Source organism: Macrosteles quadrilineatus, unplaced genomic scaffold, assembly GCF_028750875.1.
Source record: "Macrosteles quadrilineatus isolate MER2022 unplaced genomic scaffold, UCM_ALF_1.0 Scaffold_9__3_contigs__length_116548681, whole genome shotgun sequence".
Lineage (NCBI taxonomy): Eukaryota > Metazoa > Arthropoda > Insecta > Hemiptera > Cicadellidae > Macrosteles > Macrosteles quadrilineatus.
In genome coordinates this window covers 15,462,668-15,575,946 of record NW_026542602.1, presented here as the reverse complement: position 1 = coordinate 15,575,946, position 113,279 = coordinate 15,462,668, and the positions used below count along the sequence as shown (strand labels likewise).

The 113,279-nt window shown below is 35.8% G+C and overlaps 4 protein-coding genes across 5 annotated transcripts; 2 read left to right on the top strand and 2 right to left on the bottom strand.

Moving 5' to 3' along the window:
* Positions 1–1,033: 1,033 nt before the first annotated feature.
* LOC129001996 (26S proteasome regulatory subunit 8) lies at positions 1,034–17,599 on the top strand. Its single transcript, XM_054429475.1, has 8 exons — positions 1,034–1,191; positions 5,004–5,148; positions 6,302–6,525; positions 7,397–7,589; positions 13,629–13,761; positions 15,491–15,644; positions 16,597–16,806; positions 17,363–17,599. Exons 1-8 carry the CDS (start codon positions 1,171–1,173, stop codon positions 17,501–17,503), a joined length of 1,221 nt encoding a protein of 406 aa, XP_054285450.1. The 5' UTR covers positions 1,034–1,170; the 3' UTR covers positions 17,504–17,599.
* A 474-nt stretch (positions 17,600–18,073) lies between these two features.
* LOC129001997 (peroxisomal biogenesis factor 19-like) lies at positions 18,074–38,803 on the bottom strand. The gene is made up of 7 exons (XM_054429476.1): positions 38,615–38,803; positions 36,402–36,511; positions 33,307–33,471; positions 31,616–31,764; positions 28,634–28,810; positions 25,677–25,853; positions 18,074–18,467 (listed from the first exon to the last, which is right to left on the bottom strand). The coding sequence occupies exons 2-7, from the start codon at positions 36,484–36,486 to the stop codon at positions 18,345–18,347; spliced, it is 876 nt and encodes a 291-aa protein (XP_054285451.1). The 5' UTR covers positions 36,487–36,511; positions 38,615–38,803; the 3' UTR covers positions 18,074–18,344.
* A 619-nt stretch (positions 38,804–39,422) lies between these two features.
* On the top strand, positions 39,423–83,024 carry LOC129001988 (trifunctional purine biosynthetic protein adenosine-3-like). Of its 2 annotated transcripts, none has more exons than XM_054429459.1 (19): positions 39,423–39,536; positions 40,686–40,775; positions 41,271–41,360; positions 41,743–41,990; positions 42,721–42,901; positions 44,152–44,365; positions 45,714–45,844; positions 47,201–47,324; positions 49,349–49,568; positions 50,224–50,446; positions 50,978–51,176; positions 53,428–53,555; positions 56,537–56,654; positions 57,604–57,801; positions 60,331–60,477; positions 70,184–70,323; positions 71,893–72,018; positions 78,950–79,207; positions 82,635–83,024. In XM_054429459.1, exons 2-19 carry the CDS (start codon positions 40,698–40,700, stop codon positions 82,818–82,820), a joined length of 3,009 nt encoding a protein of 1,002 aa, XP_054285434.1. In that variant the 5' UTR covers positions 39,423–39,536; positions 40,686–40,697; the 3' UTR covers positions 82,821–83,024. The 2 variants fall into 2 exon arrangements, with proteins under 2 accessions (XP_054285434.1, XP_054285433.1); XM_054429458.1 differs by lacking the exon at positions 39,423–39,536 and adding an exon at positions 39,690–39,721.
* A 6,721-nt stretch (positions 83,025–89,745) lies between these two features.
* On the bottom strand, positions 89,746–111,165 carry LOC129001989 (7SK snRNA methylphosphate capping enzyme-like). Its single transcript, XM_054429460.1, has 8 exons — positions 111,011–111,165; positions 108,683–108,971; positions 107,842–108,105; positions 104,723–105,088; positions 102,244–102,583; positions 99,254–99,472; positions 98,107–98,312; positions 89,746–95,039 (listed from the first exon to the last, which is right to left on the bottom strand). Exons 2-8 carry the CDS (start codon positions 108,961–108,963, stop codon positions 93,890–93,892), a joined length of 2,826 nt encoding a protein of 941 aa, XP_054285435.1. The 5' UTR covers positions 108,964–108,971; positions 111,011–111,165; the 3' UTR covers positions 89,746–93,889.
* Between the last annotated feature and the right edge of the window lie 2,114 nt (positions 111,166–113,279).

Genomic DNA, 113,279 nt, shown 5'->3' with positions numbered 1-113,279 from the left:
TTTTCAGCAAAAAACTCAACAAACTCTTGCCACGCATTCTTTTTTAGTTTATGTCCTAAACGTATCTTCTTTTTGTACTTCTTTAATGGACAGTTCAGTGTCAAAGTTTTCTGGTTCCACAGCAGCACGCATGGCCATTGTAAACTTACACGACGAGCACTACATTAACTCCAGCCAAAGCTACATACTTCACCAACAGAGAGAGAGAGAGAGAGAGGGAGAGAGAGAGAGAGCGATGTCCACAGGGCAAGCACGCAGATGTCTGTGATCCTATAGTAGCAACTGCAGTCAACCGCGGCGGCTACCGCCCTCATGTGTACGCTCTCATGCCAACTCTAGTAACTTCAACCGTACGGGAGCCGCGGTGTTCGAAGGGAAATCTACGACCGCCGCGGTTCGTTGCGGTTGATTGGAAGTGGGCGGTTGCATGTGAACGGTCCCATTTGCTCCTTTGTACTTTCAACCGCCGCGGTTCCCGCGCAATAGCAACCGCGGCGGCTGCCGCCCTCATGTGTACAGGGCCTTAGTCCTTCCTGCTGACCTGTCTGTGCTAGTGCTGTCGGGGTCGGGTCTCGGGTCGGTAGAAAAGAAAAGAAACTAGAATAAGCCTGTGTCACACTACGCTACTTTACTAGCAGCTAGCGAAATAGCAGCTACTAAGTAGCCAATGTGACATAGGCAGTAGCAGCTACTAAGAGTAGCGCGCTAGTGAAATTTTACTAGCATGGAAAGTTGAACATGTCCAACTTTCCGTGCTACTAAACTGCGCTAGTGAGTCACGTGACCAACTAGCAGCTATCAAGTAGCGACTGTCGCCCAGTGTGACAGCTTCAATAGCAGACTAGCGGCTACTTGCACCACGTGCTATCTGCCTGATTTGTTTATTCTCGTTCATTTTGAATAATTTCTGAAGTAATCATGAGTGATCCGAAGTGGGGTGGGGGAGATGTGATTAATTTTTTGAACATATCCGTGTCTTTGGGACATAACCTCTCTTGAGCTAAACTAGTAAGTAGCAGCTAGTGAATAGACGCTACCAAAATAAGTGTGACAGGAAAAGTAGCTGCTATTTCAGTAGCTGCTACTAGGTAGCTGCTAGTAAGTAGCCAAGTGTGACACAGGCTTAGATTTAGAAACGAAACAACGAAGCTAACTGGGAACTCCACAACAATGACAAACACAAATTTTGAGGTGAATAATTTGCGTTTATTATAATCTAGAAGCCCTTTTATTTTCTTAGACTTTTATTCTTTAACAAAATAATTATTTGAAATTAATTTTGAGTATCAAACATTCCGATTCTATTCTTTGTTATAACCATTGTCATTTCCATTTGGCTAACCTCAAAGTGTGGTCTCTATGAAGGCTACTTGCTTATTTATTAATAAAACGAGCTACCGATTAGTACCAAAGTATCGGGTGTACACATCAATAAGTATGTCAGAGTGGGACAAAGTTACTTCAGTTAAAACGGCCCAAAATTCTCACAATATCCAATTTGGTAGCAAATTTCCTTCCAGGCCTAGGCTTAAGTTAGTCTATTACCAAAACAAGGGTTTGTTCTTAGGCTAAGTTTGTCAAGTATTTTGCTTACCTAATGTAGGCCTATTCAGTGTTAAGTTAGCTTAAGTAAAATCATGTAATGCTGTGGGTAAAAACATTCTAAACAAGTTCAAACTTAAAGCACAAAAATTAACCCTACTTAAGCTAATACAAAAATAAATGTTGTCGATACAGTAGAGACCCGCAAACTCGGCACTCGATAACCCGGCAGTCTGGATAACTCGGCCATCACCTGGCTCAGAAAATTAGTGATTTTTTGAGTCCGAGTTAAACATGGGCTCAAGTCAAAGCATTTGCAACTCGTACCAAGGATTTGTTGTACATGACGACTTAATTCCTACTTGTAAAATAAATGTAAATAAATAAGGCAGCTAAAAGGAATAAAAATTGCATTGTTCTTATTTTTAACTGTAGTTCCCGATAACCCGGCATTTCACAAACTCGGCACCCTTCCAGTCCACATTACGCCGAGTTTGCGGGACTCTACTGTACTAGCGTCCAATGTCACCAATATGATCTAAACTTAAGTTAGACAAGATAAACGAGCTTCAAATTTTACAATGCGATGAGAAGTCTACTTGTGTTGGTTAGTCCAAGGCCCCACTAGAAAAACATGCCATGCTGCAGGATCCATGACGTCACACTAGTGGATAGATTCATTGATAAATAAGCCGGCTGTTTGTCAGATTGGTAAGATTTTACTTAGTACAACTATCCACCACTGTGACGTAGTGTTGAGCTGCCCGCACTGCAGCATGGCCTGTTTTTCTAGTGGGGCCTCGGTTCGTCTAAGGTAGGCTGGGATAAAATAAAGTGAAGTTTTTTTTATGTTTCACTTTAGGATCTAACAGAATTATAAGTTAGGCCGATTGATTTAGGCCTATACATTATCTTAAAGGGGATTTAGGGAAATAAAAATAGCTTGAATGAAATTATAATCTTTAATTTACAGTATTAACTTAGGCCCTATCCGTGTGGCATGACATGCAAAAGGCATTGTCAAGGTTAATAAACAACAAAGACCTACCTACACAAATTTTACGTCATATCTCTAAATTATAGCCTAGAGATGTAAAATAGGCCTACCTCCTGCATTTTTAATTAATTATTTATGATTATTCAGCTACATAAATAATTAATATGGGCTTAATAAGCCATGCATGTTGTATATTTATATTTGTATCAAATATCAAGAAACTCAACGTAAAATGATTATTGTCGTGTAGCCGATTGGAAGGTGTGTATTGTGTAGCCTATATATTTTACTTATGTACTTATTTGATCTTATGTCTTATGTCTTACTTTAGTTTAGAAAATTAGAACATACTATGCAAATTACATGCACAACAATTACTGGTACCGGTACTAAATAAATATTGATATACTATTGGTCCAAATTCATACTTAAAGACTTTGAAAATGGTGTCTGTAGGTATATGTTTATGTAGTATATTTAATTTAAGTTATAGGGGGAAGGGTTTGTTGAATAAGCTTTTTTTAACAAAACATATTTTTAGTTGTAGGCCTACTATTGATAGGTATACCCATATTTGAAACTTAAGGTCTATGTATCAATTTGAGTCTTGATTATGAGAAACATTCTATCAAATCTTTGGTCAGTAATTTTGTCAACACATTATTATAGTCAAAGAGGTAACAATTTATTATTAAAGAATAATTATTTCTTATGTGATCGTTGGTATTTACCCAGCCCATAACATCATCTAAGATTATAAGAACGTTCTTATAATTTTATAATTCCCCACCTACGGTTTTAAAGTTTTGTCACAGTTTATTGGCTGAACAGATCTATGATATATTCAATGCATCACTGGAAAATAGTATTTACCCTAAAGCATTTAAATCGGCCTATGTCATTCCTATCCACAAATCAGGAGCTATTAATTATGTTACCAACTCTAGTATAGTAGTATGCCTTACTCAAATCCTGCCTGCCGTGGCCAAAGTTTTTGAAGACATCTTTCTTGACCATATCAAGCTCAAACTGGTTAGCATAATTTGTCCTCAGCAGCATGGTTTCATGGCAGGAAGGTCTACTCTTACCAACTTAACACTTCTTCAGTCAACAATTCAAGAAACCTTTGTCACGAACAGTCAGTTGGATGCTGTATATATTTGGATTTCTCTAAGGCGTTCGACGCGGTGGATCACACTCTCCTCCTGCGGAAGCTGCTTGTCCAGGGGTTTGGAAACGGAGAAATAAAGTGGTTGGCCAGCTAGGCCTACCTCCAAACCAGAAAGATGTACGTGAACTTTGTGTCCGCAAACTCGCCTGAGTTGATCTTTTGCTCTGGGGTAGCAGTAGCACAGGGATCATTGCTCAACCATTATCTCTTTTCACTCTCTATAAATGACCTGCCTGGGGCTCTTCAAAGGAATTCTCTACTTTTTACTGATGATGTGAAAATCTTCTCTATCATATTTTCAGAAGACGACTGCATACACATTCAGGAAGATTTCCACATGGCTGACCACAGTGCCAGACCAACAGGATGAAAATTAACATCAAGAAGTGTGTTCCATTGTTGTCATACTCCAATAATGTTTGAATACACAGTGTGTGGTGAACCCTTAACCCGAATTCAGCAGGTAAAGGACCTAGGTGTCATTTTGACACCTTCACTAAACCCTGAGTCCCACATAACTCACATCTGCAGCAGAGCAAATAGAATGCTTGGCTTTGTCATCCGCTATTCAAGACACTTAAGCGATATGATGGCTCTGAAGACTGTGCACTACTACTGTGCATTGGTGGGCCAGATTCAAAAGATGCCTAATTGAAGAACGGGAGGGCATTCATAGAAGGTTCATTCAAATGATCGGGGCTAGGACCGGAATTCCTTACCGGCACGTCCCAATTGAAGACATTTCCCTTCTGTGGTTCATTTCACATCTTTGGCTCCAGTCTCTTGTGAGTCGTAGGTTTTTGCTGACATTGTGCTGCTACACAATATCCTCAATGTAAGGTTGACTGTCCAATGAACAGCAAAAAGGGCCACAAAAACCTAGGATGATCCTGTGCCTGGTATTATTCAGGTCACCATCATCCTAGACTTATTTGTTGCAGACATCCACATACTGTATACCTATATTAATGTTAAGATTTGCCTCATATTTCTTAGACTATTTCTTATCTTGTTATTGTTGTTGCTGTGGTTGTTATCTATTTATATATTTATTGTTGTTGTTATATATATTTATTATTATTGATACATTTGTACTTATATTTATTGCTGGGTGATTATTGTACAAAAGTGTATTTGAATTATGTTACAGTCACTTGGGAGAAATTTATTTATGTCTAGTTTATAAAATTGGAGATGGCCAATAAATAACTTATCCCACTTATTCTATTATTCTTTTCTATTTATTTTAAAGGCCATTGGTTTTCAAATTTGAATAAATTATATCTTTAACAGATGGAGGTTGATGAAAAGTCGGCCAAAGGAGAAGGCTTCCGGCCGTACTACATCACAAAGATTGAAGAGCTTCAGTTAATTGTTGCAGAGAAAAGTCAAAACTTAAGACGTCTCCAAGCCCAACGGAACGAACTCAACGCTAAAGGTACAACTGCTACAAACCTCACATTGCATTCAGTGGTCCATTAGGCCTAAGCCTAAAGAGATGTCTAATTATTTGAATTCATTTGTTCAGCCATATATTTTTTTACCGCTGTCATTTAGTTAGGTACTAAAATTAAAAATTTGCTTAACATATTTTCAGCTCTCTAGCAATATTTAGGCCTACTATAACGGATATTTTTGTTGGTAATCGTATTGATAATTATTGAAATTGAAAAAATTGTTTTCAGTAGGCCTAGTTAGTTGTTAAATCTACCTAAAAGCTATTTGGTGAAGTAGGCCAATGTTTATTCATTTTTTAAGGCAGTTAAGGCATTTCACTCATGCTTAAAAAAGTAGCCTAGGCTAAAATAAAAAAAACATTTTTAAATTGGTCTCTACTGAGGACCATTCATCACGTTTTAAAAGACGACATATGTCCATTAAAATATAAAAAAAATGCCTCATATTAAAAATTTGGTCATTTACCAGTTTGTTTTCTTTTTTCACTTTCAACTGACTAACCTAGCCTACCTGTATCGATAAAAAATATTGAAGATATAATCTTTTTGAGGAAAACTGATCCTACTCTTGAATTAACCTAAGTTGGCGACACAGGCATATTTTTTCTCTCTTGCAAGAAGCTAACTACAGCATTTCAATAGGTATTCATTTATTTATTCCCTAATCATCACACAAGTCCTCAATTAGCTGGGTAGCTCAGTGGTTATAGTGCTCGCATAGTATTCAAAAAGTCGCCGGTTCAACCCTGAGAAAAGTGTGAAGCTTTTTGATGGTTCAAAACTGGACCCAGCTGTCCTTGATCATTGGGATTTTTATAAATAGTCCTGGCTAACAAAAAAGTTGGTCTTAATCAGTAACAAATATACATAAGGCATCTCAATCATCTTTATTCTACGCTCATCCTTCACTCATATTCGGGTTCAAATACGCACCTAGGTGGTGTCCCCATCTTAATTGATAATTATAATCCCAATATATTGTATTGTACGTTAATATTTCCTTTGCTTACAAATGTTGATGTCACAACATTATTTAATATCCTACCTATATCGTGTATGCAATGTAAATGTTTTTAATGAGAAAAATATATAATAACTTTGTAGTTGTGTTTACTGAAAGTTATTGTTTTACAGTGAGAATGTTGCGTGAGGAGCTACAGCTGCTACAAGAGCAAGGCTCGTATGTTGGGGAAGTTGTAAAGCCGATGGACAAGAAGAAGGTTCTCGTCAAAGTTCATCCTGAAGGAAAATTTGTCGTAGATTTAGACAAGAACATTGATATCAACGACGTGACACCTAACTCACGTGTCGCACTGCGCAACGAGAGCTACACTCTCCATAAAATTTTGCCCAATAAGGTACAGCAAGACACAGTCTATTAAATTGTAGGCTCGATATTTTTTTAGAACTAGTAGTATATGACTTGTTAGTTTTTGTATCAGGTGCCTATTAACACATTCATTGACTATAATTGGATACTGAAGTAGACATCCCATCTTTATTGACCAGCTGTCGCCAATTTTGTATTGAAAAAGAAGGTAGTTATGTGAGCCAGTCACAGAATGCTCTAGGGTCTAAAATTTCATTTTCTACCTTATTTTTGGCTTCTGATCAAGTTTTTGGGTCATAACAATCTCCATAGCCCATTATAAGTCTTTCCATTAGTTTGACTTGGTAAAAAAAGTTCCTATATTCAACAGAAATTATTAATTTATTTAGATCAGCACAATCAGTCAAGGTGATTTTGATTGAAGATCTGACGAAAAATTTATCATGGGGATGGAATGTCTAGTTGTATCAATAGTCAAAGGTACTAGTTTCTGTAGACGAATGGCATCATTCCTATAGTGGCTATAGTCTCGCTTCTGGTACCTTTGAAATTCTCTTAACTTGCTAAAAAGTTATGTTATGAGAATTTCAGTTAGGACTTAAGGTGGACCTTACTTACATGGTGGCCATCTTGATATTCTTGATATTGATCTATCTTGATTTTGGCTCATTCTTGCTTATATAGTTGATACTGGTCGATGTTGCACACGTCAGGGATCCCTTGCAAATGCAATATTGTTTCTAAAACGATTGACATATTTCAACATGTCAATGTAGTGTCACCGTTGTTTCTAACACACAGTAACAATCAATCACACTATGAAATTTAGTACTGTAGATAGGCCTACTCCATAGATCCAACGGAAGTGCTGTAGATTTTGATGTTTCATGATTTCTCAGGTGGATCCTTTGGTTTCCCTTATGATGGTGGAGAAGGTCCCTGACTCTACATATGAGATGGTGGGAGGTCTGGACAAGCAGATCAAGGAGATCAAGGAAGTAATAGAACTGCCTGTCAAACACCCAGAACTTTTTGATGCTCTTGGTATCGCACAACCCAAGGGTGTACTGCTATACGGCCCACCTGGCACTGGTAGGCACACTCGTATATGTCTTAGACTACTTACATATCTCAGTTTGAAACTTATTGTTGGTGATGCTTAGTTAATTGCATCACCAATTCAAATTGCTTAGTTAATTCAAAGGTTTATTGCGGGCATTTTCCATCACAATGGTAAAAAACAATACATGTTTCGGGATCTGGAATCTGATCCCGTCCACAGGTGAAAAAACTTAACTAACACATTACAACTTAAATAATTCAATGCATTAGTTAGTAAATTTTGTAAAATTGTTAAATGGGTGTTTGCCGTAGAAATAAATAAATTCAAGATAACTGTATTCATTTTTTATACATGCATACATAGAATGGCGTCAATTTTAAATTTTTAATATTTTACAATATACAAAACATTATAAGTTAATAATTCACTGCATTATACATGAAATGAGATAAAGAGATAAGTTTATAACATTACATTAATAAAAAAAAACTCGTGTAGAGAGTACAACGGTTTGGATAGCATTAAGCTTTTAAGTGTTTTCTTAAAAACATTAAAAGCTTCTGTGGTTTTTAAATCCACCAAAAGAGCATTATAGAATCTAATACCTGCATAGGAAGGTTTATTTTCATATAATTTAAGATTGTGGCTTGTATAAGCAATTTACTCAATTGTTTCTAGTATTAAAACTATGGTTTCTATTCTATAAGAATTATTTTTTGTAATCAAAATAAGTTCAAAAATGTATAAACTATATTCAATCATAAATCCTAGGTGTTTAAAAGAATCATCCCAATCAAACTTTAAAATTATAGAAATAAGAAGTTCATCTACATTTTCATTTGACGTATTACCATATAAAACAATACCAAAAGCGATATGAGACTGTAAAAGGGGGCATAAAGGGTTTTCATTGTAACCAAACTGATGATTTTAGAAACCTTCCTTAATGCAAATAAACCAGAAGCAAACTTTTTAGAAATTGATAAAACATGATTATTCCAATTTAAGTTTTTGTCTATTATTAGGCCCAAATATCTAAAACTATCCACCTCTTACAGCACGTGATCATTAACACATTCGCGGCGGCACGCCAAATGGCGGGCGTATCCCCAGTGCGGCGCAGCCCGCAGCGTGAAACAAAACCGATGACTGGCTTTCCAATTTCGGTCTGACGAATAGCAAATAACGTGCGAGGATGTCCTGCTTTAAGATGAGAGTCAACGTAGTTCGCTAAACACTCAAAGATAGCAGCACTGCTTGGAACATGGCCGGTCCCATTGGAATTATATTGCCAAATGGAGGGAAAAAAGCGGGACAAAAAGTAGATTTTTGAGATTGCCAGAGGGGGATTTTCGGGAAAAATTTACTACCAACCTACACCACAACAAAATACAGTATACTATTTTGACTCGCAGTAAACCTCGCAGTGCTGTGCGAGGTTTCAAGTTTCTAGCTCTAATCCTGGCTTAAAAATAAATCATTTCGTACTGCATTGCAGCTTGGGAGCGGACGCACCCACCAGGATGGCATTAGGGTTCCGTATGGGAGCGATCGCTCCCATGCCGCCGCGAACGTGTTAAGAAATATTGTCAATTCAGGTGCAGGTCTAATTCTAGACAAGTATGGTTCCAGGTATAATTTTCGGGGGGGGGGGGGGCATTCTATCAGGGGAGTCAGGGATATTCTAACTCTAGGCCAGCATGGCCATGACTACCAGGGGGTTTGGGGGGTATTCCATACCCCCATTGCGGGAGTAGAAAACAAGTAAAGTAAAATTTTGAAAAATTCTACTTGCAAAGTCAACATTTTAAGCAGTCTGATGAAGAAAAAGTTTAATCTCTTGTAATCTGAAAAGGAGAGTTTTAAGTGCAAAACTTCCTTTTTTCAGTGATAAAACTTTTTCTGCTCTTACCGGCTCTGTAATTTCACCTATCTATTTTTTGTTTCAGAAAATAAAAAAAGTTCCTCACTTACTACATTTTTGACGTTTTTAGTGGTGTTAAAAAACGACCATCAATCTTAATTTGCCTAAATAAACTATAAAAAAGTATGTTAAGGTTCAAACTAACTACACAGTAATAAGCACTGTCTTTAAACAAAAAAAAAACATAAATTTGAAATCTCTATGTTAACAAATAAGTGTAGCAGAGCAGGTTGGGAGAATGTATGTTTGTGTAAAAGAGAGAGGTTCATATGACCCGCCGGACTCAGTATCCGACCATTTCGAATGATGGGCATGGCCCGTTTTTTCCCCACTACACAGCGTGCCAGTATTCAGGGGAGTATTAACATAGATTAAGCATATTCCGTATTAAGTTATAACATAGATGGTATCTTTACGACATTCCCCAGCCGGGTGGGTGTGCGTGCGACACTGTGACGTTGTTGATGTATACACTTGAACGCACATGTCTACGTTAGTGAATACTCTGTAGAAATGTCAATGTGGTAGTCAGCCCCTATGGCCCCCTCTCTGGAATTACCACTGATTTGTTGAAATTTGGTTAACCCTACAGGGTGTCTAGTAGTCGGGAAAATCGGGAAAGTCGGGAATTAGTATTGAATTTCAAAATGGTCTTGAAAAGTCGGGATTTAGTCTTAAATTTGATTTCAAAGTCAGGAATTTTCATGATTTTGCCGCGATCGTCGTCTTGCGTTTACGTAACCTCTACACGGCCTCGGGAAATGTTCACGATTTTGCCGCTATAGTGGACGACGACGATAACGTTCCCGAAACCGCGGGAGACGACGATGACGTTTCCGAAACCGCGGGTGACGACGATGACCTTTCCGTGACCGCTGGCGACGACGATAACGTTACCGTGACCGCGGGAGACGACGAACACGTTTCCGTGACCACGAGAGACGACGATGACGTTTCTGTGACAGCGGGAGACGACGATGACGTTTCCGTGGCCGCGGGAGACGACGATGACGTTTCCGTGGCCGCGGGAGACGACGATGACGTTTCCGTGGCCGCGGGAGACGACGATGACGTTTCCGTGGCCGCGGGAGACGACGATGACGTTTCTGTGACAGCGGGAGACGACGATGACGTTTCCGTGGCCGCGGGAGACGACGATGACGTTTCCGTGGCCGCGGGAGACGACGATGACGTTTCCGTGGCCGCGGGAGACGACGATGACGTTTCCGTGGCCGCGGGAGACGACGATGACGTTTTTGTGACCGTGGGAGTCAATGATGATGTCTACACACGAGCGAGGACATGAATGGGAGACGTTGACGGGCGAGGGAAATGTTCTCATGATTTTGCCACGATCGCGGAGGACCGCGGGAGACGACGATGAAGTTTCGGCGACCGTGGGAGACGACGATGATGTTTACACGGCCAAAGGAAATGTTCATGATTTTGCCGTGATCGCGGACGACTACGATAACGTTCCCGTGACCGCGGGAGATGACGGTGATGTCTAAACAGCCGCGGGAAATGTTCATGATTTGGCCGCGATCGCGGACGACGACGATGACGTTTCCGTGACCGCAGGAGATGACGATGACGTTTCCGTGACCGCGGGAGATGACGATGACGTTTCCGTGACCGTGGGAGTCAATGATGATGTCTACACACGAGCGAGGACATGAATGGGAGACGTTGACGGGCGAGGGAAATGTTCTCATGATTTGACCACGATCGCGGAGGACGACGATGTCGTTTCCGTGACCGCGGGAGACGACGATGATGTTAACACGGCCGAGGGAAATGTTCTGACGATTTTGCCGCGATCGCGGAGGACGACGATGACGTTTCCGTGACCGCGGGAGACGACGATGATGTCTACACGGCCGCGGGAAATGTTCATGATTTTGCCGTGATCGCGGACGACTACGATAACGTTCCCGTGACCGCGGGAGATGACGGTGATGTCTAAACAGCCGCGGGAAATGTTCATGATTTTGCCGCGATCGCGGACGACGACGATGACGTTTCCGTGACCGCGGGAGATGACGATGACGTTTCCGTGACCGCGGGAGACGACGATGATGTCTACACGGCCGCAGGGAATGTTCATGATTTGCCGTGATCGCGGACGATGACGATAACGTTTCCGTGACCGCGGGAGATGACGATGACGTTTCCGTGACCGCGGGAGATGACGATAACGTTTCCGTGACTGTGGGAGACGACCATGATATCTGTTAAGACGCGGGAAATGTTAATGATTTTGTCGCGATCGCGGACGACGACGATGACGTTTCCGTGACCACAGGAGATGACAATGACGTTTCCGTGACCGCGGGAGACGATAATGATGTCTACATGGCCGTGGGAAATGTTCATGATTTTGCCGTGATCGCGGACGACGACGATAACGTTTCCGTGACCGCGGGAGATGACGGTGATTTATAAACAGCCGCGGGACATGTTCATGATTTCGCCGCGATCCCGAACGACGACGATGACGTTTCCGTGACCGCGGGAGATGACGATGACGTTTCCGTGACCGCAGGATGTGACGATGACGTTTCCGTGACCGCGGGAGATGACGATGAACGTTTCCGTGACCGCGAGAGATGACGGTGATGTCTAAACAGCCGCGGGAAATGTTCATGATTTTTCCGCGATCCCGAACGACGATTATGACGTTTCCGTGACCGTGGGAGACGACGATGATATCTACTCGGCCGTGGGAAATGTTCATGATTTTGTCGCGATCGCGGACGACGACGATGACGTTTTCGTGACCGCAGGAGATGACGATGACGTTTCCGTGTTGCGGGAGACGACGATGATGTCTACACGGCCGCGGGAAATGTTCATGATTTTGCCGTGATTGCGAACGTCGACGATAACGTTTCTGCGACCGCGGGAGATGACGGTGATGTCTAAACAGCCGCGGGAAATGTTCATGATTTTGCCGCAATCGCGGATGACGACGATCACGTTTCTGTAACCGATGCAGTCAATGATGATGTCTAAACGTACAGTACGCGGAAGATTTCATGATAAAAAAAAAACAGCCAAATTTGCTAGTTAGAATTTTTTATTGCTGCATTATTTCTTTACTTGAAAACTCCACATTATCATAATACTACTTTATGAGACAGGGGTTGGTGTAGTATTATTCAGAAAAATTGGTTGAGTTATAAAAATTGGTATCGGTATCAAGAATCGAGAATCGATACATTTTGGTATCCACGCCCACTAATTGTTGAAAAAACTAGTCTTGAAAAATCTGGAATTAGTCTTGAAAAGTCTGGAATTAGTCTTGAATTTTATAATGGAAATAAACTAGACACCCTGCCTGGAACTGCCAGTTTTTTCCAAATGCCGTCATGTTTTATGGCAATTAGCATATATATTTTTTTAATTCGTAAAAAATGTTCTTTATATGATTTTTATTCAGAAAAAAGGAGGAATACAATGGTAAAATTTATTTTTGTAAAATATCAACACATATGTATTCATCTACTTTATATATTTGGGTAGAAATAAAAAAATAAAAAGGTATTTATATATTATGGGTCATGTGGAAATCAAGTAAGACATGGTACAGGACTTCTGAAATATACCTTTTGTAGCAAATTTTATCTAGTTTTTGGAAATATGTAACAGTTTGCTGATATACTAATAACTTGTTCATAAAACTTGAGTTATTTCACAAAATACGCTCGATGGAATGGAAACTTACCTAGGCCTAAGCTCACATACAAATTGTCACTTCAAAACAAGATCACACACAAAACCTACTAAAAAACAATTAAGTAGGTACTAGGTATCTAAGAAAGTTTTATAATATGTCAAGATTGCGTAGGCAATCCGCTTACCTAGAACGCCGCCATCAACCACTGCAGTGGCTTCTGTGTACCACAAGTTGAGAAGCATTTCCCTACAACATGACAAGGACTACTCACTGTATGCTCAGCTTAGTTCAGTATTTCAGAAGTTTTAGTTTAATATTCATATATTCTACATTGATTCGATACTTGCCAATTATTTACTCTTCTCTGATCCATTTTACTGAAGAAACTAGTTGTATTGGCTAAGCCATTTGCATGTATAAACAAAATAAAATTGTAGATCAGTTTGTGATGTAGACCTATTGCAGGTAAGACGCTGCTGGCTCGAGCCGTAGCTCACCACACAGAATGTACCTTCATCCGAGTCTCTGGTTCAGAGTTGGTACAGAAGTTCATTGGAGAAGGTTCACGGATGGTGCGAGAGCTGTTCGTCATGGCAAGGTATGATGTTAACCGAGCCTATCACAAGCAACTCAATAACTTTGAAATAGACTAATTTCACTTTTTATTGTAGTAATGTAGGTTTTTGATTTGTCACGTGGAAACAAAATTTGGAATTATTCAAACAAATCCCAAGATTTTAAAAATCACATTTTGATGTCAATGCCTAAATAGGTAGGAAAGTAAAGAAATTAATTTTTTGTAACTATAGCTCATATATTTCGTGATTAAGAATCGTTATTCATAAGTATACGTAGTTGGAGATGAATAGCATCAAATAGGGTTTTGGTAATAAAATTGGTTTGATTTAATTTGAAAAAAAAATTAATGTCAAAGAATCTTACAAATTGTATTAAAACTGTTGTATTACTATATATATATATATATATCACTGTCATCTAGTGATAAAGATGTAGCCTAATGGATTGGTACATTGCTTTGTACATAGGATAATGTATGTTTTATAATGTTGGTAGTCCTGCTGTCGGTTGCTGAATGTTGATGTACTGTAGTAGAGAATGTCTGTCAATAGAATTTTACCAACATTTAAATTCCCTAACATAAAAATTAGGGGTCTGCGGTGCACCGAAAAAGTCGGTACGGTACAAGCTTAATTACCGTCATCGGTTCGGTACAGCATTTTACACGGTACAAATTCAGTTCGGTACAGCCTATTATAATAATAAATTACTTACAGTTTACTATCGACAGTTGGTTCTGAGCACATAAAAGTCTTATCAGATGTTTGTTTACGATCTTCATATTGATATTGTGGATGTTAACTTTGTAAATGAAAAGACAATAATCTTACTCTGTGATAATCCAAATTTTAGTTTCAGAAAAAACTTTGCAAGAGTTGTATCCATCTTATAACTAGTTTTGAAGCTGATAAAAAAAGATGCTCTTTGCCATTACTTCATCATAACCTCCAGTGAAAAGCTGGCAACTGTCATCCATCGTACTGAATGCTTTTATATGTTTAAAAAAAATTGTAAACAACTAGACATTGTGTTGGTTGGAAATAATTTACCAGTTGTGTGAAATTATCTTGTCAATAACTGTTTCAAACATGTTTATTCCTAAAAACTCTTATCCTATTTTTAAAACCACTTTTATCATGGCTATTCAAAGTATCTCAGAGTAAAATAGGTAAAGCCTTTATCTTAACTGTGATTTTTCTTGATACAATCCTCGTAGTAGTAAAAAGTTTTGTTTTAATAATGTGTGGTACAGTAATTGTTGTTAGAAAACAATGAATGTAGGATACTATCCATTTTCATAGTTATGTCAATGTATTTAAGTTAAAAATAATGGTTTAAATACAGTTCTGAGCAGAAAACCGCAAAAGTACGGGTAGCCGCGTACCGTACCGATTTTGTACCGAGAACTGAGGTACAAAATATTGTACCATACTGAAGCGTACCGACCTTAAATTTTCTGTACCGCAGACCCCTAATAAAAATAAAACATAACCAAACCTAACTTTAAAGTCAACCTGTTCTTTAAAAGCACTGAATTAATTAATTTCTATAAATCTTGACAAATTATATGCTGGAAAATGTGTTATATTTTTGTGAAATATTTACAATTAAGATGTCATGTTAGTAATAATGAAGGCGAAGGCCAACTTTTTGACTCCTTAAAACACTGATTAGGTACAAAATTTTGTTTACAAGCTTATATTATGTGATGGCTCATCTGTGGTTATTATTAACCTATATTCTTATAGAGAGCATGCACCGTCCATCATTTTCATGGATGAGATAGATTCTATCGGCTCATCTCGTATTGAGTCAGGCAGTGGAGGTGACTCTGAGGTGCAGCGGACCATGTTGGAACTGTTGAATCAGCTGGACGGATTCGAGGCCACCAAGAACATCAAGGTACTGCAGTCTGGGGTGTTTAGGGTTAACACATTTGCAAGCCTTGAAGTTGTTTGCTTGTGTCTTGAAGTATTTTACAGATCTATGTTTAACATGTCTTTTTACACAGCTGAATTATTATGATGTATTTATTTACTACAGAATGTCATAAAATTACAGGACATTTGTCAAAGCTATACGTTAATAACTTAACTATACTCTGTTCACAAAATGTAGACAGTTTTTGGGGAAGAAGTCCCTCCTCTTGATCCTACCTTTAAAACAATAACAATAGCTTAACAGCTGAGATTTTTATCACGTCAATCAGCTACAACATATGTAAGGCAAAAAAAGTGGTGGAGGGACTTTTCCTCAAATCAAAACCGCTTAAACTTTATGAATTTTCTTGATTTTCTGAAATTCCACACAACATTTTGATGAATTCAATGCTCCCAATTTTCACTCTGATATTCATTACAAGAGAAAGAAGTCTTACCCCATACGAGGTTTTACATTTGTGTGGATTGCTAACATTCTTTGGTTGGCACCAAGTTACATAATGTTGGGACGCTGAGGTGACACTTACTGTGTTAATCTATGGCTCATTTCATTTCTCTGTATGTCTAATGTTGTACGCAAGATCTGTGTGACTCCCAGAAAGTGGACATACATCCATTCAAATTCGTTTTAAAACTCTAGGCCAACTTATCAGAAAATGCTGAAAGAAACTAAATTTCTGGAAGATGATTTGACTTCTGGGATGTACTTTTCCAATAATTCTTGATCTTGCAAAACATGTCACTTATCTCTGATTAGCCCAGCCTAGCATCCATTTTAGGCCTGTCCACACCTGGAAGGAATCCATCAGTCCATTTTTCCTACTTTTTCACTAATAAGAAAACTGCTTCTAGATATTATATTCTTTTTTAATGTTCAGTTCCTCTTAAATCGTTCTTCTCTTTGAATTTTTCAGGTTATAATGGCAACCAACCGCATTGACATTCTGGATCCGGCACTGCTCCGGCCAGGCCGTATTGACCGCAAGATTGAGTTCCCCCCACCAAATGAGGAGGCTCGACTGGACATTCTGCGCATTCACTCTCGCAAGATGAACCTGACTCGAGGCATCAATCTGCGCAAGATTGCAGAGCTCATGCCTGGTGCTTCTGGCGCTGAAGTTAAGGTTGGTTTTTTTATATTAGTAGGTATAAACAATAACTCATTGTTTAAATTTACTTGTTGTCAATCGTAACTGATCTCGTTTTAACTGATCTCTTGTATCAGGTGAGGTTTTTTATGCAAGTTATAAGTGTTCCAGTAAAAAGGAGTTTCAATAAATTAGTAGGCCAAGTTACTACTCTACAAATAAGTTCATAGATTTTGTGGAGTATTTTCAACCTAATTTAAATTTAGTAACTATTAGGGATTTTAGTTCCTATCAAATTTTTTTTTGTTGAAAATCTTTTACACCCTTTTTATTTAATTATAAAATTTAGGTACTTGCGTTGTTTGAATCAGAGTACTTTGTAAATCATTTGAAAAGAATTTACAAATTTCGTTCAGTACCAGAAGTCGAAATAAATGCAAAAAGTAGGCCTGGCTAAATCGACCTTAAACCAACCAGTTAATATTTTTTATTTAATAGAAGTACACTTGACATGAGCCAACACTGCAATTAATTTGGATTTAAAGTTTGTATTAAATAATAGAAATACAATAATTTATTCAATGTGTCACAGGGAGTTTGTACTGAGGCGGGGATGTACGCTCTACGTGAGCGTCGTGTTCATGTCACTCAGGAGGACTTTGAGATGGCTGTCGCCAAGGTTATGCAGAAGGACTCAGAGAAGAACATGTCCATCAAGAAGCTCTGGAAATGAATGCTTTATCTATTCATATAATTCATTTTCCTTAATTCACTTAATGTTTTTGTTTGTTAATAGATTTAGATCAATTAAATTTATTTTGTACATGTATGATGTGAATTATTTAATGTCCCTGCCTTGGTTATTGTTTTAATTTTCAATATAGGATGAGTAGAGATTTTGATTTTAATTTCTTTTACTTTTTACTAAGAAGGGGCATCAAAACAACACCACTGATATAGCTCTCATTTGGGGATAGTTCAATAATTAAATGCTGCCTCAATTGGTGCTAGTAACACCTTGATTTATTATTATCCACTGATCTATTCCATTAAATTTAAATATGTGAAGGATATGTGATTTGAAGCACTCTTAAAATTAAATTAGGTAACAGTGGTTCAGATTGTTAAAAATTTTAATATACTAGTGTAAAAGTATTATTTTCTTTACTTTACTTAAATACTTTCTTATTAAATGGCGACCATACAAAGTAGGTATTTTAAGCCAAGTATGAATGGAGATGAGTGTAGGATGAGTGGCACGTTATGCATACAGTGAAAAAGGTGGTAATAATTAAATCCTTGCAACAATCAAAAACAAATATTTATTTTTTGTTATCACACTTTGGTAAGAAATGTTGTACAAAATGCTTATAAAAATCCACATTTCGTCTTGCTGTTCGTTCTTAACATATTGGCAAATCTCAAAGAATTGCACAAAAGAGCACATGCTAAATAGCCATAAACTTTGTCTAGCAAGTTTGAGCTTGAAAATACTATAAATCAATACAGTTAAATTATATTGTTTTGGTTTTTAGTGAAAATAAGTTGTAGACTAGGCTAGATGCTCATGTAAGCTACATGAGGCAGCATTGTTGAGGATCCAGTCCTGGAGGTAAACTAGGTAGGTTTGTCTCATCTAGAGGACTGTCGCTATCTCCCTGTATGAGCTCCATGGGTGGCTGCCCTAAGCCCTGCATCTGTACATAAAATTTGAGTTAAGTAAACAAACAAATTGCAATTGGGCACTAGAGCTGTTTGATATGTAATTACATAGCGGGTCGAAAATACCAATAACCATTGTCAATTTGCTCATGTCAAGCAAGCTCTGTTAGTGAAGTGATGAAGGATTTGTCTGGTAGACAACAAGTCACCAAGCTGACAAGTTTGTGAGTTATTCTAATTGATCCTGGCTAGTGAAACAGCTGATCTTCATATCAGCAAGTTGAAATGGTGGTGGAGTATATGGTTTGGTCACCAAACTTAGCCTATAATGGAAAACCAGTTTAAAAAGACTATGCCGAAGCCTTCAAACAGCTTTCAGGAAAAAAAGTTCTGACAGCTAATTTGCTCTCCTCTTGGATGTGTTACAGATTTAGTCCCAACCGAAATTTCATTAAAATAATTGTTCAATTTCGTCAAGAGACAGGAGCAGTTTCAGATATTATTACCTACAAACAATCATCGGCAAGAAGACTATTTAATGGACTAAACTACGAACATTTTGTTCTCACCTTGAAACGCCTCTTGTCCAATGAAGACCCAACAAACATTTCATTGTCCGATACCCAACAATACTCAATCGATTCACACAAAGAAATTTCTCCACCCACAAAACAGACACACCACCATCATCCCAGTGCAGCTCCACAACACATAGAGTTGCCCCCGGACATCAGCAGTACAGCGAGGTGGTTCGCGGAATACAGTCATAGTGGTGAAAGTGATCAAGAAAGTGCAATCCAAAAGCAGAGTAAAGGGTCGGATTTTTACCCCTGGAATTTCAGCCCGAATTTTTACCCCCCAGAATTTTACCCCCTGGTATGTCCGTTTATTGTGGTTAAGACAAGCTACTTAATAATAAAATGTTTACTATTAAATTAAAACTAAAAGAATAAAATTAATCATTATCACTTATTTTTATATCTAGCCATATGGTAAAATTCCGGGCCGTATATTTTGAGCTGACCTCATGAAGGGGGTACAAGTCCGGGGGTAAAATTAAAGCCCGCACACTCTAGGTTTTTATAATTTAGTGTGTTCTGAATCAACTGTGAAAATATATGTTTAATTTTAATTGCACCTTTAATCCATCAAACTGATGTTGTGCAACTAAAAATTTTGCAGCCTTGGTTTGTGACGTCAGTTTTGCCCAGGGGGATAGAAACCCGCTACCCAAATATACTATGCAAGTTTTGAATAATTAAAGAAAAATGTCTTAGACAGTTTTATTATTAACTCTTATATTAAAATTCTATGTTTATCTGAACATTGGCTTTCATATGATGGAGTTAATCAAAGCTATCCAGAAAATTTCTATTGAGCTAGTAGTGCCTTGTGTAGGTCTGAGCATATCAGAGGAGGTACCACTATATTTGTACATAATAAATTTCAATCTAGGATTTGTGATGTTAATATGTTTTGTAAAGAATTAACTTTTGAAGCTTCTGCAGTCTTTAAAGATGATTTTTAAACACCATTGTAATTTCTGTATACCACTCCCCTAATGGAAATACCCAAGCATTTTTAATCATCATTGAACAACTATTACACTATTTTTCTAAATGGTGCAGTTATAATATTGTCTTGGATGGTGATTTTAATGACGAATTCAATATCCAAAATAAAACTAAGACTGTGATGCAATTTATAAATCTTTTTAACAATATAACTTTTACTATTCAAATGACAAACCAACATGAGCAAACAAGTGTCAGGACAATGTTTTTGTCTGTAAAAAACATGCCATTATGTCCTTTGTAAATACTTTTTATTTTCATACTCTTATAATGCTCAGAGTATGGAAAATAAAAAGTATGCAAAGGACATAATGGCCAGTTTTTTTACAGACAAACAAATTTTACAGATAGGCTGATTAAAGGGGTGGTAGGAAGGGCTGATTTTAAAATTAAATAATGAGAATTTAGAAACTAAATTTCAATCAATATTTAACATCATAAATAATAATAATCTAAATTATTTTATTTAAAGTACCGGCACTTGTAAAATACCCCCGCCGCAGCAAACCTGCAAATTAAACGAATTTGCAGATTAAGCGAATTTCCATTTGCCTGATTTGATAATTTCAATAGCGTTAAGTTTAACAAGTAGCCTACCTAGGTTTGCTGCTACATGGAGGGTAATAAAGTGAGTTTTTTTAGTAAAACATTAATAGTTTAGTATAAAAGAAATAGATTTGCCAAGTTTGATCATAATCCTACTAATATTATAAATGAGAAAGTTTGGATGTATGGATGGATGTATGGATGTACGTTTGTGACAAGTGAACGCGAAAAATACTGGTCGGATTGCGCTGAAATTTGGCATGATGATAGCTCACATTCCCGATTAACATATAGGCATATTCTTATTTCAAAAATCCTTTCGGGCTCCGCCCCAGTGGCTCTGGAGTTTCCCATGTTAACCTTATGAGAAATGGAATTATTGAATCTTAACAGCTGTTTCAATTAAACAAGTTGGTTCTGTTCTATGATGTTCAATAGCATTAAAGTTACAAGGATTACAAACAGGGTGCAGCACTATTATTTCTTTTACATTTATGACAACAGCTAATTTTCAACCAAAAGGTGAGTGAGCGTAGCGAACGAACTTCAACCTGGAGGCGAGTTAGCGTAGCGAACGAGCTAACCTGAAGGCAAGTGAGCGCAGCGAACGAGCTCCAACCTAAAGGTGAGTGAGCGTAGCGAACGAGCTCCAACCTAAAGGTGAGAGAGCGTAGCGAACAAACTTCAACCAGGACGTGATTGAGCCATGCGAACGAGATAATCTTGAAAATTAAGAAGTTAAACGGGGCAAAGCCCGCAGGTTACAGCTAGTATATACATAAACAAGCAAACTACAACAGTTTACTTATTCTCCATAAGAATAACGTGGGAATTTTAAATTACATTTTTTTGCATTTCATCTGTAACCAATAACCATACAAAAACACGGCATTCTCTAAATATCGGCAGTACATTTTAGCGAATTTCCCATATAGGGAATAAGCTATTTTTATATTATGCATCCAATACTGTTGCCTGTTCCTTCTAAAGTCAAATGGTTGTATTAGTTAATGCGGCATGTTTGGCATCACACTTTCTAGTACAACTTCAACACTGAGCTCTTTATTTCCTTCCCACCACCTGTTAGGAACGTGGCAGTAAAACTTGTGATTGAATTATTGAGATGCAAGACCCACCTAACCTCACTCCCCAGAACGTGTGATGGCATGCATAAAACCGACCTCAGAGTGGGCATTGCTTTAATTAAATCAGTCATATTTTGCCATTGTGTACTGTAGGGCCAAGACTACATGACAGGCCAATTCGATCCCAACTGATGTAACACAATTGACTTAATTTTTCACTCTCATTCGCCTTGGACTTGGAGACAGCTATAAAAGTCTTGCACGGCCACTTGAGTGGCTCGTGACCACGACTGCTCAGTCGCTACTTCTAGCAGTGACAGGGGCGGCTAGAGGTATCGACAAGTGTGGCGAGGTCGCGCGTCCGACCATATGATTTCGATTTGTATACAGACTTGTATGTAGTTTCTCAGTGTGAATGATGTAGTTGTCAAGTGAAGAAGATGAACTATTACTTCTACTTTTACTCAAGCATCGTAAACGTAGGTTAAACAAAAGTATTGGAGTCCATCCGTTACTAAAAGAAAGACCTTCGAAAGGAGTTTCGCACTATTTCAGAGAGGATGACAAGAAGTTTATTTTTAATTTTTCAGATGTCAAAAAGTTCTTTTCATGAACTTTTAGAAAAAGAAAAAATAAATGGTGACTTGTCCGAATTCTACAAGAATGTGAACAATTTTATTTCAGCTAAGGAGAAGCTAGCACTGACCTTAAAGTAAATATAATAGTTTTTACATTAATATACCCATTATTATCTATATAAATAAAATAATAATATAATATGTAAGGGTTCATAAAATTCGTCAATATTTATAATAAAACTAAACCCTTACTAGCCGAATCACCTCGCCAATTCGCCGAAGTTCAAAAATGTAAACAAAACAAATTAGCAGATGACACAAGTTCAGCAACAGCTGATCTTGTGATTCACCGCCATACCACCGGGCCGCGCATCAGTCGCCCGCGCCTGCGCAGGAACCCCAGCCACAGCGCTGGATGTGCGCGGCGCTCGGAGAGACAGTGAGTCGGGGTCGGCGAGAGTCGACAGTCAGCAGGAAGCAGGAGCAGTGGCCTGAGCAATTAGGCAGAAGACGGACGCCCGATCCTACACTCTCGCTCACGCCAAGTAAGTGGACGACATTCGCCATTCGCCGTTGTTAATATCCTAGGGCGCCTAGGATAACTCGACCTCACTCGCTATCGTTTATTTCCTGTTAATTAATTACGCTATTTAAGTCAAACGTCCGCGGGAAGTTTCGTCTTAAATTTAATAGAATTATTAACAGAGATCGATTTATTTAAACCGGTGAATATCTTTATCGTTTTACTATAACATAGAGTGTTATCTGTTTTGTTAAAATAACTCTGTAAATATATAACGATCAGCTTTGATTTGTGGAATATTTGAACTTGGTTCAATAAATAATTTATAGACCGTGAGTTCAAAGAAGTAACGGTCAGAACGAGATCCGCCCGGTTGTAATTACTTTCTGTTTTAATTGTGTTGTTTTATTTGTATTGTTTAAATCTATTCAAGTTCGATCGGTTTCGGTCACGCAAGGCGGCTTTTTCATATTCGTGTGTTTTTGTTTGTTTTGTTTATCGCGTAGGTCCGTGAGAACACGGTGTTACTTAAATATAATGTGTGGTGTTTAGTGTGTAGTCAATGTTGTTCGTAATTACTGTAGCAGCACTTCAGCTGTGAGATATTTTATCTATTGGAATAAGAGTTAATTAATAGTGGATTTATTAGAGTGATTTCAATACTTTGTTGGCTTCTTTAATAACTAACACGCTTTAATTTGTTTGTACATATTGCAGAACTGTACTAACCATTGTAGCTATTCATTATCTTTTATACTAGAACCAGTGCACAGTAGTTATGTTCTATGTTGTTGCTTAGCCGCTATTAACTGTTAATGTTCTAGGTAGTTGCTTTACTATTCTTTACTATATTTAACACTTCATTATTAATTATTCATTTAGCCTTCCACTAATTATTGATGTGTTGAACCATATGCATTTAAATATTCTAACTTATGATACGACACCGCTACTAACACACTAACCTTAGAAATTGCTTCAAATCTTAGCATAACGCTTAACCTTTGCTTAACCTTTGACTATTAACGCTTAACTAAGGCTTTGGGGATTCGTATTGGCTTTGGGAATTTTAATTCGCCGTGACGTTAGACAGTAAAGCCCCAACTTCTCTTTCCATTCTTTACCATTTCCTTGATTCCTGGACTGTTGCTAATTGAGTGATCTGTGTATCGTATGTGCAGCTAACTGCTTTGGTTAGCTGTAGTTTGCTAAGTAGCTTTTCTTCTTTCTCTATTACTTCGGGCACACCGGAAATAAGTTAGTAATAAGTTAGCTTTAACCTATTCCGGAAAACCCGGAAATAAGTTATTTATAAGTTAGCTTTAATTACTTCGGGCACACCGGAAATAAGTTAGTTATAAGTTAGCTTTAACCTATTCCGGAAAACCCGGAAATAAGTTAGTTATTAGCTAGATTTAATCTATTCCGGAAAACCCGGAAATAAGTTATTTATAAGTTAGCTTTAATTACTTCGGGCACACCGGAAATAAGTTATTTATAAGTTAGACCTAAGCTATCCCGGAAAATCTGGGAATAAGTTAGTTTTTAGTTAGGCTTAATCTATTTGAAATAAGTCTTTGTGTGCTCAACCTGTCTGTGTGTGTGTGTGTGTCTCGTATCTTACTCTTCCTGTTAACGATCCTTCTCCACCCTACTCTGTATGTTCGTTTGCACCTTTTCATATTCCTACTCTCTCACGGGGCTTTGAACTAGGCCACTCGCCCGAAACGCATTGTATTTTTTTTAAACAATCAAGACGCATCTAAACTAATTCTGCTCGGTCCGTGGCGCATGGACGTAGGGTAGTAAATTAAATAAATAATTGACACTCCACCGAGGAGGTTGTGAACAGAGTCGCGCACGAAGCTATAACTTCGAAACAAAATCTCGCCGTCCCTCTTTTATTCACTCGTTTCCTGGCGATGATGAGGCACGAATAAAGCCAAGAGGCATAACATTCCCGCCTGAGCCAGGAAAACGACGTTAGGAGACAAAAGCGGGAAACTCGACCAAAATTGACCCCCGGAATAACCCAGCTCGGCTAGGCTATCAGGGACGCGTAACTCCCCGACCCGACAAATTAACGAAACACACCCGGAAGCGGGTTACAAATATAATAAATATAATCCAATTTTAACACAAAAATCGTGACTGAGATGAGGCCCACGACTGTGGCTGCGTGTAATATGAGAACATGGCCCGCTGATGGCAGACAGTTGATCGGGCTTGCCACCAGTGGCGAGGGTGCGCGACTCGAGTGGCCAATCCCGGCTGAAGTTCCCGTGCCTTGCCACTGCTCATGTCACTTAAAATGCTCCATATGATAACATGACCCGCTAAAAGTGGCCTTTCGGCAGTGGGGGTGGTGAGGCACTTGAGTGGCCACGCATATTAAGGCACTAAGTGAAGTCCTATAATTCACAGTTGCCAACAGCTTTCCAGTTGAATAAACCCAACTTTCCTTCCAAAGATACTTAGAATAATACCTAGATTTAAAAGCGGAAAATATTATATAAAAGCAGAAAAAGTTTAAATGAACGTTTTTAAGAAGCTGGCTGGCGATTGATGTGTTATTTTAATTGCTCCACTATCTAGCTAAAATCTCCTTTGATCATTTACTTTTAAATCTTAGAAACAAGAAAGTTCCATCTTAATCTACAAATAAATTCAACTAATTAATTATTTGGTTAGGTACATTTATGTGAAATTTTAAATTATATAACAATTTAGATATTGTTACAGATAAAAAATAAAACAAATACCAAATAATTTGCATTCCAATTCAACTACAAAAAAAGATATTTTTTGAAAACCAGTTTATTACAATACAAAATTTACAAATCCACGTAAGCATACATAGATTTAACAAATCCCTGTGGTACTTATAATTTTGAATTTCCATCATCCATGGTAACGTTTCCTACATGGTGAACAGTACCTGTTGCAGCAGTCCCATGATTCTCTGAAACCTCTGTTTCTTCACTTCCGCACTGTCTTCCTCAGATTCCGCCTCAAACTCCTCCACCACTTTCTTCATCAGTTCCAGCTGCTTTGTGTAATTATCAAACTGTGCCTGTGTCAATGACTCCTTGTTGGCTTCTAGCCAGGCAGGATACTGCAAAAGAGTTACGGTACAAGTTAAATGAATAACTACCGTAGTAAGCCTCGATGAGTAGCTGCAAGACATCCAAACATCGCATAGTAACACAAGACGTAAAAACATGTTTAAGAATTAGAGAGTAGGTAAGGAACCAATGAGTTTAAGAGTAGACAACACATCTATATAAACCAGCTGTAGCAAATTTTAATTCAAATCCTACATAGTTTCTAACACAGTGTGCTAGGCTACTTGAAAATAATATACATCTATATATATAATACGTGAAGCCGTTTTTTGTTAACGCAACTCCTCCCTTATTTGTGGACCAATTTCAACGTTTGAGGTGTCAAAAGATTCGTCTCAATATGTAGTTTTGCAATAAGGTTTTAGAATTCTAAAATTCCTGCTCTTAAGAGCGTGAGGCCCACTCAAAGGTCGGGTTTTCCCCATAAGAAATACATAGAACAAATTTAAAACAAAAAAACAGCTGTTTATAAGAAGCTGTAGCTTTTTGGGAGTAGGCCTAAATATTGATGTTTGTAATATTTAGTAGGTTAAGACCGAGTTAAACAGTTCAAATCAGTTTTGTTGGAAGAACAGAAAATGCCTCAAGTTCAAAGAAGAAATATTGAACACGGTAGTAGGACACAATTAAAAATAATGAGGAGAGTAGAAAAAGAGAGACCTGGTCTAACAGATACCCATCCAGATACACATTCACTTTGCGAGATGAATAATATTTGCCAGTTCTGCTATGTAAGCCTCGATGAGTAGCTGCAAGACATCCAAACATCGCATAGTAACACAAGACGTAAAAACATGTTTAAGAATTAGAGAGTAGGTAAGGAACCAATGAGTTTAAGAGTAGACAACACATCTATATAAACCAGCTGTAGCAAATTTTAATTCAAATCCTACATAGTTTCTAACACAGTGTGCTAGGCTACTTGAAAATAATATACATTATATCTATACTATAACAAAATTTGCACACAATGATTTCAAAATAGCTTTAATGATTTCCTCTAAGTTGTTAGAAATATCTTAGTTTCAGTTCAGGCTAAAAATAAATATCCATGCTAGCCTCTATTCTGAGAAAATTTGTTTGTAGTTAAAAACTTTAAATGAAATTTAATTTCATTGTGGTGTGAACAGCCTCCGGATTGTGAATAATAACTAGTGATAGTGGTTTAAATACCTTATTCTTGCAATCCAAATGTTGTCTTCACATATAGTTTCGACCTGCTAGGAGGTCATCATCAGGTGTGTACAAGGATGATATTACTTCATATGAAGGTCGTCAGTAACAGTTTTTTACACTTACACAAACACGACGAATAAACACATAGCGCGCACACATATATGGCCGATAAAATATGACATTGAACTCGACAAGCAGACCCCTGTTGAAAATGCGGAAGTTTATCGGCCATATATGTGTGCGCGCTATGTGTTTATTCGTCGTGTGCTTGTGTAAGTGTAAAAAACTGTTACTGACGACCTTCATATGAAGTAATATCATCCTTGTACACACCTGATGATGACCTCCTAGCAGGTCGAAACTAGTTGTGAATACAACATTTGGGTTTTAAGAATAAGCTATTGTTAACATATGTTTTATTTACATTTTATTTCTAACATGTGTTCAAATTATTCTTTTGTTTACTTGTTAAATTGTTTATGTTTACTTACAGATTGTGATTTAATAAAAACTTACTTTATATTTTCTTATACAAAATGTGAACTTTTATTAGTAAAATTAGTGGAATCAACAATGGCAACGAGGATGGGTACACTGCCAAATAAAATCCAAAGGCTTGTAATGCAACTCAGGCAATCCCCGAATTCAACTGGTACATCAGCATACCACTTAATGTTTGGCAGGAGTGTACGAACAAACCTCGCAATAATTGTTCCAACATTAGAACCGAACAAATTTCAGAACAAGGGACTCCAAGTCGGTATAAAAAGGAATTTCAAAGTTGGAGATAAGGTTCTAGCGCGGGTATATGTCAATGGATCATCCAAGTGGTACTCAGGCTATATAACTGAAAAGCAAGGACATGTAATGTACGTAGTTCAGCTGGAAGATGGGCGAATAACTAGAAGACATGTTGATCAGCTGATTCTTCGCAGAGTGCCTCAGCACAGTAAATAGAGGAGGAGGTGTTAACATATGTTTTATTTACATTTTATTTCTAACATGTGTTCAAATTATTCTTTTGTTTACTTGTTAAATTGTTTATGTTTACTTACAGATTGTGATTTAATAAAAACTTACTTTATATTTTCTTATACAAAATGTGAACTTTTATTAGTAAAATTAGTGGAATCAACAGCTATTTAAACCACTATCACTGGAAATTTTAATATTCTTTACATTTGTCTTATAGATAGCTAGGTAGCCAGTAGACAGTTTTACAAAGATATGAATATTAAAGTGCGACATATGCTAATAGTAAATCATCCACGGTACGGTATCAAATTACGTAATGCAGTACAAAAGAAAGGGACCAATGAATACCATAATCAACATTGGTTATTTAATACACTTGGAGTATTTTACTAATCAGTGGGATAATTACGACTGTTAAAAAACCTAAAGCATTTTACAGCAAAAGATTATACACAAATGTTGAACTAAAAGTCTTAAGGAAAAGCCAGGGATGTTTTGTAGTTTTCGACTATGCGCCTCTGGAATGGGCATGTTGTTTGACAAACCCACGGATTTTCACAATTTACATTTCCTAATAATAAATTACTGGATTATAATTAAGTTAAACACAATCTCTTACCCTGTCAACAAAGTCTTTGATGGAAGGATAGAGGACATCTTTAGATAGGAACTGTTGCATGATGTTCTGCAGGAAGGGTGGAATGTCCTCTACACTACCATCCTGGCCCAGCGCTTCACTGTTCAACCCCATGTCTTGAAACAGGCTCGCCATCTGCTCTGGGTCACCAAACTGGTTCTATAAAACAACAGTAGCAATCATTAGGAGAAATTATAACTATACTAAAGCAATGAACTAATCGTAACACTGGAACACTTTGGAAACAAGAATATTGAGTAACCTGCAAGAAATGTATCGACTAATTTTGTTTGATAAAATCCCTATTTTAAAAAAAAGAATCTAAATTCCAAGTATAAAAAATATATACTTTCCCTGAACCCTTGGCTAAAATCAGCAAAGCAAGATATTATATTACAACACTTTGAACCTTCTTGCACAACAATGTCATGTACCATCCACTTACTTTTTACTATTTGATCCCTCCCATTATCACACAGTGTTTAGTGAGTTTATTGTTAACAGCTAACTGTTAAATTTAGATAAGTGTCAGATTATTGTGACTGTAATTTTATTATTGATCGTAATTGAAATTATTGTACAGTACATCCAAAAGAAACGTAACATTGTTTTCTCTTTCTACCACCAACACAAAAACCTCAAATCATCTTGTGAACCACCCCTTGTTACCGATTAGGAGTATAAGTAAAAAACAGGTTAAGATTTTGTTATTCAGGAATCAAAAGTTAAATTTTTTTTACTAGCCTAAATCTTGAGACAAGCCAATACTATATAAAAAAAAACTTCTATATTACAGAATTATGAAATATGTCTCTTTTACATCTAGGATCAAAATGCTGCTAGATATGATCAGTAGGCCTAACTATAATGTCTATTTTTAGTTTGCAACAATATTTTTAAATTCATACCGTTCGGACTAAGTACATTAGCCGTTCCTTAGTCATATTGTTCCCCATGTTAAAATCTAACAATGACTAAAGCACACGCTCCATATCAAAACCCATTAGATTTAAAGTAGGTTATTTAGGATAACGCCCGTAGATAATTTAAGATATCAAAATTATGAGATCATTTCAGATTGTGTGTCAGACATTATTGTTTTCTTTGACCAGTCTTAATTAGTTATTGGAAAAATAATGTTATCAATACATGCATTGCTCAACTAAATCAATTACAGTGTTGGGAATTCAATCATTGTTAATTAGGTGGGTGACTTAGAAATATAAACAGAAGAATATTCCTGTTAATTATATATTAGAAATTAACTATATTGATGAGTTTTTAAATTCTGAAATAGTTATTTGAATATGCTGTCATCCTACATAGCTTTAAATAGAAAATAGTATTAGCTTTGAAGCCTGACACTTGTTTAGACTAATTTGACGAGATCTATTGTAAACAATGTATTTACTTAATGGTCAATAAATTTCTTATTCTTATTCTTATTCTTATAATCAGTTCACAAAATTTAGGTGGTTTTAGGGGAAAAATCTATACCCTCCACTTGATACTTCCTTTAAAACAATAGCTCAACAACTGGGGTTTATATAGTTAACTTAATATTTTAAAAATGTGACCAAAATCATGTTACATTTTAACAAAAATTGAATTAAAATGGTTTGTTTTAATAAATACGATCTAATGAAGATTTCAAAATGTTTTACATCTAAAAGATTGAATTAGAGGTATCTAACAGATGCTAGAAAAATATTTCCAGAATAAATTTTGTGAAAAAAGGATTAAAGGATTTAAACAATTTATAAAGAGAAGTCTTATCAACTTGGTAAAAAATTAAATTGTAAAAACAAACAGATGTGTCAGAAGGTTTAGTTATATAGGCTTAGTAGGTCTAATTTGTTTACTAATTTTATTTATGCTAACAGACTAAAGGTTATAAAGAAGATTTTGATGAATTACATTGAGCAAAGACTGCTCCAGACTATACAGTAAACTAATGATATTCTCCGAGCAAAGCTCGGTCCCTATGTATTAATAATAAACCATTCAATTGATTGAGAATGGGTTTTTTCCAATGTAGTTCCACTCATTTGCTGGTAAGAATAGAATATTTTATCACTAGGGCTTAAAGTGACTATTCTCGACCCGAGTATTACGATTGAGGCAAAGCCCAGGTCGGAAAATGAGCGAGGGTTGAAAAGACACGTTTTGCCCGTGTGATGAACTATATTTTTTGTCATATTGCATCATTAACTGCCAAACTAAGCTAGAAAACTAAAATACTTTCATGTAAAGATAACCTCTCAAACGACTTCCAGCTTGTTTTCAATTCTGCTAATGTAAATAAGCAGCTGTTTAGTAAGTGATTCAATCATTTTGTCTGTTACGATTGTGTTATTGTGCATTATACCATCGATAAATCGAACTAATGACAAAAATGCAACAATAAGCTTACCTAATAAATCAATCGATAAATATTTTGATCCATGCGATTGCTAAAATTGAAATTTACAACTGTTTACAATAGCTGGTTTTTACTCTATAGGGAGTAAAAATGCTATTTTAGACCAGCAGTGCATGGATAAAAAACGGCTGCTTTTGCTGCAGTATGACAAAAAATATATTTGTCAAACTCCGTACTCCCAAAACATTGATATTTATTTAGAAATAATATATATTAAACCCCATGACATAAATAATGATGGGTTCATAATTAGTTTTGAAGTTTGCAAGATGTGTGATAATTACATCACAAAAAATTGTATTTATGAATTGTATAAATAGTAGGTGAGATGTCTCAGTTTCAGTTTTATTTTCTCATACATACTCGATACGCCGTTTCTTATGTAGGCTAAATCCTAACTATCCATTTAAACAAACCTTCTTGTAGTAATAACTTCAACCTGTTGCTTGTTTTGTATAATCCTAATGTTGGCCTAAATAAAATGTACACCTTCAACATTACCGTACCAGACATTAGTTCACAAACAGTTCACCACTACTCACCCTTGATAATTCACTGTTGTCTTGAAGGCTTTTCAGAGTTTCTGATACTATGTCTGCAAAGTTGCTGGATGAGTCACCTTCAATCGCTTTAACTGCCGCCTCGGCGATTTTTGAAAAATCTTGGAAAAAGTCGTTCTCAGTTGGACCACCTGGTGACATAATACAAATGCGTTAACTAATTTCCTTTAATGTATTGCAATGATGTGTAATATAGAAAAACCAATCATAGGCCAATGTCTGTTCTTAAATTTATATAGCTATATTTATTTATTTCATGATAATTTTGCTGGTGGATGGATAATTTTTGATACAGATGTAAGAGGAACCTCTGATTGGTTTTTCTTATGTGTCTACATTATTAAACTCTGTTCAAAAAATTACATGGTTGTAGGGGAAGGGAAAGCAATTCCATCCCCTCCTCCATCTACAAATATATGAAACAGCAGCTGGTTAGCTGTTAATAAGCTCAAACCATCAATCAGCTGTAACATGCATTAAAAAAGGGGGGATCCACAAAACCGTCTCAAACCGACTAAATTTTGTGAACGGACTATACGGTAGTCATTTATTCATCTTATAATTGCATGAAAGTCCTACAGAGGTGACATAATACTAACAATATTATGATTGTGTTTGAGGAATTATTGCAGACATTTTCCAACACGATTAGTAAAAAAGTGTTTTCTTGACGTTTTGGGGTTTGGAATCTGATCCCATTTTTTACTATTAATGATGGAAAAATGTTCACAATAATCCCTCAAACTCCATAAATCCACCTTCTCCAAAAAAAAAACATAAAACAAAGAAAAAAAGAATATTATTATAGTATAGACAAATTAACCAAATTCACTAAAAGGAGGAACTGTAAATAAAAAGATAAATCTATCCTGAACAATCTTACAAGATCATAGATATTACGGCCTAAAAATATCAGACCCTTCCAAACCTGCAATATATAAAAAACTTAGCCTGATTTTTTAAATTCTAAATTTTATCTAATCTCATAAATTCTTTATACAATTAAAAAATACTACCAGAGTACCCGTCTTTCATACGGGGTGGGCGTATAAGTATTAAAATGCTTATTGTAGTTATACTTGTGCTCTGTGTTTGCACAGTTTGAGAACATTAAGTCAGCTCGTGTCGGTCAAATAAATCGGTCCAGTAGTTTTTGTGTGATGGAACTTGAGAGTTATACATAAACATCCATACTTTCACATTCATAATATTATTATACTAGCTGCTGTAGGCCTACCCGTGATTTATTTATTAAGTCTAACTTGAGGTTAATTTAGGTTATGCTTGTTTTGTATACTAATAGTTATGAATTAAAGATCTGTCAATGAATAAGAGTCCATTTCCTTTCTCCTACATGCAATATGTTTGTATTTTTTTAGAACAAAAATAAAGGACAAATTGTGGACACTGGTGCAAACAACCTCTCTTTTGCAACTATGAAAAGACTTTCTGGTCTGACCGAACATGGTATCTCAGTGGTAGCAGCTTGGGTTGATAGGCCAGACACTGCTGGTTCAAGACCATTAGCTTGAACTATGTTATTACTTTTTTCACCACTGGCCTGTCAATATGACTTATAATATAACAATACTTAACTGACTTTACGTCACAGCACAGACCTAAAGTAGTCTGTAATGGACAGTTGAGGTTTTTTTGGAACAACTGACGCTTACCTTCTCCAAACATCTCCTTCATGCTCGGGTCGGCCTGCATTGCTTCTTTCAACATGTTGGCCCACATACTTTCCGTTTCTGCTTCCTGGGACACCGCAGTTTCTTCTGGCTTGACTGCGGGCGTAGATGTTTCCAGAGATACTTTAGAAAAGTCATCAAGGGCACCTAAAACCAGGCAAGTAGTCCTTTACACATGATAAGCTTACAGATAAATTTAGTCTTGAGATATTCTACAGACAAGTTCTGCAGTTCACAATTAAGTTTTATTATTGATAATAGTCATCATAATTAACAAAACTGTGTAATGAATCCATTGTGGTTGCATAAAACTATAGCTGAAATGTGATGTCATAAGTTGTGTGGACATATTCAGTTTTAAATTAAAAACAAGACTCAAACTACCAACACTGACTAAATGTTTTATAGGTCACTGTTTAAATTACTACAACATGAAATACAACACTGGAGGAAGGTAAGTTGTCTTTTTATGACTCACCAGCAATGACTGACAACATTCTCTTTGGTGGGTATGGGAGTGTTTCTGAAGGTCGAAATCCCAAAAGGTCTAATTAGACCATCCATATATAACGGTAAAACGTAGAGATATTTTCCGTTTCATAAAAAAATCCAAAAATATGCATGTTGAAGATGCTAATGAAAAGTCATTTCGTGATTGGTTTCGATAACTTGGTAATGGAAACATAACCATTCGCAAAATAGTTAGTAATCAGGCTTCGATTAGGCCCTTTTTTTATAGAATATGTAAAGTCAATCGCACCTTTAGGAGGAATATTTTACACCAGGCTAATAATAGCTTTTTAATGTTGATCAGAAACAAATCTAGGGTTAAGTTTGGTCAATATGATTCCTTTATTTTACACTAATTTTTCTAACCCTTTACAAAAGGAGTATAAACTTAGAAATAATAACTGGGTCAGGGTGCTAATTTAGCGGTTTGACCAACAGCTAAGCTTATCTCAACACACCTTCATTTGCCTTCTCATACTTGACGAAGACAATTTCTAATATTTCAATCTGGGAAGTCTTTTCATCACTAGGCCTAACCAAAAGACCAAAGCTACCTTAGTAAGCCAATTTTTTTATTCACAAACATGTTTGCTGCCTTTAGCAGGGTTAAACCTCTGGAGTCATTGCAATTATTTATTTAAAATAACATCAAGCAACAAAAGCAAACAACAAATTGTTTTTTGAACAAAATATATGTTGTACTAGGATATATATCCTGACACATAGATAATTGGATTATAAAGTTTGTTTGAATATTAGAATAATTTGATTTACATTTGAGCTTTTTAGGGACTTGTGTCCCTACAAGCCACTAGTTCTTGTTTATTATTAGTTTTTATAATTTAAATGGTAAACGACCTTCAGACATAAGACAAAACAGTTAATAGATAGTTCCGATGTAACTCGCTTGAAGTATATTTTATTTGTTAATGATTTGACGTAAATTCAATATTTCGGTATGTTTTTTGGAAGCCTAAATAATATCTTGATAAAAAACTTCTTAACAGACTCTACTGCATCACTATCAATGAAACCCCACACTTGCGCATAAGAAATAATTGATAGTATGACTGAGTTGAAACACAACTGCTTGGCACCGAGTGGGAATTGATTGCCATTTATGAGATTTTGCCACAGTAAATCAATAGCTAACTTCTAAACTTTCTATTTCTCTTTGAAATGTTTTCCCATCATAATAAAGGAGTTAAAATATCATATATTCATTCACAACTTCAATACGCTTCCCCTGTACCATCAAAGATCGAAAGACCCAAGTTGCACCATTTACAAAAAAACCATAACTGTAGATTTTATTTAGATTTACCTACAGGGAGATTCCAGCGTACAAAAAATTATCTAATCGATGGATCATATGCGTTTTGCGTTTTGTGTTGTTTGGTTGGAATACTGGTGTACGCACAAAGTAAGGCTTTCTATATAAAGCAGGAAACCCACTAGTCCGACGCTCTCCGACACGACACCTTCCGTCAAGTCTCCGTCACCTTCCGACGCCTTCCGAAATTTTAAGGCATTAACCCATTGGTCCGACGGGCACCGACAGTAGGCCTCCGACGAGAAATACACCACCACTCCAACAGTGCCAGTTGCGATGGAACATGTGATCACATACTGTTCACAAACAGTTTAGGGAGACAAGTCGAGCAAATAATAAAAAAATCCACAACATTTATGACGATCTCTGTTAGTATGAGAGATTACAATGGTCAAGGACCTTCCTAGACCAACCTTTGATAATTCCTGTTACAATTACTTTACTACAGGGAAATTAGCAAAAGTACAATACAAAACATAAACAATAATACCCCTGCCGCAAAAAACCTGCCGACTAAGCAAATTTATATTTGTCTGAATTGATTTTCAATTAAATGTATTTAATTAACATAAGGTTTTATGAGTGCCTAGGCATGCTGCTACAGGGAGGGTAAACAAGTGTGGTTTTTAGTAAAATATTAATAACTTAGAATAAAATAAATAAATTTACCAAGTTTGATCAAAATATATCCATAAGAAAGCAAACTACATTATTTTACAATATTCTCCAAAGAATTTTTAACATTTTGATTTTTGGAATTTTGTCCGTAACCAATAATTGTACAAAATCATGACACACTTGTGATCACACACAAAGCTAGACATTGACTAAAATCAAGGCCTAGTGCACGCAGAGTGGAGAAATGACGGATCCGACATCCGACAAGAATGCCCCAGAGAGCAATGTTGTCGTGACGTGTCGGATCGGAAGGTGTCGTGTCTGACTAGTGGGTTACTGTCCATTTAAAATCATGCAAAGTAATTTTGTCAGAAGGTGTCGGAGCCTTGACGGAAGGTGACGTGTGGGAGAGTGTCGGACCAGTGGGTTTCCTGCTTAATATGTGCAAGGATCGAAGCCCACTTTGTCAGGTGACTGTAGGAAAAAGGTTATTGCATCTTTTGTGATTTTCCCTAATATCATATATAAATACACTTTTCTTGTGACTGTTGTCATCATGATGGTTTTAGAAAGCATAATAATTTATTTTAAAAGCTAAATCAGCTACATTACTTACTATCCAGCAAGGAGTCCATGTCTTCTTCTGGCTGTTGAACCTCTGCGGCTAATGCTTGATTTTCACTGTCATTACTCTCTGCCATGATACAAGGTTAAAGATCTTAGTGCCTGTAAATATATGGTTTATTTTATATATATAGATATTTCTTACTTAATAAAAGTTGCTGCTGTAGGACTTCTAGTGAACTCAGTGATTTGAGTAGGCTTTTCAAACGTTAAGATATTTTTTCAGCCATATGTCAAGCAACTGGCAGTTAGAACCTCATTAAAGATTTTACGATTAAAAATTAATCAGATGATTACAATTTTTACTGATTAAACATACGATAAACAATATACTCTATGTGTAATCCTGATCCACAAGAAGTTTAGAAGCCAACCAGTATTCCATATTGTATACAGGGTGACAAAAAGTCTGGAAACGGCTTAATATCTTTTTAACTAAATCTGTTAGAAAATTCAAACCTTTCACATCATCAACTTACATGTATGAAAACTACTTTTTGCAAGCATTACCAATTGTTGGCCTCCACCAGGAGACGACCCATGAAGAGTAGGTACATAATCTTTAATGTAAGCATAGGTTGATATGCACATCATTTTAAAGGGCTGGTCAAGTGCAGTTCATTGCAGGAAACCGCATCTCAAAAGGTTCACCCGTTAGTTGTGCGTGCATTATTTACAAAATAAACTACACTTAAGTTAGGTTATATATTTTTTCTTAAGTAGGTAAGAGGATAGAAAAGTCACAAATAAACCGAAAACACGGTAAAGTCAAACAGTGAAATAAATTTTAGTCGTAGGCAAGTAAGAGTCAATACAAATTATGATTTTAATATACCTTTAGTAACATTTTGATACTTTTACCAAATATAGCCTATCGTAAGTTTATTACAGTTTACATAACTTATTGCCAAAAATGTAAGACATACCGGTATAAGCAAACCATTTCATTACATAACAGGATGTGCACAATAAGCAAAAAAACTTAAGTTAAGTTATGCAATATTTTTTGGATTAAGTTAGCTTAAATAAAAAATAACTTGTTCTTGGTGCTTAGTGTATATTGTTCCCATCGCTGAACACTGGAGCGGAAATGCTGAGATTCCTTGAAAGCGGGTTAAACCAAACTGCTCACAAAACAAGCTCTTTAAATATGTCTAGAGAGAAATTGAGAAATTTTGTGTTTTGAGGGTCAAAAATGAGAAAAACAATTTTTTACCCCATAAAACCCCGTTCCCTTGGTCTGATTCGCAAATTCATTCATGTTTATCCTGCCTTCCACCTTTAATCCAAATTTCATCAAAACCGGACAAAAATTACCGTACTTAGCCTAAGTTATCGTGTTCATGGGCGTAAAGCTTATATATAATATAGGCCGACATATAAAAAAACTCTAACGAATGGTGTTTTTGGCCTCTGGGGACATCAAAGTGAAAAAGTAAATCGGTCTCGAGCCTAGGTCTTACCGTGCCACCTACAGGAATAGCCACTTCCCTATAGGGAAATTTGCTAAAACACTAAGTATAATAGGTAGGGCCTACACAAGTTATATACAATTAAGCAACAATGGCAGGTGTATTAATTACAAATACAAGAGGCACGTAAAATTTCTTGCCAGGAGTACAAAGATTGACTGAGTAAACACTGGCGTAGCGTTAACTTGACTCTCGCTTTTTGTCAAGAGCACAAATTCCTGTCAGCAGCGTATTGAAAAGCCGAATAGCAGGCAATGGGTAGAAGAGTTTACAGTGAGACTGAGTCGGCAGCGGGGCAGGTCAAGATCACATGCTCTATACTACCCGTAATCATGCAGCATGCTTCTTGTCATGATGGATGACTCATTTTCTTTCAGGTGGGCTAGGATGTTAAGCACATAGGCCTATTGGCTATGTATGGTCAGGATACCAAGCTCCTTGAAAATTGGCCGACAATGGTCAGTTGTACTCAACGATGTTATAATTTGTACAACTAGGCCATATACAATATGAAAATAAAAATGTTGCTTAGTGGCACCTGAATCTAACACACAGATGTGCTAGGTTTATATTATTTTAGCATTAGGCCTAAGTTAGGCTAGTTCTCTTTAAAGAATAGGCCTAATATTGCTTAGTTTAGTCCTACAACAATGATTATAATTATCTACTAATCTAGAAAAAAAACACTTAAGACTAGGCCTAATAACAGAAGGTACTAACTTAAGTTACTCACTTTTGGTAAAAGTTAGATATTAAATTTCTCTAATTTATCATCCCTTTTATCATAGAGGAAGCGACTTTTTTTTAAATTGTAATATTGGTTAATTAATTGCACAACTTTGTATTTGTTATTCACAATTAAAACCGTGAGTCATCCACAGAAATTCCTAAGCCTAACCCCTAACAAAAACATACAATTTTTAAGAAAGAAGAGTTGACAATAATCCAAAGCATAACATATGATGAAAGACAGTTGACGTAAAAAATAACAACAGCCTTACCATTGACTATATAACACCACCAACACTAGTGTTATTTAGCCATTGCTTTTACTTGGAACATGTACTTTGGAAGTGTGGACTATTGATTATACATCTCTCAAGGGTATTTCTAGCATGGTATTAGATTAAATTATTCATGGTTTAAGTTAGAAATAAACTTAAATAATTATGATTATATTTTTTCCGTTTTTGTTTTAAAATGTCCTTAAAAAAATAATATTAGCAAAGTTGGACGTAGTGCTGTTTTTGTAAAGGAATACAATATTTTTGGCTCTGCGGGTAAGGGTATTCACGTCATTCTACCACAAGGCACTTTCCACTATATTTAAATTTATTATTCTGGCTAAATTAATCTTAAAAGTGGCCGAGAATGGATCCTTGTTTTCATTGAATGAATCAGAATAAAGTTGTTATCTTCGTTGTTGTTGTATGTCCTCGCTCTCAGTCTTCGTCTAATCGTCTGTCGTCATAGCGTCACACGTGCGTCAATCTTGTTTTCGTGTTCATTCCCAGCTGATAGTTACCAGGGTTACCGCGTTACCGCGCCGCCAGCAGACGCCAAACGGGAAACGCCGAGTTTCAATCAGTTAACTTAACTTCACATAATTTAATTAAATAAAACTTTATTTTGCTTTGCTGCTTGTCTTTCGCAATGTAAGTGGACTCAATTACTAATTATATTAACTGCAATACTGTGGTAATAAATCCAGTCCAGATCAATATTTTAATTAAGTTTACAATTAGGCAGCTTTATCATCAAAATTTGGTTATGTAATGAATTATCTAGCCTTCACAAAGCATGATAAATTCATGTTTTACTCTTCTTATGGTCTATGAGCGTTTGTATCTTACTAAGTAATTCATTTACTATAATACACACAAAAAACTATCGATACTTATATAAAAGAAGAACTTGTAGGCTATTTTTTTTAAATTTAACCTTTGGTTGATCAAATAATCCTACAATCTTCTAATATATAAAATTCTCGTGTCACAGTGTTTGTCTGCAAACTCCTCCGGAACGACTTCACCGATCGTTATGAAATTTGGTGTGTAAATTCTGTAGGTATGCGAATCGGACGTAAACTATTTCCCGTTTCGAAATTCTTAAAAGGGCTCCGCCCCAGTGGCTCTGGAGTTTCCCAAGTTAACCTTATGAGAAATGGAATTAAGGAATCTTAACAGCTGTTTCAATTAAACAAGTTGGTTCTGTTCTATGATGTTCAATAGCATTAAAGTTACAAGGATTACCAACAGGGTGCAGCACTATTATTTCTTTTACATTTATGACAACAGCTAATTTGCTACCAAAAGGTGAGTGAGCGTAGCGAACGAACTTCAACCTGGAGGCGAGTGAGCGTAGCGAACGAGCTAACCTGAAGGCAAGTGAGCGCAGCGAATGAGCTCCAACCTAAAGGTGAGTGAGCGTAGCGAACGAGCTCCAACCCAAAGGTGAGTGAGCGTAGCGAACGAACTTCAACCAGGACGTGATTGAGCGATGCGAACGAGATCATCTTGAAAATTAAACGTAACGGTACTTTCTTTCCATCGGTCTGTCTTAGGGGAAACCTATAACTTAGGCGATACGAAGTTCGCCGGGTCAGCTAGTTTACCTATAAAATCTTCAATGATAAAAAGCAACAACACCCTGTCTAAATGTAAAATCTCAAAATCTGATTTACTATTTGGAGACCGCTCTCATTGGTTTTTTTCACTGTGTAAGTTAAGTTAAATCCTCTTTCCAGTCTGAAGGCGAGGTTTAAATATGCCATGCAATATAATCCTTTTACACATTTTTTACAGAAGCAAGTTAAGATGAGTCAGAATGTTTTGGTGGTTGGAAGTGGAGGCCGAGAGCATGCTCTGTGCTGGAAACTCTCTCAATCTACCAAGGTAAAGCTGAAAGTGTAAATCAAATCTCTCTAAAAATAACCACAGAGAAATAAGGTAGCCTACAACTTGCTTATAGGACGACTGAGCGCTTTCGGAAATATACTTTTGATGAGCAAGGAAGAGCTGGAGCGACTAACACTGTGCGGAAATCTGTGTATGAAAGCAGCTAGGGGGTGGTGGCGGGGCGGTGTTGGACTTTGCCCTAAGACACCACTTAAGTACCATTGAATGTTTCCTCTGTAACTTAATTTCTCTGTGAAATAACCATTTGTTTTACATCTGAGATTTTTAGGGACTTATGTCCCTACATGCCACTAGTAATTAATGTTTCATGACCATAAAGTAAACTGTATTATACAGTACCGTACAGCATTCTGAAGTGCTATATTAAAATGGATTATAAATGAACCTGTAAACTATTTTGTTTTAGATTTCTAAAAAGTAGTTAGCCTAAAGTCTTCTCACATAGGTAACCAAATACTGTGTTGTGTTTAGATAAACAAGGTGTTTGCTGCTCCTGGAAATGTTGGCATCAGAAAGTTAAAAAAGGCTGTGATTGTGAATCTTGATATCAAAAACTTTAACGTGAGTATGAGTCATCTTAATGGCATCAATATTATCCCTTTTCTTCTCATCTGTCTGAACCATTATAACAACATTAAGTATAACTCTAATTTACTTTACAAAAACATTTTTAGATGATCAGAGAAAGAAAACAACTTAGCTACAGTTAAATACTCGTATCTCATCTTGTTTTATAAAAAAATAGCCTAGTAATTTGGTACAAAAATCAGCCCTCCTGAATAACATTGTATTCAGAGAAGACTTAATTAATTTGTTTACACAATCTAGATGTCTAAGGGCTTGATCACTGGTCCATGTTGTTTTCTACTTTGAACGTTGAAGGAAGAACAAATTATACTATCGTTATTGATAGCTAAAGGACTTTTCTCATTTGTGTTCTTAGGCTGTAGCTGTGTGGTGTAAGCAGGAAAGTGTGACTCTAGTAGTGGTAGGGCCAGAAGATCCGTTGGCCAATGGTATTGCTGACGCTCTGTCTGCGGCTGGGATAAATTGTTTCGGCCCAACAGCTGCTGCAGCGAGAATAGAGGCAGACAAGGACTGGGCAAAGAAGTTTATGGATCGACACAGCATTCCTACAGCTCGATGGCAGGGCTTCACCTCAGCAGACGACGCAGTTAATTTTATTAATAGGTACGGTTAGCTTTAATTTGATATGTTTATGTAAGCCTAGCAAGTTGTGTACTTTTAAAGTGCATCAGAAATATTTGGTTTTACACCTTTATCAGTTCCAAAAGTAACCTTCGTCAACGTGTTACATGTTTCGGCGAGCTGCCATTGTCAAACTCTTCATTACAGGAATATGTAGATCCGCTTGAATAGCTTCGTTCTCACAACACATTACACGACAAACAACATTTATACACGACACACTTGTACGACATAAAAATAAATACTTTTAGTTTGATAGGCCTATCACGAATATACAACATTGCCGGTAGACTCAGGGGAACAGACCACAACAATGAATTTTAATGCATCAGAAAGTTAAAATACCCCCGCCGCAGCAAACCTGCCGACTAAGCGAATTTCCATTTGTCTGAATTGATTTTCAGTTAAATATTGTCTAGATTAAAATGGTTGAAACTGAATAATCTGAAGTGTGTTAGTGGTTTGTCTGAAACGTTGAAAGTGTGATCATCCATTTCAATCAATTACATTCTTTGCCTATTTGGGAAAACAGCAGTAAGTTTGGTGTCAAACTTTACACTATTATTAGTGGTAAAGGAATGATACTTCGTACTTTTTAGGTAACTGTTTGATTACCAAAAAAGTAGGTACCGTAAAAGATTAGGTTACCTCTGGTAGTCATTGTTACCGTTATCAATTACCATTGATATTTGATTGATTGTTCTTATCGCAGGGCAAATTTCCCGGCTTTAGTAGTGAAGGCTGCAGGGTTGGCAGCAGGCAAGGGTGTTGTAGTGGCGGCCGACACTGAGGAGGCGACTGCGGCAGTCAGGGAATGTCTGGTGGACAAGAAGTTTGGAAAGGCTGGGGAAATTGTAATTGTTGAAGAACTGCTTGATGGACCTGAAGTTTCGGTACGCACTCTGTTGAAGTTCAAAGAGGACAATTAATTACAAAGGTTTACTAAGGCATGCATTGGTAGTGTTAGCAAAGTGAATTGACAATAAGAAATGGCCAACTGAGGTGATTTATTTATTTGAACATCTTATTCCTATAAAGTATTCCAAACTGTGTATTGATAGTGTATTACGTTACTAGTCCTGAAAATAAGCGTTTGCCGGACGAGAAAAGAGGTAATATTTTTGTTTATAACCACTCATTGTCACCCAAATAAAGTATAATCAGCTGATTGGTGTCCGTTAAAACTCATTACAGTACAGTAGTAGGTAATGAAACCCAATTTTATTACGCTGGCGGCAAACAGCTGCTTTCTGGACTAAATCCTTGCGTTCGTCAAAATATTGTAATGTGGCGTAAAAACATTTAAAAGTTAGTTATAGGCCTATATAACGAATTGACTGGAAATACACATAGTTCCAAGTTAATGACATCCTGATTAATGTGTCTCTCATAGTTTGAAATTGACTGTTGGCCTAGGTATTATACACTTATTTTCTTTTTTTCTTGATGACATGAGCTTTCTAAGATGTCACAATTTATCAAATATTTTGCTGTTTATCAGGCTCTTCCATCTTCTATCCTGTATTTAATTTAATTTGCTGAGTTGATGCAGCAGTCCACGTCAATGAAGGTCTTACAACACACAAAAACACTAAAATTCCAGACTGATACACCAAACAGCACCAGTGATGTTACGTGTGAAAAGATAAAACATCACGCATCCTTAGACCTGCTGAATGTTCTGGCGCTGTGATCCAACCAACACGGGCGAAGCAGCTCAACTGGAGCAATGTCATGAATACATCTCTATTTCTCCCTTCTACCCTTTGTTTACCTGTCTGACTGTTTTAAATCTGCTTCCTTCTAACAATAGGAGGTAAATTAAATTGGCTTCAATTCAGCAGGAGTGATTTTTAGGGATAACTAGCGAACCTGCCGCACATAATCGTGCGCTATCTAGACATAGGAGAAGAAGGATTTGTATTACATATATGGTATTTACATATATGGCAACGCCCCGTTCCTTTTTTCAGACCTAGTGAAAACATTTGCCATGGTTTTAAATGAAAGCAAACTTATAAACATGCTCTATTGAAGGCATTGTCAGCAGTTTTAAACTAAATCAATCTGTTTAGTTTAGACTCAATAGTCATTATGTTTTATTTTAACGCCCCATAATTTTTTATTCTTTGTGTCGTGTCAGGTCCTGGGCTTCTCAGACGGCCGCACTGTGAAAGCCATGTTGCCAGCGCAGGATCACAAGCGAGCACTGGACGGAGACCTCGGCCCCAACACTGGAGGCATGGGCGCGTACTGTCCTTGTCCTCTGCTGTCCGACCAACTGCTGTCTTGGGTAGAGGAGCATGTTCTGCAGAGAACTGTTGACGGACTCAGACAAGAAGGCTGTCCTTTTGTGGGTGAGAAACTCTTATAAGGAACAGTGAATGATAGTTTTAAGTCTTAAGTAGTGATGGCATCTTGTCCTTCAATATGAGAGTTGCGGGTTCAGTCATTGGCTTACAGACAAAATTAAAACAACTTTGAAGTTTGGACCCATTCCTATTCCATTGGAAATTCTCTCAGCAAAGTGGCAATTGTTGTACAGAACTCTTTAAATAATAAATAGTGAATGATCACAATGTCTCAGGACATGTAGGCTATTCCTTACTGTTCTATGAATCAATTTTCCTTTTCATCATTTGACTATTAGTGAACAATGTTGACTGTTAGTATTTAGGTATAATAGCCATAAATGGGGGGGGGGGTAGACCCTCAGTAGCAGGTTAAAATAAACTGGTGCTCCCGATTTTTTCTGTTTTTAGTGACCAAATACTGGTTAATTGTAAAAAAAATTGTAGTTTCTGTTTTTTGTTTTTTTTTCTGTGAATCAAACTGTAAAAAGAAGTTTTTAAAGTGTTCAAGGGCTCTCACGTATGTATGAAAAACAGATCAAATTACCTGCATGTTTTAGTTAAATTACTTCAAGGAACTTGTTATCAGCTCAGATAAGGGTCAGTTGAACTTTGGTCTAGATTATCTGTGTCCATGATGCCCAATATTTCAGTTATCTGTTTGGCCTGTTTTGAAAACTTTTATCCCTGTTTGTATGTCCATAGTTTGCAAATCGGCTCTTTCAATGATTGCTCAAGAAATGCAGCAGAGTGTTAATTCAGTTTTCTTTTTAGTATATCAAATTTGCCCATGCTTTCTCGCTTTTTTCCATTATAATATTTATGCCAACCCTATTTCAAATAGTAAATATTTCATTTTAACCATGTCAGTAAATGTTTGTAGCACTTGTTTCCTTAAATTGCAACTAAAATATTAACAACAATTAAATTATCCAGATGATCATAATGTTCTTCATAAGGATAACATGGTAACTTAAAAAGCCACTGGGGCAGAGCCCAAGGGACTTTTTCAAAAATTTAAGGTTAGTTTGCAAATCTACACACAGACAAACATTTTGGTATAGGCTACAATATGTGGAGTTAAATCTTAAAACAAAAAAGCCTTATTGTTTACAAAGTTTTGTGTAGAAATTGTTGAGTCAGGAGTTTTGCAATGTACAGAATTGGCAAGGTGACCAAGGATTGGCGGGTGACAACTATTTTCTGCTTTCCACTTTCCATCTCTTTAAAAGCCCTATAACTGTGTCTGAAAATCCTGTAAAAAAAATTCGGATTGGCCGTCTGCCTCGTTGGTTCAGATTTTCAAGCCTCTACTGTAGCTAGTTGCTGACTGTGTCTGTATTTGATGATAAAGGTGTGTTGTATGCTGGTTTGATGCTTACCAAGGATGGACCCAAAGTGTTGGAGTTCAATTGTCGCTTTGGTGACCCAGAAACCGAGGCAATCCTCCCTTTGCTTCAGTCAGATCTGTTTGACATTATGATGGTGAGTAGAAGAGGTAGAAAAGGCTAGTCCTATAAAATATGATATGGTACAGTAAAACTTTAACCATCCAAACTCTAAGTATCGGAATTGCTGACTAAAAACCCTAAAATTATAGGGATAAGATGCGCAAAATAAAATTTTATTAACGCCAGCAGAAACCATGATCATGGAAAAATCCTAAACATCTCCTACAGTCATGTAGACAGTGATCATCTCTCACAGTCACAGAAACATCATCATTGGACATGAAAATCTTATCATCACAGAGGCGTCTTGCGAACATGGTTATATCATAATTTTAAAAGAATAAAGCTCAGCTCAAACTTGTTTTTTATACTTGGCGCTTAATCACTCAAGCTTTTAGCAGCTTCTCGACATGGCTCATCATACATCAGAGTAAAGTATTTTTATAAAATAGCCCCAATTTTAATACAAATCCAACTATCCAAATGTAGGACGGTCCCAATTGATTCAGAGAGCTGGAGTTCTGTATACTTCTACCCAGGCTCAAGAAGTATATTACCTCTACAACACACTGTGTCCAGCCAGCTATGCCAGTTTGATGACTCCATTCTATTCTTCTATACTGGCCTATCACGTTTCTTCTACTAGCAGCAAAACAATAATACTAAATAAATTCTTGTCAATTGTAGATAATGATAAACATTTGGTTATCATCATTTTGTATCAACCTACTGTATTTACATCACATAGAGGTCATTGATATAAGAAGTTACATAATTGAGATATTCAATAAACTGGTAGAGTATAACTAACTGGTTAATAGATATTGAGCTAAGTATTATTCTAAATTCTAACCACCAGAATATCCTTTCTTCTACATCATAGAGTTGTTAATGTTTGAAAATAAAACTTTTATAATTCTAGGTTTCAACATATATGTGATATTAGAGAGGTAAACAGTAGCCCCAGAAAATTAACTAAGAATTACTTTTCCATTGGAGAAAACACTTTTGCAGGGGTAAACAAGTTGGAGTACACTTGCATTGCACCCTAGAGAAAAAGGTTTCCACCTCAACCAATGAAGCTCCAAGATTTAATCTGATGACATCTTAGAAGGTCACAACTAGACTGGTTGTGCAAGTTCAGAGATTCTTGCACAATGAGGCCAGAAAAGCTGTGCATACTAGATAACCAAGGACTTACTTTTATTTTATTTAGTTTTTTTTACACAATTGGAATTGGTTATTCTTTTTACAAAGAAGTGATCCAAACACTGGGCTTGTTTCTACCGAACATTGGCCTTTTGGTAGATAGCATCATTGATAGATTGAACAAGTAACATTCAGATTTTAAGGTGAGCACTAATGACCGCTCGTCTTCCCTCTGTTTAAGTCTTGCTGCAGTGAGACGTTAGTCAGCCAGGAGGTTTGCTGGGCCTCTGAGTATTCCACAGTAGCTGTCATCATGGCTTCCAGAGGATACCCGGTCACCTCCAGCAAGGGTGACATTATAAAAGGTAGGATGTAACTGATTCAGTAATTTTGTGTGTATATTTTTGTATACTATCACATAAGTGGATTAAAAACGATGCGTGTAATTTTTCTATTTACGTCCAACAACAGTGATTTTATTTTTATTTTTATAGGTTAACGGGCTAAAAATGGTCATATTACTTTTCAACCTCTTGATAGAAATGGAGTCGAAATGATAGTAATTTACAAATACCCCCGCCGCAGCAAACCTGCAGACTAAGCGAATTTCAACTCGTCTGATTACATTTTTACTAAAATATTTCCATAAATAAGACATATTATTCCCTATTTAAATAACATTAGATTTAACGAGTGCTTAGGTTTGCTGCTACGGGGAAGGTAAAAAGTGTTTTTTGACCATACGTCAATAGTATAGGATGAAATAAATAAATTTGCCAAATTTTATCAATATATACCCATAAACAAGTAAACTACAACAATTTTCATGTTCTCCATAAGAATAACATGGGAATTTTTAATTACACTATTTTTGAATTTTCTCCGTGACCGTTAGGCATACAACAGCGCTTCAATATACTAAATTATTTCTTTTTTTAAGCTCTACAAAACGGTTTAGAAAGAAATCGCAAAATTTTTTGTTTTTATGTTGAAAAATGGGAAAAACCCATTTTTACCCCATAAAACCCCCCATAAACCCCCGTTCCCATGGTCCGATTATGCTGGATCGCAAACTCGTTCAAATAAACGTAGGTTTACACGTTTGTACCAAATTTCATCAAAATCGGATCATTTTTGCTCGAGTTATCGCGCTAACGGACACATATATATATATATATATATATATATATATATATATGAATTTGAACGGATGGTGTTTTTGGCCTCTAGGGACCTCAAAATGAAAAATTAGATCGGTCTCGGGTCCAGGTCTTACCATGAGTACTACGGTAATAGCTTATTCCTTATATAGGAAATTCGCTAAAAATCGGGACCATCAAACCAAATATACGTTCATGTTCATATTTTTTTCATGGTGTTGATCAAATCAATGATTCTCACTCCCTAATCATAATCATCTGTAATAATATACGAGTGGGGAGCGAGCTGGCGTAGTGGTTAGAGCGCGGGACTTCAGTCCCTGAGGTCCCGGGTTCGATCCCCGCCAAGTCACCAATGGATTTATCTAAGTGATAATGCCGCAACCTCTAGGTCTAGCCTGAAGTAATGTGAAAAACAATCCCAGGCTCGTGCCTAGCGTCCTAGGACAAAAAAAAAAAAAAATATATATATATATACGAGTATCTTTAGTATTCATTGTTTGTGTTTGGTATTTATTTATGAGGATAGATGAGTTTTAAAACTGAATTCATAATTTAATCGTGTCATTGGCTAGAAAAGATTCAAGAAGAGATATATTTTGGATTCCATGGTGGATTAGATACCCATTAATTTCAGTTACAGTCTATATAGCATTGTAAATTAGAGACTGTGAGCTTACATCTATAGATTCTACTATAGTCAAATTTTAAGGAAATGAACATTTTTACAGTATACGGAATGTACATTTTTAAAACCATTCAACATTTGTATGAGGATGAGAAAATAGAAGTTCAATAACAACACAAGGTGGAAAAATATAACTGTAAGAAGCTACCACTGTCTAGAATTTTCAAAATGAAGCCATCCTATATTGGAATCTATTTTTGAGAAACCTATCCATATCACTTTAAAAAAGGAGCAAAATGAAACTAAATTCTTGAACAAACTAAAATTTTGTTTAATCAATCTGGCTCCCTACAGTATTGATGAATAAGAATAAGAATTAAAAAAAAAAACTATACTGTCACACTCTACAAATTATGTAAACTTTTATGTATTTTATAGATTTTAAATGTTGTATAATTACTGTAAAATGTGTTGACACTATTCATATGCATTACTACAAAGAATAAAGACAATTTGATTTGAAATTACAAGTGATCATCAATTCATTTGATTTTTATATTCATGGAAATAACAGAGGTAACATTTCCATTCCGTTTGTCAGGAGTTGAGAGGCTGTATGACAGCCCAGACCTGGTGGTATTCCACTGTGGCACGGCAGAGGTGGCGGGGGAGCTGGTAACTGCGGGGGGGCGAGTGTTGGCTGTGGTGGCGAGGTCCCCCCATCTGGTGACAGCTGCAGCACGTGCCACCGCAGTTTGCAGCACCATCACTTTCCCTGGTGCACAGTACAGGACAGACATCGCACACAAGGGCATTCCTAGGTGTGGATATAATACAGGATCTAGTGCTAATGGTGCCTGTAGGAAATTTCTTCAGGGAGTAAACCAATATCTTGAACCAGGGACAAGGGAAATTAAATGGTCCTACCCACAAACAACCCTAACATAAAACACTTAAAATTTTAATACATACTTTTTTAAGCTTCCTAAAACCTGGAATTCTTTTGCAAATTGTTTACTTATTTGTTATTTTACCTTACAATCTTAAGTTTTAAATTAATCAAAACAGTGTATATAATTGGTACTAGGTACTAAATGGAATCAGAACATTTTTAATAACAAACTATTTCTAAGGTGAAAACTATAAAATTTTATTAAAAAGACTGTAATTGTAATGTGTGTACCAGAATGAAATGCAGTCACAATTTTCTGTAATATTCCTCTTGTAATCATCAGTCTAATGTAAAATCCTTTTACTTATCCATTAATCTTAGATTGCGAAAGTAATTTTTACATTTTGTAAAATTTGTTTACCAAACTGAAAGATTTTACTAAGCTATTTATTTGATAACCTTGATAATAAAACCTCGCTTCCATAGATCTGTCCCATAGCCTGTCACATCACTATCTATCAGGTAAATTATGTAATAGTATTTAGTCCTATTTTTTCACATTTTCAAGTGTTGTTTGCCTTCAGGTGGATCCTGCAGAGAGGCAAAACAACGTATAAGTCTAGTGGTGTAGATATAGACGCAGGAGAATCACTTGTAGATGCTATAAAGCCAGCAGTGGCTGCCTCCACACGTCCGGGCGTGATGGGTCACATTGGCGGCTTTGGCTCTCTCTTTGACCTCAAGAAAACCAACTACAAAGATCCTATACTGGTGTCAGGGACCGACGGAGTCGGGACTAAACTTAAGGTATGATTGTTTTATGTAATCAGGAGCATGACGAGGTGCACAAGTAGAATTGATTCAAATCATTTAGGGAGTGATTGTAATTCGTAATAAATGATAGGATGACGTAATATTTTAGATTAGTTAAAAATACATAGTACAAGAGGAGTTCTGAAGGATACAGCATATTTTGTGAATACATTTGTGTAGGCTTTATGAAATTATCTGTTATGAGGCATTGGTTCAGTAGAAAGTATTATAATGCACAAGTACCATTCTGTTGTGTGAAAACTATTGAGGAGTTCTTAGCCCTTCAAACTAATGTACCTTCTATCTTTTCCCTTAGGTCAACCTGTCAACCAAATATGTCTGCTTTTTACCTCAGCTGTTACATCTATAGGTCTTTATTTTACCCACTGATAAAGAAATTTTGCCATACTTTTCAAATTCGATCTTACTTAGTAGAAGAAAGTTATACAAAGCTATACTTATAGGTCCAATTCCTCTTACAAATGACTAATACCTCAGTTGACAGTAATGTTCCTGTTACCTCAGATTGCCCAGGAGATGGGTATCTACTCCACTCTAGGACAGGACCTGGTGGCGATGTGTGTCAATGACGTCCTGTGTCAGGGAGCCGAGCCTCTCTACTTCCTTGACTACTTCGCCTGTGGTCGTCTGCAGGTCTCCACAGCTACGGACATCGTTGTTGGCATCGCAAAGGCCTGCTCTATGGCCGGGTGCGCTTTGGTTGGTAAGGAAATTGCTTAAGTGTAAATGATTTTGGTTTGTAGCTAAAGGAAGGACAGTGTACAAGGCAACGTGAATTGGTTGGTAGTTTGTGCAGTCTTTTTCTGTTTGTTTTTTTTGTGGCTTTTACATTTTACGACCTGAACGCCTTAGTGCAGTTAAGTGCTTATTCAAAATACTTCTCATCGTTATTTTATATTGTTTTACTTCAAAATCTCTAGGAATACAATTTGGAATACAATACTAAGATTGTTTGCTAGAAAATCAAAAGTATTGAATGAAGAAAGATCAGAAATAATTTTCAAGCATTAAAAAGACGTCATAATGAAGAAGAAGAGAGGAAATGTGGTAATTGGTGTTTATAATCTTACAAAAAAAATGAAAATGTTCATCAAAATACTACTTACAGCTATAGGTCGACAGGTCAAATAGCAACCTGCACGAGGATTTATCGCACATGTAAGAGGAAGTCGCTTTCCAAGCAGCCGACCTATAGTAATTAACTGACTATTTTGAACACTCGCCTAATCATAAGTCACACGCCAAAACAACCAGTAGTAAACTCTTGCTTAGATAAAAATAAAACCATATTTCTTTTCTACTTTTCACACTAGAATTAAAAATAACTTCCATTCTAAACTGAAAATAATAGTCATTGTAATATTATGATATACCTTTTCTTAAAACAAAACCCTTTCAACGTACAAGGGTTAGTGTCTAAAACAGCCTTTTTCAAATTTACTGTAACTCCAAGTGCTACACTTGAAATAATCTAATTGTTGTGACGCTACTTTCTGCACTGGAAAAAATATTACAAGTGCAGTCGAAAACGTTTGCCGGGGATAGCTCAGCCTACAATGGCTGGGTGAAGTTCCAGGGTCTGCGACAAGGTCAGGGAAACCACTAGGCCAATAGCTGGGTCTAACCGGTATAGGACTGGCTCATACACGGGCACTGTGAACAAGTCGATAACAAGTCACCAAAACAAACGTGCAATAATCACCACCAGGCCTACGCCGATTCTCCACTCTTCTAGGGGGTCGTTGCTGACTACGCAACTCAGGCTTCGTCCTAACTATCCAATAATTCAGCCCAGAATGCCTAAAACACAGTGAGTTACACGACGACTTGCCAATAAAAACCACAACGCGAGTTATCACCAGGCGGGGTCTACTAGCCCACTATAATCCAATACACAACTCTAATGCCCAAGCTAAGAATCAAACAGTTCACTCAATAATAATACCATATAATAGTACCAGTATACTATAGGCAGATTGACTAAACCTCTAGTAGCTGGTCTAGATGTCAATTGCACTACTATTAAATTATTGAGCTACTTAGTAGCAGATAAATAAATATTAAATACGTTCCAAACACTAGATAAATATATTATCTGATAGCCGGTAATCCGCTATCCAAGCTACCAAGATAACGTGTTGGATTACTAAACAAGCTGTTCAGGTTAAATTAAAATAATCAAATGATTAAACAATAACAACCCTACTACTGCTACTGCTACTGCTACTACCAACTTTATATTACTTAGCTGGGCTTCTGTTAATAGGCTAATAATATTAGCTACTAGCCTACTGGCCGCGTGCTTCCAACTACGCACGCCAAATCGTGCAGCCTAGGTTTGTCGGGCCTCAGAGTGATTAGTAATGTAACTAACTCTTGGTACAACGCAAAATAATATCTACCACAGTCAATAAATTATATTATTTGCGCTCTAGCGCCTGCCCAGAACCGTCAGGAATATACTTTAATATTATTCCTGACACCTGTAAATACTAATTACCATCAGGCTTTGACCAGCACGGTTACAACTCTAACTCTCGCAATTAAATCGGAAATGAATGTTCTTAATGTCAACTATCAACTCTTAAACCAAAATATAATAAAACGTCGTCCACTCACCACAAGTGGGTCACTACCCAACTTGAACGCCGACACTCACTGTCCACCAGTCCCACTGTACCGTACAACACCAACGTACACCAGTACACCAGTCGTCTCCACAAGACACACACTCGCTCTTCCTCACTGTACGGGATCCACAACTAGAAGAATGTCCTTCTCGGCTATCCGGTAGTTCCAGGATACCCAAGCTTATCCGAACTGATAAGCCGGGTCAAAGGGCGCTAGCCAGGTTCACCGCCGCCGCTTGCTTACCTCAACAGACGCGCGGCCCAATAACGAAAATTTACCCCACTAGGAAAAATAACTCGTTACACTGTAAACAATATTTGCAGGAGGCGAGACAGCAGAGATGGCAGGACTTTACAAAGATGGAGATTTTGACTTGGCAGGGTTTGCAGTTGGAGCAGTAGAGCGGAGTAATGTGCTGCCGCGTCTAGACCAGATCAAACCTGGTGACAAAGTGAGTTCTCTTTCATTTTAGTTTTGATTCCAATTTCAATATGTACGAGGTGTTAGCCCGTCCTACGTACGGGAGTAGTCAGAAAACTGTGTATAAATCAGAACATATAGCTTACCCGTATAAAGACAAATTTTTTAGCATCCTACAGTAGAAAGAGTAATTATCAATTGAGAAAGTGTACAGGCCTAGTCAACGATATCACCTTCCAATTCCATCGCATACCTGCCTCTTCCATAATCAATATCAACACAATACAATCACTCATAGCCTACTATACACAATTTCCAGGTCTGAATAGAAACTCCCTAAAATAAATCGAAAACTTCCAATAAAATTCACAGTACACATAATTATAACGTTGGTGTCCTGACATCATTAAACGAATCGTCCACACATATCCTTTTATCTATTTCACTGCATCAATTGCTAAATAAATAAGTGTAAACAAAGAAAAGTAAAAACAGCAACATATAGTTTGTTTTGGTAAACAGCTGAGTGAAAAATAAAATAATATTCATTTAACAAAAGAACTGGTCACATGTTGAAGGAATTTAAAACGTAGAACACGCTAGTAAAGCTAGTGACGTAATTAATTTTCTATGTTTATTATCAATTCCGTTATCAGTTCTAATATCCTTAATAATTAAACCACCCTCATTGAATCAATGTACACCGTAATTCCCCATATTCATTTATTTAAACTATAAAATATTCAGTGCCTCCAAACGTAACCACAACTAAACACACGCCAAACAACTTTTTAGATTTCATAAAAGGATGGTTTGTCGAATTGCAGTATCCTAGGCCAATGATGTTGTGCTCAATCTATGTCATTCATATCTGTATATCTTTGGATAAAGCCCGTCTGGGTTGTGGTGGTAATTTAAAATTGTATTCATGAGGATTCTTGATCTCCTTCTTTATGCATAATTTATTACAATTATGCATTTAATTTATTTAGGTACATTTTTAGTTGAAGTTAAAGTAATATATTATTGTTATTTATTCCAATAGTTTATTTATTATTGTTACTGTTGAATTTTTACAGATATTTGTGTCTTTGTTATCTTTTTTTTTGTTATTAATTACTCAAGAGACAATTAAGAACTCATAAAACTGCATGCTACTGATTCAAACTGACAAAACTGTATGGTAAATAAGAAACAATATTTTTAGTGCCGACAAACCATTTGTGGTTTTTGCACTTTTGTATCCTATGTATTGGTAATTATTGTGTAAATAAATTTCTTGATTGATGACATCAATATTTCCGGGCCTAATCCAAAGTTTAATCATTCAAAAACATTGATTGTAAACAAACCAAGATGAATTAAAACGTGTAAAAAATGGATTTTCCTACTCTTTTCTAAAAAAGTTAAGCAATATAATAATTTGCATATCCTTTTTTTAAGACTCGTGTACAGAGCCTCGACTTGTATACATCGATGGTGTTACTTTTCTCGGTGGTCTTCTAATCTAACTTATTTCCTAAAAATCAATGACAAATCAGAGTAAATAAAATAACTTAATAGTTCTACAGAGCATATTTATATTTAACCAGCTGTTAGTTAAAAGAAAATTATATTGCACTAAAACAAACCGAAGATTACAAAGATTTATTTTAAAAATCCTTTGAACATCCTAGTATTTTACCTATGTATATTTAAAAAAATCTGTCATCCTCTTATCGAAGGATTGAATGTATCAATGATTAGCATTACACATAGTATAAATGAGTCAACCCTTAGTATGTCTTTTAATTTATTCCAAATGCTGAATTTGTGACACAAAAGCTGAATGTTTACAGCTGTTATGTTAAGCAATAGTTATTTGTGTAACTAGTGGTGAAAGTGGCACTTTGCTGCACACGAGAGCAATGTTTACGGAATGATCTCGAGTGCAGCAAAGGCCTTCTTCACTCGTGTTACACATTATATTTTTCCTACAGTCACTATGAATCATATAAATAATTAGTCTTTCAAACACTATACAACACGTTTTTAGATTCAGCTGGCAACACAAATGGTGCCCTTAGAGAAAGTAGTACCCGCGGTCCGTATCACTCCGCTATTTTTCCTCGGCAAGAAATGTGCTCCGCGTTTTGAGAATATAGTTCCGTATGTTTTTGTAATTTGAAGTGGTTTCCGCGCCTAAAAAACTGCTTTAAATGTATTTTTTTTGTTTATTAAGATCGTAGGAATGTTTTAAAAACGTTTAAAAGAAAAGTCCAGGAAGTTCAGAAATACCGAAACTATAAACACGAAATGACAGGTTAAATCGAAGTTATAATAGTCAATCAGCTGCTCATAGTATTATTATCTTTAAGTGTTGCCAACCTATTTCCAAGCGTACACGGATTACGTGCATAATAGAACCACGCTGTTTTGTGTTGTTTCGTTGGAATCCTGATGTGCGGCAAAGTAAAAACCGTGCGGCAAAGTATAAACCGTACGGCAAAGTATAAATATGCAGCAATTAGCAGCTTTCTGTACTATAAACAGTACAAGGAAGCCAACATTGTCGGGTGACTGTAGGAAAATTATTTTATGCCAAAAGCTAGTTTAGAATCTTAGCGTCGGCTGCTAGACTTTTTAAAAATTAAAACTTAATTTCTAACAAACTGGGACCCTAAACTAAAATTATGGCTTCAACATTCCCTAGTTCTCAAAATTATCTTTCTTTCAACACAAAAATCATGAAAATCTGTCGAGTGGTTGATTCAGAATCGTGAAATAAAAAAACACTGTTTCGTTTTAATATTAAAGATTAATGATATTATTATTATTCAATATTTAAACACACTTGCCCCTAAGCTACATAGAATTTTTTTTTATTTTTGGACTTAATAAATTCAGTTGCTTGACTTTAATCATCAACATTACCACAATGTTTAATTTATGTTCCTTAGTAAAAGTTTCAATCCTAATTTTGCAGAATACTCGATTTTTTATTGGAAAGTTGAAGTGTTGGTGTTGTTTCAGGTACTTGGACTGGGGTCGAGTGGAGTTCACAGTAATGGCTTCAGTCTTGTGCGTAAAGTTATGAGTATGCAAGGTCTTGGTGTCAAAGACAAAGCTCCGTTCAGTGACAAAACTCTTGGTGAGTAATACAGGAAGAATATAATAGTTTAGCTAATTTGAGGAATACTGGAATAATTTAATTGTATATTGAATATTAACATCAAATCTAATATATTTTGATTCTTTAAACACATTAAGTTTTGTTTTAACTTAACTTTCTATGGGATAGAGTATTTTTATTTGGCTGCTTTAATTTTGCAAAATTGTTAAGATTGATGGCAAAAAATAATACATATGCCTATTTTAATTAGGGGTTATGCGGGCTAGAATATTTTACTTGGGGTTAGGTAAAAAATGTAGACCCAAGGGTCTTGGGCCAAAATCGGGATTGCTTCGGAAAGTATTGCTTTTTCTTAAAATTGGTTATACAAAATTGGTTTATACTATAATTGGTTTAAATAATACTGTACATGATCTCTCCCAATATTACAGGGGAATCAAGAACATATTCTTCATACAGCAAAGTCTTCAACATATCCTCTGTGTTGCTGCGAAACTACGACATCTTCAATGGTCATGGCAAAATCGAGAACAACTTCCGCGGTCATAGTGACTGACATCATCATCTTGTCCAACATGGAAAATCCATGAACATCACACACAATTGTGGAAACATAGTCAATTTTCGATTTCACAAGTTCGCAGACGCTTTCTGCAAAAACAAAAAAAAAGCTTGGCTCGACCTCACTTGAGCTTGACCCAAAAAGTATTCCTGGCCAAAACCCACCCTCGAGTCAACTGTCAGCATCAACCCACCCTGACCTGTAAATATCAGGGACCCGCAGTCCCCTACTTATAATTCGTTTCTTGGGCCTCCAAATGTGTGGTATGACAAAATAATGACTAAACAAAATTACCTCCTCAGATAATCCTTGACAATTAAAGTAGAGTGAAGTAAAACTTGCTATTCTGGGTTTTAAGTTTAAGCCTTAAACGTTTTATTTGATGAAACATTATTTGATGTACAGGTGAGGAGCTGCTGACTCCCACGAAGCTCTACGTCAAGTCAGTGATGCCTGTGATACATCATGTTAAGGCTCTTGCACACATCACTGGTGGAGGTCTGATAGACAACCTACCACGAGTGTTGCCTCCACAACTGGGTGTGACACTGGACGCTAACTGCTGGACCATACCTCCCGTCTTCTCATGGCTAGCCACCTCAGGTATACACCCCAAAGTCGCCGGAACTGTGTAATATTACATGTTATTCATTCATCATTAATGAGTGAAAATTTAAAAACGTACGTTTTCATGTCCCTGGCCTTTTACTTCGTAGATACTGGATTTGTAGTTTATTATTATGTATTTTAATATTTTTTGGGACGGGGGCAACATGTTACACACATTTATTTGGTTTTAAATAGGTTCTAGGTATTTTTTTCGTATTTTTAAAGTCTCGAAATTCACGACCATGACGTGTCCCTAGGGTACATTTTCCAACTTTCACGCTGTTTTTAGACTAATTATTTATGCCGAAATATATCAAGCCATATTTTTATGTCATCAATAGTTATTAAACTTACAAAAAAGGAGCATATTATAATTTTAGTGTCATTGCAAACTGACTACCATGACAAAATAAGTCTGTCCCTCGATTTGGCGTCACGACCATTTGGGAAAAATTTTCAACTTTGGAGCACGACAGTGGCAAGCCTGGCGTCGATTGTGTCAGTTCGTTTTAGAGACTAGTTCGGGGTGTACGTCAAGTTTGTTGTGCCGGTTGTTTTGTGTTGAAAGAAGTAGTTACAAGATTAATAAAGGTAATTTTGTGTTTTTTGTAATTTTGGTGTGTCCGGACCATACATAGTCATTTGATGAAGTAGACGTGGGGTTGATTTTTGTTGATATGATATTTATATTGCTACATTAACCTAGAAGTCCACTTTGTATCCTCGAACATGAGGTGCAGGGCTACCGCCAGAACAGAGCCAAATAACACGTAATGTCCCGACCAAAGTTTCACGACCATCACGGGTTCTTTCACGACCAATCCAGCCTTATGGGTTATACTGTGTTTGGTCGTGACAATAACTTAAATATCATTGTAAATTGAACAGTTTAGTTCAATTGAAACACATATTTTTACTATAACTAACAGTATAGTTGAAGGATTGTTTACAAAGATTTAATTTTTTTCAGACAATTCACGACCGTACCGCTTGTCCCTGACCATCACGTTGATGATTTCTATCATAAAAATTTCAAAAATTAAAATATCATCATATTTCAATGTTTTATACACAAAAGAAGTACACCTCTATAAAAACATAACGATTTTTCGGGTCTCAGGTAAGTTTTTTCGGAGTTATACAAACTTAAAAAGATTTTATTGGCTTTTTTTCAACTTTTTAAATTTTTTTATTTTTTTCTAGAAAGACCATATATACCAAAAGCTTAGTGAGCTGTTTATTGTATGATGGTCATAAAAGTTAATTAATTAATAGCAAAACATAGTTACAAAAATAATATTAACTATTTTTAATATTCAGTTTGATGTCCGTGATGGTCGTGACATAATTTCGTGTTTTTCCATCAAAGATGCTCTATTAATAAAAAATCACAAAAGATATTGCGTTACCATGGACATTTTATGAAACTTCAAATGTCAATAAAATTAAAAAAATAAAAAAAGTTTCAAAAAACGGAACAAGAAATTTTAAAAGTGCTTTTCCTGAAAACGTACGTTTTTAAATTTTCACTCTAATATTAATTTCTATTTAATTTTGTGCGTTTTCTCCTATAATGTTTGGTAATGCCCCTAATAATGTGCTAAGCTATCGTATTTTATGTTAGAATATAAAATGTCAATGTCAATTCCTACTTATAACAAATAATATATCCTTGTAAGAAAATTGCAAAATAATAAAATCTTAAATATAGTATTATTTTTCAAAAATAGTCAAAAGAAAATAAAAAATTACTGTGGCAAGTGTTATTTATGTGAATTCACCAGCTGTACCTTTCAACAATGGACAAGTGACTTCCAGAGCTTCAACCATTGCCTCTACCCAGAGCCTGCCAGCTCTTCACAGTGTTAACATCACTTTATAGGACATTGTGCCTAAATTAATTGCATTCCAATGTGTGGTCTAAGTTTTAAATTGCTTAGTACCAAAAGTATTAGGGACAATTGCCTAGAAATGTACCAAGTTTAAACCAAACCCTATTTTATTTTATTGCTTGTAGTACAAAGTCTCAGAGAACAAGATAAGAATGCGAACAAAATTCTAAAACTCACTTGGCTATCATACAAAACGAAATTCTCCCAAAACTCACCATCCAAAACAAAACTTTAGAATCTCAGCAAGCTGAAATCCAAAATTTAAATCAAAATCTGCAAAATGTGAACAAGAAGTTGAAACCCTCAAACATAGCAAAAGCTTCTAAAACTTCTAAGGCCCATTTAAAATTATATGCAACGTAAATCTTCTGTTGATTTTGATACATAATTTGATGGGAATAAGTGATTTTATCATATGATTTGTCAATTTAAAATTTACCCTTTGATTTGCAAAAAAAAAAAAACAATATTTACCTTGCCTATTTGCAAATTAGGTTATTTAATGCCTCAACCACATTGAATAGTATCTAGTATAAAAATTTTTAAAGTCAACAAAATGTAAAAGTAAAATGATTACTGTTTGTTTGTACCAGTAATCTCAAAGATTTCTTGGCCGAATGTTTTGCTGCAGGAGTGATCAGTGAGCAGGAGATGCTGCGGACATTCAACTGCGGCCTGGGTCTGGTACTGGTTGTTGCTGCGGAGACAGTAGATGCTGTCTTGGCCAAGCTGCCTGAAGCAACAGTCATCGGCTCTGTATGCAGCAGAGTTTCTACTGGTAAAGCTTTTATGCTATATGATATTGTTCCTTATTTAGTGTATTTCTTTCTATGTTACATGTATTTTGTATTGTTTAATGCGAGGAATCTCTTTATCCTCATCTTGATCTTGATCTTGGTATCATCTTTGACCAATAAATGGAACTAGATATTAAAATTTTTGTCAGTTTTGTTGGAATAAAAATTGACGTATTTGAGTTGAGCCTCTATCAGAGTGCGCTGATTTAAACTGCTGGTTTCTGTCAAGTACGCCAACTTTTAAACAAAGCCAAACTGTAAGGATATGCTGAGTTAAACTGTTGGTTTCTGTCAAGTACGCCAACATTTTAACAAAGCCAAACTGTAAGGATATGCTGATTTTAATTGTTGGTTTCTGTCAAGTACGCAAACTTTTTAACAAAGCCAAACTGTAAGGATATACTGATTTAAACTGCTGGTTTCTGTCAAGAACGCCAACTTTTTCTTTTTAACAAAGCCAAACTGTAAGGATATGCTGATTAAACTGTTGGTTTCTGTCAAGTATGCCAACTTTTTTAACCAAGCCAATCTGTAAGTATATATGTTATTGTAATTTTTAAATGTAAAGCAGCTTTTATATCACATCAACTATCACAGTGGCAAACTCTTAAGGGAGAAAGTAGAACTGTAGACCTTTATAAACTAGTAAGTGGCTAATTCAACTATGATCTTTTTCAATAAAAATTGGCTTCAGGTGGTCTATATTTAGGGAAGACTTATTTATAATTAAGAAGTTAACGACCATACAACTTAGACCAGCACTTAAAAGTATACAGTTGTACCGCAAGCCTTGAACCAAGTGCTTGCATTTGATGGTAAAATGATTAATTGCATAGTTTGCACTTTTTGTTCAAACACTTGATGATATAGGGTAATTTATAAGATGTTTAAGATAGCAGTAGTATTGCTTCCCCATGTATCACTTTGCCCAATTATATGCCAATTTTGGAACAAACAGTACTTTACTATTTAATTTTGCCTTGTCTAGCCTTTTTTAAATATTAAATTTTATTTTCTTCTTCAGATATTCATAGGCTATACTACAATTGGTTAAATGGTGAGCAATCAATGATCTTCATAGTAATATACATGACATTTAATTAAATCAAAATTCTTCCCTTCTAAGTACATTACTTCTTGTAACTAATTACTTCTAATATAAATGAGAACAGTCTTACTTTAGTCAGTAGACTTGCAAATATAGCACCGGAATGGTACCCCAGGGCTCGGATTCGAGTTGTCAAATTGGTAGCCACAGCACACTTGAAACTCGTTCTGGAAATATGTCCAGAAAATACTAGTAAAAGGTAATCATTATTTTAATATTAGAGCATTTTAAAATATATTCATACCTTTCACAGCATGTGATTTCCTGACCAAAACAATCATGAATAGTACTGTGACAATTGTTACTTTACATTTTAATTTAACAGTTTCTCAAGGTGAAGTTATATAAAATCATCACATAATTATTAATTCAAACATATTAACATTAATTAGCATAGCTTGAATAATATTTAATTAATTTTCAATATTTGTGAAACATGTGCTTTTTATACAATCTGTAACAGGAAATTGACTTTGTATTTACATTATAATATTACACTTTGTGATCACTTGCAAAAATATGAATTCATTATTTATGACCATATAAGAGTCTTGATACCTGAAATACAATACATTATACATTTGTTCAACTTAATATTATAATTAAATAATTTGTAACTTACATGACAACGAGTGTGTGTTTGCTATGGGGCCCAGACATGAACTAGAACTGAACTAATGACTTTACCATGAATCTCATCTTCGACCAAGGATGATAACAGCTGATTTGCAGGATAGCCAACAGGTTAGAGTGATTTGCTCTTCTTAACCAAACAACAAATTATATCATATACTGTATTTTATCCTAAGTGCTCATTTAATTTACTTTGTTTTAAAATGATGAAAATTAAAATATTTACATAGTAGTACAAAATATCCCCACGCTTCTCAATTTTCAGCTATTTTAAAACTAAACACTTTCACTTATGAACTATTATAACTTAAAATAATATTTCCTTCTCTTCATTTATCATTTGAATTCGTGCCTTTTTATCAACAATGCTAAGACAACGTACTGCACAGCTGATAACCTGCAATAGTAGACATCTTTGCTGTCTGAGCGCAGCACTGACCAGGCGGCGGGTCATTGCATTATTATTGTAATACCAACCTCATGTTTTACATACAACTTATTTAATTGCATCCATTTCACCGATATGAGTTTCATAACTGATACATTTTGCCCTTCAAATTACTAAACGACCTCTATTTACAAGAAAATTCATTATTATATGATATAAACCAAACCATGTCTGTGAGTTTAAAATCGTAATACATTTATTTAAATACAACATTTCTGTATTTCTCAAACAAGGAAACAAGTTGCGTTGGCAATACTGGTCGCGTGATTTCAGATATTATTTTATTCCTAGCTACACATTCTTCTTTTTCATTATGTATCTGTTTAACGTGTGTGTGTGTCGTGTTGTGTTTGTGTTAAATCGTGTGTTTTTAGTGTTTAAAATTCATTTATATACAATCGTTCAGTGTAGTGAAGTGTTATGTACAGCAATTAATGTCTCCTAATACTAATTCTCATTCTCTCTCTACATTTATACACAAATATACAACTTTCGCATCCCATTCATCATCTAGCATACAACACATTAACTCAAGTCATGCATCCCTCTTGTGATTTAACCTTTTAATATCTGAATTCTTTCGCGTTGTAAACTCTAATCCAAATCGTTACGTTACACAATTATTGTATTACGACCTTAAATCATCCCTAAATAACATACATAAAATAATTAATTCCCTTCTCAATCTCTGAATCTCATCATGTTATCTCATGTTAACTTTTCCCTACATGACTTAACAAGTTAAAATTCCAAGTATTCCCAGTAATGTTTTGCATCTTAACCTTTTTCTTATTTACATTTTCTAGTAATGCGATTATAATACAAAGTACAATTCTTAGACTCGTTTCAATTAACCTGGTTCATATAATTTCAAATCTATTATATGTACCTTCCTAACATCAAGTGGGTCACTTGTTCGTTGTATCAAACATGTTACATCAGTTAACCAATGTATTATGCGAAAAATTCCTATGTATCTGGGGGCTAGTTTCTTACAAAACTTGTTAACTTTGCTACTTAAATAATGCGTTCTGACATATACTAAACAATTTAGCTTAAATGGATGTTTAGTTCTTGAAGCGGAGAATCTCTGACGGTTTCGGTTGAATTGGATACTTTTTCTTGCATTCATTATAGCTTTCTTCAGATTTTCTTTTCTTTCTTCTAAGGTTAATTCCGATGAAATTAGGCTCTTGATGTCCCATAGGTTAGTCAAGGCGCAGCTAGGCTCGTGGTTAAACATCAGTTTGAAGCTACTGGATTTTGTTGAAGAGTTTACAGCTGTGTTGAGACTAATCTGAATTAAATCCAGCTCTGTATCCCATTCAGTTTGTTTATCATGATAAAAACTTCTTAATACGGCTCCTAGGTCTCTAAAAATGCGTTCCGTTTTGTTTCCACTACTTTTATATGCAGGAGTACATCTTTGGCTGATAAAATGTTTAAATAAATATGACTTAAATTGGTTTGATACGAAATAACTAGCATTATCTGTAACAATTGTTTTTGGTATAGAAAAGTTGGCAAATGTCCATTTCAATTTTTCAATAATGGATTTTGAATTGCATTCCTTCAATGTATATAGCCAAGTATATCTCGTGAATGCATCGTGTAATGCTAATATATATTTGTTCCCTTTTTTGGAACGTACTAGAGGTCCTAATACATCCATGTATATTGTATCCATAGCATTTTCAGCAGTAATTGAAATTAATTTTCCCTCATATTTTCTTTGTGTACTTTTTGACATCATGCAAATGTTACAAGCTTTTACTTTTTGTGCTATGAAGTTATTTAACTGAGGATGGTAAAAATATTCATTTATTCTGGCAGTAGTTCTTGCAATTCCAAAGTGAGCTCCAAAAATGGTGTTGTGGTAAAATGTAAATATTAGATTAAATAACTTTTCAGGCAAGTAGATCCGTGGTTTATCTTTGCTATTTTTGTACATTAAAATATTGTTCTTCATGAAATAACAGTTACTATGTTCTCCTTTTGTTATACTAGCTTTTATCTTAGTACAGTCAGCCTCATTATTCTGTTGGTATTCCAATTGTGTGAATGCTAAGGGAATTTCATCTACTAAATTGCAAAAATGTTTATCTTCAATGGATGACTTCGGTGATCTGTTATCTCCTTCATTCATGGATTTTGTTCTAGTGTGATTTTGGGTTGCATTCTTCTTATCAGTTTTGCACTTATTTAATATCATATTTATTTCTTGATGTGACTCCGAAGTTATTTGATCATCTTCATTAGGAGTTTCCGCATATAATCTTGATAAACAATCCGCCAGTATATTTTCGGAACCATGACGAAATTCAACACTGTAATCTAGATTTATTAATCGCTCTACCCAACGAGCTAAACGTCCAATCTTGCGTTTTGTGTTTAGGACATAACTTAAAGCTTGATTGTCAGTAATCAGTTTAAATTTTCTCACTTCCAAATATTGGTGAAAATGTTCCATGGCATATATAGCGCTTAAGGCTTCCTTCTCATAGATAGAATATTTTAATTCTGCATCTGTAAATTTTCGGGAAAAATATCCTATCGGTAATAAATCTTCTAAGTCATTGGCTTGTAAGAGTACAGCACCAGCACCTATGCTAGAAGCATCCGTTTGTAGTACAAATGGTTTGTTAAAATCTGCCAGTTGCAATAACGGTGGGTTACTTATGTGTTGCTTTAGTTTTTCAAATGCTTCCTGACATTCATTATCCCATTTAAATTTAACACCCTTTCTCTTAAGTCGATGCAATGGCGCGCATATATCTGAGTATCTCGGGATATATCGGCTCCAGTATCCGCACATACCTACGAATCTGCGTACCTGTTTTACTGTGTTCGGTACGGGAAAATCTTTAATGGCCACGGTGCGCTCGGGATCAATGCATATAGTGTTATCTTTTATGCGATGGCCAAGAAAATTTATCTCCCTGCAGAAAAATTTGGCTTTTTCTACATTTACGGTAAGGTTGTTTTGAGATAAGCGGTTTATTACTTCCTTTAAATGCTTTAGATGATCTTCTTTGTCCTTGCTATAAATTACAATGTCATCCAGGAATTTTATTAAATATACAAAGTTTATGTCGTGAAATAAACCATCAAGATAACTTGATAATACGCTGCTACCTACTTGAAGTCCAAAGCTGACTCGCTTATATTGGTATTTACCAAATGATGTGCAAAAAGCTGTTAAATGGCGGCTGTCCTTTGTTAAAGGGCATTGTAAAAATGCTTTGTTCAGGTCTATTACAGAAAAATATCGGGCTCCTTGTAGATGTTGGTATAGGTTATTTAGGTCACCTATAGGGTAATCCATTTTTACGAGTTTCTTATTTAGTTCTGTATAGTTTATAACTAATCGGTCCTTTTTGGTGAGGAATGCGGGTGATGAATATGGACTAGTCGATACTTCAATGATATCTTGAGCTAATAAATCGTCAACTATGGTTTTCATTTTTTGTAAGTTTGGTGGACTTAAGTAGTAAGGTCTGGAACTTACTGGAATGTTATCTGTAACTTCAAGTTTCACCTCTAGATTTAATGCAGAACCAATTTTATCTGTGAATACATTTTGATACTTATTTATTAATTTGTTAACTTCCTGTCTCATATCAGAACAACCAATTAACATTTCATTTAATGATTCATTTTCTTCATTTAATGAATGGTTAAGCTTTATTATTTTTCCAGGCTTATATTTGAAGTAGCAAACATTATTCTCTAAATCAATTATTAGTCCTTTGTTTGACATAAATGGCATGCCTAAAATCATGTCATAGTTGTCATGTTTCATGACTAAAAATTCCTCCCTCCAAGTAAATGAACCAATCTTGATTTTAAATTTACATTTACCCAACACGTTTATTTCGCTATTGTTAGCAGCGAACATGGTACCTTTCCAATTTGTTAATGACTTTACAACCTTTAATTTATTAAGTTGCTTATATAGGTCATGTGTTATGAAGTTTTGGCTGGCTCCAGTATCCAATAAAGTATTTACAATTAAATTTTTATGTACATTGACTTGAATACAAGGTAGCTTATTATTTACATATACTTTCACTCGGTTATGTTTTACATTCCTGAATTTATTCCAATCCTTTATTATTTTTCTCAACTCAGTTTTATATTCAGGTGATTGATTTTCAGTATTAGATATCTTGGTGTCATCGGGAATACAAGTATTTAAGTTAGTATTACTCAATACTCCCTCATTTATGAGTTTTTTTTCTTCCTATAACATTGGCTAGCAATATGACCTGTTCTATTGCAATTAAAACATGTTTTAATCCTAGCATCATGATTAGAGCTTGAATAATATGGTCTAGCTTGATTTTGGTGAGGTTTAGAATGCTGATTACACTGAGGTGTGAAATTAGGTCTCAAGTTATTGCTGGTGGGTTGACAATATTGCTGAGGTGTGAAGTTGTGGACTTGAGTTTGGTTAGTAAACATGTTATCCCGTAAGTAATCATTGTATCCAATGTTGTTGAGGCTTATACATAATTGCTCTAGGTCACTGAATGTTTTAGGATTACTTTCAAAAATTATTTGATTCCTAATTTCTGGTCTCAATCCGTTCTTGATGAAACAAATAAGCTCAGGTTCAGATAACTTAGTTTTAAGGATCTGATTGCTTATCTTGACCTCGTTTATGTACAAAGATAACGGTTCATTTGGGTATTGGGGTCTGTATATTAATTCTTGCTTAAGTTTTTCTCTCAATGTTATTGGAATGAAAGTGTTGACAATATCTTCATGTACTTTATCCAAAGTTATTCCCTGTATTTTCCCTTGTAATATTTTTGTACTGAGGGGAGGTTGCGAATAGCTTGGCAAAATTTCATAAAGTTGGAAGTCTGTTAAATTGGTTTCAGATCTTATTTTAACCAAATTTCTTAAAAATGCGAGTAATGGGTTTATGTCAAGTCCATTTGTGATTGTTATATTATGTAAATAAGCTTCAGCTGGGTTAGATAATTTATTGAAAATACTTAGATTTGGATTTGTGTTTGGAGCTTGCTGTGAGTTTAACATAGCTACTTGAATTGATGGGTCTTGCACATTTACTGGAATCATTGGGTAAAAGTTTGGGTTAGCTTCAAGTGTAGTTTTAGCTTCATTAACTATTACTTGATTTTGTTTAATGGGAGTGGAGCTTTCATTGGATGTTGTCATTACATTTACATCTAAATCTGATTTAGCATTTATTTCCTCTTCTTCTAATAATGATTTATTTAGATTTTCTTGATAGATTTCTAAATCCTGATCAGATATTTTATTTTTAACTATTAAAAATTTCTCTGACAGATCTCTTATCTTTGATTCTAGCTGCTCTAGTGTGATAGCTAAACTTGGGATGACTTGACATTGTTTTAGGTTAGTGATTCTTAACTGTACATGACTTAACTTAGCCTTTATCTAAGGATATGCTGATTTTAATTGTTGGTTTCTGTCAAGTACGCAAACTTTTTAACAAAGCCAAACTGTAAGGATATACTGATTTAAACTGCTGGTTTCTGTCAAGAACGCCAACTTTTTCTTTTTAACAAAGCCAAACTGTAAGGATATGCTGATTAAACTGTTGGTTTCTGTCAAGTATGCCAACTTTTTTAACCAAGCCAATCTGTAAGTATATATGTTATTGTAATTTTTAAATGTAAAGCAGCTTTTATATCACATCAACTATCACAGTGGCAAACTCTTAAGGGAGAAAGTAGAACTGTAGACCTTTATAAACTAGTAAGTGGCTAATTCAACTATGATCTTTTTCAATAAAAATTGGCTTCAGGTGGTCTATATTTAGGGAAGACTTATTTATAATTAAGAAGTTAACGACCATACAACTTAGACCAGCACTTAAAAGTATACAGTTGTACCGCAAGCCTTGAACCAAGTGCTTGCATTTGATGGTAAAATGATTAATTGCATAGTTTGCACTTTTTGTTCAAACACTTGATGATATAGGGTAATTTATAAGATGTTTAAGATAGCAGTAGTATTGCTTCCCCATGTATCACTTTGCCCAATTATATGCCAATTTTGGAACAAACAGTACTTTACTATTTAATTTTGCCTTGTCTAGCCTTTTTTAAATATTAAATTTTATTTTCTTCTTCAGATATTCATAGGCTATACTACAATTGGTTAAATGGTGAGAAATCAATGATCTTCATAGTAATATACATGACATTTAATTAAATCAAAATTCTTCCCTTCTAAGTACATTACTTCTTGTAACTAATTACTTCTAATATAAATGAGAACAGTCTTACTTTAGTCAGTAGACTTGCAAATATAGCACCGGAATGGTACCCCAGGGCTCGGATTCGAGTTGTCAAATTGGTAGCCACAGCACACTTGAAACTCGTTCTGGAAATATGTCCAGAAAATACTAGTAAAAGGTAATCATTATTTTAATATTAGAGCATTTTAAAATATATTCATACCTTTCACAGCATGTGATTTCCTGACCAAAACAATCATGAATAGTACTGTGACAATTGTTACTTTACATTTTAATTTAACAGTTTCTCAAGGTGAAGTTATATAAAATCATCACATAATTATTAATTCAAACATATTAACATTAATTAGCATAGCTTGAATAATATTTAATTAATTTTCAATATTTGTGAAACATGTGCTTTTTATACAATCTGTAACAGGAAATTGACTTTGTATTTACATTATAATATTACACTTTGTGATCACTTGCAAAAATATGAATTCATTATTTATGACCATATAAGAGTCTTGATACCTGAAATACAATACATTATACATTTGTTCAACTTAATATTATAATTAAATAATTTGTAACTTACATGACAACGAGTGTGTGTTTGCTATGGGGCCCAGACATGAACTAGAACTGAACTAATGACTTTACCATGAATCTCATCTTTGACCAAGGATGATAACAGCTGATTTGCAGGATAGCCAACAGGTTAGAGTGATTTGCTCTTCTTAACCAAACAACAAATTATATCATATACTGTATTTTATCCTAAGTGCTCATTTAATTTACTTTGTTTTAAAATGATGAAAATTAAAATATTTACATAGTAGTACACAGTAGAGAGTAGATTAATACAATTGGGGGTGTTCGGATAGCTGTTTTTTCCGCATAATTGGTCATTGTCAGTAAAAATGACTAAAATGAGATACTGTACATTATTTCAACTTTGATTGATTACATTTAAATACATTTTTTCATGTTTACATGTATTTTTTCTAGTTTTGATTGTCTCCTGTGTTTGTAGCAATATTTTTGGATTTGATATTTCATCAGCATTTGAATAGAATAAACCCGATCACAATTTCTTGTTAAGACCAACATTCATAATAAGAATAATACCAAGAATAATAGACAGTACACACTCTACTGTACTAATGTCTATTATATTGTTGGAGGGTTTTATACTTATGCATTCTGTGTATCAAGAACATGTTCAGAGCTCTTATTTACAGTTAAATGGAATTCCAGGTGATCCAGCCGTTGTTGTGGGGAATGTAGCAGCTGCCTTTGAATCCACTATGAAGCCTTTTGTTGCTCCTTTGGTCAGTCGATTGTCCTCTCGCAAACGTGTTGGAATCCTTATCTCTGGCAGTGGCACTAATTTGCAGGTATTTTCCTTTATTTCTAGCTAAGCATCAAATACTGTATAAATTAGGCATGAGTTATACCTTATTTTGTAGTTATAAAATAAGTTTTTAAATTGATTAATTTGTTTTGAAAATAATGATTGTAAGGTTGTGGTTCGTTAGAATAAAAGCATAGCAGCTAGTTTACCATGGAAATTAGACCATCAAGGTCCACAGTAGGGATGAGCATCGATAGGTCAACCATCGATCTACCGATAACAGCGTTGTGAAAACATCGATGTTAATTGATGTTTTAGTTTTTCGTCTGCTACATTTACTGCCTCACCTAATTAACATATTAGCATACTCATTACTCTATTCACATTGACACACTCTCTTGTGTTGGTTAGCCTATGCTACAAGCTATAATTTCTAAATTGGCAGTTTCTCTGTCACATTTGCTAGGCAAAATATCGGTATTAATTTATTGTGCTTGAGAGCAGGAGTGCTACCACTGAAATTTATTACAAATATTAATTGATTTTTAGGTAGCATTTAGAACAAGGATCTCACAAAAGTGTAGATAGTTAGTTATCTCACTCTACACCTGTCTAAGTCTAGTCCAGTTTGCGATATTTTTGGATTCAATATTTCATCAGGCTTTGAATAGAATAAATACAATTTTAAAATTTCTTGTTAAGACCAACATTTACATTTTCATCAAAACTAATATCAGGCCTTCAATTCAGTTATAGAAAACATTGATATTTGAATACTTGGCCAAAAACATTGATGATCGACAAAAATATGGATGTAACAAAAACATCGGTAACATCGATAGAAAAACGTCGATGTTTTGAAAACATTGACTATTGATGCTCATCCCTAGTCCACAGTTAGCCCTAAAAGTCTGAACATTCCAATCAACAAGCAAAGTTTCCTCAAAATCAAAATCATTTACTATTTCAATTGAAATAGATGAACACCTGCTGCCGGCCTCAAGCAAATATTTACAACCTTCAACAAACTCCCTAATCCACTTTTTCCGCCCTAGTGTACATTTTCTACCTCTAAACACTTTTCTGCATACACATCTGTCAAGTGGCAACAGGGATCCATCAACAGGGATTGACCCCCTTTCTACAAGGAACATAATTCATTACAGAGTGTCATTCAAACTTGGGTGGGAGATGCATAAATTTTATTTCACAACATTTTTAACACTATGATGAGACTAGTCATTTGATAGATGTGGGAACAGGCTAGGATAGTAGTGGATGAAGTAAGGAACTTGAGCTGGTATTATAAGGTCAACATTAACAATATCATTTTTTGCAAATGCCTACTTTATCCAACAGAACTTGTAAATAGTTATAGTAAATATGTGTAAAACAGCATATACTTTTTGGGTAAAAAAAGCCAGCATACAGACTGAAGTGAAAGGTAAAACTCACACCACAGATATACATAGATACTTTATTAGCCAAGATTTCAAAAGTATATCATCAAGCTAAAAACAATACATTAAAAACAAACATCTAGAGCACACAGACTATACTCTAGTTTTAGTACCCATTCAGTTTTTTTTTTTCACACAGTTTTGTTTTACAGTCGCTGATAGACGCCACCTCGGGGCTAGGCAGTGTGGCCATGGGGGCAGAGATTGTACTGGTGATATCCAACAAGGAAGGAGTACAAGGACTGGAGAGAGCTGTCAGAGCTGGCATTCCGACTCAGGTAACAAATAAACAAAATTACAAATGATTGACTATCTTAATCAAATAAATCATTCTTTATACATTATAGACAAAGAATATGTTGTTCAGTAAGCTTGAACATTTTAGTTATCCTCTTTGTTTTACTTAAATATCTTTTCTCAGCCAACATTTGTTTGTACTCATATTAAATATTCCCTATTCCCTAATATATTGTTAACATTATGTTGAATCTAAATGTAAATAAAACTGTTGTGTAAAATACGAGAAAATAGGTCCTAATAGATGTTGGATAAAATTGAATATTAATAAAAGGCTACTAAATTTTAGATTTTTGAAATTAGTATCTCATTAAATGCAAAGCAATAATAAAGTTATACAGACACAGACCTTAGTGAAGCTGTAGCAACGTTTTTGTTTGGAGTACCCAACCTGACCTGTAGTACTGGGCAATTGTGGCGTTGACGAGTCCATGTCCATATTGAAATTGAAATACTATTGCACTATTTCACAAATAATAATTTCCCGTGCAATAAACAAAACGTTTTCTTCTTAAAAAACAAATGAAATAGGTGTCACTTCTACTTAGCCTACTGTACAGACTGATTAAAATATTAAAAATTGTAATTCAGAGTTGTGGAATGATGAAAAAACGGTGCAGGCGAATAGACGATAGATGTATTACTCAGCGGTGGACGACAGCATACTGTGTCGTTTGGAAATTTAAAAATAAGGAATTATCTGAATTAAAATCATAAAACTTAAATATATCCAACAAAAACAGTGTCTTTCTCTTGTAACCATTAACACTCGAAGTGTCAATTGCCATAATCACGGCGGCGTTGCAGGCTTTCTGTTTTGTCCTATAAAATCCCAGATGAATTTTGTACTATCGAAAGATCCCAGTAACAATGCATAACAATGTATTCAGCAGGTTCTGGGCTTCATGACAACCAATAAAGATGGCCGTTTTGCAAACTATTTCTTTTGCCCTGTGTTTGTTTGTTTTTCTGCTTGTTTGTTTTCATCTATGGTTGTCATGGCTACATCGTTTCGGTGTTAATATCTTTGTTTTTATAAAGTTAAGTAGTAATTTTTCAAATAAACTGTAACGGTCAAAATTTACCGAGATCAGAAAACGAGCGTTCGTACGAATTCAAATGGCCCGCGCAGAGTCATTAGTTCACCGAGCGGCCACGCACTGCGCTAGCGTCGCGACTCCTATAAAAGCCGCGCAGGACACGGGCCAGTCGGACTTGATTGCTGGGCGAATAGCTAGCAACATCTCCCTGGTAGGGCGAGGGCGGAATAGCCCGGTAATAACCAGTGGTGGAATAACCCTGGAAGCGTCGAATACTAGGGTTAGGCTGAGGGCGGAATAGCTCTCGGGCCCGCGGATATAACGAGACGATAGGTCGAGGGCGGAATAGCCCGGTAAATAAGCCAGTGGTGAAATAACCCTGGTAGCGTCGAATACTAGGTGTTAGGCCGAGGGCGGAATAGCTCTCGGATCCGCGCATATACATCGCGAAACCGTAGGTCGAGGGCGGAATAGCCCGGTAATTAGCCAGTGGTGAAATAACTCTGGTGTCGTCGAATAGTAGGTGTTAGGCCAGGGCGAAATAGCTCGGTGGACCCGCGACAATCGAATCGGTTAATTGTAAGTATAATTGGTTTTAATTCCAAAAGTGAAACACGGTATATCCATTAAGTAGAGGTTTTATTTTATTTTCGAAGTTAAGATTTTAGTTAATTACGACCAGTGTTTCACTCCCGGAATTAACACCTAATTACTAATTTGTTTAAATTAAGGCCTAACCCGGGCAGTGATGAATGTGTCATTTACTGAAAGCTGATGCTTTAACGACCATATCTGAGCCCATATTTTAAAAACTAATACTATTATTATTACCACTAACCCTGGACTAACTCAATTAGATTAGCTATCCGAGGCCGACAGTACAATTTTGTCCCAGGACGAAATTGCACCGTCACAAATGGCGCTGCGAACAGGGACTTGGTAATTATATAGTTATCGATCGTTAATTCTTGCCATTTTTGGCTGGCGCCCGAACGATTTGTTTTTCAGTGAGAAAGTACGGTAAATATCGAAAAATGCGAGTTTTACAATTGTTCTTAAACATTTGGTCTTATCTTCTCTGGCCCGTATACTACGTAGTTACTCCGAGTAAAACTACTGCGGAAAAAACTCTCAGGACTACGTCGAGCACCACGAGTAGTGCTACAAGTACGGGTGCAATATCGAAAACGGCCAAATCGATCGAAACAACTAGTACTTCGACGATTACTACTACTACGAGTACTGGGGCGATATCGGAATCGACCAAACCGATCGAAACGACTGGTACTTCGACGATTACTGCTACTACAAGTACTGGCGCGATATCTAAAACGACTACGAGCGAGGTTAATAAAATTAAAGAGATTTTAGGAATGCCAGAAAATGTACCGTTCGAGGAATTGTGTATATCAATTTCAAATTTAACACGACGATCGAATACTTACGATACTAACGAGCCAACACAGCCGATGCGAGGAACGGGCGGATTAACTTACAGCTCGTTGCCTATTATGAGTACGCAAACAGTTACATCAAATAGGCCTACTGTTAGCGAAATGCGACATTTGACGGACGAATATAATACTACGCCATCAGTTTGTAGTATTGTTAGAAAATGGAATGTGAAGTTCGACGGACATAAAGATCCCATATCATTCCTTGAACGACTTGACGAGTTAATCGAAGCATACGGGATTAACGATGACGAGATACTTAAAGCACTTCCCGAATTGCTTACAGGTACTGCACTTTTGTGGTACAGAAATGGGAAAGATTTCTGGCCAACATTCGCGACGTTTAGAGATAGTTTCGCGCTACAATTTCTGCCACAGGGTTATCAACGAAACCTTGATGATGAGATAATGCGGCGAACACAGGGTGAAAAGGAGCTTTTTAGGGACTTTGTAGTTGCGATAACGACGTTAATGAGAAGGAAAGGCGGGCTTTTGTTACAACAGAAACTCGACATTATTTTTACTAATATGCGACCGGACTATAAGTTAACGATGAGGAGAGGAGAAATATTCTCTCTTGAGGACATGATTACACAGGCGACGCATGTTGAAAGTTATATGCGTGACAAAGCGTTATATCGTCCGCCACCGCCGCCGTCGATGGCACTGGTACCGGAAACAGCTTATCAGCCACGAAAGCAAATAGAAAAACATTTTGCACAATCCGTCGTTAATGTATCAGAAATAAATACACACGAACGCGAGAATGAAGGAATGCGTGACGATGTAAATAAATCATTACATCAATTACAGAATAAAGCTTCTCATCGAAAATACGATTTTAACCAGCGGTGGAATAACCGCATGGTTAATCAAAATAGCGATAACTACAATACACGTAGACCGAATGCCGCGCATACCGCAAATATCGCGAGTATAGGAGAATGTAGGCAGGTGAAACAAACTGCACGACGACCGATCACATGCTGGAATTGCGATAAAATAGGGCATTTATACCGAGATTGCCGACGCCCAAAAGTTTTAAAATGTTTTAACTGTAAAACCGTGGGTATTAAAACAGTCAATTGTAGGTGCAATCTGGGAAACGAGACTCGGACTCTGGTGGTAGGAGCTCATACCCAGGTCACACAAAAACCCTCTAGTTGGAACGACTGGTTGGAGCGTATTGAAATATTTCCGAAGGGTTTTGGGTCAGTCAAAGACCCCACGGACAATCGGCCGTACGTTGCGATTTCTATTTATGGGAAAAACTATTTGGCTCTTTTGGATTCTGGGGCAGCTGTGAGCCTGATTAGTTCCAAAGTGGCGAAACACTTGGTAAGTTGTGAAATTAGGCCTAAGCCAGTTTCTATTGAGACTCGATTTGCGGACGGTACTAGAGCAAAACAAACTGAGCTTTTTGAGTTTGAGGCTACGATTGACGATAGGAAAAACGTTTTAAGTGCAGTCCATCTACCTTCGCTGACTAGCGATGTTGTTTTGGGAGTAGATATGCTACATAAACTAGACTTGATCACGTACAACGTTAAAACTTGTCATTTGAAACAAGATGACGAATTTCAGGTCATGAATCGTAAAGAGACTGATAACAGAGTTGCCGATGCGTTGTCACAAAACCCCATTAAGCAGCTACCGGCTGAAGATGTACGAGCCACAATTTGTCCCGTAGTCGCGCGTTTCGAGCCATCGCTACAAACCTCATCAAAGGTTATCGAGCAAACGAACCCAGATCGTCAGTATCTTACTTCGTTTGCAAAAGTAATTAAATATCCGTCCTCATACGAAAAATATACTTCGGAATCAGGAGAGCCAGAGCGTGAGGCAAAACATGCCAAACGGATACGGCGTTGTACGAAATTGTACGATAACACCCAAAAGAACCTCCGAACTGCCTTCAATAGACAGGCTAACCTACGGAGAAGGGATGTGCAGTACAATGTTGGTCAGTCCGTTCTAAAGCGAACTCACGTGCTCTCGTCAAAAACCGAAGCTATTACGAGTCGATTGGTGCCGAAATATGAAGGACCCTGTTATTTTCATAGGTCGGTACAAAGTAAACCCCCCGAATGGAAATAGAAAAAAAAGTTTTAACATCAAAAGAATATTGTTTTATTTTATACGAGAGTTTTCCTTTCAGTTATGCGAAACGATAGCACCCATTATTGATTTCTCTGGAGTGAGAGAATTTTTTTTTCGTGCGTTTTTTTTTTCTCACCCCGAACTAAAGAGGGGGTGTAACGGTCAAAATTTACCGAGATCAGAAAACGAGCGTTCGTACGAATTCAAATGGCCCGCGCAGAGTCATTAGTTCACCGAGCGGCCACGCACTGCGCTAGCGTCGCGACTCCTATAAAAGCCACGCAGGACACGGGCCAGTCGGACTTGATTGCTGGGCGAATAGCTAGCAACATCTCCCTGGTAGGGCGAGGGCGGAATAGCCCGGTAATAACCAGTGGTGGAATAACCCTGGAAGCGTCGAATACTAGGGTTAGGCTGAGGGCGGAATAGCTCTCGGGCCCGCGGATATAACGAGACGATAGGTCGAGGGCGGAATAGCCCGGTAAATAAGCCAGTGGTGAAATAACCCTGGTAGCGTCGAATACTAGGTGTTAGGCCGAGGGCGGAATAGCTCTCGGATCCGCGCATATACATCGCGAAACCGTAGGTCGAGGGCGGAATAGCCCGGTAATTAGCCAGTGGTGAAATAACTCTGGTGTCGTCGAATAGTAGGTGTTAGGCCAGGGCGAAATAGCTCGGTGGACCCGCGACAATCGAATCGGTTAATTGTAAGTATAATTGGTTTTAATTCCAAAAGTGAAACACGGTATATCCATTAAGTAGAGGTTTTATTTTATTTTCGAAGTTAAGATTTTAGTTAATTACGACCAGTGTTTCACTCCCGGAATTAACACCTAATTACTAATTTGTTTAAATTAAGGCCTAACCCGGGCAGTGATGAATGTGTCATTTACTGAAAGCTGATGCTTTAACGACCATATCTGAGCCCATATTTTAAAAACTAATACTATTATTATTACCACTAACCCTGGACTAACTCAATTAGATTAGCTATCCGAGGCCGACAGTACAATTTTGTCCCAGGACGAAATTGCACCGTCACAAAACATATGTTTTCTTTTTCCTCATTTAATTTAGAATAAAATGTATGGAATATTGAATAGCCTATATATAATAAATGAGCCTGGATATTGAATATCAGTCCTTGTACTCCACTCCCACATCCCTTATTATACATACACCCCTATATCACACCCCTTTGCCCTAGCTATATTTAATTATTCTTCTTACAACCTTTCAAGCTATAAAACAAGATTGTTTTATAATCGAGTCCCGAAATAACTGTTGTTCTTGTAATCACAGTCACAAGATTGTTTTTTTGTCCTTGTTTTTACCAATTAATTTCCTCATGTTTCTGCCCACTCTCATAGATAATCAAACTTTCTTTGATTTTTAATACAATTTATCTTTCTCCTATTTCCCTCTTTCTTCTAATTCGTCCAACATAGCTTACCAGGGCTATTGCACGTTCAAACTTAAAAAAATCTACTCATGCAAAAATTGTTTGAAAAATCCTGAAATCAATAAAAGATTTAGAAAGCCTTTTCCCACCCCTTCTCTCTGTGACACAAATCAAGACTTAAACCAACTTCTTAAACAAGTTAAACCTTAGAAACAAAACCTATGAATAGAACATGTAAACAGCCTTGGAACCTTTGCCAGAAGACTTGGATTTGGAAATTGTTAGTGATACTGAGCACAAACTATGACTGCTGTTCATCAAAGCAAAATCTCACATGAAGTTTTACTCTAACAGTCATTTTTCTAAATTTACTAATTTTGTTAGTAAATAACGCAAAAAGCATACAAGATATTGAACAATAGTAAATTACAAAATTGCTGGCAATTTAATAAGCTTTCATTTTGTGTATTACCATAATTTCGCTTGGACGCATAGTTTCCGAGATTTCAGCAAAAACCGAAATATGGTACCTTCAAGCACCCTCATCCCCCACAGAAAAGGGCTAGAGGCGGAGACTTTTGGTATGTTTACCTACTGACTTTACTTAACAAAGTTTAGAGTCAGAAATTGTGTTCCAAACATTTCCCTCTAAACCCTTTTTTGAGCATTCCTTGCCTGAACTAACGATGCTATCTAACAACAAGTCAATGTTAGATAGGTAGTAACTAGACCAAGACTTGAACCATTCTGTTGAGAAAAAAGTTAAAGAATGGCAAAGTCGTAGAATCACTAATAATAATGAAAATAATTTAAAGAAACATTAGTATACCGAACTACTTTTTAAATCTACTCCAGTATCAAAACTCATTTTAATTCTAATGTAGAGACCATATTCTTAGAGCGGTTTTGTATTCAGGTTATCAAGCACACAGACTTTGCCAGTCGGGCGGAGTTTGACGCAGCTCTGCACGCCAGTCTACAGCGAGCGGAAGTGGAGATTGTATGCTTGGCAGGGTTCATGCGAGTGTTGACCGGAGCCTTCGTACAGGCTTGGCGAGGCAGGTTACTAAATATTCACCCGTCACTGCTGCCTGCGTTCAAAGGCACACATGCTCACCGCCAGGCACTAGCTGCGGGGGTCAGAGTCACTGGGTGTACTGTGCATTTTGTTGAGGTTAGTGGTGTACCCTATTTCTAGATGTATAAGATTAAATTTGTGAGATTCATACTTAATATATCAGTAAAGGTAAATTCACAGTTGACTACAAGGCTGTAAAACATCCCCATTTATGAACAAAAGGGTTGCACTGTTGGGATTTGTCTAATGGAAGGTGTCATTTTCATTTGCTTTATTTGATTTTCATTAATTGGTTGTGACTAATGTCACTGCACATTTTTTATGTTTACTCTATAACGTCCACAAAATAACTGAAGTTAACTGGAAGTACGCAGACCAAGACTGGTGATCCCATACATGGTCTGACACGGTCGGTTGTGTTGGCCAAGTCCGTCTGGAATCCTTAACCGACCGCGGACATGTCCGACTGTCTGCGGACCCAGTCTGTTTTACCGACACACGGTCTGACACGGTCGGAGTCGGATGAGTCGGCAGACATCTCGGACCATGTATGGTGGGCTTAAGTATAACATGAGAATTTGGAATTAACAGATTTTTAAACATGTTCTCTGTAACTTTTATGTTTTATGCTTCAGTGTACCGTTACTAAATTATTATTTTTCTAAAGTTGAATGAAATGGTTTAAAAAATTGAAAATTTTATGTTTTGAGGGTCAAAACAGGAAAACCCTATTTTTACCCCATAAAAACTGTTAAAAAACCCCGTTCCCATAGTCCGATCAAGCTCATTCAAATAAATGTGTGTTTATCCTGTTTGTATCAAATTTCATTGAAATCATATGAATTTTACTTAAGTTATCGTGCTAATGGACTCCTGTGGATGATTGGCTGAATGGCTGATTGTCAGATTTTAATGGTAAGATTTTAGTACAACTATCCACCACTGTGACGTAGTGTTGCGCTACAGCATGGCCTGTTTTTCTAGTTGGGCCTTGTTCTACATAAGCATAATAAACCATTTTCAAGTGATTCATCTATGTTAATTAATACCCAGAAATTTATGGGACGTAGCCAATTTAAGGGATTCAATCACCATTGATCCTGACGGAAAATTGTATTGTTTGTGTTTTTTTTCAAGATTAAGTTTTAATCCATTGTTCAAGAACCAACCCTCCATGTCATCACATTTTCAAGAGAAGATAGCATTTCAGAAGTGTTATTATTTATTATCAAGGCTGTAGTATCATCTGCAAAAATAATTGGTTCCTGATCAATAGCTTTAGGGAGGTCATTAATGTAAATTAGAAAGAATAGAGAACCCAAGACGGGACCTTGGGGCACACCTGCCGATAGGTTTTTCCATGGTGAATAGTACTTTATCTTATCCAGTGTGATTACAGTTCTGTGTTTTCTATTAGATAGTTAAGAACACAATAGAGAGTGACAACTTCCCCTAATCCCATAATCACTTAGCACTGAGCTGAAGGACTGAGTGATCAACACAGTCAAAAGCCTTGGACAGGTCACAGAAAACACCAGCTGCAGCCTAAGACCCGTCCAAAGTCTGGGTAACCTCATTTATAAACTGTGCGAGTGCAGAACCCGTGCTTGAATTTTTCCTGAACCCAAATTGTTTGTTATAAATAAAATAGATGATTGCTTTCAAAATAACTAACCAATCTTAAATGTATGACTTTCTCAAATATTTTAGAAAAATTACTCAAGACAGATTTTTGTTGGATGAGAAAGAACCCAATACATAAAAAGATTATACTTAACTCTAGCCAACGCTGGAAAATCACAAAAGAAAAACCACACTCAGAGAACTAGTATTCCAAACAAGATAACCTGAAAGAAAACAACTACCGGTAGTAGATGCTATGTAGGTACTTTCTCATCTGAGGAAATCAGATTCCAAATTCCGAAACTTACTTACTTACTCTTACTCTTACTCCTGTGGCCATTGGAAACCTAGGTGGTTTTTGGCCTCGCCAACCATGTGCCTCCAAGCTCTTCTATCCTCTGCCAGCTCCAAGTCTGCTCCCATTCCTCTCAAGTCCTTCGTTACCTCATCAACCCATCGCATTCTTGGTCTACCTAATGGTCTCCTTCCTTCTGGTATACCTCTGAGTACTATCTTTACCATCTCTCTCTCACTTCTACGGTTAATATGGCCCATCCATCTCAACCTCCTACTCTTAACTATTCCCACAATATTTGGTTCACCATATAATTCTCTTAACTCTCTATTTTTCCTTATCCTCCATGCATTTCCTTCTTTTACTGGTCCAAAAATTCTTCTCAAAATTTTGTTTTCAAAAGTAATAAGGCGCTTCTGGGATTTTTTGGTAAAAGACCAAATTTCTGACCCGTATAGCAATACAGGTTGCACTATAGTTTTATACATTCTTATTTTAGTGGTTTTTGATAGCAGTTTGCTTTTGAATAATTTTATTAAACTCCAGTATGATCTTTCTGCTGCTGTTTGTCTGCTCTGAATTTCTATTTCTTCTCTATTATTGTTTGTGATCATCACTCCCAAATACTTAAAAATACTAGTTTTCTGGAACCTATAGTTTAATACTTCTAAGTGGTCTTCCTCGTCATCTTGCCTACTTATTTTCATGTAGTTGGTTTTGTTTTCATTTATTTGTAAACCAACTTTTCTTGCTTCTTTAATTAGTACTTCTGTTAGCACTTTGAGATTATTTTTGTTTTCAGCTACAATGGCTACATCATCTGCGAATGCTAGAAGGTTTATTTTATCAGTAAGTCTTGCCCCTCCTTCACTATTTCTTGTTTTCTTGAGAGCCTCTTCTAGTGCTATATTGAATAATAATGGCGATAGACCATCACCTTGTCTCACTCCGGTATTTATATTAAATGTATCTGTATATTCTTTCCCTATTTTTACTTTCCCTTTGGATTCGTTTAAACACATTTTTGCCAACTGAATTATTTTATTAGGTAATCCATACTTTTTCATCATCTTCCACAGTTTATGTCTGTTAATTGAGTCGTAAGCTTTGCTAAAATCAACAAATATTACATATATATCTTTGTTGTATTCCCAATACTTTGAGATTATTTGTTTTAGAATAAATATTTGGTCTGTTGTTGATCTCCCTTTCATAAAACCTGCTTGATGGTCTCCTACTATTTCTTCTACATGGCATTTGAGTCTGTTTAAGATAAGTTTAGATAGTATTTTGTATGTTGTATTTATAAGGGATATACCTCTATAATTTTTGCATTCTAGTTTGTCCCCTTTTTTGTGCAGTGGGACTATTACTGCTTCAGTCCACTCTTTTGGCATTTTGTCGCTTTTCCATACTTGTAGAATAAGTTTGTGTAGATGGATGAAAAGTTCTTCGGTTCCATTTTTCATTAATTCTATTCATTAATAAATTACGAAACACTGTACAAAAACTTCTTGTCCACTAAATGAACTAACCCCCTTACCAATTAAAAACCCTTGCCCTCGTTATCATTGAAATGGAGCCTTAGACTTAAAATGTTGACAGGAGGACATAGACTCTGGAGCTATCATCGCCCAGAGAGCAGTGAACATAGAGGCTGGTGACACAGAGGATACTCTGAGTGAGAGAGTCAAGCTGGCTGAACATGAGATATTCCCTGAGGCTCTGAGACTGCTAGCTACTGGACGCATCACCCTAGACCTCCATACCAACAAGATCATCTGGAATTGATCATTGCAATACAACTGTACTAGGGTCTGTCTCTGTTAGAATAGTATTTCCCATCACTGGGGCCTAGAGTGACTCAAGCTTAGTGACCAAGAAAATGATCAAGGGTCGAAAAGACTAATTAGGTACCCAAACTATATTTTTTTGTACTGCACCATTCTTTTAGCTTAGCTACAAAATGAATATTTTGATTATTGGGGAAAACCATACGGCAAATAGCTATTTTCCAGACTATTAACCTAATGTACTATTAGCAGACTCTCTTAACTACATCTGATTTTGTTACACTTGTGCTAAATAGGACAACTACCTCAGATTGGCAACACACACATTAAAAACAGCTTTTTGCTGCAGTATGACAAAAAAGTTTTCTCGGCTTGGGGAGACTTGTCATTATGTCCAATTGGTGTAACTGGTACGCCTATTATTCTAAAACGTGAGTGGTAGTCTTAAGTTGTGTAATCTCTATTGAAGTATGCTCTCTAATTTGTGAATAAGCACTGACTACTCATTTGTTTTTGTGTAAATTATAATACACTAAGATATTCTGAATACTCTAAAATATTCGGTAACTCATTTCATTTACGTAATGCAATACTAACTAAAAATAGTTAACTACACTTGCCAGTTGTTAACGATTACTTATGTTTTTAGTAAAAAGCATTTAGCTTGGATTAAATAAATATATAGGATGGAGAGGACACAGCTAACTCACCTGATGAAAGGTTGCAGACGAGTCAAAGAACACATAAAACACACACATAATAATACTTGATATTTCGCCTCTTTCAGAGGCTTCTTCAAAAGTAGGCCTAGATGGCAGTTGCAAGAACAACAGTTTGTTACTGTTGCAACTGTATATATGTTTGTAACTGTTGTTCTTGCAACTGCCATCTAGGCCTACTTCCTAGAAGCCTCTGAAAGAGGCTAAATATCAAGTATTATTATGTGTGTGTTTTATGTGTTCTTTGACTCGTCTGCAACCTTTCATCAGGTGAGTTAGCTGTGTCCTCTCCATCCTATATATTTCTTCTCATCCTTAATAGTCTTCCATTGCATGTCCCAGCAGCTCAAGGACACAACAAACTGGCCTCTTGTTAATTACATACTTAAGATTCACCAGTGTTGGGGGTTTAATTGCCAGTGCAGACTGAGATTTAAGAACACCCCAAAGGAAAAATCAAACATATATAACCGATGCCTGAAATAACCCTTCCCAGTTCCATGGTACACACCACAGCCAATGAATTAAAGTCAACCCAACTGAGAATTGTATTTCAGCTGGGAACGATATAATGGCGTCCAAGTTGAAAGTGAACTCAAAAAAGTGGCTGCAATGTGTGATGTGATCATGCAGTGATCCACGACTACTAAAATGGCATCACATACAACAATGTGTAACACCTCCTCCTCGTAACAATTACTTTTGTCTGTTTACTAACCATTTAAAAAAACATCCAGTTGCTGTTGGCATTGCTGTTGGTCACGTTGCAAATGAGGAGCTTAACCATGTCATATTGTGTGACTTGTGATATTTATTTGCTCAATGATATATGCTACTTCTTTTCTTTTGACTATTGTATCGAATGCATTCCATTCTTCTTTTTCCTCTTTGTCACATTCCAGTGAGATAAGTTTATCAATGCTGAGATATAGCATCACCCAAGGGCGGTCCAAGCCTAACATTTTGCAGGTGCACAGGGTTAGAGGTTAATGGTTTGGGGGCATGGAATATATGCTGCAAACTTACCATGGGGTCAGAGGCTACTCCCACTAAGAAAATTTAAAATTTTAGTGAGATACACATGTCTCGGCCATTTTTTCATGAACATTTCATGTTGAAGCTAAGTTTGTTCCTCTATTTTCTCATATTTTGGTCTTGATTATAAGTATTTTGATACTATTTCCAGTTGTAGTAAAGTAAAATAATAAAAGCAAGTAAGAATGTAAACAATTATATTATTTTTAATTTAACTATCTTGAGTGGATAAAAACACATGAAAAATCAGACTATTATTTACAGGATCAATTGCCTGAATAATTTACAAAATCTCATTTCATTCACAGCACCATAAAGTCCAATGAAACCTAATTACTATATACCTCGATTCACGGAGTAACAAGTCATGGGGAACACTTATTCTACTCTCGTAACAAGGTTTCTAAATATGTGTAACACCTTATACTCATTAATACAACTTATCAAACCATTATATTTTTAGAATAATTTTAAATTTCAAAAAATATTCTTCAAACTATTTATTTAGATTTTTGGGAGGGCAAGCGAACACTGGCATCGATCCATGCCTTCTATGAGCCTCAAAAATGATTCAACATTTAATTCTGACCCTAGTGAAGCCAATGTATTTACTTCAGTCATCTTGTGTTGTAGTTAGACGACTGGTGACTGCAACAAGTGTATACAATGAGATTGGATTGACAATTTGTAAAACGGTACAAGTTAAAGTTTTCTTTAAATTTACAATAACTTATCTGAGGAAACTATGTATTTTGCAAAGAAGCTTATTATTCTATACGATATGTTAGGGGGTCATGACCCCTCCTGGGACCGCCTTTGGTGGTATCATCCTTTTCATTGTCTAAAGTAATGCTTTTGATTGCATGAGTAGAACTATTGAAAAAAATCAAATTTAAGTTCTGAGTTATTATATATAAGTTGTGCAACTAAGTTATATGTGTTTTACAATGATGTATGATTTTTATTGTATTGTTCTTGTTAAGCCAATCATTCCTAAGGAATTTGTATACTGTATGAAACCTTATCTGTACAAGAGTAATTCTTGCATTTGTAAATTGAAACTATACACTTGATACAAACAGTCTCTGATTTTGTATGGTTTTATATTTGTTATAAAATATTGTTTACTGATGTGTTGTTTGTTTCTTATTGCTATGTCCCTTGTGTATGGTTATAAAGTAGGCCTATTTAACTTGGTTTCTTCACCTGTTGGTAGTAAAAAAATTAAGAACACATTTTTTTTTTAATTATATTATTCTAAAAAAGTAAACACTTCTAGTCTTAACCAATGAATACAAACCCTTTAAGAAGCTAAATACTTATAGAGAATAGTCAGACTGGAATTTTGCCACCGAAATGAGCTTCGTGCAGCTGCGCTACTCTATCCTTCTCTCTCTCTAAGCTGATTCTTTGTCTCACTCTCTCTCATTTAGTCAGCTGACTTGGCCGCGCACTCCCGATAGTCTACCCAGCGGCTACCGCGGGAATTATCCAACATTCAAATATTTCCAGACTGAATTTTTAACAAAGGCATTGCGCTTCTTAAAAGGTTTGTATTCATTGTCTTAACTCAGTTACTGAAAAAATGTTAAATTTTTTCTGTCACCTCTACTTTTTATTAGAACGTTTGTCTTTTCCTTTTCCTATATTAACTATGAATCATTAAAATAATATATTTTACCACTAGGGCTTACAGCAATTTTTTTCAACACAAGATCACAGAGTAAAACCAAATCTATCTATCTATATTATTAAATACGCTACATGAAACTTTGTAAACAATAAGGCCTTTTTGTTTTTGGATTTAACCCCACATACCTGGCCATTTTCCGTTATTTTATGGGGAAATCACCATTACAAATAAAAATTTCAAAAAAATTACAGAAACGCCTGGACAAAAAACCATGGATTAGTACGGTACCTACATACCAAATTTCATCAAAATCAGACTGCTGGGGTGGTCTGTAACTCACACACACAGACATCACTTGGAAAACTACTTTTTTGGGTTCAGGGGTTTCCAAAACGCACATAACACTCAAACTCAAAAATTTTGACAAAAACAGTACTTTCTCCATATGGAATAGAAAGTAAAAATAGCGGATCAAAAAATACAGGATGTTTTTAGAAGAATGCCGGGATTGTAAAAGGTATTTGCTTGGATACTATTCAATATCAAATTGAAGTTAAATAACTTCAGTGTGTAATGCGTGGTTCACAGAGATTATATCGATTGTAAACGAGCTATGACATAGTCGAATAAATCCGACAATTCTGCATCAGAAGCCCCAAAAAATCGATTGCCCGACAAAGTCAACACTTCACGATGTTATCTGTAAAAAATAGTCTTTCTTTGTGCCTAAAAAGATTCATTTAAGACATCAGATAAACCCGCCAATCACCCTAAGCGTACAAACTTAGCCAGAACTTCACCAAAAAAATTGATGAAAATTTGAATTTTATTAAATTATTCCGAACTGTATCAAAGTATGAGAAAAATCTTTGTTCTTTTCCCTTCAATTTGACGCTTAAATCCTTTAATTATTTATGTTGGTTTACCTTATGATTGCCAGGTTCTTGATGAATGTAGAAGTTTAAGCTCATGAACCTTGCAATCATAAAGTAAACCAATATAATTAATCATTTTGTTCTTGAAACTGGGAATACCACATAAATCCTTTAATTATCTTGAATAGTCCCCGAGCAACAATCGTTTAATATCCTGCCATTCTTTTATTAACACCTTGTATTTGGACTCATTTTATGTGTAATACTACACTAATCTTAGGCTGTTTCCCAAAATGAACTTTTTACTTTCTCCCCCTATACCATAGTATATGGACTATGGAGAAAGTTTTGTTTTCGTCAACATTTTCGAGTTTGAGTTTTGAGTGGATATATGTGTTTTGGGTCCCCCTGGACCCAAAAAAGTCGTTTTCGAAGTGATGTCTGTGTGGATGTGTACCGAGCTACAGACTACACCTGTGGTCCGATTTTGATGACATTTGGTATGTAGGTACTAATTCATGGTTTCTCCAGGCATTTTTTCATTTTTTGAAATTTTGATTTTTAATGGTGATTTTCCCATAAAATAACGGGAAAATTGAATTTTCTCACGGCCGAACGATTTTGATAAAAATTTAGTATGTTGTAGCCCTTTAAATTCTGAACAAAATGGTAGAACTCCTATTCATGTTAAAAATTACGGCTTAAAAGTTATTGTAAATTATGTAATTTTCGGTTCCCATAAAAAACCATAAAATAAAAAAAATAAAATTTTGGGAAAAAGCTTGTTATGGTCCTTGTAGTTTTAAACAAAATAGTGCAATCTCTCATAGCTGTAACCATTACAATTTATAAGTTATTGCAATTTCGTGATTTTTGCTTTTACCTAAAATATCTTGGTTACTGTTAATACTGTTCAATGAAATGGCGACCATACAAAGTAGGTATTTTAAGCCAAGTATGAATGGAGATGAGTGTAGGATGAGTGGCGCGATCTTGTAGTCTTGGTAGTGACTAAGGCCGCCATTCCTTAGACACAGCTGTTTTATTAATAGCCCATACAGCTAATGGCAACTGGACCTACAGTTTCCCTCCCATAGCTTACCCATGATAAAGGTTGTTGTCAAGCTAATGGGAGAAAGTATGTATCAGATTGCTGATACCGTTTATTTCATAATATTTGCCTTTACAAGCTTTCTACTGTTATTAACGAACAGCTCTTACGGAGACACTATGTAATTTGGTTAGTTTGTTTGAAGATACATGGTAAGATGCAACGGGTAACTTAGTCAAGCAATGTGAAATATTTGCTTTCCAATAAATAACTAAACTAGTTATATATATATAACTACTAGCTGACCCGGCGAACTTCGTATCGCCTAAGTTATAGGTTTCCCCTAAGACAGACCGATGGAAAACCCGGCAGACGTTGTCTGTTGTCTTGCCTTTGACTATTTTTAATTTAAGTACCGTTACGTTTAATTTTCAAGATGATCTCGTTCGCATCGCTCAACCACGTCCTGGTTGAAGTTCGTTCGCTACGCTCACTCACCTTTGGGTTGGAGCTCGTTCGCTACGCTCACTCACCTTTAGGTTGGAGCTCGTTCGCTGCGCTCACTTGCCTTCAGGTTAGATGTTCGCATCGCTCAATCACGTCCTGGTTGAAGTTCGTTCGCTACGCTCACTCACCTTTGGGTTGGAGCTCGTTCGCTACGCTCACTCACCTTTAGGTTGGAGCTCGTTCGCTGCGCTCACTTGCCTTCAGGTTAGCTCGTTCGCTACGCTAACTCGCTTCCAGGTTGAAGTTCGTTCGCTACGCTCACTCACCTTTTGGTTGCAAATTAGCTGTTGTCATAAATGTAAAAGAAATAATAGTGCTGCACCCTGTTGGTAATCCTTGTAACTTTAATGCTATTGAACATCATAGAACAGAACCAACTTGTTTAATTGAAACAGCTGTTAAGATTCATTAATTCCATTTCTCATAAGGTTAACATGGGAAACTCCAGAGCCACTGGGGCGGAGCCCTTTTAAGAATTTCGAAACGGGAAATAGTTTACTTCCTATTCGCATACCTACAGAATTTACACACCAAATTTCATAACGATCGGTGAAGTCGTTCCGGAGGAGTTTGCAGACAAACACTGTGACACGAGAATTTTATATATTAGATTATATATATATTTATATATAATATATATAATTTATAGATTGAAATAATAAACAGTACCTAAAATGATAAACACAAATAATATTTTAACAAAAAAAAAACAATGATGGCTTATTCAGCCAATGTTTTTCAAAATGGATAATGTATGGCTGACATCAAGGCCACACTAAAAAAACAGGCCGTAATGCTCGTCCAGCATGACGTCACGATAGAAGACGGCAATGACGTAATTTTGCCGTTTGTGATCAGCTGCTTGTTTTAATCTTTCATTGGAAAATAAATAAATAAGTACTTATACGTCATAGCCGTCTTCTATCGTGACGTCATGCTTGGCGAGCATTACGGCCTGTTTTTTTAGTGTGGCCTTGCTGACATCCTAGACTCTAGCTTATTCTTTCAAATCAGTTGTTTGCACTGTAGTGTAGTGCTTGCACAAAAAATATGTTAATGTTGATGGAGTTCAAACAGGTTTTGAAAGGGTAATAAAAGTCTGGTTTGTGGCAATAGTTGTATATTACAGAGTAGTACATTTGTACAAAGATTGTGCTGAAGTTGCTAGTGTGAAGGCTTGAAGTAAGAAGTGCTGCTCACAACTAAACAGTGACTCATTAGTTGACTACTTACATAACAATATTGTACAAAACAACAGAAATAAACAAAAACCAAAATCATATTTAAATTGACAACCACATTGAATCGTCTTTATTTACATAACAAAGTTGTAGCATAGTGTAGATGTAACAATAATGAAACAATATTGCTTTTGAATATTTGAAACACAACATTCACGATTATCGCAGTGAAATAATGAATATAAGTTAACTATTGTAATACTCGATATTTCAGGGTTTCCACTCTGGAATGAAAACCAAATTAATTGGTTAAGGTTAATGGGAATAGTGTCATAACTGGCTTTCTTTTTTAACAAGGAGCCAAATGAAAGCAGTACGACGATGCCCCTGCATCTATTCTGCATTCTGTTCTGTTGCGATTATAGAAAAAGTAAAGATTCTAACCATAAGAAAACAAAGCAGTTGAAAACAAACTAAGAAAATTATTAAATAATACACAGAACAAAATGGCGGAAGATCGCCGTTATCGTTGACGAGATTCTCGATTCTGGAATCAGTTTTAACCCAAAATTACAAAGTATCAAGAATCAATAGTTCCTTGATTCTACCGGTATAACCCCCCCTTCTGGTTCATCGTTATAGAGTTTTCAAAGTTGAGAGGATACCCTGTGTTTGTACAAATTAAAATTGTAAAATAAATGTAATGGCTGAATACTTCGGTTACTACATTATAACATAGTATATAACACTTTACAATAAATTTCTTATCAGTAAGAGGCAGTGGAAAGAGTCCAAAGCAAATTGGCCTCGTAACCTGAAGAATCATTGTCTAGCAAAATTGAGCCAATACAGAAGTTCTAACTTAATTGATCAGAAAACCTTTGTCCGATAACAAAATTACATTAATTAACAACAATGCATCACTTCTGAGCTAACGTAAAATATATATTCTGAAATCTGATCCTAAACAAATGTATTCAGTAAAACCAAATGAATGTGGAATCGTATTGTATTCAACACAAAATAAATATTGTAAAAGGGATATTTTGTTTACAAAATAAATAAAAAACAATAAATAGTTTTTCTTATGTTTAATTTTTTACTTTTTTGATTTAAAAGTACATATTTCTTGTTCGTAAAACTGAACCAAGTCACAGATTAGTGACAAAACAGTTATAACAAGTGCAAGTTTTAAATTCTTCATACATATATTTGATTCTGTTAAATACTCTGTTCATGAATGTGTGAAATCATTTCCATTCGGTGTCTTAAAAGTTTGGCAAAATTGCTAACCTGACAAGATGTACAGTAATAACATCTCAGTTGTAAAGCAGTTGATTTAGGAAATGTGACATTATTGTAACTGACATAGATATACAAACTAGGACCGCAAAACTTAAAAACATTCTGTATTCATAAATTAATTATTGCATTTTATTACTGGTATACTATTTATCCATTCCAATTTTCTAAATTAAATTGTATATTAGTTAAAAAAACTTAGTGTATATTTTTTACCTTCGGCCGTTTTTTAAACTAGCCGTTTCAGGTCAGTTCTTAGAATTGAAAAGATTCACTTAACAGCATTGTTTACTTACATAGCAGCATTGTTTTACTTAACAACATGAATAACGGACCAATGAGGTTCAAGGATTGAGAGAAAAGAAGTAAAATTGTAATGCTTTGAACTTTAACTAATCAGCTGTTTACAAGTTTAATTGTTTGATCGGTGCAATTAGTGGTTGGTACAATGAGTCGTTGCATCACTGTCAGTGCCAATGAGAGGTTATAAAATGAAAACGTAACCTCACTTATAAGTTACGAGTATTGATTGTTAGTAATTAAAAAACGGTCGTAGGTAAAATAAGAACGCAACTCGCATAAATAGTCTTAACGACACTATTTTTACACAAGTTTTAAGGGCAATCGCCACGGCTCATACCTTAAATTTCTACTTGTGTCATTAACACTATCTTTACGTAGTCGTTGCATAAACTACTACTGTATAACAAACTTTCTAGTTCTGAGTATCAAAACCATGATTAAAGTAATAGAATTTTTGTAGGGGTGAAAAAAATTAAAAGGTACGGTAAGTTAAGAACGCTTAGAGACAAATTCTTCATCTAATCTTTATTATTATATTAGGCTCTATATTTTTATTTTGTAAGAAATTAAAAAAAACTATTTTTTAATTTTGTTAAGATACAGATACAAACCTTATGCACCCTTAATTTAATTTTGTATAACCACAGAGAAGTAATAAACAGAGGAAACATTCAATGGTACACTTCAAGTGGTCTACCACCAGTCGATGTCTAGAGCAAATTCTATTCATTGTTCCTTACTGCTCCCATTTCCCCCCTCGCCATCAGGTACTACAGCACTCGCGCAGTAGGAAGACCCTGTGCGCTAAACTGCTGTACACATATGCTTTGTGACCATTGCTGATCGGGCTCTTCCTTGCTCAATACTAGTACATTTCCGCCTCAACATACCAGAGCTATAGGCGCAAGATTGTCCCATAAGCTTGTATCCTCTGTATCTTACTTCTCTATGGTATGACACAATTATTATATTTTAGTTAAATATAAGCTTTACAAATTATGTTTTTCTCTTTGCAACTCATCATAATAATCAATTTTTACAAATAATTTATAAAAATGGAAATGGTAACTTTGTTGTATGTAGGCATACTATAGTAACTACCATAAGGGTGCTATTTTTTGGAAATTTAATACGGAAAATATCAACTCAATAAATTTTTTTAGGCGAAAGGTTTGTGTAAATTGAGACATAGTACAATAATAACTGTCATAAATAGTAGTTTTCATCACTAGGAGCGAAAGTGGCTCTTTTTCCGCCAAGCTTGAAAATACAATGAAGTACCAAAAAGACACTTTTGCTGCGTGTGATGAACAACTATTTTCATCATAGTGTGTAACCTTCTAATGGTTACAAAATTAGACTCACATAATTTGAGGTTAAACAAAGTCGTCATAAATGTTTAAATTTCTGTTTTTTGCAAACATAACTTTAAATATTGTGTGATTAACAGTGTTTTCATAATGCACTGATATAATTTGAGGTTAGCGAAACAAAAAAATTACCATATGTTTTTTTTCTGTTCTCTATTTGAAGTTACCCGAAAACTATGAATTTGCGGACGATTAAGATAACTAAAAACGGCTGCTTTCCGGACAGTATGATGAAAAAATGTGCAACCAGTAGGCTGTTAAGTGTATTAAAAAAGGCTAAAACTAACTTATTATGATGTGCAGTTCTGTTAAGTATGTACCTAAGTAATTAAAGAATTCAGGCAAATAAGTAAAACTATCCTGTTTTTGTAACCTTTGTAAAATTTTTAACAATAAATAATTAAAATAAAATAAAACGTTTAGTGACTGTTACTAGAATGGAAGTAAAATACTGAGTCGTTGTTATTTTAAATACCGACAGTTGCTTTTTGCTACAATTTGTTGACAAAATCATTCAACAGAACTTTTTTCTTAAAAACAAAGTTGATTTTAATTTTTACTTAAATGTTTAGTTTTTTAATTTGTTTACCTAAAAAACTAATTAAATACATCTTTAACTAACTGCATAGATAACAAGATATAACAAAACAATATTTATTTACATGTGAAATGTATATTTTTTATACAATATTTTTCACTATTTACAGGGCAATGAAAAAAGCATATATACTTCCTTTGAAAAGAAAACAATGTTCATCATATACATATATAACAGGTTAGGGTTTAAAGGTCTTTGCTGAGTCTGAAAAATACTCCAAGGAAACTAAAGAAAACTCAAAATTATTTGCTTTAACAAAATATCACTTAAAACAGTTCCCCTATTTATCATAGGTACTCTCTCCACAAGGCTGAAATAATTATTTAGCCTTTCTTTTTCTGTTTCCCTTCAGATTACTGATTATCAACAACTTCTCCGATGACTAAATCAATATCTCTGTCACCTTTTTTGGTAGTTTGGTTACTATTTTCTTTGGTTTTAGAACTAACCCTCTCATTTTCACATCGTTCTTGTTCACTTGTTTCCTCAAAAATCACGGCCCACTGACATCCACTTGGCATCCGTCCATTGTCTTTTGCTTAATTGCTTCGGATACATTTTCTTGTTCATTCCCTAAATTCATCTCCTCTGTATTATGTTCATTCATCTCAACTTGTTTATCTCCACTTTCCTGTTCTCTTATTTCATCCTGTTCACCTACCAGATCTTTTTTACTTTCCTTCACTTTTTCATCAACACCACACTCTTCACTTATCTCTTCTTGTTCAACTACATTCTTCGGAATTGTCACTTTATGTTCATCCTGTTCATTTGTCTTTTCCTGTTTAACAACCATATCACTTTCACTTATCTCTTCCTGTAAAACTTCATCCTTTGGAATAGTATCTTTCTGTTCATCCTGTTCATTTGTCTTTTCCTGTTTAACAACCATATCACTTTCACTTATCTCTTCCTGTACAACTTCATCCTTTGGAATAGTATATTTCTGTTCATCCTCTTCATTTGTCTTTTCCTGTTTAACAACCATATCACTTTCACCTATCTCTTCCTGTACAACTTCATCCTTTGGAATAGTATCTTTCTGCTCATCCTCTTCATTTGTCTTTTCCTGTTTAACAACCATATCACTTTCACTTATCTCTTCCTGTACAACTTCATCCTTTGGAATAGTATATTTCTGTTCATCCTCTTCATTTGTCTTTTCCTGTTTAACAACCATATCACTTTCACTTATCTCTTCCTGTACAACTTCATCCTTTGGAATTGTCTCTTTCTGTTCATCATGTTCATTTATCTTTTCCTGTTCAACGACCATATCACTTTCACTTATCTCTTCCTGTACAACTTCATCCTTTGGAATTGTCTCTTTCTGTTCATTCTGTTCACTTAATTCTTGTTGTTGGTCATCTTCCTGACAGGTGACATTCTCCTGGCTGCTAGAATCAGCTGACAACGCAGTGTTTTCCTCTGAGGTACTCGGTCCTTCCCCTCCTCCTCCTCCACCCACCATGATATCGAACATAGGAAACCTCATGGGATACCTCCTCGGGTGTAATCCCTCGGAAAACCCACTCTCTGGCGAGTTGAATGAGTTGGGGGTCTCGTAGGGGAAGTTACTGTCTCCGCTGAGGTCTTCAGAGCAATGAACGCTGTCGGGCAGCCGGAAACTGTAGCTTTCAAACCTGATGGACCAGTTCACAAATATTGAATTAGTTAAGCTGTTTACCATACCTTTTATTTATGGAAGTAATACAATTTAATGATTGTTTTTTTTTACTAAAAGAGGGTGGCAGCCTCTTTCAACCTTGCATTTCCACATAGACAAATTTTCTCAAAAAATTCATTTTGAATTTTCTTGACCCAGTATTAAAAATTGTACTGTACAAAGAGCTACCTACACAAAAGGGTAGGCCTATTGTATTATTCATTACAGGATGCCTTGGAGACAAATTTTGAACCAGATTAAAATGTGCAATATGCGCACAGGTCTTGTCTATTTAGTCAATACAATCATGTGTTTCTCTGAAAAACCTCCCTATTTCACCCACCCTACATAACCGAGATTTACGTATGAAAGCTTATAGTTTGAAAGCTTATAATTTAGCGCAAGAACATATGGTAATAAAAAAGATCATTATTTTTAGGATTTTGCCCCCTCTAACCTTTGATTTACTTTAAGAATGAACTTTCAAAAATGCATGTGCTGCTGACCAACTTTCTTTAAAATAATTTTAAATGTGAATTGTAATTTAACAGCTGGTTATCTTCAGATGAATTTTCAGCCACAGTTAGTTTGTAAACAAGAGACAAAAATGTTCATGAAAACTCTCATGGTATATCTACAATTTACATATGTATTGTAAAATAGTAGTAGTATGGTATTGGTGATATAACGATAAGTTTGAATTTAAAATGATTACAGAAAATGATGTTAAAGAGGCAATGAACTCAATAAAATCAAAAGCTGTAGGTGTTGATAGTATATCGATACAAATGATAAGATCTGTTAGCCCATATGCAATTGGAGCAATAACACATTTGATAAACATGAGTCTGGCCTCAGGTGTTTTCCCTACAAGTTGGAAGATTGCCCATGTGAAACCATTGCCTAAGGTTGCTGCGCCAAAAACCGTCCAGCATTTAAGACCTATCTCCGTGTTACCTGCAATGTCAAAAATAATGGAAAAGATAGTAACTAAACAAATTGCTTCATTTCTAGATGACTTTGATATATTGCCTAAGCTACAGTCAGGGTTTAGAAAAAACCACAGTACTTGTACTGCACTGACTAATATGTTTGCGGATCTATTCGATGCCAAAGATAAAGGCCTATACAGCACATTAGCTATTCTAGATTATTCCCAAGCATTTGACTCTATTGATCATGAATTGTTATTGGCCAAAATGAAGTGCTATGGCTGTAGTGAAAAAGTTGTTTGTTGGTTTCGGTCCTATTTGGAGTCCCGACTGCAGGTTACCAAAATTGGGAGTGAGACATCAGATCCGCTTTGCAAATTGCGTGGTGTTCCTCAAGGTAGTTGTTTAGGACCTGTGCTGTTCAATTTGTACACGTCTGACTTGTCCAGAAGTGTAGAATATTGTACGGCACACTTGTATGCTGATGACTGCCAACTACACTTGTCATACAAGCCAGACAAGACATCAGAAGCAATCCGGCTCATCAATGCTGATTTGCACAGCATTTTTCAATGGTCTGTCATGAATGGCCTTGGATTGAATGTTGACAAGTGTGTAGTCATGCATACTGGACCAAACATTATGATGCAGGAATTGAGTAAATCTGCTATAGAAGTCACCCTTGATGGCATGAGATTGTCTGTTTGCGACACTGTCAACACACTTGGTGTTGTACTTGACAAAGACCTCTCTTTTTCTGACCATGTCACATCTGCAGTTCAACGTGCAGTGGGTAGACTGAGAGGTCTTAGCAGATTTAAAACTCTACTGCCAGAATATGCCAAAATGCAACTCATGCGGTCCTTGGTCCTCCCAGCCTTTACATATTGCTTTCCTGCATATGGAAACAGCATCTCTAAGGAGGATATGGCACGAGTTCAAAGAATTCAAAATTCTGCGGTAAGGTTCATTTTTGGCCTTAACCGCTTTGACCACGTGTCCTCCTTCCGAGATGCTGCAAAGCTCATCCCAATGGATGAAATATGCAGGAGGCTGACCTGCTGCCTGGTCCACAAAGTGCTCACGCTGGGAGAGCCTCAGTACCTCAGCGAGAGGCTTAAGTACAGGGGGGAGATCTGCCTGCGTGGTACTCGTTCCGACCGCAGGCTTCACTTTCCTAAAGTGAGGCTTGAGGTTGGAAGAAAGTCATTTTCTTATTTTGGCCCGCAGTTGTATAATGGCCTCCCTCAGGACATAAAGAGCTCCAAATCGTATGGCTCATTCAGGGCCGCAATGCAGAAAAACAAATGTAAATTGTAAATGTTTTTTCTTTGTAGTTTTTTGTATATTAAATTTCTGTATATATTAGGTTAGTTTAGTTTTAGTTTGACTTGAGTAAGTTTGAAAATCATGTAAATGAAACTCGCTTGTAAATAAAGGCCTTTTTATTTATTTATTTATTTATTTATATAATGATTATCTTGAGCATGCACCATTTATATATATATATGATGATGATTTCTTATTGTTAATTTTTCTGCCTCAAAGTAATCAAAGGTAAAAGGGTATTGCAATTGTTTATGCCTCAGAGATAAGTTTTAAACGAAAATTAAAATTAAAAAGAAAATAAGCTTTAAGCTTAGTTCATTGTCATCTATTTTTCATAATCTTTTTTGTAACTAGGTAATCTTATTCTTTCAAAGGTTTTATTTTTGGCTCTGAAAGAATATGAAACACAAAGAAAAGGTGTGATGGATTTAATTTTCATAGCTTTTAAAATGATTGAATCAGGCTAACTTAATACAGTAGGGAATAAGAAACCTTATGATTTTTCCCTTATTGTCTTATTATATTCTTAAACAGTTGAAGCTGATTAAAAGCATTGACAATTTTTAATCTGATCTTAGACTTGGAACTAGAGTTGACTTTAATTGTAAAACACCTTTATTTTAGCAAAACAAATTCATTGCCAATATTAGGCCTACTTGTCATAAAGTTGAGCAAAAAAATCTAAAATATTTTAAATACTAACTGCTGATGAATACAATGTTTGTTAGAATTCACTAGTATAAAGATTTTTTTACCTAAAAGCAACAAATAAGTTATTTTTACCTCTCAGTGTTGTTACCAAGGGGGCGAGGGGTGTCAAACGAAGGGTCCTCTTTAATATACATTTGGATTGGTCGCTGGAACCCCTTCACTGGATGTACCGGGGCTCCCATCACCTCACACTTGCTGAAACCCACCTCCGTCAACAGGTACTGGCTGAAGTGGTGGGGAAACAACTCCATGGCATGGTAATTCTTCCATGTTTCCGGCTGAAACACATTTTACTTGTTTAAAGTAGGATGTCATTAACAAATTTGGTACCTATATTACCCCCCTATTCAGCCAAGAAAAGGCACATTCTGGGCTAGAACTAAATTAATCAGTCTACATTACAATGTTGGTATTACATACGTTATACATGAGATCATTTGTAGCATTGCTAGGATTTCTTTACTAGGCATAAACAGAAACAATGATGAACGTCTAATAAATAATATAATATTCTAATAAACCCCGGACCCCCTGCCTAGCTGGCGGGTATTCCATATCCCCCAATACTCGGTGTGGGGTGTCCCGCTTTGGAGTCCAAAATATATGGCCACGTTAGTTGTGAGTGAAGAGAAGGGTAGGCTAGCCCTAGTAGTCCTAACCTTCAAGCTCAAGGCAGCACTGGCTGGTCATTCCAAGTGATAATTTTAAAATACCTTATTGCATATTCATGTTTTTAACTTAGGATACATGTGTAGTTCTATTTTCTGTTTTTTTAATAAATTTATTTTTACAAATGCTGTTTCTGTATTTTAATTATTCTTAAGGTTCTTAGGTTAACTATCATGTAAGTGAGGAAAAAGAAAAGGTAAGCATAATTTAAACACACAATAATAAGTGATGATGAGTAGTCTATATTTAATGCAGCAGCCAACCTACAAGTAGGCCTAGGCCATATTTTAAATAATACTATTAGATAACTATGTAAAAAATGTTGTTCAATTTTAAATGTAAGAAGCCATTAAAAACTAACCTCTTAAGGCCTATGCCTACTTTATGCGCAACTTCTCGACTCAATACTTGATTTTTTTACTCAACAACTCAATCAAATTTAAAAATCACTACTCGCCCACCCCTACTGTTTACTGTGTGCTAAGTGAAAAATCTACAAGACATTTCCTTGGACTATCTATTTCTAAGCTAAGGGCAACGTATTACTTACTGTGAGGTTGCGTTTGCGTTTATACGAGCTCCAGGTCTGCGCCTCCAGTATGAGTACGCCTCCAGGGCGTAGCTGGGCGAACATGCGCTTGAATGCTCGCTTGAGCCCCGCGTCACCCCAGTTGAGCTGGATCCACTTGGTGATGCTCAGACACAGGATCACATCAAACTGAGGCTGTTCTAGTGATACCAGTACGTCAGACTCCAGCACATAATTACCCTGCAATGTTCAAACATTTTATAATTACTAGTGCACCTGTTGCTCGAATTCAAGCAATTGCAAAGTATTACAAGCGTTATTTAAAAACGAAAAACAGTCATAATTTCCAATGAGTTAAAAGAGTCAACACAAAGACAATCAATCACTCCACTCCAGTTATCGAAACTGAAAACGAACTCACTCTGAAAATGAGTGCTCTTGTGTTTATCATAATAATGTATTTACTATGAACAGCTATTTTAGTATGCAATCCTTAAATATATTGCATGAAGGAGATTTCTACGAAACACTACTCATCTATTAATAATGGACAGATTTTTAAAAACGATGTGTCAAAATCAAAATTAAATATTTTTTGTGTATACGCCCCATTTCACAAATTCCTGTAATAAAAGTCCTCAAGCTTTGCCCCACAGACCATCAAAATCTCAATGTATTTCTTATGAAAAAATGTACTAACCCAGCTGTTTAACACGTTGGGTGCTGATGACGGGAATTCCCGCAATTGCTTAACATTGAAATAAATGCAACTTTTATGTTCAAACATGTCGACCGCACGAATAGTGTTAATAAATCTCACTTCAATGGAATTTGTCAAGTGTCAAGATATTTTGCGTCATGTGTACACATTGTTAGTTGAATATAAACAAACAACACATGGTTTAATATAAAGCAAGTATTGGGTGAGATACAAATAAATATCAGAATATCAGAATTCAATTATAAGTTAAATAAAATGCCACGAGCAGCAAGAGTAATGGGATGGGAGAAGTGATTCTGATACCAAGAATTAAAATGTGTCCATCAGAAATTAATTTTCCGTTCAAAATGTAACTAGAACAGTACCCAGTGTCTTTGGCTTTTGCAATGACCATAATTAAAGCACAAGGCCAATCGTTAAATAAAGTAGCTTTATGTTGCTTTAAGCCGATCTAAGTATTTCAAAGGAGTCAAAATCTTCATTACTAACAAATAAGGAGCATAAAGGTACTGCCCAATGGAGATTTCACCATGATGAATGTAATAGTTGATGACATTCTGTAATACATTCAATAAAAAAAGATATTTTCCTATGTTTGTGATAAAACCTGGTTATTATAAATCGAGTTTGAATCCGGTTGAGTGATGACGGCGCATTGATTTACTAATAAAATGTTTTTTTTTAAGGTTTGTTTAGTTTGGGCAGGCGCTTCCTTCCAAGTGGATTTTCTCCCATAAGGTTTACATGGGGTATAAAAGGTTTTGAAATCGAATCTGTTTTGTTTTGATTTTATGATTGAAGTGGAATTGCTTCTTTAGGTTGGTTACACATAAAACACCAAAGATCAAATTAAAACCAATAAAATAATAAAACAAATTGAGTTGTTACTTTCCATTTTTATCCCGAATTCAATTGCTCGATTTCGAGCAACAGGTTAACTTGTTAATACAAATTATTCCTCTGTTTAAGTAAACAAAATCTTTTCTTCATAAGAAATACATTGGGATTTTGATGGCCAGTGGGGCAAAGCCCGAGGACCTTTACTATAGGCTGGGTGGTAACAATAATCACCATGACTTTTAAGGAGCTTAGTAGGGATGGTCAAGTCTCGAAATTTCGGGAAATTTTCAATCTCGTTACACGAGACGAGATTACTTTTTGGCCGAGATTTTTATCGAGACGAGAATACAAAAAAAAAAAAAAATAAAAAAAAAAATAAATAAAAACGCCTGCAGAAAGTCAATGCAATACCCGCAATACAGGAGCGTGTTGTAGTTGCGTTTCCTTTTCGAAGGCGTTCTTATTTAAATAATTCTTTTAATGTAAATATTACTTTAATTCTTTTAATGTAAATATTACTTTCATTATTTTAATAATATTACTTTAATAACATTTGAGAAGTTTTGTTAAGTTTAAGCAGTGTGAGGAATGTTTTATTACTATAAAAAAAGTCAAAACAAGTAACTATTTTATAAAAATTAATATTGCTTTTATTTTATGATTTATTTTATTTTAGGATAAGTTGAACTCTATCCTAACTGATATCACCATGTTTCCTAATCGTAGGCATTTTTAATAAGTTAGGCGTGATTAATAAAAAAATGTTATGCTGATGTTATTTAATGAAAGATTGTAAATATTCTTGCCTATTATCATTATTTTAGTATTTAAACAGTCATCTAACAATGTTACAAAATCAGGTAAAAATTTTGAACGTGCATTTCCCGTTGTGTATGAGAAGAGAAATCTCGTCTCGATCTCGTCTCGAAATTTTATGAGAATTAAAAAATCTCGTCTCGTCTCGTCTCGAACTAAAAATCCAATCTCGTCCATCCCTAGAGCTTAGTGAAATAAAAGTAGCCTAACAATTATACACAAATTTCAAAGTTAGCCGAAATCATATTTTAAACCCATCTGACCAATACCTTTTCCACAAAGGGTTATTCAACTACTGTTACTTTTCTTATAACATTTTTTTATCTCAGTCATGCAATCAGTAAACTTCAAAAATTGTACAGGTTTCTGAATTGTGCCACAAATTTATAGTGAGTAAGCATAGCAAAAATATTCTGTAAACAGTAGGCCTACAGTAAGCTATGACAAATTAATTAAGATTTTCTGCTCATCTTTAAATATTAATGATGGGAGGGTGCCTGATATGCCACCCACATATGCCAAATGAATTTTAAACAAAATAGAGAAACGATCATGATGACTACAAATTGTATGTGAATACATTGTATTCAAAGGTAAAGTAAGGAACAGAATATATTTTGTTTTAAATACTCACGTGAACAAAGGTAATATTGTGAGGAAAGCCTTTCTCTTCATTCACACCGGGTATTTCAATCGGACCATACACAATCGGCATTGAAACAGGGAAGAACTTATCCTCCCTGCCGCAGTTAACGTAATGCCTGATGTTGGACCGTGCGGCCTTAATGAGTGAGCGGTCGATGTCCATGCCGACCACGCGGTTAGGACGCAAGTCTCGCGCCACTGCCAATGTCAGGTGGCCCGTGTTGCAACCAATGTCCAAAACATCCTTTCCTTCAAACAAGTGTTTGTGCTTCTCAAACAATCTGAGCCTCGTGTCCGGCCCATGATGAGGATTCCGATAGCCGTAATACCTGCAAACACAGACGTTATCAATGCTACTGTCAACTGTCTTAGGATACTACAAGTACAGTAATGCTCATAAATCATACATATCTAATTGAATTTACATACTAAGTTTGATTGGGATTTTCAAAGGGCAAGGTTTATCTAGTTTATCATTAAATGTGCTGAACCATCTATAGGATTTAATTACGCAAGGCGATTCTTTGTGTCAAAGCTGTGGGTGACGGGGAAGTCGTAGAACGATGGGAGGGCTCAAATTAAACGTCTCCATTCCATAACGGCAGGAAAAATAGTGAAATTCCCAAAATGTTACCACAAAATAAGATATAACGTAAAATGTGTCCCTTATAATGGCATTAGAAGCCATTTACATGTGGTTTTTGTTTACTTCAATACAGCTGATCGTGATTTATTATCAAGCAGAGTACGCAATATTAACATTTTGATTAGATAAAATCAGGGACAGAATTACTTATAATCATTGACTATACTAGTCAATGCTATAGTTCAGACTTTTTTGTTATGTCTTAGGAATGTTGAAATCATTCGTATTTTAATGTAAATTAGTTAAGCATATGATAAGTAGTAGAACCATGGCAGATGGCTCAAATCAAAGGAATTGAACTTAGAATGGCTGAAAAAAATGAAGTTAGGCTACAAATATTTTAACAGAAAATTGGATAACAAGTCAAATATTTGTATAACTGTGTATAGCTGTTCAAATATTTGATAAAGAGAAAATTTGATTATGAGTTTCTTTAAATAGGCTACTATTTATTACAATAATTAGTTTTACATTTCAGCTTTTCAGGGACTTATGTCCCTACCAGCCACTAGTAGCTTTAATTTAGCTAATGAATTTAAATACTTAAGGAGGAGCAATAGGGTACTTTCCTGTTAAGGGGAACATTCGTTATTATAGATTTTTTTTTCGATAGCCTATTACAGATATTTTATTTTTCGATCCGATATACAGATATTAACGAATGGAAAATTAAGTTTAAATCAACTTATAGTGAAATTAAACTGTTCTAAACTAACATAACCTGGCTAACCAAACTTGCTGTGACATTTCAAAATTCCGTTTGATATTCCCCATATGCCTTTTCTGTTATTAAACAGAATTTTGAAATGGTACAGCATGTTTGGTTAGTTATGTTAAGTGAGTTTAGAAAAGATTCATTTCTTAATCCATATCCATACTTTTGCCCAAACAAGACTAGTTCTCAATTTGTAATTTGACTGGGTTTGAAGATATTAAAACGGAAGGAATATGGATCGTAAAGGAATACAAAACTATCAATATATTGAAAAGAAATCACTGATAATGAATGTCCCCTTTAACAGTAAAGTACAAACAATAGTTAGTAGTAATAGAGAAGAAAAAGAAACCATTTATAGAATTGGGGCCGCAGAAAGATGCTACCGGGACCTGAACAAGCTGCTCAACAGCAAAATATTAAGTAAGAAAACTAAAATAAGGATTTACTAGTGCACATGTTGCTCAAAATTCGAGCTTTGGGCATTAAAAGAATTCAGAAAGAAAGCTCTTAACTTTTGAAAACAAGGTAGGCATACTAAGAAGACTGATATTTGGACCTATTTATGAAGCAGGAGTGTGGAGGATAAGAAAAAATAGAGAACTGAGACAGATTTATCATAAGCCATACATAACTGTGATAGTAAAAAGTAAACGTCTGCGGTGGCTAGGTCATGTATTAAGAAGGGATAACTCCAGCCTGATAAAACAGACTTATAATAATAAACCCAATGGTAGAAGACTTTTAAGAAGACAAGACTGCGGTGGAGGGACCAAAGGCTGAAGTATGTAAGAAGATTGGGAGCAAGAGAGGAAGTGACAGAAGATTGAGAAGAACGGAGGTGGATTGTTGGAGAGGCTAAAAATCATCTTGGGTTTGGCCAAAGGAGTATGTAAGTAAGGTTTATCTTGGACTAGCACACATTTTTTTAACATTTGTTAACATATTGTATTATCCAAAATTAACTGAGTCCAACCGCTCAAACAATGTGAAGCCAAAAGTTTTACCAAGTAGGATTTTGAACATTTAGACCCGTCAGGTAGTAAGAAATTATAAACAAGGGTATATCACTGTTGCAGTAACCTGTTTATTTTATTAAGTTTTTACCTGCAATAGTTGCCAAACTGGAACTTAGCATCCTTTTCCTTGAATTTAGGCATCTCCTTGGCCTGTGACTTGTCTAGCTGAGGTGTGCGTTGAGGTGGCCTAAAGCGGTGACGGTCATTCCAAGCCCCTGGTTGTGGAATGACAGGACTCACTATCTTGTCCAAGTCGGCTTTCCTTTCCTTCAGCTCAATCTTGCGCAGGTTGGCTCTATTGTTGTGTTCACACTTGTGGCGCTTTGCAGGCGGTGGCCCTTGAGGCGTTTCTTTTGTGTCTTTAGTTTCATCCTCAGTTTTAACATCTTTATTCGCTTCACCCTTGAGTTCAGCACTCTCTTCTTTGGCGGGAGGAGTTTCCGTTTCATCTAGCCTGTAAAATGGAATGAACAACTTTTTGGTACAATTTTGTGAACATAAATATTTTTTTAGATCAAACACTTGACATGAAATGAGGTTTTAGTTTTAAATCTTGTTGATGTTTTAGCATTTTATACATAACTTAATATCATCCAAGTTTACCTTTATAGTGGAGGAGTCTTTGTCTATAGGAAACAAATTACAAATATTCACACACACAAAATAGAAGAAGTTCAATTTCAAACGCGTTTCCTATTATTGAGAAAACTCAGTCACTACAGGAAAGGCTAAAATTGCTTAATTATTTGTCAGGAGTGTTGCACAACGTTTAAGTGCCACGACGTCTAAAACATCATTTTTAAGTTGTTGCACGATGTCCACTAAAAAATATTTGACTGTTGCACGACGTCTAAGTGCGACGACATTCAAAAGTACAGTAACTGCAAAAAATATAGTCTTTCTACAAGCTTTGGATGTCATAAGATTGGACATTGTGAAACAGTGCACTATATATAGGCCTGCTCTAAAAAAGTATCATTTGCACCACGTCCAAGTGCCACGGCATCCAATAATATAAGTCAGTGTCACGATGTCCAAAATATAATTTTTGAGGTGTTTAACAACGTCCAATATAGAATATTTGACTGTCCAAAGCCGCTGGTGCCAGTTGCACGAGGTCCAAAATATGTTTGAGCTGTTTCACGACGTCCAAAGTGCCTGCATACTGTGAACACTGTTTACCGCCCTCAGTGCATACAGTTTGCATTGCAATTATTGAAGGCAACTAGGCCCAGTCTAACAACTGTTTCAAGTTGTCAACCGCTTTATCTTCGTTTAATGTTTAAAATTATTCAATTATTTAAATTATTAATCAATATACACTATACAAATTATTCAATTGTTTAATTTTTTAGACTATTTCTCTCTTTTCAAAACATAAGGAATAGCTATATACGGGTTTACAGGACATGTTTGAACACTATGTTTGAAGTGATGTATCTATTAGTGGACATCTGTTAGTGGCCTTGTTTACAGACGTAGTTGTCACCGAGGAGAGATCGAACTATTGAAAACGCAATTTACAACTGATCCTTTAACCCTGACCTTTAACATAGTTTTATCATTGGTTTTATATATGCCCTTATACACGAAGAAACGTAGAATTCAATGGTGTCTGTCAGGATGGTCACACAAATAGAAGATTTGGATTTTTCAAAGCTGAAGGAAAAGAATACTTGTCCATTGTCTAGCCTCAAATGATTGGTTTGATTGATGGCATATCTATGTGCTTGTGTTTGCAATGGGAGAGGACACAGTTTAAGAAAGTTTGGTCATAAGGTTAACATAGGAAACTCCAGAGCCACTGAGGCAGCAACCAAAAGGGTTTTTGAGATAAGAATGTGTCTGTTAATCGGGAATGTGAGCTATAATGACACCAAATTTATATTTAGATATCCATATCTTTTGTGTTAAAAAACAGTCTCTTTGCTGCTTTAGTTGATGTTATTTTCAATAAATAATATGAATCCTTCTGGAGGTTTAACTCTACTTAGTGCTTAAGGCAGCAGACATATACAGTAGACTCCCCTCTTATCCGGACTCCTCGGGACCAAGGCCAGTCTGGATAACGGGTTTTCCGGTTAAACCGACGTCCCCAAAAACTCTTTAAAATATCTTTAAAATGTGATATTCGACTTAAATTTAGAAGAGCAATGTATTTAGACACGTGATCACTGGTCTCAAATCTTTCCCATGAGAACAGTCGTTTCAGTACCGCCCACTTCCTGCCGATCTAGTCCCTTTAAACCAATGTGCTGATAAAAATTGTCCTGTTAAAGAGATGTCATTTCTACCAAGTGTAGTCCGGTTAAACCGATGTCCGGATAAGAGGGAGAAACTCTATCCGTCACGGGATATCAAACTTTACTTTGAGCCCTCTCACGTAGTTCTACAACTTCCCAGTAGCCCACAATTTTTCCGCAAAGAATCACCTTACGTAATTAAATACAGTATATGGGTTTTGATATTTAACAATGCTTGATGACTTCATTATTAAGCACGCAATATACACTCATTCATGTATTGCGGGTCTGCAGTATTCACCGTATGCAGGAGCTCTGGACATCGTGCTACAGCGCTGAACTATATTGGACGTCGTGCATCTGGCACCAGTGGCTTTGGAGGTCGTGGCATTTGGACGTTGTGCAACTGGCAGCGGCTTTAAATGTGGTACAAATGATACTTTTTTACGATTCTAGAGTGCACTGTTTCACAACGTCCAAAGCTTGTAGAAAGACTATATTTTTTGCAGTTACTGTACTTTTGGATGGCGTGGCACTTGAACGTCATGCAATACATCTTACTTGTCTTTACTAAGTATTTAACTTAACTTAAGTACAAACAGATTTAGATTTTCTGCTGTTAAGAAAGCCCAGCAAAGTAATGAATCTAACATCCAGGATGAGTTTGTATCCTTAAGTGGTTTCATGGGGTCAAGTCCAACATGACAAACATAAAATTTGTTTAGTTTTTTTCTTCCTATCTATAACTAAACCAAACCTATTCTGGCCTAGAGCCATAAGAATAACTTACTCTATATCATCTAAATTATTATAGGTAGGCCTACCCGTAAAAGACATACAGTACAGTGCTGAAATTGCGAAGCTCTAAGAGCTTTAGCTTTTAGGATGTCTAGTAGCCACTTTGATTGTTGTTATAGCTTAGTAGACAAAATTTATGCATACAATGACTAGGCCTATTGCTTACTTGGCCCCTTCGATTGAGTCCTCCTTCCCCGAACCTGGGCCAGACGATGCCCGGTTATTTCTATGCCGTTTCTTCTTGTTCTTCTGCTTCTTGGCATTTTTCTTGACGGGAGATATTAACATGGCCTCATAAGTAGCGTCATCGTCCCCAGCTATGAGGTTCAAAGGATCTGTGATATCAGGAGGAATTATCACTTCAATCTCTCCTTTTCTGTGCTTTGGTGTAGGCAAAGGCGACGATTTTGGCGTCACAGCATTCATTGCTCTGAAATGGATAATAACGTTTGGTCAAGCAAAGGATGGTAAAAAAAAACCATTTAAAATACAGCTGCAGTAACAGGAGAAATGTTTTACTACCTTACTCACTTACTGCTGTGGCCACTGGTACCTTAAATGGTACTTGGCCTCCACACTGTCTCTCAGTTTTCTTAAATGTCCATTTATTCTTGGTTCCACCATGTCAGTTTCGGTCTACCAAGGGGTGATCTTCTTTCTGGGTTGTTCTCCAGTACTTTCTACTACCAGTACCTATACACTATTGTTTTACTACCATACCATACAAAAACTATGATACCAAACAAAAGCTTACAAAAAGCAGAGGAATCAATCCATGGCCATTTTTAAATGGAGATGATAAAGCCAAAGCCTTAATAATTTATATTTATACTGTACTACGAAAAACCTAAATTTTCAATGCTAATGACAAAACTGGAAGAAGTTAGGGTTTATAAGTTATAAGGAAACGAACAAGTCAATAGGCATATTTTTTAAAAAGTTATCTCAAGTTCTAAATTATACTACTAAATATTAGCTTCCATTTTTATATTAAACAGATAACAAACCTGTTTATATCTTCGTCCTGAAGACTATTGAGGTTCAGTGGATCAGTAATGTTCCCACCCAGTAGAAATTTGGTGGGTGGAATGATGAAGTCTTTGTTGCGCTTCTTGTAGGGAGGAAAGAACTTCCCATTAGCGGCAATCTTCTTTCGGAATTTGTGGTCATGTTTGAATTTCTTGTTCTGGAAATTGGAGGATCGCCGATGGGCTTTTTCCGTATCCTTGCTACGCCGCCGGGACTGTTTGTCAAGTCCAGTATCAACTGTTTGCACGTCAGTAGACATTTCTCAATCTATAAACAAATCTTAATAGACAAATCGGGTTTTTATTATTACACAATCATTTTTAGTTAATATGCATGCAAACTAATAATTCAGAGATGTATAAAAAACATGTGGTAGGCCTAAGACTACACTGTAGGCCTACCGGTAACCATAATTGTGTGAAGGTGTCCAAATCCAAGAGATAAAAATCAATGCTGACAATGAATCCATATCAAATTTTAGGTAGCCTTTTCTTTTTGTTACATCCTAGGTGTATTACTTATGTTATTCTTAGGTTGTCGGTTACTCATCACTAAAATAAATTAATCACAATTTACTAAAAAATGTCGAGGTATATTTCAAGTTTACATCAAAACTCATCTTCAGCCTCTAGTAACAACATATCAAGTAAATAAACTATGATTTATAATGTTTGTTTATAAATTAATTAACATATGTTTGAATTATTTTAAAATTAAGTTAGTAGGAAAAATTTTTTATATGTATATATTATGTAGATGTCACATAATTTTTGTATGTCAACTGAGTAAAATATAATTTCATTAACCCTCCGAGTGTTATTTGTCGCTGCAGCGACACATAACACACTTTGTGTAGTGTTTTGTGTCGCTGCAGCGACTCACAAACACTGTTTACGCCGAAGGCTCTATGACTGACAAAATCGGATTGAACTGGATCTAGTTAGGTATTGTTTTATTTGGCAGATTCTAAGCTTTCTCCCGAGGTCTGTCTCTAAGCGCTTTTTTTTCTCGAGCCGATCATAATTGTAGCAGACAGCTGACGTGCGTATTTGTAAACAGCTTGGTTAACCTCGCACCGATGACTGATGTGTTTTATTACGTTTATCATTGTTTTAGTGTTAAAAATCAAAAGTAGTGATAAGTATACGTGGTGCATTATAAGAAGATTTAAGTGATTTTGAAGGGCTGGTTGATGATCCTGAAGAAGTAGGTAGTGATATTGATGTTCCAAATTATCAGCCAGATTCCTAGCTATGGTTAGGCTATGCATTCTTAGCTAAACACTATGTACTGAAATCTGTTTTTTGCCCATAACTTATTTATTTGCAAATCTACTTCCTTATATTATTAAATATTTATAATCCTCATAAAATTTAGAACAAAGTGGCTAATTTCAAATATTTATAGGCCTATAATTTATACAATTTCATTGAGCGCAAACTTATTTTTTTTTTTTATATATTTTCTAAAATATGTTTTTACCTAAAATTTTTTTTTAAAACAAATGTTCTATATGTTTTATGTTTAATATTGAAGCCCATGATTTTCCAAACAAAATGGTATACTTATAGAACAGTATAATTAACATTGTTTTTAAGCTTCTCAGATCCGTTTTAATAAAACCTTGCAAATGCGCAAAAAATAGGCAAACATTAAGGCCAAAACTAGGGACACTCGGAGGGTTAAGTAATGTATGAATCTTCACTAAAATAGCTCCTTAAAAATGTCATATTTATTCTATAGTACCTATTTGAAAATTTGTTTAATGAGTAAGTTAAGTAAATACGCTTGCTGATAGGGAAGGGAACAAGTGATTTAAGATCAAAATGTTAATAACATAGCCTAACTTAAGTTAAGAAAAACTAGTAGGTAAGTAACTTAAATAGGATAAAATAAATAAATTAGCAAAATTGTATTTAATTAATTAAATACCGATTAAATACACAGATTCCATAACACAGGCTATAGGTAAAAAAATCAAATATTTAATCAGATTTTTTATTGTTACTGGACTAAAATCGTGAAAAATTACTAACCTAAACATTCATAATACACAATAATTGACTGCCAATTTAAAGTTATTAATTTCTTACCCCCTCTAAGAAATTTAAAAATAAATCGATGAGTTCAACACGAAAACACCCATTCAAACTTGGAGAGGGAATGGAATGACAAAGATCGTATGTTGACTTTTGCGCATGCGCGAAGTCTGCTCTCCATATTGTTAACCATATCGTGAAAATTTCATTTAATAAACAAGTACAATAAGGACATTTATAAAGCGTAATATGTCCATTAAAACTCACCTCTATAAACTCTTTCACTGACGAAATCATATAATAACTAAATATTGTCCCAAAACCGATAAAACTCCTGGTTTTAACTGAAAAACTCTCACTAAACCCCTTACCACGATCTGACTCCCAACGGAGCAACCATGAAATATGGCGAATGTCCGATAGTGCCAACGTTCTGAAACGTTCTCGCCCTCTCCCCTCCAAAAGCACTCATTCCCAAAACTGCCAACCGAAGACTATTTCACGTCTTCGAAAAAAGGTTAATAAGGTGCTTAAAACAAAGCAATTATTTTCTGTACTGCTGTAATATGCGAGTATTTATGTTTCTTGCGTAACATTTAGTGAAGCATTACACTGTGGAACTAAGTAATAGTGTTATGATAAAACTATTTATTTCCTCCTTAGCGTTTTGTTGGCGATACTGTTAACTTTAGACTGGAGGTATCAAGATTATTGATAATCAGAGTTTTTATGTTAAATCCTATCGTTTTTTGTATTTATGTTGATATGTAAAATATATCTTATTCAACTATATCGTTTATTCACTTCACTTTAAAAGAGTAATCAAATATCATCTACACTGGTAAACTGTTATGGCGAGCTTTCAATACAGTTCTCATTTCCGCATCCTACATGGCGAACAAAATACTGTAATTGTGTTTACAAACTACACTTACACTAACTTATTATTTAAATTTAGATTTGGTCAACACGTAGTTATAATAGTTTATCTAGGCTGATTAAATTAGATGATAGTTTTTAATCTCTTTTTTTAATGTATTTTTTATTAATTTATCATTCCCATAGTTTAATTGTGTAATTCATTTTAGCCTAGGGGGGTTTTATGGGGTAAAAATGGGGTTTTCTCATTTTTTACCCTTAAAACACAAAATTTATCAATTTTTCTCCAGACCTTTTTAAAGAGCTTAAAAACCAAATAATTTAGTATATCAAAAGTGTTTTTGTACGGTTATTGGTTACGGAGAAAATTAAAAAAATTGTTAATTTAAAATTCCCATGCTATTCTTATGGAGAATATTGTAAAATATTGTCGTTGGCTTGTTTATGGATATATTTTGATCAAACTTGGCGGATTTATTTACTTCATACTAATCTATTGATATTTTAATAAAAAACACTTAATTAGTTTCCCTGTAGCAGCTAACCTAGGACATAGGTACTCGTTAAACATAAATGGAAATTTAATTGAGTAATTGAAAATCAATCCAGGCAAATGGAAATTCGCTTAGTCGGCAGGTTTGCTGCAGCGGGGGTATTCCTAAAGTCGCCCGACAAAGTGGGCTTCCTTGCACAGATTATAGTACAGTTAGCCTTACTTTGGCGCACAGGCACAGTTTTTACTTCGGCGCACACCAATATTCCAACCAAAACAACACAAAACAGCGAGCTTTTATTATGCACGTAACCCGTGTACGCTTGAAAATTTAAGTTGGCAACACTAAAGATATTACGACTATGATCAGGTGGTGCAGCGTTTCCCATTTCGTAATTCGTTCATTGTATGGATTTAACCTTACCTAAAAACGTGTTGTAAGTTTGAAAGACTAATTATTTATATGGTTTATAGTAACTGTAGGAAAAATATAATGTGTAACACGAGTGCAAACTACCTTTGCTGGCCCTCTAGCTACACAAATAAATAACTATTTCCTACAGTTGCCTGACAAAGTGGGCTTCCTAGCACTGCCGCACTGGTTATGGCACGCCAAGTCGCTAATTGCGACACGGGAAACGCTGCACCAGCTGATGGTACACTGAGAGCTGATCGTAAGTTGATTATAGTATCTTCGGGGTGGCGGAATTGTACCCAGGTTGGCGATTGATACTACGACGACGTATTTTTTCTCGGTCAAAACAGCGTGTACTGGCTGAAATTGTAACCCCCTCTCCCCTCATAGAACTTTGATACTGTTTATGCACGAGTGGTTCGATTAAATTCACCGGCATTTAAACAACTATACGGGCCAGAATTGTATCCCCCACTTGACTCAGACCTCTTTATGCACTGAAATTGAAATGGACGTGGTAGCAATTCCTATACGATGTGATTTTTATTTCGAACTGAACACGAACTCAATTTAAAATCAAATAAATTAGATCCAATATAGGTGGATCCAATATAAAAGATCCAAGAATTAAGACAAAATTAACAATTAAAACCATTGGCATAACGATATTCTAAATTATATAATTTTTTAAGACTAGATAGATTCAGTTAAAATTTAAGCATGTGATTGTATTTATTTTCTTTGTTTAC

Excerpts from the sequence above, each read along its gene's own strand:
- LOC129001996 (XM_054429475.1), top strand. The coding sequence starts at position 1,171 with ATGACAAACACAAATTTTGAG. Across the intron at positions 5,149-6,301 it reads GAACGAACTCAACGCTAAAG|TGAGAATGTTGCGTGAGGAG; the intron begins GTACAACTGCTA and ends ATTGTTTTACAG. Across the intron at positions 13,762-15,490 it reads GAGCTGTTCGTCATGGCAAG|AGAGCATGCACCGTCCATCA; the intron begins GTATGATGTTAA and ends ATATTCTTATAG.
- LOC129001997 (XM_054429476.1), bottom strand. The coding sequence starts at position 36,486 with ATGGCAGAGAGTAATGACAGTGAAAATCAAGCATTAGCCGCAGAGGTT. Across the intron at positions 31,765-33,306 it reads GAAGGAGATGTTTGGAGAAG|GTGGTCCAACTGAGAACGAC; the intron begins GTAAGCGTCAGT and ends TTATGTCACCAG. Across the intron at positions 25,854-28,633 it reads TCAAAGACTTTGTTGACAGG|TATCCTGCCTGGCTAGAAGC; the intron begins GTAAGAGATTGT and ends ACTCTTTTGCAG.
- LOC129001988 (XM_054429458.1), top strand. Across the intron at positions 47,325-49,348 it reads CAAGGGTGACATTATAAAAG|GAGTTGAGAGGCTGTATGAC; the intron begins GTAGGATGTAAC and ends TCCGTTTGTCAG. Across the intron at positions 79,208-82,634 it reads GTACTGTGCATTTTGTTGAG|GAGGACATAGACTCTGGAGC; the intron begins GTTAGTGGTGTA and ends AAATGTTGACAG.
- LOC129001989 (XM_054429460.1), bottom strand. The coding sequence starts at position 108,963 with ATGTCTACTGACGTGCAAACAGTTGATACTGGACTTGACAAACAGTCC. Across the intron at positions 108,106-108,682 it reads CAGGACGAAGATATAAACAG|AGCAATGAATGCTGTGACGC; the intron begins GTTTGTTATCTG and ends TATCCATTTCAG. Across the intron at positions 99,473-102,243 it reads ACAATATTACCTTTGTTCAC|GGTAATTATGTGCTGGAGTC; the intron begins GTGAGTATTTAA and ends TGAACATTGCAG.